This window comes from Chelonia mydas, chromosome 1 (assembly GCF_015237465.2).
Source record: "Chelonia mydas isolate rCheMyd1 chromosome 1, rCheMyd1.pri.v2, whole genome shotgun sequence".
Taxonomy (NCBI): domain Eukaryota; kingdom Metazoa; phylum Chordata; order Testudines; family Cheloniidae; genus Chelonia; species Chelonia mydas.
In genome coordinates, this window is record NC_057849.1 from 157,413,269 (window position 1) to 157,535,780 (window position 122,512).

At 40.2% G+C, this 122,512-nt stretch overlaps 1 protein-coding gene across 2 annotated transcripts; it reads left to right on the forward strand.

Annotated features, from left to right (window-relative positions):
* The first annotated feature begins 860 nt into the window (after positions 1-860).
* BRWD1 (bromodomain and WD repeat domain containing 1) lies at positions 861-113,874 on the forward strand. 2 transcript variants are annotated; one of them, XM_043538220.1, is made up of 42 exons: positions 861-1,187; positions 1,340-1,398; positions 1,569-1,598; positions 1,769-1,828; positions 5,376-5,526; positions 8,318-8,416; positions 9,109-9,269; positions 11,066-11,287; positions 16,155-16,255; positions 19,566-19,636; positions 21,505-21,605; positions 24,366-24,406; positions 32,663-32,761; positions 34,015-34,165; positions 34,833-34,967; positions 37,068-37,196; positions 38,132-38,357; positions 39,245-39,430; positions 40,251-40,434; positions 41,758-41,851; positions 43,014-43,154; positions 45,090-45,175; positions 53,370-53,562; positions 55,475-55,600; positions 55,736-55,843; positions 56,278-56,402; positions 56,541-56,623; positions 57,404-57,515; positions 61,438-61,499; positions 66,787-66,942; positions 67,243-67,363; positions 74,256-74,381; positions 75,433-75,511; positions 77,156-77,200; positions 80,113-80,259; positions 87,722-87,874; positions 88,194-88,363; positions 91,370-91,602; positions 92,834-93,031; positions 93,644-94,621; positions 98,534-99,514; positions 104,942-110,302. In XM_043538220.1, exons 1-42 carry the CDS (start codon positions 1,130-1,132, stop codon positions 105,142-105,144), a joined length of 6,984 nt encoding a protein of 2,327 aa, XP_043394155.1. In that variant the 5' UTR covers positions 861-1,129; the 3' UTR covers positions 105,145-110,302. The 2 variants fall into 2 exon arrangements, with proteins under 2 accessions (XP_043394155.1, XP_037759791.1); XM_037903863.2 differs by having other exon boundaries at positions 871-1,187; positions 108,264-113,874.
* The last annotated feature ends 8,638 nt before the right edge of the window (positions 113,875-122,512 follow it).

The following is a 122,512-nucleotide window of genomic DNA, read 5'->3' on the forward strand; positions in this document are numbered from 1 at the left end:
TCATATCCCTTGCATAGGCCTTAAAGCGTCACAGACTCTCCCGATCCAAACCTTACTTGTAAATGGTCATAGTGAAGCTAAAGGCAGAGTGTTGAGAGTGAAAAGTAGCGCAGTAAGGGACAGTGACCTGAACACGTTTGCAAGGCAAAAGGACATGGGTAGTTAGAAGCCCTGTGGGCTCTTCGCTGGGAACCCAGCCCAGGGAGGTGCTCGGCCCATCTTGAGTTCTGGGACCCTTCAAGCGAGAACCAACTTGGAAGCAACACAGGGATGGACGGGTCAGAGAACGACCCAACGGCGCTAGCTGGGCACCAGCGCCTCCTGCCTAGGGGACCCACTAAGAGGTGCCTGATTTAACATGGGGCGAGGGGAGGCGCCGTTGTCGCTCGCTCCCGTCACAGGGGGGCAGGGGGCAGCAGCGCCCTCGGGGACGAGACGCGCGTTGCCCCGGCCCGGGCCGCCACCGCTCGCCCTTCCCTCACCCCCGGGGGAACCCTTCCCAGCGCAGCCTCCTGCCCCTCCGCAGCCGCCGGCCCAGGCCCCGCGGGTGGAGGCTGCCCGGTCCCTGCCCCCCATCACCAGCCCGCTTCGGCCTCCGCCGCGGCGCAGCAGCTGCCGGTGCAGCTCCCCCAGGACGTCGCCGGGCGGCCGCACGCGCATCTCCCACTGCGCCTGCGCCGCCAACGTGCAGACGCTCCTTCAGTGTCTCGTCACGGCCTTTCTTCTTACGTCCCCCTCCGCGGCCGGATCTCGCTTCCCCCTGCACCCATAGCAGCAGCGACCTCCCCATTAGCTCAAGCACTGACAGGCCGCGGGCTGCTTTTTACCCCAGAAGGGTTCACAGAAGAATATAAACATTCCCCTCTAGCGCTGCCCCCTGTGTCCCCGGCGAGGGACTATTTTTTCAGCCACCCCTCCCCGGCGGAGACGACAGCCTCGTCACTGCGACGGGTCGCTCCGCGGCAATGGCGGCCGGGCCGTGGCTGAGTTAGAGCGAGGAGGGGGAGGCTCGCTCGCGGTGGGGGAGGCGCTGATAGGACTATGCCGAGCGGGGCCCTGCCCGCGCCAAACGCTGCCTGAGCCTGTGTCCTGCCTGGGCAGCGGTAGGAGCCGCTGGGCCGCCCCCGACATGGCCGAGCCCTCGGTCCCCTCCTGCGGCGGCGGCTCCCTGCCGCTCATGGAATCAGGTAACAGCCGAGCGCGCGAGGGAGCCGGCCGGGCGCCGCCGGTTGCTGCTGCTCCCCGCCGCCATCTTCCCGGTCATGATTATGAATTACAGTCGCTGAGGGGCTCCCCCCTCCCCCCCGCGTTCATCGCTCTCTCCCCGTCTCTCTTGCAGAGCTCTACTTCCTCGTCGCCCGCTTCCTGAGCACCGGGCCCTGCCGGAGAGCGGCGGAGGTGAGTCGAGCCCGGCAGCGCCGCGCGCCCCCGCCGCAGCCCCCCGCCGCCGCCAAGGGCTCCGGTGCCTGGCCCCGAGCCCTGTGCAGCTGCGGCGGCCGCTGAAGCGACGGCGAGGTTTGGTTCCCCCTCCCTAACTCGTGTGCATCTGTTTCTTCCTTCCCCTGCAGGTGCTGGTGCAGGAGCTGGAGCAGCACCAGGTCTGTGTGTGTGACTCTCTCTGTTGCCTTTCCCCCTCTCCTCGTGCCTTTTTCCTTTAAGTCATTCATCTCCTTTAAAAAAAAAAAAACCAACCCACGTTGTTTTGAATTTGATCTCCCCTCACCCTTTCCCCTTTTAATCACTCATTTTTGTTTCTTTCTCAATTTAGTTGCTTCCTAAAAGGTTGGATTGGGAAGGAAATGAGCATTGTAGAAGTTATGAAGATTTGGTGAGATTTAAAAACAATGTTGAATTAGAATAACAATGTTAATGTTAGACCTGCCACTTAATAAAAAGAGCCTTTACTTTTATTTTTGAATTTCACTCTGGGTCTGGGAGGAGACAGAAGGGTGACTTTTAGAAGGGGTGTTTGACATCTGTACCTTAAACTAACAAACAAAAACATAAGGGGCTAGGGGTGTTTTTAATTGGAGGATATTGTTATGTAGCACAGGCGGGGCTGGAGGTTGTGCCACTTGCCCTTGTTCCTGCCTACCTATGGGGAAGAGCCAATCTGTTAAGAGGTTTCATTTCTGTGTTTCACTAGGAGACTTGTTAAGCAGGTTTTGATTGGATGGTATTTATCTTCTATTTGGTTTCCTACATCTGCTGCTTTCAACAGATTAGAAAACAAAATCACTGGTGCAGAAATTGTGGATGGGGATTTGTAGTGGTGTCTTTCTGATTTACTGACCATAGTGTGTTCTTAATAATCAAAATGTTCCAAAAGATGCCCTTTGGCTCAGGGCTGCATAACTTGTGCCAAATTAATTGCACTAAATGTATTTACATCTCTACTCTGAAATTGTTGTAACTGTTCCTGGTGTTCTGTGTTACTGTTTCTAAAATACTGCATGATAATGTGTGGCTATGTGGATACAAACTAAAGGGAGGACAGCATCAGTATGGGAAGTCTGTAGTTCAGTTTATATTACTTTTTTAAAAAAGCTTGGAGTAGTTAGTTACAAGTGATAAACCAGCCTCTGAGTTCCTCTGCTAATCTTCGGAGTTTTACTATCAAATTCTGTTTTTTTCCTCATGTTTTTCCCTACTTTGACAAAGTAAAGTGGTATGTGACTGAAGGTACAGAGGAAAGAGTGATATTGACTACACACAATTAAAAAATGTGAAAAATACAGTTATAGGTTAAAAACAAAAAGGTAGCCACAAATGTAATTTTGGATTTGACAGCTCTCTTATTTGAGCAAATGTATATAGTACTGCTTTAAATCAGTACACTGAAGGACCAGTCCTGCTCACTTTACTTGCATGAAGTCAACAGGATTACTTTCCAAGATCTGGCCTAAATTTAGGTAAGCACAGAAAGCTTTCTTGTAAAGGACGTATGTAGGCCCGATTCTTCTGCAAATGTGGTGCTGGCATATATATTCCTATGCTGAGTCTCATTGACTTTGGGGCTTCATGCATCTGTCTGTGCATGTGACTTTGTAGGATTGGAGCCTTTGTGTGTGTGTGTCCCTTCTCCCCTACAACAACAAAAAAAATTCCTGTGTATGCTGTTAATAGTTTAGGTTATCAAAATTTCTGTTTTTATCATATCTTTTTTACTTTGCCATTTATGCTGTTTAGATACTTCTAATTGTCTAAGTGTAAAAATAGGCTTATCAGTTTCACACTTTTGGTTTTGGGTTTCAGGGACAGCTGGCAAACATTTAAGGCCCAAAACCTGCAGTGTTGACCATTTGGGTGTATCCCATCTCACACCAAGTGCTCATTACAGAATCTGAGCCTGAGCTTAAATAACTGCTGTCACAAAAATTCAAAACCAACCATTAAAAAAATATATATTTTATTAGGCTTTTTAAAATTTCCTTTAACGAGACTTGCATTGGGTATAAATTACACAAAGGTAGTATCTCTTTTTATAAACTGTATTTTGTAAATGTGCTTGAAGGGGAAAATTAAGCCTTCTACTTTGAAGCATCTTGGTCAGTACTCTTGTGTCTCTTTACAGGATGTGGCAAACATTCTTCAATAAATAAGATTTAAGTATACTTCTTGATCTATCAAATATTGTTTCGCAATCAATCTTAGTAACATGATTACTGTATTATACATTCAGATATGTTTCAGTGTGCAGTAACACTGACTTTCACTGCATTCATTTGTCAGGTTTTCAAATACAAAGTAATGAATAAACTTTATTTCAGTGTCTTGAGTAATCACATTTTTTCTTCAGGCCAAAAAGCAATATAAATATTATGGTTTTAGAATTTTAAAATGACACTACTTTACAGCACTGGATTTTTTTTAAAGCTAATTTAATGTCACTAACTGTCACTAATAATAAATAGTAAAAATTCCATTTAGTTGTCGTGTTTACGTTCTGCTTACTACTTGTATTTATGTCAATTAAGTCAGCTTAACATTAAGTGAGTTCCACTTTCAGATTCTTAGTGCTGCAGTTTTTGGGCTTTAAACACTGCTGGGGATTTCTTAAAATTTCAGTGTAAACAATCATTTTTATTTCTTAAATTACAGAAAATTTTCTATTGGTCCTAAGTGTTATAATTTATTTATTTGAAAACTTAACTTTAAGGTAATTTGGGTGTAATTTAAGTTGTTTGCCCTTTTTAAATATACAGAAGTCGAGCCAGTGGTTTTGGTTCTCACAACTGTAACTCATCCTCCATGTACATATGAAACGTATATGCAGATTAAGACAAGTAATTGCCAAATGGGTGTACAGCAATAAGTGTGTGGGGGTCTGATTTTTACTTTTCTGATTATGAGACAACTGAGCCTCAAGTTAAGGTTGACTTATTGATATTTTGATATTTTCATCTTATGGGAACACTAATTCATACTTATAAACAAAAATGTGGCCAATTTGTGGAGGCTGTGGGAACCCCAACTTTGACTCTTACTCAAGTAGGTTGTCAGTCATGAAGTTGTACACATGTTTTTTGCAGCGAACTTTGAAAAAATGAAAATATGAGAAATGCGAGTGCATTTTTGGTTGCAAGATGTTGTGCTTGTGTACACTTGAATTCTAAATTAACTATATCTGAGGATCCTTTGTGAGTGGGTAAATTACATGATATTATTTCCCTAAGATGTCTGTAGAAACTTTGGAAGTTTTGCCATTGAGTCAGTGTGAGTAGGATTTTTTGCTGCATTTCATAGTTTCCTTGAAGAATCCAGTGCTCTTTCCAGAGGAGCTAGGTAGATGTCAGTGGACTACAACTTTCCAGTTTGTACAACTCTTTTATTCAGCATTGCCAGTTATATTCATTTGTCTCTTGTGTTTGACCATAACCTAATTTTTTTGGACCTACAGTAGACAAAAAATGAGTCAAGGAGCCTTAATATTTTTGTGGAGTGTTGGTTAAATCAGACCCCCAAAAAAGTGAGCATGAGACATGATTACATCATGTAGAATTGAAACACGGAAATTTGGGTCCATCTGGAGCAAAGTGATGGTGTTGCTTATCTGAAAGCTTTACTCTTAACTGTAGTAAAATATCTTTTGTGGAAAATACTGAATATGAGAGGGTGCTCCAGTATGAGCCATTTGTGTGAAGTCTGTATTTTCCATAGTAAGATGCTGATGTATAGTATGTCTCTCTACAACAGCTTTCCCATTCCTGGGTAATTCACTACTGTAAAGATCAGAGTTCATGTAGCTGATTCTGCTTTATGAATTATAGAATATAAATATTTAGGCACTTCTAAATGTTAAAGTAAATACTGACATACATAGAATCATCTATTTTAGATATACCATATTTGTTTTAAACTTAAATTCTTATCAGGTCTTATCCAACAAACATGTGGCTCCAGATCATTTGTTGCAAATTTGCAAGCGTATTGGCCCTATACTGGATAAAGAGATTCCACCCAGCATTTCACGAGTGAATTCCTTACTTGGTGCAGGGAGGCAGTCATTGCTACGTACAGCAAAAGGTATTGTTTTATTTTTAATTATTTAAATTTTTGCAATACTGTTGGGGGCGGGGGAAAAGGGAAGCCTGTCCAGGGGTCTGAGTGCTATTGCCATGTATTAAAAGCAAACAAAAGTAAACCCCGCAAATTTTCCAAGACTAGGAGGGGAAACTGAAACAACCGTGGCCAGTTAGGGCTTTACAGATCAAAAACAATGGACTGACTTCACCCAGAATCCGATAGAGAAGCAAATGCAGAGATATCTCACCTTGTCCACCTAGTACTTTCCAAATACTTTGCCCAGTGCGTGGATAGGGGCACAGATGAGGGCTAGCTTGCTTATGTTCAATCCAGATAAAGAGGAAAAGGTGTTGGTAGGATGAGGGGAAGCAACTGGAAGATAAGTCAGTGATTATATGTGTGCCTTTACTCTGGGTATGTACCTGCTGGTTGTTATGAGCATTTGGCGTTTGGGTACTGTTGGATTCCCAGCTGCTCTCAGTGACATCAATGACCAGGACAGCTTTTTTCATTTGCACTTGACCATGAGTTGCGTTTCTTTGACCTGCACTTCGCTAATTTGATCCATACTTTTGTTGTTGTATCAATTTAATCTTGAGGTATGCTATGCATGGAGATAAGTGTGAAACTTCACTTAAGCCAGCTTCTTCAGTTTCTGAGCAGATTAAGGTGTAGTTGCACCTCCAAAAATGTAAAAATAGACATTTGGTGTTTATTGCTAGATTGTGAATGTAAGTGATGTTTAATTTTTGAGCAATGTTGCACAATTGCTTCTTTCATAGAAGCTGGCAACTTACTTTTCCTACAGAAAGGCATGACAATCTCTTTCAGAGAGGAGGGACGTGTATCTGCCATCCAGTGAAGGTAGCCAGTACTAGTCAAGCTGTCTATGACTGAACAGATCCACTAATTGAAAATTTGTGGATGTTATGGAAGAGGCAAAGAAACCCTCTTCTCACAGTCATGACAAGATGTTTTAAAAAACACAACCTTTTGCTACCTGTCAGATTGGCACAAGACTGCTGTCACCAGTGCTCTACCTGTCTTTAATCCCACTTCAGTTGTTGATGGGTCATTCGTAAACATGGTGACCTGCGAGAACAAAGTGGGGGAAGAGAATGCCTAAAAGCCACTTAATAGTTGAGGACAAAATATTATAAAATCCAACCCAAACCCTTCTTAGAGTAGTTTTTATTTGGAGTAATGTTCTCCCTTGGAGCCTTTTGGAAATGCTCTGGTTTTATGTGCCTTCGTTTACCGCCAGGAGTTCTTGGCTTCAGCTGAGGTCCATTCCAATCTCAGTTTGTGGAGATACCTCTCTGAGTATCTGCATCAGATCATGATGGGGCTTTTCAGTGTATCAAGGCACTCTGTACACAAATGCCAGTCCCTTTTTGACTCTGCTTGTGGATCTCAAGGGGGATAACATGGTAGTGATCCATTTTTTGGAGTAGGAGAGCTCCTGCACTTTGTGTTTGACAGAAATGGCTCACTATAACGCCACCAATTGTGCCAAAACCAGTCCGGCAGTGTCTTCCCATTCACATTTTAGTAATACATGTGAAGTCAGGGGTCTCATTCCTGATCATGGCAGTTTGACAGTAATGCTAGGCTCGTGATTAAGTAATCAGTAAGACCTTCAGGTTTTTCCAGAATATTTGTGTGTGTGTGTATATGAAATTCTGTGGGGTCTGTATTTTTTAACTGAAAAAAACATTTTATGATGGGGAACTATTTTAGTGGATGCCAGTGCATTTCCCAGTTACCTCTCTTCTGCACTTTACAAGCTCCACAGTGAATGAGGCAGTGACTTTGCGTTTGTTGTGAATCAAACTTGCTGCCATTTCAGCACTCGACCTGTTAAAATAAAAAACTTTTAATATTGGGGAAAGTCTCCTCTCTTCCTGTAGTCAAACAGCTGACCTGTTGGAACAAATTTAAAAATAAATAAATAAAAGCCACCTTTGGGCAGAAAACAATCCTATAAAATTTCAGCCTAAAAGGTGGTAATGTTGGAAAGATATAAAACGGGTAGAATGGAAATGCTTGTGCAACCCGATCTGTAGTACTAGCTACTTACATATAATGTGTGTAAAAAAAAAAAAAAAAAAAAAAAAAAAAAAAAGTCTCTTATGGTGATATTAGATGGACAGAGTGCAGCTCTTTGAGGGGGAGCTTCTAGTTTTAAATAAATCTTTAAGTGCTTCCATTGTTTTGGAAAAAGGGACCCAAAATACTTTTCAAGAATAGCCTGGATATATGTGATCTTATTTTTATTATCTGTAAACTGCCATGAAGACAGATGGTGCTAAAAATATATTATGCAAGAAAACTTTATACATTGACTTCGAATAGCCAGTTTTGTTGCTTTATTTATCACAACATCAGTAATGCAAATAATAACTCAATTAGTAAATCATTTACTGGAGAATGCAGCATCTGTATTTTGTGCAGAAATGAGTAGGTTGGTACTTCACAAATAACTGAAGTCCTCTGAGCCTTTGGAGCAAGTGACTGTGTGTCATTATCAAACCTCCCTTGCCAGGACAGTATCATAACCTGTCTTAAAACTAGGCTTTCAAACTGTTGTTGGAAAGTTTTAGGTTGTGAGGTTCTGAGCTCCTTCAGCTCTTATTAAATTTAATATTGCGGTACGAGGCCCTTCGGCAGGCTTATTCGTTACTATTTTTGCTAAACTTTATAATGGATTTTAGAACAGTAACGTTTGTGTTGCTTTTCTGAAATGTGCTCTTATGGGTAACTTTCTATGCAAATAATATTGATGTTAAAGATTGCAGGAATACTGTTTGGAAGGGCTCTGCTTTAGCTGCTCTTCGTAGAGGAAGACCTCCTGAAATTCCTGTGAATTATGGCCCTCCACCAAACCTTGGTACGTAGATGATAAAATCACTTCTAACTTCAGTGTGATATGTATTTCTTCACACTTATACTCCCGATGCTTCTCTTCATATAAATAGTGATGGAAATTGCATTTAAGAACCAGCTCTAGAAGTTTACCTATAGAATTTTCATATTACTTCAGTGGGGCTCTGCATGATCACAGGGGTCCACCCATGTAGAATTCATTGCAGGAGTAAGATGTTAAATTCTAAATGAAAGTCTTTCTGCTTTAAAAAACCCAGTGTACTAATAAGCAAATAGAGATACTTATGGGATCTGCAAGTCAGTGGTGTTTGGTTAAAAGGACTCTGTTGTTTACCTAATTTATGAAAGTACATGGCAAAATACAAGGTAGAAGATGCTGTCTTTGTAAAAAAAAAAAAAAAAAAAAAACTACTTTATTTGGGGCGAGATTAAATTTAAAAAATGCCCCACTTCTTTGTAACATAAACCCACAAACTCAGAATAAATTTTGGAGTTCTGTGCACAAGCTAGAGAGTCACTTTACTAAATCCAGTAATCTGTTGGTTATGGAAGCAAGACAGAGTGGCTATCTACAGGAGACCTGTTTTTTTATTATTATTATTATCTAGGTCCTCTAGAAATAATTTTTAAACATGGCTTTTCATATGATTTTTTTTTTTGCTTGCATTCTTTAATTTATTTGTATTTCTGTTTTAGTGGAAGTAAATCGTGCAAAACAATTAACTGGGTATGCAACATATAGAACATCATTTCCAGGAAGTATGTATCAGCACATAAGGATGCATAGGCGGATTCTTGGCCATCTCTCTGCAGTCTACTGTGTTGCATTTGATCGGACCGGACACAGAATATTTACTGTGAGTTTATGTTGTGAATGATGGGTCTTCTAGAACTATTTCTAATCGGATATCGAGAAAGTAGCTTTTAAATGCTCAGTATTTATACCTGAAATATTCAGACCTCAAAATTTAAAGTTTAGAAATAAAAGCTAATTATCTCTTGCACTTCATTTGGGTGAACTGTTTGGCATGTGTATGGAGGGGGGCATTTTTGAACTCTGTTAGCCGTTATTCCTTATTAGGTACTGATATCTACATACATGCTTTTTTCTCTGATACATTTCTGTTTTGGGTGTTGCATGTTTGTGAATAGTGGAGAAGGCGGCTGGTTTTATGGGATAGAGCTTTTGTTTAATAGCCATTATTTTGGGGATTGGTAATGGAGGGAAAATTAACAAAAAGTCAATTATTTTTGATGTCATTTCAAATGTCTTCTGCTTGTGTTTGATATCAGAAACTGCTGTTATCTATTTGGATGAAACTAGGTACTGTGAACTTCAGAGTAAGCCAAAATAACAAGGGATCGCTTTTGTGTCATCAACCAGGCTGAAACTAACTTTTTTCCACTTAGGGGTAGATTAACAAAATAATTTAAGCAGCTAAAATGGAAGTTAGATACTTAAATCCAACATTTAGACACCACTGAGATCCTCAAAACCTCTGCTCAGCTGGTGTCTAAAATTCCTTAGTGTCTGAGTTCCCACCAGCAGTGTCCCTTAGATGCCTAGGTTTCTGCTAATGAGTATGCACACACTCATTGTGCCTCTCTCCTGTCTAAGCCCCAGCAGGGTCTTCAGACTGGGTGTTGTCCCGCTTGTGAGGCTTGATCGAGTTATTCTCAGAGCTTGCCAGAACACTCTGTCAGTGCTGAAAGGGAGTGGTGGGGCAGGGGGAGGAGAAGGAGGCAGCCTCTCTTATAATCTTATTCCAGTGACTAGGGCACTCAATTGCATGTGGGAGTTCCTAGTTCATTTCTCTCCTATACCTGATGTGGCAAAGAAATTTGAACTTGGATTTTCTACCTCTCAGGTGAGTGCTGTAGCTCTTGGATTATACTTATTTTTTTCCTTCTCTTTTTGGCTCAATGAATATTTAACTATTTATGCACAATGGAATAGTCTCAACAGGAGAGATTGAGACCCACACCAAAATACTCTATAGTCCAGTGGCTAGGGCTCTCACCTGAGAGGTGGGAAATCCAAGTTCAAGTCCCTACTCCATGTTAGGCAGAGGGGGAAATTGAATCTGAATCTTCCACACACCCCAGGTGGGTGCTCTAACCACTGGGCTAAAAGTTGGAGGCTGCTTCCTCCTCCCTCCCTCTTTCCATGGCTGTTTCTTGAAAAAACCAGTTTAGGCACCTAACTCCAGGTGAAGGTTCATGGGTGAGAATCCCAAGTAGAGAGAGATACCTAATTCGATTAAAGGGGTGGGGCTTAGTTCACATCCTTCTCAGTATTTCCTATTGGATAATTTAAGATGCTCTCCACTGTGTGCTCGTTTTTGTGGATTCCATTCTTGGGTGCTTAATTCTCCCCTTGTTTTATAGTAGCAGCCTAGGTGCCTAACTCAGAGCTGTGGATTCCAAGGGATGGCAAAGTGCCTATGTCTTTTTGTGACTCGAGCCACTATGCAATATGACTAAATTTAGGTTCCATAAACACCAATAGCATAAGCAGGGTTTAATAGAAAATCTTAATTTTCCAGACTCAGAATGGAGTTCATCATCTTTAAAGACAAAACTGAAGCAGACAGTATCTTGAGTATTTTATAAACTTGAACTTATGCCAGGTTCTGTAACCGTTTTTTCTTAGGGTTCAGATGATTGCTTAGTGAAAATTTGGTCTACTCACAATGGCCGGTTGCTCGCCACACTACGAGGTCATTCAGCCGAGATTTCAGATATGGCTGTGAATTATGAAAACACTATGATTGCAGCTGGAAGCTGTGATAAAATGATCAGGGTATGGTGCCTGAGAACTTGCGCACCAGTTGCTGTGCTTCAGGGACACACGGGATCCATTACATCTTTACAGGTATATTTCTAATTAATGGGCATGTCTATCCTTCGTGTAGTAGCTTTGTGTTATCAACATCTAATAGCACATAAGCATTAAAACATACTAATACCGTAATGATGTTTAGTCTTATGCCTTCAAATTCATTGTAGAAACCATTGACTGTTTTTTAGTGTAAAACAGAAAGCAACATGTTTTATTTGATCTTGTGGTTTTATTTCGCTGTTAGTAAGAATTGTAGTATTGAATAAAAATCTAGTATCTTCTTTTGACAAATGTGTGTAAGCGAAAAGTATTGTCCAAAAAGAAACAAACAGCAATACTGTAAAAGACAACATTCAGGAGTCAGATTTATTATGCTGTTCTCTTGCCTCAACCTGATTGATACACCCTACACTTCTTACACACTAGAATTTTGGCTGATAGTGTTTTTTAAAAAAACTCATGCAGTGCTTAAATACTGTAAAGGTCTTGACTTGAGGAAAGTACATATAAATATTTTTATAGGTGTTCCAATAAATTGAAATGCAAGACATTCAAAAAGCAAACAAAGAAGTTCAGACATTAAACAGGTTACAGAGTAGCAGCCATGTTAGTCTGTATCTGCAAAAAGAACAGGAGTACTTGTGGCACCTTAGAGACAAGCCTTGTGAAGAGAGAAGCCAGTCAGCCCCATGTGGCTCTCAAATCACAGAATTCCATTTATAAAAAAAGTAAACTTGAAGGCACTAGGCTGGCTAAACCTGTAAACAAAATCTGAGATAAATTGCACAAAAAATCTATCCTCAAAACTTAGGTCAACAAAGCTATAGCATTTAGGGGTGTGGAAAAATCTATACCTGAGTACCGTACCTGTGCCAAACTAATCCCTGGGGTAGACATAGCTAGGTCAACCGAAAAAAAGCTTTTACATTGACCCAGCTACTGCTGCTTTGGAAGTTGGAATTCTTACAGTGACAGGAAAAACCCATTCCGTAACTGTAGTCTGTGTCTATGCTACAGGGTTAGAGTGGCATAGTGTTACCAGATTTACCTGTTACTTTGGGGTATGCTCATTTATTAGGGTTTCTCTTCGGGGGGGGGGGTTCTGTAATTCTATCAATGTACTGCTTGTGTCACTTGTGTTCTCATACAGAGCTCTACTTCTCCCTTCTGAAAGTTCCCTCCCGGTGGAGCTATCCTGCAGGACCTAGGTTCCCCAGGGTGGGGTTCTTCCAGCCCTAGAGTCAGATGAACGAGAACACACACACACATTAACACAGCGCGTCTGAGAGGACCAGGTTAATCAGCACTCCCAAGCTAACTCCTTACATGTCCCTGGACTCAGTAGGCTGAGTCGAGTAGCATTTCCAAGCTGTCACCCTCATAGGCCCTTGGATTCAGCGGGCTGGGTCACCAGCACCTCCAAGGTGTCACCCTCATATGCCCTGGGCACTGCACCGGAATAGAGTACGCCTGAGCAACCTGGGTCGAGCAGCACTTTCAGTCTGCCACCCTTATATGCCCCTGGACTTAGCAGACTGGGTTGAGCAGCACTTGCAAGCTACCACCCTCATGTCCAAGGTTCAGCACGTCCCTATTCCCACTTTCACATTAGTTGTTCTGGTAGTAACCCACTTGATGAGCAAACCACACAGGATTTTTGGGCACTGCAGGGATCTTTATCTTAGGTATGAGGAGGGTTGCCGCAGAGCAAATGAGGAAGCCAAAAAAACACCCAGGGGGCGGGGGAAAGAGAGAGAGAAGCAGCCAGCTTAACCATGAAAGTTATTTATTGCCAGGTAACTATAGGGGAGCCAAAAAAACAAAACAGTTATAATATTAAATCTAACTTAAATTTGATTATAAAAGTCAGGTTTAGAAAACTATAACTGATCACACAAGTGAGGGTCAGAAGGCTATACCTAGAAAGAGAGAGAGATGGGTTCTCATCACTCCATGAAGCTTGAATCAATCAGGATTTCTAGGTGGTGGTGGTAGCTGAGGGTCCGGAATGCTGGAGACCTGCAAAGCCCCCGGCATGATCAGTCAGGAGAAGATTAAGTCCCCATGGATCTAATGTAGATTTTGGATCCAGGCATCAGAACACTTGAGCTTGTGTAGGGGTTTTTGTAGGGAAAGAACAGTGGTTCAGGGGAGAACACTAGATTTGTTTGTGTGTAAACTGATGGCTCAAGGGAGTATACCAAAGTTGTTTTGTTCAGGCTAGACAATAGGAGCTGATCATTCCTGGCAGTGGGCGGTGTTCCTTCCAGGGAGCCCACAGTGCAATTAGGCAGCTTCAATGTTTTGGATACCATTAAAGGATTTATTAGTACAATTGGTCTGATAACTACTGAGCTGGGTGTGTGCTGGTGTGGGTTCATTAACATCTGGAGCAGAGATCCCCGTCATGCAGTGCTTTCCTGCTTTTCTGGTCCCATAGTTCAGTGTGGTTCTTGCCTGGAAATCTCGGTTCTCCATTCTGTATGCTAATGGAGATGCATCCCTGCCCCATCTTTGATGCAAATGAGGCTAGGGGAGTTTCCTTAATCCTGTCACCCTTGTCCAGAGGAGTTTAGGTGTCTTCCCCCACTGCCTTTTCATTGCTTTTTGTAAATCTTTCTTCTGATCTGCTTTGGTTCAAGCAAAGGCTGGGTGGAGGGGGAAGGTCTTCTTTGGGTCAGACAGGCTGGGTACTGCACTCTGGTTCCCCAAGAACACAGAGCTGATAGGTAACAATAGCTTCAGTTTTGTAGCTGTGCTGCTCTAATGCCTCTAGTGTAGACATGACCAGGGATGTTTTTGTGTCATGAGTCAAGAAAGCTAAAGAGAAATTAATTCAGTAATAGCAGTTAGACTAGTCATAGGATGCACTAAGATTATCTAACCTATAGGAGAACAAGTACCGGACTCTCTCAATTGGTGGCCAAAGTCTAGGGAAATTCTGCTGCCCATGTGATAAGAGCCTGGATTTATTGGCTATGTTATGTTAATACCTTCTGACAGTGAAAATTAGTTACTGCTTTTGTATTTTGAGACAAATAACTCCTAATCAGTAAAAATTTTACAGCAAATTGAAGTTCTGATAGGTTGGAGGGGGAGCGGCAGCAGAGTGGTAGGTAAATGTGGCAAGTTATTTTAAACTTTGTGGCTTTGACATGACTGAATTTTCTTTCAAAGTGTATGTTTGGTATTGACATTTACTAAGGTCAGAATTTTCAAAATTATAGGTGCCTAAAGTTAATAGTTTTGATTCTTTTTTAATAAAAGGACAATATTAGGATAAAATTTACATATTTCATTTAAAAGAAAATATATTAATACTGAAGGATACAAAACAAAAATAAAATTCCTATACGCACGAAAACACACTACCTTAACTGTTTTATGTCAACATAAATTGTTAAAATCAATACTTTAAAATATTTAATCTACTCTTGTCACTTACATTGTTTCCATTTCTCTCAGATTAGAGTAAAAATAGATTAATCAGTTTCACATCCCACTTGTATGTTAGGATGTTGGGAATATTCCTTTCAAAGAACTATTTCTCAGGTTAAATATTAATTTATTTTAAACTTACTTGTATAAAGTATTCTGAAACTTTATATTTCAGAATTAAATTGATTTGATAATGTGTTAAGAAAAACACCCAAAGCTTGAGAAACAGCAATCCACAGTTTCTGACTTTACCTTAAAACATGCAACCATAGGACTCTTATTTTGGGAACAAACAATGCACAAGTGTATTCTGTATGTTCTGTTGTGCGTAGTAGGTAATCCACTCTCTAGTTTCAATATATAATGTACTTTAATGTGAGTGCTGTGTGTTAATCATGGTCTTCCAAACTTTGCATCGTTTAGGACCTTGTAATTCCACTTTTAACAAATCATACAGCAGGTTATTTATTAGAAAATGTATACAATTTGTCACCAGTGCAAGCTAGTTTGGGAGAGAGGAGTGGAAGGCTGGCATCGTTACCACCCCCTTGTCTTACAGAAATCAGTAGAAGATGAGCTCTCTTTCACCCAATTCTGTTTCCCTACAGCACTCTGGAGTTGAGGTTCCTTTTCATTCCTGCACAGTTTGTGGTGCTTGTAAGCATGGCTTTGTCTCAGCACCCATTATCCCTGACTTTTAAAATGCAGAATGCGAGTAGGCTGGTGGACTTGTTGAGTATTTGTACCTGAGACAGTTGTGTTGGCTGTAGCTAAGCTTTGTAATTTTAATGCTACTTTTACAAAATTACAAAAGGTTTTTGGTGTTGGGAAGAGTTGAAAAAAGTTAACCACTATGTATGTTGCTTTTCACATCTCCTGTGTAGCTATTTTTAAATAGGTAGCCACCTGTGTAGCTTTGAATCAGTATCCTTAAAGAAAAACATCAGTATGTGAACTTACATGTACAGAGCAAGTACCTGTAAATGGTTAAACAATGCTAGTTTGTGTGACCTGGTTAAAACAGAATTTATAACAAGTACCTGCTTAGTGCAGATTTCCTCCACTGTCTTTAGAATTCTGTGTTTGCTACCTAGAATGATTCACTGACAAATTTTCAATGAACTGCGACAGTCAATTGAGTTTTTTTTAAAAGGAGTAAAACATCTCCTGCACTTGCCTCTTTTTTTTCTTTTTAAATATAGTCATGGCTGGAATACACAAGATAAACCCAACTTAAAAAGGGAATTTAAGACGCAAACTTTCGATTTCAGGACCTATTGAATTTCAACTGTTCCCATAATTCATTAGAATCTAGAATAATTTTAAAAAATTATATGAATTTGTAAAAAGTTAACTTATTTCCTTACTTATAAAATAATTTCAAACAGGGAACATTGTCATTAAAAAGAAAAAGTTGGCAAGTTTTTATCTTAACATTTCTTGTGTATGGCTTTAACTTTAGTTTAGTCCAATGGTCAAAGGCTCCATGCGCTACATGGTATCTACTGGTGCAGATGGAACAGTTTGCTTTTGGCAATGGGATGCAGATTCCATGAAATTCAGGTATGTAAGTGGGTTGCTGTTGAGCTCTTCAGATGTTTCTCCTTTCTTGATTACAAGATGGCAGTTATTTTGGGGGGTGTAAATTGACTTGTTACGTATAAATAATCTTTTGATGTTTACACACGGAAAGCTTAATATCCCACACAACAGCCTACAGAATATTTTAAGTGCCATTACACACTGCATTTATTACAAAATTGTGATTGATTCATTGTCCAGAGGAACAAACAAACCAATTCACTAGCTTCTTATGACATCAGAAATGCTGTGGGAAAAGTAAAATTGAAAATCTTAGTATATTAGACCCATATCGTAAAGGTATTTTTGCTGTCTTTGAGTTTGACAGTCCTGTTGTTCTGGGACCCCTTACTTTTGTTCATTTCATGAAACTTGTGTGTAAAAATGTATTTAAAAGATGCTGCTGTCATTCAGTTCATAACTGCCACAATTTACTGTTTTGATATGGGTTTTTTTTACTAAATTAGTAATTAGGCTATTCCTAGTACTAAGCAGGAATCCATGATCAGAATATATTTAATATTATTCCATGGAAGTGTTCATAATATCTAATACAGAATACTCAAATTTGTTGAACTGTTCCAGTATGTCTAATGTGGAAACTTCCAATACTTGAGCAAAAAAGTCTAATTCAGATTGTGAAAAGAAATCACTTATGCCTGTGCCAGTGAAGGCAGTGTAGTTGCAAAGGTGTTACTAAGGCACAATTTGGCCCAAAGAGCTTTTTAATGATACATGACACAGAAAAGTCCCAGGTTCACTCTCTGTTCCCAGTTTTAGTTTATAGGGCTAGTAGTTAAAAAATAAGTTTAAAAAATATATACAAGTAATATTTACTTCTATAGTGCATTTCAACTGTAGATCTCAAAGCACCTTACATTTAATATTATTGTGTCCAAAATCCCCAATCAGGATTTGGCCCCCATTGTGCTGGGTGATGTACAAACATAAGACACAATTCTTGCCTTATAATATGAGGGGGGTTTGTAAACAAAATACATGTGTTCTGGAAGTCATTAAGGTATTTAACATGGAAACATATAATGCCATTTTTACAGTTAATTTTTGGAGTAGAACAGCCTTTCAGCTGCAGGATTTTTTTCTTAGTTGACAAAGTTGGGCATATAATGGACTTTTTAAAATCTTACCTTTTCATCTCTCCCAGATCCATATTTATCAGTATCTGTTTCATGAGTGATTGCAACTCATGCTTAGCTGGTGACATTGCATCATCCCAGAGCATGAAACCAAGCTTTTTACTCAACAGTTGCATATCTTTACAAAACTTTGATTTTTAAATCTGTTTTATACCTCATAAAATTACATGAAGCTGCAGAATCCTGTGACATACCTTACCCCTGTAGGCCAAGCTCCACACGTGGTACAATGTCACCAGCATAGCACTTACTGGACGTGTCATGGAGTGTGTAAATCAGATGTGCAAAGGAGAGAGAACCCAAACTGTGGGGAACTCATATTACCTCTGCTATTTTAGGGTGTGTATTCATAAATTTACGAATATATTTAAAAAAAAAAGGACTGTCAAACGATTAATCTGATTAATCGTGCAATTAAACAACAATAGAATACCATTTATTTAAATATTTTTGGATATTTTCTACATTTTCAAATATATTGATTTAAATTACAACACAGAATACAAAGAGTACAGTGCTCACTATATTTTTTTATTACAAGTATTTGCATTATATAAAAACAAAAGAGAGAGTAGTTTTCAATTCACCTAGTACAAGTACTGTAGAGCAATCTCTTTATCATGAAAGTTGAACTACAAATGTAGAATTATGTACAAAAAAACCTGCATTCAAAAATAAAACAATGTAAAACTTTAGAGCCTGCAAGTCCTCTGTCCTATTTCTCTTTCAGCCAATCGCTCAGACAGACAAGTTTGTTTACATTGGCAGAAGATAATGCTGCCCGCTTTTTGTTTACAATGTCACCTGAAAGTGAGAACAGGTGTTCTCATGGCACTGTTGTAGCAGGCGTCGCAAGATATTTATGTGCCAGATGCGCTAAAGATTCATATGTCCCTTCATGCTTCAGCCATCATTCATGGGGACATGCGTCCATGCTGATGACGGGTTCTGCTCGATAAAAATCCAAAGCGGTGCAGACTGAGGCATGTTCATTTTCATAATCTGAGTCAGATGCCTCTAGCAGAAGGTTGATTTTCTTTTTTGGTAGTTCGGATTCTGTAGTTTCTGCAGTGGAATGTTGCTCTTCAGAGACTTTTGAAAGCGTGCTCCACACCTCGTCCTTCTCAGATTTTGGACGGCACTTCAGATTCTTAAATCTTGGGTCAAGTGCTGTAGCTGTCCTTAGAAATCTCACATTGGTACCTTCTTTGCGTTTTCTCAGATGTGCCATGAAAATGTTCTTAAAATGAACAACGTGCTGGGTCATCATCCAAGACTGCTATAACATGAAATATATGGCAGAATGCAGGTAAAATAGAACAGGGGACGTACAATTCTCCTGCAAGGAATTCAGTCACAAATTTAATTAGCGCATTATTTTTTTACCGAGCGTAATCAGCATGGAAGCATGTCCTCTGGAATGGTGGCTGAAGCATGAAGGGGCCTACAAATTTTTAGCATATCTGACACGTAAATACCTTGCAATGCCGGCTACAAAAGTGCTATGCAAATGCCTGTTCTCACTTTCTGGTGACGTAAATAAGAAGTGGGCAGCATTATCTTCCCATAAATGTAAACAAACTTGTTTCTCTTAGCGATTGGCTGAATAAGAAGTAGGACTGAGTGGACTTGTAGGCTCTGAAGTTTTACATTGTTCTGTTTGAGTGCAGTTATGTAACAAAAAAAATCTACATTTATAAGTTGCACTTTCACAACAAAGAGATTAATTGAAAAATACTGTTATTTTTACAGTGCAAATATTTGTAATAAACAGTATACACTTTGATTTCAGTTACAACACAGAATACTATATGAAAATGTAGAAAAACATCCAAAATACTTCATAAATTTCAGTTGGTGTTCTATTGTTTAATAGTGCGATTAAAACAGATTAATTGTGATTAATTTTTTTGTTAATCGCATGAGTTAACTGATCAACAGCCCTAAAAAAAAAAATCAAACAGCTTACTGTAATTCCGACTTCTCACAAAGAAAACAAATACACTTTAGATCCTCAGCATTGGTGATTTGTGCATGTGTTTGTGGCAATGTGAACTGAGATTTTGGAAGGTTGTGTTAACCTTTAATCTTTACGTTGCATGTCCTGATTTTTCAGCAACTTTTTTCTTTTAAAGTAATCGGCCAGTGAAGTTTACAGAGAAATCCAGGCCTGGAGTTCAGATGCTTTGTTCTTCTTTTAGCATTGGTAAGTTGTATGCATGTTGATATCGGTCATTTTTTTCCACTAACGTACAGAAACATTCTGTCAATTTCAACTGTCCTACATTTGTAATAAGTCTTATAATTCCTCTCCTTACACTCCAGAATTGGATGTAAGGATCCATATAACTTTATCCTGTTCTTCCTACAAAACCTTGTTTTATAGAATCATAGAAATGTAGGGGCTAGAATGGACCTAGAGGTTATCTAGTCCAGCCCCCTGCCCCGAGGCATGCCTAGACCATCCCTGACAGGTGTTTGTCCAACCTGTTTTTAAAAACCTCCAATGTGCAATCCCTGTCAATCTCCTGCAGAAGCCTCTTCCAGTGCTTAACAAATCTTATAGTTAGGTTTTCCATAATATCTGAATCTACACCCCTGACTCCTTCAGACTTGCTCCCAGATCCCTGCAGTCATTGCTGATCTGATTAGGGTCATACCTGGCAGTATCATAAGCGTCTATGTGGATGAGCAGCATGGGGTAGTTGTCAGAGACAGATGAACCTCGCAACCTTTTCATAACACCTTGGATGCAGGCTCTGGGCAGGTAGGGCATCTTCCGGGACAGCCGATCAGGCCAGCAGATGGATAACGTTCAGCATCGGGGAAAGAATGGACAAAGACTTTCTTAACAAAGAACTTGTTGCAAGGTCCAGTTGTAAGTTACTTTGCCCTGTCCTGTGCTGAGCACATCAGCTACTTCTGGAGCGCTCTTCCTAGTTGGGCAACAAGAGTGTAGCTGTAAATACAATGTTGGGCTCTTACATGACATTATAGAACATGTCTGATATGCCCTGTTGATACCTCCAATCTAGAGAACTACATGATCTCTTGCATTTTCAGTGGGGGTGTGTGTGTGTGTGTATGTGTGTGTGTGTGTGTATGTATATATATATGCTCTGTGCGTTCAGAAATGCTCTGAAGATCCATCACAAAAACAGTAGGTTGGCTGAAGGTATTGTGACAGATCTGCTGCTTCCTTTCTGGCTTGTGATTGGAGGGTGATAGCTCATCTGGGCTGGGGAAGGCTCTGTAGCCATTAAGAGGACAGGTGGAGACCTGGCGGGACAGCGCTGAAGGTAGCTGTTCCAGATGGTGGCTGAGCTGGGGTTTCTGGAGTTGGATTCATCTGTGTTAAGAGAAACAGGATACATGTACATAATGTAAATAAAATACACAGTGTGAGGTCCTATCAGTTTTTCCTCCAGTAACCAAAACTGACCAGCTGTAAAGCCCTGAAATTGACCAGCATTCTTATAAGGGGCAACAGTATATTTAAAATGTGTAATGTGAATTTATTGGCTTTGCATGCATTCTGCACATGGCTTAATGTCTTGTATGTTTTGACTGTGCTTCCTTCAGTTCCCAGTGATTGGATGAATCCTTTATAAATAAAAGCAGGAGAATGAAAAATGTGTTGTCTAGATTTTTTTCACCCTTTTACTGTTTCCCTGCTATAAAATCTCTCTGCTTGACCCTTAATTTCATTTACAATATGTGGGTATTTCCAGTGAAAAATTGCCAATGTAACACACTCTTTTGAAGTATGGAGAAGTCTTTCTACTCTAAAAACAGTATATAATTTTAACTGCAACCTTGTTTTAGAAAGTTCTCATTATTATAGTTTCCTTTAATCTTTCATACTAAAATTTAGTGATTTTACTTTTTTATTATTTATGGCTAAAAAGGATTTTTTTAAAAAAATGAATTTTCACTCCACCTTTGTATAGTGGTGGGAAAACAGCAAGAAATTTGACATTTGTCAGAATTTTAATCTATCATGTTCTACCTGATATTGTAACAAATTAAAATTCTTATCTGTGTCAGCTTTTTAATTACTGTTTGAATTTTCAGGTGGTACATTTCTAGCAACAGGCAGTACAGATCATGTTATCAGGATGTATTTTTTTGGCTCTGAAACCCCTGAAAAAATAGCTGAACTGGAAAGCCATGCTGTAAGTAAGATTGTTAAATCTACAAGTCACCTATTTAAAATAGTTAAAGAACTGTGTTGGGGCTTCTAGCAGCATTCTAGATATGGCTTTAAAAGTTTTCTGGATTAAAATTTTGCATACTGGTGTGAAAATCTAAGTGACAGTAACTTGAAACGCTTTATATGGGTTAAATGAATTGAGGGAACATATCACAATGATGTTCTTTTAAGTATGTTTTATTTTAGGTATGTTTCATATGCTAAGGCCTCCTTATACAGTTCTGCAGGTGTGAAGTAAGGTAAATGTTGTTTGTTCTTGTTTTAAGGCTCCTTTACACTTCTACAGCAGTATAAATGCAATTTATTACTGCACCACAAATGAAAGTACACACTTCTGTCTTGGATGTTTAACATAGGTTCTAATGTTAAACATGCAAGTACACACTTCTGTCTTGCATGTTTAACAGTAGAACCTGTTAAACATGCAAGACAGAAGTGTGTACTTTCATTTGTGATGCGTTAATAAATATAGGTTATACATGCTAAAATGATTATTAATCACCTATGGATTTAATCTTGCAATACTGTATGCTATAATTTGAAATTCAGTGACTATTTTAGATCAGAAATACAGTTTATGGGTATTTTCAATAAATATTTCTTCTTACAACATAAGTACTAGGGTCACTAAAGGTCCTTGAGTTGCATTAGTTTGACTCTTTGTATTTGACAGGACTGCTCCCAACATTGCTTTCCCTAATGGCTTATGTAACCGACTGAGTATCTTCAGTGATGGTGCCCAATTTTCTCTTCAATTGCTCTTACTGTTAATAACTTAATGGCTAGCCTAAGTATTTTCTAACTTGTTCCATGCATTTAAAAAAAAAAAAAATCCTTCCTTTATAGATGTTCTCTGGGGCCTGATTCACATTTATACTGCTCTGGAAGTGTAAAGGAGCCTTAAAGCAAGAATAAATTACATTTACCCTTACTTCACACTTGCAGAACTGTAAAAGGAGGCCTTAGTGTGAGAGAATTTGGCCCCTAGTGTTTATAGACATTGTGATCTTGGGTCCTCTCCAATACCATAAAAACTTCTCTCCTTTGGTTCTTGTAAGTGTTATTACTGCCTTATTTGGTAACTTGATTTAGTGTTCCTCCCCTGTTTATTGCTCATCTCCTGTAGGAACCAGATATCTACCTTCTATTATGGGTGCAGAAGCATTAGAGGAATGTAGACCAGCAAGCATGCTTACTTAAAAAAAATATGTAGAGAGAATGAGTGGGAGTGGAGGGGCAGGTAACTCCTAATTCCATAGGACCACGGTTTTGATCAGTATGTCTTGGGGATGGTTACATTACTTGTGTGCCAATAAACCTTAATACATGAAGGTGTGGTATATAATGTGTACCACATGCTTAATAAAATAGCGTTTGAGTTTTTAAATTTTTTTATGTATCATTTGCCTGTGAAGTAAGGCACCTTTAGCACTATGAGTCCAGCTGTACAGGACTCTGATAGTTTTGTATCTCTTAAATATGTTTAAAACACCTCTACATGTCAGTTTTAGAGGCAGTTACCTTGGTAATTTTCAGGGTTAGAAACAAGAATTGTCTTGTTAGGAAGTGGTGTATTCACTTAAAGTGTAAAAATCCTATTTCCAGAGCTCATAAGTTTAAGTATGCTAAAAAGAAACCCATCAGTTGTGCAGGATGGGGTAGTGCATGTCGTGGGCCATGGGCGGGTGTGGTTTGTGGAGAGGATTCTATATTTAGGCCAAGGAGAATATTATATTTTATATTTTTTCTGGCAGGTTATTTTTTTTTAAATGACTGAAGCTGTTTAGAAGTTTTAAATGTTAGAATGGGTGTCAGTTGTGATGCACTAGTGGTCAGAGTGTAAGTAAGGCTGTCAAAGATGTATGAGAATTACATTTTATCTGTAACTATGTGGTCTAAATGTGGTGATTAAATTTTTTTCCCAAGTGTTATTGATGGCTTTTTAAATACTTACTATCTTTCTTATATCCCTGTTTTCAGTTGCTTTCTTTCCAAATAATACTTTAACTTCCTCATTTTAATTATATGTTTTGGGGGGTGATAAGAGTTGGAGTGTTGATCATTACCTTTAGAGAAGACTTCCAAAACTCGCACATTTTCTGGTGTGGGTACATCATCTCCTTGCCCATTCATTTTATCTTGATGAATATGAATAGCTAACTATTTTGTGTGTTTGGAGTGGAGGGAAACTTGCTTACTCTGCGCAAATATAATTTTGCTGTAGAAACCAGTTCCTCTAGATCCTAACTTGCTTAGGACAGTGCAAGTCAAATTCAAATTTGAGTTAAGTGTCTAGTTACTAATGGAAAGCTACTCGTTGATGGGTCTGCAAAGTTTCACAAATTCATTCCAGTTATGTTAGCAAGATGAGTTTAAAAAGTGGACCATTCTTTTAAAAGTTGCAATTTAAATTTAGTGTCAGAATCTTAGCAAATTCTACTAAGATCATTGTATAGGGATCTGCTGACCTTTCAATTATAGGTACCAGTTAGGATCAAAAATATTCTGTACTGTGAAACTTTAATCAAAATTGTTCTGAAATGGGAGAGTTTTCTGCAGTGTTGCAAGAGAGATCACATTCTCTGGGACTTGGCTAATACTTTTTTCTGATCCTGTATGTTAACGTCTTTTGTAAAGAAGGCTACGTACATTTTTCTAAAAGAAATTAAGTTCCTCATGAAAAATTAACTTCTAACCTCTCTTAAAAACTTTTCTTTTGCAGGACAAAGTGGACAGCCTTCAGTTTTCGAACAGCGGTGATAGGTATGTTGCAAGACTCAAAATGTAAATATGTCCTTTAAATGTTTTGGCATTAAATACCTACTGTTGCACTCATATGGAGTGCTCAACTAAGAAAATCTGATACAGCTATAATTTGAAGGATGGTCTACATTTCTCTAGAGTGCAGTGTTCACTTTAATTTCAGCTCTGTGCTTTTGTTCCCTGTGAATATTTTAACATATCTTCTATTTGGATAAGCTGATTTTTTTTTTTTTAACTATATAGGAAAGTGTCATATTTCTAATAAGAATTAAGGGTGGGCTTTTCAAAGCACTAAACGTTGGCCTAACTCTGCTTCTTCCATTTAAGGCAATGGTAAAATTCATGTGGTCTTAAATGGGAACAGAGTTAACTAATGCTGAGCAGTTTTAAAAACCACACCCATACATCTTACAAGGCAACAGTGCATATATTTAAGCAAAGGACCCTGTCTGGATTGTCCAGGTTGATCTATCCTTCTAGTCACATTTAAGATTTCTCTAAAGTTGCTTTTTTTCCCCGTTTTTTGTGCGGTTTTTATGGTGTTTTGTTTTAACTGGCTTTCTGGTAGCTTGTTGGAGAGAGATCTTTAATATTGGGTTTGATGTAACAGGAGAAGGGAAGACACCTTTGATTTGCTAGCTTCTGCTACTGGGGATCCTCACAGTAGATGGCTCATCCTTTGACACTGCCAAGATCCCCTCTCTCTCTCCCCCCACCCTTGCTACACACACTTTCCGGTACCCTCTTCTCTTCCCACAGCTAGAAATGTGCTGTGCATCCTGCTAGTGTCAGTTACATCACAGGGCACCTTCTCTTCCCCTCATCTGAGCCATCAGTTTCCCAATGCATAATCCAGTCTTTTAGGGCATACTCTCCATTTAGCCTGCTTATCAGCTCCAGTGTTACCCTTTTTGTCACCCTTTTTCCATGTCAGATGTGAGGAATGCTACACCTCTGCATCATATCCACTAAGAGCCCCCTACTTGGATCTAAGGCTTCAGGGCAAGGAAGTAGTAGGAAGAAACTATTTAATGTTATCATAATGCCCACAGGGCCGTCTAAGTGTTTGGACCCTATTGTACTTTGTGCTGTACAAAGATAGATTCAGTTCCTCTTTGAGTGCTTGTTCATGTCCACTCCACTCCACTCAGGTGTGTGTGTGCACACGTGCATGATGGCCAGAAGATTTTTCCCCTAGCAGCATCCATTGGGTCGGCCTGAGTGCACCCTGGAGTCACGCCTTCATGGCGCTTAATATAGAGTCCTGCCACCCCTTCAGTTCCTTCTTACCGCCAGTTACAGTTGGCTGGAACTTAACTCTTGCTTAGCAATCACGTTCTCTACTCATTGTATATAGTTACCTTAGTCTTATAGTTCTTAGCATAGAGTTGTTGGGGGTTTCCCCCCCATCCCGCCTCCCCAGAGCCGTGGCATGCTGCGGTCCCTGGGGTTTAAAAACTGTGTGGCTTGCGCAAAGCACATGCCAAAGAGCAATCCACACTCCTCATGTTTACGGTGCCTAGGGGAGGGACACCAAAAGGATAGCTGTAAGATCTGCTCCGTGTTCCACCCTAGAACTCTTAAAGAAAGGAAACAGCAGCTGAAGGTGATCCTTGTGGAGGCAGCCTACGCCCTCACTCCAACCTGGGCTCAGGGGACCTGGCCCCTAATGCTTAGTCTTTGATGTGGAGCTCCACCGCACCGTTGTCAAGCTCGGTGCCGAGAAAGGACTCCTCCCGAGATGCTTGGCACCGACATGGCACCTCGCGAGGCCCAGCTGACAGCAGGTACCGATCCCACTCGCCGGTGCCTCAGAAGAAAAAGAAGCTGGACAGCCGCTCTCCTACGGCCAAACCCAGAGGTGTGAGACCCCAGGCGGGCCACAGTTCTGGATCCCCTGCTGGGGCCGTGTCGACTCCTGTCCCCCCTCAGTCGCTGCTCCCTACACAGCAGCTACAGCTCCCTTCAATGCCGGAGGCTTACCAAGCTGCTCAGGACCTCCTGCACCTTACAGTACCGTTCTCGGCCCCCAGGAGGAAAGAACCTTTAGTGCTGGTGGACCTGCCCCACCCCCCTGGTGCAGTCAGGAGGGAAGCCGGCTATGATGTCGAGGTGCTCCCCCTCGCTATGACCCTCAGTGCCGGCTCACTTGGACAGAGAGCCTACCCACTCAAACAAGCTCTTGACGCTCAAGGCACCGAGGCTCGGCTCCTCCGTGGTCTTCAGTCTCAGAGACCTTGGAGTCAGAGTCTGACTCCTATCACTCCAGGAGAAGCAGGAGCTGCAGATCGAGGTCTGGGAGAGACAGGAGTGAGCCCCAGGTGTGGCCTCTGCGATGGCAGAACCCGCCTCAGTGGCCCTTCTGGACCCCCTGGGCTTTTCACCAAGGACAGGGAGGAATCCAAGGTCACTGCTCCGTGATGTCTTCTGTGGCTTCAGCCACCTTTGTCACGCCATCAGCTACACATCTGCCCTCGGCACCTGCCCACACACCAACGCCTCTGACAGCGGCACCATTGTTGATTCCGGCACTGTGATTGGTTCTGAATTTGGCAGTGTCCTCGCACTGTCTCCCACGCTGGCACCATTGTTGACTACGACGCAGGCACCGGCAGCGTTGACGTCGGGCCCTCCGCCTTCCTTGTGAGCGGATTGGCACTGGCTCCTTCGGTTCCTCCCATCATACTGATGGCTGCGCCAACTCTTGGTCCGTCATCTGCAGCTCTGGCACCGTCGGCTGCACCCCTAGCACCAATGCTGCCCCGAGAGTCTCTGGGGATCCCTGGGGGCAGATGGCAGGGAGCATCCGCTCATTATGAATGCTTCTTCCTCTTCATTACTGGATGAAGCATTGATGGGTACAGTCATAGCTCCTGCGCTTGAGGACAACAGGGTGCTGCAGCAGTTGCTGTGCAGAGCCACTCAGGGTCTGGGCATTAAGGCCGAGGAAGTAGTCAAGGAGGCTGATCCTGTGGTGGACATCCTTGCACCCTCAGGGCCTTCCCGTATTAATTGTGGACACCACCAAGACCCTGTGGCAGACCCAAGTGCAATGAGAGGCATTATTTCATTCCCTCCACAAGGGCTCGGACATTTCTACTTCCACCCACCCCCTGACTCTCTTGTTGTGGATACTGCTAACCAGTGTGAGAGACAGGGCTTTCAAGGGCCCTCCCCAAAAAACAGGGAAGCTAAGCATCTAGACCTTGTTGGGAGAAAGGTCTATTCTACAGGGGGTCTGCAACTCCATATCTCGAACCAACAGGCCATTGTCAGCAGGTACAGGTACATGAACACCACCTTTGCGGTTATGGCTAAATTTACTGAGCTCCTCCCTTCGGACTCCTGAACCAGGTTCTCGGCTTTAGAGCAGGATGGGAATCAAGTCTCCCTCACTTCCCTCCAGGTTGCATTGGATGCTGCAGATGCTGCCACTAGGGTCATGGCGCCTGGGGTGGCCATGAGAAAGGGCTCCTGGCTACAAGTCTCTGGGCTCCCTTAGGAGTAGACCATTCAGGACCTCCCATTTAAGGGTGAGACTCTTCTCTTGTCCGTCTTTCAAAAGAGGCTGCACAGCCTGAAAGACTCACGAGCCACCCTCAAGTCTTTGGGTCTGCACACTCCAGCCACACGGCGGAGACGCTTCCGACTGCGACCTCCTCCGAGATGCCATCAGCAGAACCGAAAGGATGGTTCTTGGAGGAGGAGGCAACACCCAACCTTAGGTCAGGGCTCTGGCCAGCCCAAGGCGCCCTCTGGCCCTAAACCGGCCTTTTGAAGGCGCAGTCAAGAACAGCGCACCAGATCAGAGACTGGATCTACTCCGCCTTACCTTTTCCTCCCGACTATCCCCTTTCTACCGTGCATGGTCCCGTATCACCTGGGACTGCTGGGTGCTCTGCACGGTAGAGAGGGGATACTCCATCCAATTCTGTGCCTTTCCACCCCCCTTCCCTGTCCCTCTTCAGGGACCCTTCTGACGAGCATCTACTCATCCAGGAGGTGCAGTTATTCCTATCACTAGGGGCAGTGGAGGAGGTTCCTCTGGAGCACAGGGGCAAGGGCTTCTATTCCCGGTATTTCCTAATACCGAAAGCCAAAGGTGGCCTCAGGCATATCTTTGACCTGCGAGAGCTCAACAAGTTCGTGAAGAAACTCCGGTTCTGCATGGTCTCCTTGGCCTCCATCATCCCCTCACTAGATCCAGCAGATTGGTATGCCACACTCAACTTGAAGGACGCGTACTTTCACATTGCAATCACTCAGACCCACAGGAAGTACCTCAGGTTTGTGGTCAATGGTACCCACAACCAATTTACTGTCCCTATGTTCAGCCTGTTAGAGGCACCTCGAGTATTCACCAAGTGCATGGCAGTCATCACTGCGTTCTTGTGGAGGCACCAGGTACAGGTGTTTCCATACCGTGACAACTGGCTGATCAAAGTCTGCTCCAGGACTCAAGTGAAAATTCAGGTCACATTTATCAGAGCCACCTTCGAGAGCCTGGATCTACTCCTAAACGAAGCAAAATAGACTCTGTCTCCTGTCCAGAGGATAGAGTTCATAGGGGCAGTACTGGACTCGACCCAAGCCAGGGCATACATGCCACAGGCGAGGTTTCAGGCCTTCAGCAGCGTAATCCGGGGCGTCATGCATTTCCACACCACTCCGGCACGAAACTGTCTGAAACTTCTCAGGCACATGGCGGCCTGTACCTATGTGGTGTGGCACAGCAGACTCAGCTTCGACTGCTCCACTCGTGGCTAGCGTCAGTCTATTGTCCAGCCCGGGACAGCTTGGACAGGATCATGATCCTGCCTCGCCTGGTCCTCGACTCGCTTCGGTGGTGGATCGATGCTCAGCAGGTGTGCTCAGGGGTCCCCTTTGTTGCCCCACAGCCATGTCCGTTGTTGGTGACGGATGCGTCAGACTTGGGCTGGGGAGCTCATCTGGGAGACCGCATAACTCAAGGCCTCTGGTCTCAAGCAGATCTATCTCTCCACATCAGTGTCAGAGCTGAGAGCGGTGCGCCTAGCATGTCAAACATTCTGTCCTTACTAATTGGACAATGTGTATTAGTCATGATGGACAATACAATAGCAATGTTCTATATCAACAAATGGGGGTGCATGCTCCTCTCCCCTGTGCCAAGAAGCCTTCATGCTATGGGACTTCGGTGTAGAACATTCACTTGCAGGCTTCGTACCTCCTCGGGATTCAGAACGAGCTGGCGGACCACCTCAGCAGGTCGTTCCACAGCCATGAGTGGTCCCTTCACCCGGACATCGCAATTTCAATCTTCCAGTGGTGGGGGTTTTCCCTAGTAGACCTCTTTGCCATGTGACGCAACAGGAAGAGCCAGCAGTTCTGCTCCTTCCAAATTCACAGCCCGGGCTCCGCCACGGATGCGTTCTTCCTCCACTGGGGAGGTTCTCTCCTATACGCCTTTCCACCCATACTGCTCATTCACAAGGTGCTGCTCAAGATCCGCAGAGATCAAGCTCTGGTCATACTGATAGCACTGGCCTGGCCCCATCAGCACTGGTTCAGTTCCCTCCTAGACATGTCTGTGGGAGCCCTGATTACCTTGCTGCTCTCCCCAGAGCTTCTCACACAAGAACGCGGACGTCTCCAACACCCCAACTTCCAGTTGCTCCATCTTACGGCGTGGAAGCTCAATGGTTAAATCCATTGGTGCTTTCCTGTTCAGACCAGGTCCTCCTTGGTAGTAGGAAACCCTCTACAAGAGCCACGTACCTTGCCAAGTGGAAGAAATTTTCAGTCTGGTTGGCGCAGTGCCATTCGCCCCCGATGCTGGTTTCATTGCCGCACGTTCTAGACTACCTCCTTCATCTGAAGCAGGAGGGTCTCTCATTGCCTTCTATACAGGTGCACCTAGCCGCTATCTCGGCCTTCGTCCCGGGCGTGCAGGGCCGCTTGGTGTTTGCTAACCCCATGGTCAGCCAATTCCTAAAGGGGCTCGACAGGTTATACTCTCACGTCCGTCAACCGCTCCCTGCCTGGGACCTCAACTTGTTCCTTTCTAGGCTCATTGGGTCCCCCTTTGAGCCTTTAGCAACATGCTCCCTGCTTTACCTCTCCTACAAGGTCGCGTTCCTGGTAGCAATAACCTCAGGTGTGTGAGCTCAGGGCCTTGACATCAGATCCTCCCTACACCATGTTCTTTAAGGACAAGGTTCAGCTCAGGTCTCACCCTGCTTTCCTCCCGAAGGTTGTCTCGCAGTTTCACATCAACCAGGACATCTTCCTCCTGGTTTTCTACTGTAAACCTCGTTCCAGTGCCTGGGAGCAGAGACTCCACTCTCTGGACGTCTGCAGGGCGCTGACCTTTTACATCGAGAGAACGAAACCGTTCAGAAAGTCAGTCCAGTTGTTCGTGGCAGTGGCGGACAGGATGAAAGTCAGCTGGTTTCATCCCAACACATCTCGTCATGGATTGTGTCCTGTATCCATGAGTGCTACGACCTGGCATGTGTTCCTGTACCTCCGATCACTGTACACTCTGCCAGGGCGCAGGCTTCATCTACAGCATTCCTGGTTCAAGTTCCCACCCAGGAAATCTGTAGAGCGGGGACGTGGTTCTCCATACACACTTTTGCCACGCATTATGCGATTACCCAGCAGGCCAGAGATGATGCGGCCTTCGGAAGAGCAGTACTCCAATCAGTGGACAGCTCCAACCCCACCTCCTGAACTTGGCTTGGGAGTCACCTGATTGGAATGGATGTGAACAAGCACTGAAAGAAGAAAAAACTGTTTCTCACGTCTTGTAACTGTTCTTCAAGATGTTGTTCATGTCCATTCCAATACCCACCCTCTTACCCCTCTGTCGGAGTAGCCGGCAAGCAGGAACTGAAGGGGTGCTGGGTCAGTAGGGCTTTGTATTGAGTGCCATGAAGGCGCGACTCCAGGGGGCACCCAGGCCGACCTGACGACTGCTGCTAGGAGAAAAATCTTCTGGCCATCGTTGCGCGCACACACCTGATTTGAGTGGACATGAACAACACATCTCGAACAACAGTTACGAGAAGTGAGTAACCATTTTTTCTTGCACCAAGGAATTTACAATCTAAGAAATGGACTTATTTGATGAAGTGTGCCAAGTATTTCTGCGACACGGCACTGCTGTCTGCTCAGCTGTTTTCTTTTGCTAGTGGATTCAGCAAACCACCCTAATTTTACAATGTGTTTTGATCAGGAAATGAAAGCAGGGTCTGGAAACAGGGATTTCTGTAATAAAATTGTATGAAATCATTTTAAACTTTTTTCAAGTATGGATTTGTAGAAAAAGGATTTTACAAAAAAGTGTGGCTGCTTGAAAAACACCCTAAGTGCTGCTGTTATATTAAAATGAATGGGTATGATCTTATTAAATGCAGAAAAGATCCAAGACCATAACTGAGTGGCATATTGATAAATCAAAAAAATATTTGTGTCCTTTAGTTCTCCTGGTATATTTGCAACTGGAACCATAAATTGCATACTTCTGGTTTTTACTGGAGACCTAGATAAGTGACTAAGAATGCTTTTGTAATCTACACCTGGCCTGGAGGTTGCAGTTTTTCCTTCTAAATATGGCTCTTTCTACAATAATCCTTGTCTTTGGCACTTTCATATTGCAGTAATCCAGTGCTATCTATGTGGGGCTACTATTTTATACAATCCAGAAATTATAATCTGTAAAAAGTATGACTGCTTTCTTGCTTAGCCATGCTTCTTGTGCAGGATATGGATGGAGCTCAGGCATAAATCTACCTTTTGTTGCAATTTCTTTCCCAGTGCAATTTTAAAATATGATTTTTGATCTGTAAAGTCCTATATGGATTGCATCCTGGATATCTCAGGCTTCCCTTCTCTGTCTGATGCCATAGCATTTGAGCTAAGGGTTTTGATTTAATAAGGAAGGACCTGGAGACAGGTTTTTCATGAAGAGTCCTTAACTCAGAACTTGCTTTCCTGTTGTTCTGCTGGTTCTCAAATTTGTTGACCTTGCGCTTACATAGAAAGCTCATCTTTTTCTTTGGCTTTCTCTGGGAAAGAAGTCTGAGTTTGGGTCTTTGGAGAGTCTAAGCCTGGGTTGGAAAGATAACTTGTTTTGGTCGTTATTCCATTTTGTAGGTTTTATTTAACCTTGTGTTTATGCCCCCAGAACTCTGGATGGGTGTATTTTTAATTCGAAATACTGTGAATATCTACTTTTGTGTACTAGATAACATCTTTTACAATTATTTCAAGGTTCATAAGTGGCAGCAGAGATGGAACAGCCCATATCTGGCGCTTCCAGCAAACCGAATGGAGGAGCATCTTGTTGGATATGGCTGACAGGTTACCAGGGTAGGCTGAGTGTCTTCTATTTATGTGTGTTTATGGGGAGTCAGGTACTTTGAAAGATTCACTCTATCTGCTTGGAATCTAATCTAAATTCTGCACCTTTTAATTTTAAGTAAGCATGTGTGGTGTTTTTTTATTAGTCTATTAAAGAAGTTCCTCTTCCGTATAATATCCATTTTTTTCTTCAGAAGAAAAATGCCCATTCTTTAGTGAAGCCTGCTGCGTCCGATTCCTTTCTAGCAATCCAGAAGCCCTGTTCCTACCATAAATTGTAACTTTATCATAACTTGATTTGCTTTAATTAGCATAGCAATTTGATTTTTTTTCCAAAGTGTTCTCTAGTTTTCACCCACATATTGTGGCATCTCAAACTGCTCCCAGAGTTTCAAAATTAAAATTCCAAAAATCTAAATGTGCTCCTAATTTTGAGGAAGTCAGTTTCATATGGGCTCCATCTAAAAAGATGGAGGTAATTTTGTGCACTCTGTCCAATAAATACACTAACATTTTTAGCAGTGCTTTCTCATCCCTTCTTCAGAGGGCTACATTCAATGAATTGAATTTGTTTTATTTTATAGCTCCCTTGTTTTCCACAAATCTTTTTGACGTACACATGTAGAGACTGTGAATTAAGACACAGTGGGTTCAACAGTCTTTTTTTCTTTAAAAGAGAAACAAGAGTAACTTAGACTCAGACTTCAGGACAGATTGAGACTCCCAGGTCCTTGGTTTCTAGTATCTTTATAGTTCATTCTGGTTCTTAACTTCAATATTCAAATAAATTTCCTATTGAACTGTACTGTGACAACTCACAGAAACATCCCATTCTCATGAAATTTATCTAATTAAAAAAAAAAAGTGAAATAGGATAGCTGAGCATTATTGGACTGTTGGGTAAGGGTTTTTTTAAGTATCAGTTCTTCAGTAGGTTCACTAACATTTTGAGCCTAAAACATATCAGTGGTATATTTCCATTAAATTAAAAACACACTTGTTTTGCATGCAATTTTGTGATTTAAAGTAAAACCTACAAAAGCAAGAAAACTCAGATTTAAAGTTTAAGATGTCAACACATTCTATGGTCAAGTTACTGCAGAAATATCAAAATAGTGGACAAGTTACGCCTAGAGTTTAATCCTTAGCTCAGTATGTCAGATTCTTAACATCACAAGAGAGTTCAATTTTTGTTTAGATATTGAAATGAACATTTATTTTAAAAGTTATACTTATACTGGCGCTGGTCTCTTTTTAAATAGTGACTCTCATTCTGAAGAAGACCGATTTATGAAGCCTAAAGTAACAATGATAGCTTGGAATCAAAATGATAATTTTGTTGTTACTGCTGTGAATAATCATCTGCTAAAAGTTTGGAATTCTTATACTGGGCAATTACTTCATGATATGGTGGTATGTAATGATCTTACCTGCTTTTTAAAATATGCAGCCTTTCTCTTTTGATAGTATTAAAGTGGCATTTGCATGTTGAATTGGTCATTAAATTTGATTGTCTTGGAAGCTTGTATCTGAATATAATGCAGGTATCGTACTTATTTTAAAAAAAATAAACACCCAAAAACTCAACAGCTTCCCTTCCATCAAAAAACATCCCTGTGTGTTTCAGAGTAGCAGCCGTGTTAGTCTGTATCCGCAAAAAGAAAAGGAGGACTTGTGGCACCTTAGAGACTAACAGATTTGTGCAAAACAATAAAATTGAGCCCACCTTCCATGTGAAGTAGGGAAAAGCTTGACTTTTCTCGAATAAATATCAAATCCCATTTTTTAAATTAAGTAGGTATGTTGCCATATTTGTTTGAATCCAGACAATGGTATAGTTCAAAAACAGTCTTGTCTTTGTCACAAGGTGCCCTGACTCTTGCACCCATGTACAGTGTTTGTCACTTTCACAATTGCATGCATGTTGAGCCACCAAAAGTTCAGATTTCTGGAGGTAGTCTTGAGGGTCTTAGAAGTGTTAGATGAGGGAGGAGTCATGATGGATGCATGAATTCAGAACTCTAACGTATTAATTGTAAACTTGTGATTTTTATATGCCTATTTTTCTGTATTAAAATAGGGACATACGGATGAAGTATTTGTGTTGGAGACCCACCCTTTTGATTCAAGGATTATGTTATCTGCAGGCCATGATGGCAATATCTTTATATGGGATATTACAAAAGGCATCAAAACTAAGCATTATTTTAACATGGTAAGATCAAATTATTGTACAGTCCTCTGCCTTTTTCAGGATTTGCAACATATTTGAGCAATTGTGATTATAGTGTCTTCTCTCCCCATTTTTTTGGCTTCTAAAATGGTGGTTTGATATTAATTTGGCCCTGTTGGTCTTTAAAGCCCTTACCTTGTGTAGTCCCTTGTTCTATTTAGACCAGCACCTCAAAGCTCATTCTGACAAATAATTACATTGTCAGCTGTAAGAATGCTACTATCATTTAAGTCAGCAAGTGATGGTGCCTTTTTTTGTGGTTCACTGTAGCAATACGATGACTCACTGGTGTGGCCCCTCCTGCTGGTCGTCCAGGAAATTAGCTCTCCAGCATATGGAGCGCCTTCTGCAGGCTGGTGTCTCGCCAGCCATTGGTCCTGTGTCCCTCCTGGACCCCGGTGCCCTTTATCTCGGTATTCTGCCCCAGCAGTACCTCCTTGCTCTGGGTTTCCCCTCCCAGGGAACCCCCAACCCTCTAAACCCACCTTGCCTCAGTGGCTACTGCCAGTCATTAGCTAGGCCCCGCTAACTGGGGCAGACTGCAGTGTAATGGCCACTCATAACTGCCAAGGGGTTAGGGCCAGCTGCCTCTGCCTATTCCCAAGCTGCGCCTCTGCAGCCCCAGTACCTTTCTGGGCATTTAAAAACGCCTGCAGCCTGGGGGTTTACCAGGCTGGAGCTCCCCAGCTCCCTTTGCCCTTCCCCAGCACTGCTCGGCTTCAGGTACCTTCTTCTCAGGCAGCTAGTCCTTCTGGCTCCAGGGCTAGAGTGAGACTCCTTTGCTTCTGGCTCACAGCCCTCTTATAAGGGCCAGCTGGGCCCTGATTGAGCTGGCTGCAGCTGTGGTCAGCTACACAGTCAGCTTCCCCCAGCTGTTCTTAATCCCTTTCCCTGCTGCAGCCCTCTCCAGGGCTGCTTTTAACCTCTTCCGGGCCAGAGCAGGGTGACCACCCCACTACATTCACCCAACTATATGGAGCTCACTTTATTTTTGACAGCTGTCTTAGCCCATCCTTCTCCACTTTTAAATAACTTATTTTTTCCCCAATTTGTGCTATTATAACCACTGTTCACACTTTTTTTGTTTCTTTCTAGATGTAGACAATAAGGGATTGGCTTTGTCTTGTATTTGGTCTTGAGGATATCTTTGTACAGTGCTATAACAGTGAGGTGCTTTAAAAAGTAGCATTTGATATTAAAGTGGGTTTGTTTAAAAATATAAAGCTTTGTAAAAAGCATGTTTTTAGCTGTTCAAATTACAGTCGATCCACAACCTTAAATAAGGCCTGGGCTATGCTGCGGGGGGGTCGAACTAAGATACGATATTCGCGTAGCTGAAGTCGAAGTATCTTAGTTTGACTTACCTGGCCATCCTCATGGCGGTGAGTCAACCGCGGTGGCTCCCCCTTCGACTCTGCTTACTCCTCCTGCCGAGGTAGAGTACAGACTTCGATTTGGGGATCAATTTATCGCATCTAGACGAGACACAATAAATTGATCCCCCCTAGATCGATCACTACCCTCCAATCCGGCGGGTAGTGAAGACGAACCCTTAGTCTCTTAAAATTTGGACCTCTCTAGGAAACTAAATAGCTGACTATAGACTCTTGACTTTGCAATCTAAATATAATTTTATGTTCCTCTTTATTTATATTGAGAATAGGTTACATATGGTAGAGACCTAGGATAAATCTCTAAATTTCTCATATTCCCCTCTCAGCAGGGAAAAATGGACTGTATTTGGGGGTACGTTGCTGGATGGGGCCCAAGCTTGTAATCAGATCTGCATGGGTGAATGCTTCTGCCTTTGCAAAGTCCAACTGACTTCAGAGAGACTCTACAGGTGTTAAGGGGGTTTCAATGCAGATCCAATTCCAAGATGGGAGTCCTAATTATCATGTAATTGGGAACGTTAAATAAACGTAACAACAAAATTTCACTGTAACATGGATAGGAGAAACATGACCTTGTTTTTAAATAACAGGGAGTCTCTGGTAATTGAAGTTTGGAGAAGGCTGTACAGTATTGCTTGTTCCAAAAAATATGACCCCACTTACCTTGAGTTTCATGTCCTCAATCTAGATTGAAGGACAAGGACATGGTGCTGTTTTTGACTGCAAGTTTTCATCAGATGGACAACATTTTGCCTGTACAGATTCTCATGGGCATCTGTTGATATTTGGTTTTGGGTGTAACAAGCCTTATGAAAAGGTAAGTTCAGATTTCTGTTGACATTAGCTTTTCATGATGATGACTAGAGGAATAAATAAATTCATGTGAAAAATATAATGCACACTTGGATATATGTATTTACTATCTTGACTTTTGTTTTTGGTTTTTCTTAATAAGCAGTAATTTTTCTTACAAGAATGTATGAAGTGCCAGTCTATTGTAAAACAACAAACAAAAATTCTGTAAAAAATGACCACTCTAGTTCAACATTTATCATTTGAGGGTTTTTTCCTAACTATCCTACCTATTCAACTCGGGATCAAAAAGTGAAAAGTCGTTCATTTCTTCTTGCTTATTTTTATATTTTATTACCATCAGTAATAAAAGTTCTGACTGTTACCTCTTTGACACTTTTGCACCCCCACTTTCCTTCAGTGCAGTTGCTTGGATGTAACTGAAGGCTTAATTTTGATTGCAGAATCTTTATTTCTGGTGTTAACTCTTGATGAAGAAAGAACCCAACCTGACTTTGAGATCCTATGGCAAATTTGTAGGTTAGCGGTTGGAAAACCATATGTTTAAATGGAAACAAAGCAAATGTTTGCTAAATGTTAAATTAAAAATGTAAATTTGAAATGCTGTTTTATAGTTACTTTTCAGGGTTAAACAGCAATTTTATTTAATATAGGATTGCAGAACTTTCAATGTATTATCTTCTCAAAGACCTCCATACTGAATACTTTTAACTGCTTGCCTATCAAAATTCCTTTCTTTTGTGAGGGATATATCGTCAGAGCAACACAAATCTAGGATGGCATAGGATCTTTGTGTGGCTTTTTTCCTTTTGAGAACTTGGTCTCTCAATACCGGTTGTTGCAATAGGAGGTAAACGTAGTATAATTTTCTTCTACATGCAAGTTCTTTAACATATCCTTTTTTCAAGTTGACAGTATGCAAGCTTCATTTCTTTCCAGATTCCTGATCAGATGTTCTTCCACACTGACTACCGACCATTGATTCGAGATGCTAACAATTATGTCCTAGATGAGCAGACACAACAGGCCCCTCATCTCATGCCACCTCCGTTCTTAGTAGATGTGGATGGAAACCCTCATCCAACAAAATACCAGAGATTAGTACCAGGAAGAGAGAACTGTGCAGACGAACATTTGATTCCTCAACTGGGATATATAGCAACAAGTAAGAATAGTAGTTTTAACTTCAGGATCTGTCTGTGTCTGACTAGACTTTAGAACCATTACAGTTCTTTTGAATAGGAAAAGATTAATGTTCTACATTTACCTCAAAGCTATTTTTATATTTTACTTGAGATTTATGTAGTTGTCTTGTACCGCAAATATCTATTGGATGTAATATTGTCTGATCAAGCGTATTTGCTATAGTTTCACCTTCTAGTTGCTGGTTTACAAAGAGGATATAATCACTAACGCAGTGGGAGGTAACGAAGGTGGTGGTTTAGCTCACATTGAAAAAGTGAGAGTTCTTTGGAACAAAAGATTTCGTCCTTCTAGTGTCTTTTAGTTTATAACTGACTTCCTGGCTGTATGCAACCGTAGCATGGGTATGCAAGAATCAGTAAAGAATTTGAGGCACACGTCATATTAAATATTACCCAAAAAAAAAAAAAATCCTTGCCTGTGGTATGGATAACATCTTAAAATTATTGAAACAGAGCATCTTAATCTAATTTGCTTTTATGGTGTTTCTCCAAACCAAGAAATGCAAAGAGTAAACAGTGAAAATAGTCTGTTTCACATTTTTATGGAGGTTTTTTGGTTAATTTCATTTTCTGATGCCATATTTGGGTTGCAGCGGTTGCAAATATATTTTTTAAAACTCATGAATTATTTCTGTTCATTTTAGGTTTGGGAAATGTCCTTTTTAAAATATGAAGTAATATAAATAACTTGTGGGTGATTATCCACATTATGTTTCAGAATTATCCTCAAATACTCAATTTTAGACCATCTTAATTGTTAAGGTGTGCTGTGAAGGTGATCAGCACAGCCAACTTTAGTTCAATGACAGTTAACCATTTTGCTTGTTGTTTGCATTAAATTTACCAGGTGATGGAGAGGTTGTTGAGCAAGTGATAGGCCAGCAAACTGTTGACCAGGATGAACAAAGTCTGGAACCCAACATTCTTGATGGCATGATAAGACAGTTACAGCAACAGCAAGACCAAAGAACTGGATCAGATCAAGAAGTTGTTCCAAATGGACTACAAAATGGAGAAGGAACACCTAGAAGAGGTCAATAACTACTGATAAATATTTGTTTAGGTGTGGGGACGGGGAAATCACTTCATCTGAAGAATTTTTTGTGCTACTTTTGAGTATGAAATAGTCCACATGGGTTCTAGTCTATCTGTTACCATCTGGGATCAAGATGCCCTATAAAACTGGGACTTTTGGCTGTGCCTTTTGGGCTAAAACACCTCCAGGTACTTCTGTAAATGTATCTAAAAATGTTGAATCTCCAGGTTTTGGTACATACAACCTTAAACATATAAAAAGCATTGGTTTTGATTGCAGGCAGCTAAATATTTAAGGATATATGTAGAGTACTGTAATATTTCAAGAGTTCTAGAAACTCACTTTTTACTTGTATTTTTCTAAAGTTTGCAAAAATGTCTTTTCATTGAGTAATGGTTTCTTCTCCCTTTCTTTACCCTGTGGACTTCAAGTGGATTTAAAATGAACATGATTCTGTTCAATATGTATATACCTATGACTATATAAGTGTCATGCTGGGAATAGTATTTAGGTAGCTAGCTGTTGGTGCAAAATCAGCAGGAAAAACTCAAAACATCTTTCATACTGTGTTGCCTTTCACTGGGGTTTGAAAGTAGCAGTGGAAGTAATAAAGATTTTTAAAACAGCTTGAAATCCCGAATTTATCACCAGAGAAGGCGATCCATTCACACAATTTGATTCTTTAATATGTTTCCTGTGAGCTTTCTTTCGTTGGAGAATGTTAATCTCTAATTTACAGCCAAACAATTGGGGCAAACTAGACACCAAAGCTGTCCGGTGGCAGACGATTTTCTACTCTTTCATCATGTTTTTTTAGGTTTTAGAAGGCCAAGTTTAGACATCCAGTCCCCTCCAAATATTGGTCTGCGTCGCAGTGGACAAGTGGAAGGTGTACGTCAAATGCATCAGAATGCTCCACGAAGTCAAATTGCCACAGAGCGAGACCTTCAAGCTTGGAAACGAAGAGTGGTTGTACCAGAAATACCACTGTATTTATTCAGGTGCGTGAAAATTTAGCTGGCTCATATGAAGGACATCTTTTTTTAAAAAAAAAATGATGTTGCTATCAATATTACTCCAGATGTTTAATACCTTAATATTCTCCTTTATTCAGTGCTATTGGGCCTACGCTAAAAATATACTCCTGTGCAAATTGAAATTATTAAATGTTAATTTCAGTTGCGTTCAAAACTAAGTTGGTAAAAGTATGCGAAATAAGGGTGAAGGGAGAACTAACTAGTTGGAAAATAACTTGAGCATGTAAGAGGATTTACTGCAAACAATGAAGCATGTTCCAAAAGAATTGAAGGGCTAGTTAGGTTCACTGAATGCTCCCCATTTTCCAGAAAAGTGAGGGTTATAAGGTTACATTCACTAACTTGGAAAGATTAAAAAAAAATATTTGGGGGGCTCCTGAGCGACTCTTCTCCTGGTATGAGTTGCTGTCCAGCAGCAACACAGGAGGAGCATTGCCTGAACAGGAGGCAGAAGAAGGTTCTTGAAGACAGCTGGCTGTTGCTTTCATACAGGAGCATTACATGCCTGGGAGGAAGACGAGTAGCATTTGTTGCTGAGGATAAGGAACAGCAGCACTTGTAGCCAAGGGGGCTGTTAAAAGCTTTTTCCTTCAGCCCATCCTCAGAGCCAGGTGTCTGCAAAAGGGAAAGAGGAGGAACTCCTGTTGTCATCATCACCTGCTTGCAAAGCCTGGTGGTTGTGGGGAGGAAGAGAAGCAAACCCTCTAGTGTTAAATGTATCAGCTAAGATTGGTTGAATCTACTTTACTTGGCCAGCATGTTTAAAAGAAAATTCTAGAAACCTGTTCCTTTGCAAACAGCAAATATGTTCTTGATGCCTATCACTGTACATGGTGCCTGTTAGCATGATTCTAGTAGTGTAGACGGGACCAAAAAGGTGTGTAAGGGAGGTGATCTATCCATATATTTGGACCTACTTCTACTGACGGGACCATAGATTGAAAATGGAGTGGGGAGTTATTTCATCCTACAAGGTGGTGAATTTGGGAGCAAAATCCTCTTGTAAATTCTTCTTATCAACCATGTCTGCCAATGTGTGAGGAGAGTGTTTTCTTTATGAATTGATAGCTATATAAAAACCCTAAATATTTAGAAACCATAGAATTTCTTCATCATGTTATAACCATTCCAAGAGAGGTTAAAATTTGGACATTTAAACTGTCAATTTTGCTAGGTCCAGTGTCGGAATATAAAGTATTGTAAAGAAGACAAACCTGTAACTACTCAATTTACTTTCAGAATTGTGATTTTACTTTTATTTTGACAAGTTTCAAAAATCTCTTGTAGAAAACAGGAGGATTACCGTATTGCAAAAGGAGAGGAAGAGAGAGCGCTCTATGCAACAGAGAGGAAAAGGAAGACATTTCAGTTCTCAGAAAAGGTATGAAACAGATATAGTGAATGATGAGCTCTTAACTTCTGAATGAGAGAGCCACAAGTTGAAAAAGTACCTACAAATGTCTCTGAAGATATCATCTTGCAGGATTCTCCCAGATCCCAATGCCTCATTTTTCTGGTAATTTTTTTATTTAATGGTGACTCCCTTGAATTGGCTTTTTTTTTTTTTTTTTTTTTTCCTGGGAGCTTCACCTTCCTCCATCCACGGAACTGACTGGAACTTGGTTGGCAGCTTGTCTGACAGTCGAGAGGGCCTGGATTGGACTTCATGCTGCTATTATTGTATTAAAGGATTCAAGATTTTATAGACAGGGCAGTTTTCCCAGTCACCTACAGTACTAATGAGTGTAAACATAGTGAGAATCCTCCAAGATATCTTCAGAGTTTATAGAAATTAGTTCGGAATAATAAGCTAGTTAACTTTTTTTTAATTGAGTAGATTTCAAGTTGGTGTGCTACTAACAGTAAGTGAAATGATGGATTTGCAACAAGTTCTGTTAGGCTGTAAAATAACCACAATTAATTTATAACAGCTTCTTAAAAAATTGAACCGTGAAAGTGGCCTGCCTTTCTCACAAATTCAGAAGGACTATATTTCTTGTTTTAATCTGTTGTCAAAATAACAGCTTATTTTTATATTTAAAACAACTCTTGTTTTTGCCTTACCTTTCTTTATAGTTATGTTGATTGTATCTTCTCATATGACATAATTTTTTCTTTAATTTCATAAACTGCTCAATTCCACAGAAGATAATCGAACTACAGAATAAACTAGGAGTCCTGTTCATGTAAATAATTATAGTTTCACTACACAACTATAATTCACTATATTTACAGTTTTAATCTTTTTTAAAAACTTACTGCATTAGGAGTTATGATTTTGACACTACTGTAAGGTGTACCCCATTTAAGCAAAAAGTGGGAACTCTGAATAGCTTGTAGACCTCAGTTCTTCAAGAATAGATACTCTTTGCATTCTTGTATGTTCACAATATTTGTTACAAGTCTATACAATGAAGTTTACTTTCATACTGTAAAGCTATATTTAACTTTTTATCTATTTATTTATGCAAAAATTGGATTGCATTAATTCAGCCTTGTATCTTTATCTGTTATGCCTTACTTTTTACTTCTGTATATATTAGAGTGACTCTGAAGCTTCACTGATACAATCCAAGCGTAGACTGCATAGGCGTAAATATCCAAGTTATCGAACACGGAATAACACAGAACAACTTGATTCATCTGATGAGGAAAGGGATGACTGTTTTGGCTTTATAAACCAGGTAAGTGCTTTTCCAGATTCTTTAATTTAGTACCTGGAATTAGTGGAAAGTATTGTGAACGTTTCATAAAATGTCAGATTTCTGTTGCAGAAAATGCATGCATCCCTGTTTTTACAAAAACAAATATTTCTTTAATATGCTAACTGTCAACAGATATTACCAGTGCTCTAGGTTGCCCAACACTTCCGTTATAAAACCTTGCTTTCGGTTGTTTAAAAGTACTGTTGCAAACTCTGTTTGTTTGGGCTGCTATTTTCCATGCCAGTCATCTGCCTCAGATTGAACACTTCTGAAAATTTCAGCAAAAATAGCTTGCCCATTTCGAAGAAAGAGATTTGTAAAAAAACCAACATTTTTTTCTATTGTTTTTTTGTTTTTGTTTTTTCAAAAAACCCACCCTTACAATTGTTTCATTGAGAAGCTCTAGTGCCTTTATGCTTTCATAGTAGGGATTTGAAATTTGGCATTGGCTACACCCTAGTTTCAGATGTCTTTTGTTGTTCTGTGGAAAAACTGCCCAAATTTATCCAAATTTATATTTCTTTGGAAAAAAGTATGTTTGCATATGCTCAGTAGTGAGTTTTGGCAGCTAAATTCTCCAAAGATTCTGTCTGTGTTGGGCAGAGGTTGAGCAGGAGTTTCCCTATAAGCGCCGCTCTTGGCTGCGGTGGTGGTGGGCACAGGAACAGAAAGCAGTGAGACTCTCTTGTGCCTCTCAGTGTTTCCCTTCAAATGCAGAGGGAACAAGAGCCGGACTTGGGGATTGAAGAACTGGGGCTGGGAAATATGGTAGTTGAAGCCAGGGGGAGAGACTGGTAGCTATGCTATAGGGTTGAATCAGGGTCGTGTAGTGAAGAGACTGTTGTCTGTAGGAACCCTGCTTCATCTATTGCAAGTCAAAAAGTGTATAGTGAATAAGATGGGGTTGCAGGAGTAGAGGACAGTATCATGGTTAAGGCAGTTGAATGCACAAGCAACCTTAATTCTGGCATTTCTTAACCTTGAGTTCTTGACTATGCAACCTTAACAATTTTCTTTTAACATGTTTTGTGCAGTATGCTGTAGGATACAACCTGAGTCATGACCAGCTCTGATAGCCCTCATGCTGATACTCAGTTACTAGGTCTATTTAAAAAAAAAAGCAGTCCTTAAATTCACGATGACCTATTGCTCCTAGGAATCTGAAATTCACGTGGGCAAAAACTGCAGGAAATGTTAAAACTTCTGCAGTATATTGGGGGATATTTTACGTTCTATGTAATCCATTTTGTATTTAAATATACACCGTTTTACTTCAGAAAATTATTGAATATAAGGCCAATCAATATGCTGAAAATCTACAAAATCACCATGCCCATTTTGTATGAAATATTTAAGGAAAACAAATTTAGAGAAGTTAGAATTCTTCTGTTTTTATGGGGAGGAGGGACATGGTATTTTTTCATTTGTGAATCCCCTTCCTCTACCATGTTAAATCCTTCTTTTGCATGGTAAGTGAGCCAAATTCTGTCATACATTGACTTTGTGAGGACATCTAGAGTCTAAGATATTGCAAATTATATTTCAGAATGAGTATTAAAATCTTGCAAAGTGTGTGCAGTCAAAGAATTCTACAGTATTCCTAGGCAAAACAGTGAGCCCACCACTGGGAGGTGGGCTGTTGTAGCCTTGGAAACAGCTGTAACAGTTCTTATGGCCCCTGTGTTTCTGTACAGTCTAACCATGTTGAATAATTTAATGTGTAGTGCTAGTTTGTATTATTGTTGAGGAAGTCAGCTCAAATAGAAATTAAAGAACTTTACGTCACTATTTTTAATCTGTTATTTTTACATACTAAGGAGATCTTAGTGTTTAAAACAATATAAAACTTACAATATGCACTGCAAAAAAAAAAAATTAAGATTGATAGTCAACTAAACTTTTTTTTAAATCCAGGAAGCAGAAGAAAGTGACTGTTTGGATTCTTCTGATGAGGAGGAAGAATGGAAAAGTGACAAGAAAAGCAACAGTAACAGTTCTAGGTAAAAAAATATTTCTACTTACTCACTTAAGTCTCTTCTGAATGTTGTCAAATTTTGTTTTTGAATGTCTAACACAAATCTAGATTAAAATCTCCCATATAAAGTTCTAGCATGATTAGGCTACTTGAAGAAATCCATTCTTTGAAAACGCCCTGGCTTTTTACCAGCAATCAAGGAAGATGGTCAGTCAAGGGACCTGTGTGTGTGTGTGTGTGTGTGTTAAACAAAAAACCTCGCCAATATTCACTTCTTTACTCTTACTGAGATTTTTTTTTAAAAAAAGTGAAGCCACATTTTGTGCATGCCAAATACAAATATCTTGTTAAGGCAACATTAAAGTTAAAAAGTTGACGTTTGGATTACCACAGTGACTTTTATTATCAGTCATAGAAATTTAGGACTGGAAGGGACCTCGAGAAGTCAAGTCCAGCCCCCTGCACTGAGGCAGAACCAAGTAAACCTCTACCATCCCTGACAGGTGTTTGTCCAATCTGTTCTTTAAAACCTCTGGTTTTAGGGGATTCCACAGCCTCCCTTGGAAATCTATTCCAGAGCTTAATGACCCTTATAGTTAGAAAATTGTTCCTAATATCTAACCTAATCTCCCTTGCTGTAGATTAAAGCCCATTACTACTTGTCCTAACTTCATTGGTCATAGAGAACAATTGATCACTCCTCTGTATAACAGCCATTAAATATTTAAAGACTGTTATCAGGTCGTGTCATGTCGTCCCGTCCCCCCCCCACCCCCCCCGTCATCTTCTCAAAACTAAACATGGCCAGTTTTTTTAACCTTTCCCCATAGCTCAGGTTTTCTAAACTACTTATAATTTTTGTTGCTTTCCTCTGGACTCTCTCCAGTTTGTCCACATCTTTCCAAAAGTATGGATGCTGTACTCCGGCTGAGACCTCAGCAGTGCCAAATAGAGTGGGACAGTTACCTCCCCTGACTTATATACAACATGCTTTTAATACACCCCAGTAAATTAACCTTTTTCACAACTGCATCACATTGACTCATATTCAAATTGTGATTCACTGTAGGCCCCAGATCCTCTTCAACAGTACTACCACCAAACCAGTTATTACACAACTACAAAATGGGGATTTGATTTTATCCTTCCTAAGTGAAGTACTTTGCATTTGTCTTGTTTGAATTTCATCTTGTTGAATTCAGGCCAGTTCTCCAATTTATCATAAGAAGTGCATAAGATAAATTAAGTATTTAGAAATCAGCAAATACAAAAGTTAAGTAGTCTGATACCACACTTTCTCAAATACGGTTTGGGAATGTAAGAATGTGCAGTGACATATATTGTTTTAATATGAGAAATGCAGAATTTTTGTTTCCTGATGTGAGTCTTCAGTGCACATTAAGGATCTATGAATAGTGAGTCCTTTACATTTAATTTCATAGGCTTGTAAAGGAAAAAGTTGGAAGATTTCCCCAGTAGTAGGGCTAATAAACAAGGGAAAGCACAGGCAAGTTTCACCTTTTAATGTCCTATAACTGTGTCCTTTAAGAATTTATAGGCGTGATTTGGCTAATGGCTATTTTAAGCTATGTACATGTTTCTGTGCCAGTGCAGAAGACTTAGTGATCCCAGAGTTTACCAACATTAAGTTCTTTGAGTAGATGCAGCCGTATATTCCTAGTAAAATGGCAGCGCTCAGGCTTTTAGACCGTCCCTTGGCTTTATGAGGTAGCGCTGCCCTGGCCACTCTGTTTCCTACTCACCGCTTGTCAGCTGAAGTCGGAGCTCTGTGTGGTTCTTGCTTCACAACCTTGCAATTAGTTTTTTACTGTAGATAATTAATAGTAGTATTAGTTAAAAGTTACAGTATATAGCACAGTGTTAGTGGCAGTGCTCCCCAGTGATGCCCTCACCTGGGTTCAAGCATTGCCCTTTGTGGGGAGTGGTGATTCCTAATAGTGACCCCTACACGTGGTGCTTGCTCTGCCTTAGCGAAGCCCATCTTAAGGAGAACTGTTTGATCTGCAGATCATTCAAAAAGAGGACTTACGTGGCACGGGACCTTTGCCTTAAATAGCACCTGCTTGAGCAGTCCATGAGCCTGACCCAGTACTGAAGCTTCTGACGCACCATCTGTGGAGGGGAGGGGAGGGCAGACACCTCGTACCATCAGGTTTGGCTCAGACATCTGTTGAGGCTGGTACCGATGACAACAGTGCTGGTGCTGACAGTCTTAGTGGTGTTGACATACCAGGCTGCCGCAGAATTACTTTGCCTTTTGGTACCATCCTCACTGCAGGTTCAAGACTTCAGGGCTGACACCCATGATGGCCCTTCACTTGGAGTGTGCCGCTGAAGTCTTGGCACTGAACCACAAAGCGCTCGTTCTGGGGCTTGGTATGGACATGGTACCAGAGACAGTACAAGGGTCTTCGGTACTGAGTCCATCCTCTGCACTGACACAATCAACACCACCCTGAACACGCCCGATCTTGTCTGATCTTGGAAGCTAAGCAGGGTCGGGCCTGGTTAGTACTTGGATGAGGGGGCCATTTAGGGATCTGGGGCAAAAATTGGGGATTGGTCCTGCTTTGAGCAGGGAGTTGGACTAGATGACCTCCTGAGGTCCCTTCCAACCTTGATATTCTATGATATTCTACCACAGATGGTTCCATGGAGGCTGTCGCCGCCCTTGATGTCAATGCACCCGGGTGCTCCAGTACTGTTGTTTGCACCAAGACTGACCTTGCCTGCTCCATCAGTCTTTTCAGCACTAGTGTTGCAGACTACGTTGGGGGTGCCTATCTTGACCTTGTTCTGGGCCACAGATGAGTCGGATTGCCCACCGGAATCTCCCTTCCCACATCTCCTAGGTCTTGGGACTCCTATGCTTCAGAGTCAGGTTTCTCGCCCTCCCACTCCATATCACCTGAAGAAGTCCGGAAGCCACTGGTGGACCAGTACGGCTGCCAAAGTTGGTATGCACCTCGAGGCCTGGCGCCTACTGGCCACCAATTCCTTACCCATACCAGTGGCCACCTTGGGCTTGGTGACAAGCCCCTTGCTCCTGGAGGTCTTGCTTGTTGTGAAAGTCAAAGTGAGATCCCCTGCTGATGCGGCATTAGGGGCTGTGGACCAGCCACCAGTCCAGATGCCTGCGGTTTCCCATCCCGTGGAGCAGCCAGAATTTCCTCATCCAGAGACACTGCACCAGGAGCAGGATCTGCTGGTAGTCCAGCCAGCAGCCTCATCCTTGTCCCTGGATGGTACAGTTTTGCCTGGTTCATCCTCCCCTTCCACCCAGAGGACTTCAGGGCATACCAGGACCTATTATGTCAGGTAGCCTTGTCGCTGGGTATTCGGGTGGAGTTTCTCCAGGAGAATACCCATAAACTTGTGGATGTTTTCCAGTCGTCTGTCCCTGGGAGAGTGGCCCTCCCTATTAATGAGGCACTCCTTGGTATCGCTGGTGGCCAAGCGGCTGGAGAAGAGCTATTTTGTGCCGATACAGGGATACAAGAGGTTTTATTCCCATCTGGCTCTGAACTCCCTGGTGGTCACAGCAGTGAATAACAGGACTCAGCAGAGCAGATTCAAGTCGTTGTCCTCCAAGGACAGAAACTCAAAAGTGCCTAGATCTTCTGGGCAGGAAGATATACCTCTCATCATCACTGCAGATGAGGATCGCAAGCCAGCGAGTCCTGCTGGCCAAATATGACTTCCTCAATTGGTCAGCTATGGCCAAATTTAAGGAGCAGTTGCCCAAGGCTTCCTGGATGAATTTTGGGTGTTTTGTTGCCGAGGGCTGCTTAGTCACAAAAGTCAATGCAATCTGCCCTTCATGTGATGGATACTTTATCAGGGCGATGGCCTCAGAAAATTACTATGAGGAGGGCTTCCTGGCTCCAGAACTCAGGAATTACACTGTATGTCCAGCAAGCTATTGAGGACTTGCTGTTCAATGATAAGACCTTGTTTTTGGACAAGACTGATGAAATCCTGCATTCCTTTAAGGATTCATGGGCTACCTTAAGGTTGTTGGGGGTATATACGCTACCTGTACAGAGACACTGTTAGAGGGCGCAGCAACAGCAGCCGTACAGGCCACAGCACCCCTTCCCCCCCCAAGACAGTAAGCCTGCCCCAGGAGGAGGCATAAGTCTCACAAGGGGAAGCACTCGAGCCCGGGGCCTGGTTGCTCTTCACACCCTCCTTCGACATCTGCTAAGCACCCATTTTGACTTGTTGGTCTAGAGCCCTGTGCCAGTTGTTGTTCTTTCTCCCTTGTCCACCCATTCCTTTGGAGACAGGCTGTCCTGCTTTTACAATGCCTGGGTCTCGATAATGTCTGACCACTGTGTCCTACACACTGTCAGATCAGATTACACCATCCAGTCTCCACACCCACACCCCCTCTCCATCCCTCTTTAGGTTCACCTCTCACGAGATGCTGCTCTTCAAGCATGTCAGCTCTCTGACAGCATTGGCAGTGGTGGAGGAGGCTCTGTGAGAATGGGATGAAGCCTGTCCTTGACCTCCGTGAACTCAACAAATTAATCAAGCACGTGAAGTTCTGTGTGATCACTCTATCAGTTATCCTCCCTGCTTTGTCTAAGAATGACTGGTTCACTGCTGTAGACTTTGCAGACTTTGCCTACTTCCATGTGGCCATTCTGCCGAGTTACAGGAAGTATCTTCGCTTAATGGTAGGAGACTGCCACTTTCAGTACATAGTTCTCCTGTCTGGGCTTCCTTCTGCCCTCTGGGTTTTCATCAAATGCATGGCAGCGGTCATGGCGTATCTCAGGAGGAAGAGAATCCATATCTTCCCCCTATCTTGATGATTGGTTGCTGAAGGCAGCTCCAGAGAGGACGTTTTTGCTCACACTGACACAACACTATGCTTACTCAACCATTTGGGTCTCAATCTAAACACCATGAAGTTGACCTCCACTTCCACGCAGCAAATAGTTCATTGGGGCCCTGTTAGATTCCATGAGGCCAAGGGCATTTCTGCCAACCAACTGCTTTCAGATGATTCACCAGCTGTACCTCAGTTTGCAATAACAAACAAACGTCCATGTGTGCCTGAGCCTGTTGAGCCACATGTCCACACATAGTCCACCGTACCAGGTTATCTCTTCATTCTCTTCAGATGTGGCTCAGGATGGTTTACTGCCCTGCCCTGCATTCTTTAGGCAGGTTGGTTCACCTTCCTCCATCAGTCCTGCAGTCCTTGCTCTGGTAGGAATCTCCGTGTAATGTGTGCAAGAAGTCCCCTTCTCTCAGCCCTCTCTGACCCAAGTCATTGGTTACTGTCGCATCCCTTCTGGGCTGGGGAGCACGTCTGGATTCGCTGCGGTTGCAGGATCTGTGGTCAGAACAGGAGGCCTTACTCCATATTAGTGTGTTGGAGCTTTGGGCCATCCACAATGTGTGTTATGCCTTCCAGGACCAGATCAGGCAGTCAGTGGTCACATGCTTAAGGACAATACCACCACAATGTCTTATATGAGCAGATAAGGGGGAGCTCACTCCAGATCATTCTGCCTGGAGGAGATCAACATGTGGCAGTTCTGTATCGAAAAGACATCACTTACCAGGGGGTCAAGAACTGTCTTGCCGATCATCTCAGCAGGGTTTTCTTCCCAACCATGAGTGGTCCCTAAAGACGGAAGTCCTTCAGATGATGATCACAACATGGGGCATTCCCACAATTGACCTCTTTTTGTGATGAGGGAAAACAGAAAGTGTTGCCTATTCTTCTCTTCAGAGGGACTCATCCTGGCCTCCCTCTCTGATGCTTTCCACTGCAGCTGGAAGCTATCCTGGTCCTTCCCCAGGTCATTACTAAGCTGAAGGTGAATTGAGCCAGACTCATCCTCGTTGCCCTGGCATGACTGAGGCAGCATTGGTTCTCAGATCTTTGATCTGTCGGTTCAACCTCCCATGCTGCTTCCTCTTCTTCCCAACCTCCTCACAAAGGACTACATCTACCCTGCATTCAGTGATCAGCTCCTTGCACCTTATGGCATGGCTGCTGCATGGCTGAATGAAGAAGGGTGTTGCTGGGAGGCCATCCAACAGGTCCTACTTAACAGTAGGACACTTTCTACTAGAACACCCTACCTGGCAAAATGGAAGAGGTTTTCTATGTGGTACTTGTCCCATGGGGACCCATCCAGCAGAGGCTTCCATCCAGGACATCTTGGAGTACCTGTTATTCTATCAGGAATTGGGCTTAGCACTCAGCTCTCTGAGAATGCACTTAGCAGCAATATCAGTGTTTCATCCACCTATCCAAGGGAAATTGGTTTTCTCCTGTGCCAAGGTGGCACGATCTCTGAAAGGGCTTTTCCACCTGCATCCTCTAGTCTGAGAACCAGATCCCTTCAGGGACCTGAACACTGTTTTAGCCACTCTAATGGGGCCTCCATTCGAGCCCCTTACTTCCTGTCTGCTGCCTGTTCTGTGTCAGAAAACTGCATTCTCAATTGCCATTACCTCTGTCAGGAGGGCGTTAGTTGCAGGCCCTGATGGCTGGGCCTCTTTACGTGCAGTTCTTCAGGGACATGGTTATGCTTCAGCCACTCCCAAAGTTTGTATCCAAGGTGATCTCTGTTTCATTTGAACCAAGCGATGTATTTTTCCTTAAGCTGCATTCTTCCACGTAGGAACAACGCCTCCATATCCTTGACGTTAGATGCTGTCTATCCTTCCATTTGAACAGGACTGAACAGTTTCGGGCTTCGCCTTGCATGTTAGTAACATGTACCGACCGCATGAAAGGACAAGCAATCTCTGAGCAGACCATCTCTAGATGGCTAACGTCTTGCATTAAGACTGCATATTAGATAGCATTGGCCACGCCTCCAAAGCTGGTATGGGGACATTCGATCAGAGACCGGCAACATCAGTGACATTCCCAAATGACATGTCTATATTGGACATTTGTAGGGCAGCCACATGGTCGTCCATGCATACATTTGTGGACCTTTACGCGATGAGCATTTCTTCCAGAGCAGACGATAATGTTGGAAGAGTGGTCCTGCGATCCTTGTTCTGGTAGACTGAGCTCCGCCTCTGGATGGAGGTACTACTTCCTAGTCACCTACTTGGAATTCGTGTCTGCATCTACTCGAAGAAGAAGAAACAGTTACTTGCTGTAACTACGGTTCTTTGAGATGTGAGGCAGACTTGTATTCCACGATGCACCCTCCGTCCCCTCTGCATTGGAGTCTTTTCCTGGGCTTTCAGTGTAAAGGAACTGAGCAGGGGTCAGAGCGGTGCTGCGTCAGATAGCCAAGGAAGGGGCTACAGGCATGAGGCACAAGCGCCACCCCTCCTACGGGTATTGCCAGGCAAAAGTCTCTGGCTCCAGTGTGCACACGGATCTTCTTGGAATACACGGCTGCGTCATATTTTTCTTTTTTCTATTAAAACTACTAATCCAAACTTCTAAATTGGCCTGATTTCTAAGCCGTGGTGAAATCCATAGTTTAACAATTATAAATGTTTTTATATCAGCAGACTTGTCTTCAAAAGCATGCACTTAATTAGCTGCACACAATGTGCACTGCATATCTTAAAGTCTGTGCCTATAAGCTTAATAAAAATTTGCATATATTTAGTGTGGCATATTCTGATTCTCAAAGTTTGTTAAATCAAACACAATTTTTTCAAAACTGTTCTCATCCTCAGGGATGACTGTCCATGCCAAGTTACAGCTGTTTTTGTTGGAATCCTGTCTAACAATAATAAGCTATGGTTAGAATGGCTTTTAGAAAAGGGAAGTTTTTGTTTTTTTTAAACCCTCAGTGAAATAGAGATGTCTGAAAGTATGTATCTTCTGTTGCCTGTGAGTAGGCAGGATGTTCCTATTTGTTGGAATCCTGCTTCTGAAATACAGTAAAGGAACACATTAAATGTTGTACAGAATTTCTATAAGGACAAAACTGTCATAGTTGCATTCTAGTGACTGAAGAATTAGTGCCATAAGTTAAAACTGCTAGCCAAAGTGAAGGAATTAGAAATGTATCACAGCAATTAAACCTTCCTGTACTACTCCTGACAACCTCCAAAACCACTGAAGATCAGGACAGTGGAAAAGGAACTTTACACCTACAAATATTGTTATAATTCATTTAACATTCTTAACTAGTTGTCAGCTGTTTGAATATCTAAATTCCATTTGTTTCCATTATTTTCCCCGTGAATAGTGACTCTTCAAGTAGATATTCTGACTGGATAGCTGATGCAGGAATAAATCTCAAGCCTCCTGTACGAACATCTCGACGCAAAGCTATCAGATATTGTAGTACTTCAGAAGATGAAGTATCAGCAGAGAAATCTTCTCCTCCAAAGAGGAGAAGAAAAAGAAGGAAAAAACCCAAACCGAAAAAGCAGGAAGAGGTATTATACAGTTAATTCCTTCTGTTCACTTAATTCTTGATCGATATCTCTTTTTATGTTCTAAATCTCTTACACCTGGAAATTTATGGAGTTTGTATACGTTACCTCCGTATTAGGCAGAGGTATTTATGATATTACTAACTATGGTTGCTCCTTCCACTTTTCAACACCCCCCTGCCCCCACAACATTACATCGTCTAATTAAATTTTATGGACTTTGCTTTACAACAAGTAACTAAAGCCTCCTCACTCTTATGGGGTCCAAACACATGGTTTTTCTTACCCTTTACCACTTTTATAGCATCTTTGAATACAAAAGCAAGGAATGCAGATACTTAAGGGTTTTATTTGTTTAGATTTTAGAACACTCTTGGTGCTTTTCTGAATTTTAAAACAGTCTTTGATGCAAAAACGTCTAAAAACAAATTAATTGAACTGCCATTTAGTATCCTCAACACAAACCTTTCCGTATCTAGCTGATCCACTCTTATAAGCCTGCCCCTGTTTCTCAGTGCCCATTCGAAAACTCAGATGCCTAGAAGGCCAGAAATCTGGATTTGGGAGAGCTGTGACTATGGAATTTGGTTCTTCTACAAAATGTCTTTATTTTAAATTGAGAGGACTCCAACTCTGGCATCTCCACTGATTACAGTTGTCATAGTATTACATTTGAGGGCAGATGTGTCTTCCCTGGTAACCAGTTCCCAAACCATTTAAAGCTTTATTGTTTAAAACCAACACTTTAAACTTTCTGGAAACTTATTCACAGCCAGTAAAGGCAGATAAGAACTGATGTAATGTGCTGTCTGCATGATGTACTGCTTAATAGACAAGTGATTGCATTCTGCACCAGCTTCACTTTCTGAATCTTGTCACGGTATGTCTTACATAAAATGCAGTATGGTAATTCAATAGGCCTAGAATAACCAGGGCAAATTCTGCATCCAAGGTGAAGTCACATTCTCCTAGTCAAACATTAGATGGTTCACCATACTGATGATTAGGATGAGAAAACTTTTTAAATAAATTAAAGAAAATAACTGGTTAGAACTTCAGCCCTATCACCAAAGGGGTGTAAATAATCATTCATTTAAATAAATTAAGTCTTCAAAACAGCACAAGTATTAAATGGTTTATAGGCCTTGTTCTGGCCTCTGCACAGGGGGGAATTTTACCCTGAATTCCTTGGTAAATTCTAAAGTGATGGAAAATAGCATTCTGTAATAATATGGAGAACGAGAATCTTTAAGCGCTTCAGCTAATTCTGCAACTCTTGTAGCCAGGGGACTGGTGGTAAAACAGAGTGCCTTTCAAATGTAGTCATCATACAGTATAAAATGTATGTAAGTAAGTGTGTTTTTCTCAAAGAATTACTTTGATTATATAATCACCTTTGATTCTGAATATTAGTTTTGAAGTGGCAGATATATAATAACTTGGAATTTCTTTGCTTTAAGCTACACTTGGTACACATTTAAATAGTCTGAAGGTTTTCTGTTTAATAAAATGAGATCTATCTCGATCTATCTCAGTAGTAGTTGCCAGATAGTGTACATTAGAATAGTAGTTTCAAAAATTAGACAAGTCTTTTGACAGTCTTGTTAAGAACTACCATGCAGCTCTGAGAGAACCGTGCCCTACAAGTTTATTGGGAGTAGAATACTTTATGGTTGACATACTTAATGATGACAATGGAAGAACTGCAAATATAGGAAGAACCAGAATACCAAACTTGAGTACCAAAATGTGGGCTTTAGGAGATTTTTGGTCTTAAGGTCCTGGATAGAGCTTAATTGATTATTGTTTCATGGTATTAACTTTGTGTAGACTTTAGAAGAAATTCTTGGATGACAGGTTTTCATGACACTGCACCAAGAACATAATTCTAATGTATAACTATCCTGTTTATCAGAATGTGCAGAATAGTACTCCCACACAGCCAGTAAACGAAGATGTGTTATATGACTACCATCCTCCTGTTTGGATAACTGACACAGCACTTCGAAAATCTCCTTTTGTTCCCCAAATGGGTGATGAGGTGAGAGCTTTTATCAAAAAGTGCTATAAAATTTTAGGTTATCTAAAAGTTAACATAGCAACTGGCACTAAAAATAGAAAAATATGTACTTTACTGTTTCAAGTAAATAATTTCCGTGGATTTTTATTTTTACAGGTAATATATTTTCGACAAGGTCATGAAGCTTATATTGAAGCAGTCAGAAAAAATAATATTTATGAACTAAACCCCCACAAGGAGCCATGGAGAAAAATGGTCCTTAGGGTAAGAATATATTGAAGTTGTTACATGTTCAATACTGGTAATATGTGTTTAACAGTTTACATTAGCATTTAAAATTCTTTGTATAAATATAACTAGTGAGGACTTAGCTATGCAACTTCCCATTAATGTCCTCCTACCAACGTAAAGGAGGAAGAAAGCTTTCTTCAGTCATCAAAGAAACCTTCAAAATTGCCCATGGGAGGCCTGGACTTCACTGCAATAAAAACATAAATCTTGATTTTAAAAAGGGTACAGATTCTGTGTAAGGATTTGGTTGTCTCCCAATAAAATCTCATATACAGTATTTAACAATATTGGCTTTTGAGTGCTAAAACTATTCAGATGTTTTGTATAATAAAACTAAACTAGAGATTGTCTCTAGTGTAGGGCTGAAACTTAATGGAATTTGTTGCTTTCATTTTTGTTTGTTATAGGATCAAGAATTGGTAAAAATTGTTGGGATACGATATGAAGTTGGTCCTCCTACACTGTGTTGCCTGAAGCTTGCCTTTATAGACCATGCCACTGGAAAACTTTCAGACAAATCATTTTCTCTCAAGTATGTGTTTCTCTGCTGAAAGCATATGCTAGATAACATATTTTTTTAAAAGAGGCATTCCTTAGCTTTTTTCCTCTACACAACATAGCATAATATAATATGACACACAAATGAAAGCTAATTTTATTTTTTATCTAGATACCATGATATGCCAGATGTCATTGACTTCCTTGTATTGCGTCAGTTTTATGACGAAGCACGACAGAGGAATTGGCAAGCTTGTAAGTCTTCACCTTCCAAGTGTCTGGCAATACAGTTTTAGAATACAAAAATTTTCCATTGTGGCTAGCTTCTGAGAATGTTATGTACAATTCATTGTGTTGACGTTGATTTAAAAGGCGCTTTGTGGCTTGTGTCCTGACTATCGGAGACTTCCAACAGCTCTCTACCATCAGATGCTCCACTGTTGCACTTGAGGTCAGCTGAGACCCTTTTGCAAACAGTTTCTAGAGACTTGAACATGCTGGAATTAGGTATTGATGAAGAGACCTGGACTATGAAATGGAGTTCATTGCCTCCTAAATCCTTTGGTATGCTAGAGCCAGCGTCTGGCCTTCAATTTATAGTGTTAAGGCTCATCTGTTTTTTCAGGACTTTGCCTCATTGTGGTTGAAGTCATACAAGTTTTTATATATTATAGAATACTCAGCACCTTTAGTGATGCATGCCTTCCACACTGAAACATATAGTAACATCTTGTTGTTTACATGCTAGTATATGTTTGGATTTTAGAGCTTACTGTGAAAATGTACATTACTTTGTGTAATAGGTTATTTTTCTTTTATCTGGTGTCTGTTTTTTGATGTAGATACTTATAATTTTAAACCAAAATATACTATTGGAGGTCAGACTAGATGTTCATGATGGTCCCTTCTGACCTTAAAGTCTGAGTCTATTCAATAGTTTCCTCCCCAGTAATTCCATCCTCACAAAAAAGCATAATTAAAAACTTTTGGTTACCGGAATATGAATGAGTGGGGAAATCGTTCTTTCTCTTACAGCTGATAGATTCAGATCCATTATTGATGATGCTTGGTGGTTTGGAACAGTGTTGGGTCAAGAGCCATATCAGCCACAGTATCCAGATAGTCACTTTCAGTGTTACAGTGTTAAGTAAGTACAGAGGCTTTTAAAATGTTTGTTTAGACAGTATAAATCATGGCTTATATTGATGGGCTGGAGGTGTAAGAATGCACAAAAGATTGTTGGTTGAAAACCTAAAGCTCCATTAGCAAACTGTCTCGAGTGTATTACCAAAATGTAGTAATTTTTTCATGAATAGTAACTTAATGAACATAACTTGCTAAACACAAATTGTATTCTATATTTGTGAAAGAGAGGAACCTCTTATATATTACTATATATAATATAATAACTTATATATTATGGGTTACCGAATTTTCTCCATGGAACAGCCAAGGAAGATGCCTTTAAAAAAACAAAAAAAACAAAAAAAAACCACACAGCGTCAGTAGTGCAAACTAACACAATGGAAATGATTTATTTTGGATTTTAATATTTGTGGGTTTGTACTGGGGCATGGAAATGTTTAGTTTCTGTATTTGTTCTGTCCAGATCTTGCCAGCTTTATATGTATTAATATTCAAATATTGGATCCAGAACAAAATTGACTAAGATATGCTCATATATTCTTAAATTTAATTTTAATATGTAAAATGGTATGCTGTGTGCAAACCCACTGTGTGGCAGATATGGAAATAAAAATATTTTTGGAAGCAAAGTACATCTCAAAGTATTTAATTTTAATATCTATTCCCTTGTAGTTTAAAATCCAAAATATGTTTGTCATGTTCTAGTCAACCTCCTTTATCATTGCAATAGTTCTTGTTCTTGGGAAGGACAAGTGTGTGGAGCTGCTTTTTGGTCTCTCATTTAGTGACATTTGCAACATATGTGAGAAGAATCTATAGCTGTTGGCCTTCATTTCTGTCATCCCTCTCCATTCTACTACCATGTTAAATCTGTAATATATGTGCTAGCTTACCACAGTGTAAGGTTTGGGAAGCTCTGCTTTACCTAGCTGCATGCATGTTAATCAGCTATGCGCGGGGGGGGGGGTGTTGGTGTGTGTGCGCCCGCGTGCGCTACATACAAAAATCCTATGTCACCTCTTCTACTCAAAAGCAATCTGTGCTTCTATCCATAATGGAAATTTCCTGCTCTGTCAGCAGTGCTGTCCTTTTATTTAATCATCTTTGCATGCTATTTCAGCTCCTCTAAACTTCCTGTTCTTTCTGCTATCAGCTAAATTATTGATACAGTGGGTCAAAATGTTCAGAGAAATGGTGGTTCTGTCCCCAGCTCTGCCCACAAACTACTTTTTTGCTTTGACTAAACACCAGATTCGTAGCCAGTAGTATCAACCGATGTATAATGCACAAATAATTAGTGGGGCCTCACAACAGCACCATAATTTGACATATGGTTAGTGTACCCTTCAATCCATTAAAGACGCCAGAGCACAGAATGCAGGGTCCATGATATCCATCGGCACCATAGATCTGCAATTACCTATATTTCTTTATGGGCCTTTGAAACCCTGCTTTCCCCTGACCCCCAGTTCATTTGAAATACCACTTACTTGCAAAAGGCTAATAGCAGAGGAGAAATGCAGCAATATCAGTGGCTGAAATTGCTGTGTGACTATACGTGTCCTCTATAGACCACCGTAGGATGAGTTGGACCAGCTCATGGTAGCTTGGCAAGTCAGTAGCAGGCTTTTTTGGACATGGGATCTTGTGTTCGGAATCTGGGAAGCTAAGAAACTTGCTTCAGTTTAAATAGTTTTAAATTTGTGCAAACTCCTACATGTGGACGCTTTTTAAAATCTGTTTACATCTGGTTTATACCAACTTAACTTTGTAGCGATTTAACTAAATCAGTTAAACCATTACAGTTATAGGGTAAGCTGCACTTCTGTCCATTTGTGATCTCTGAGTATGCCCCACTCAGGTGTTTAGCCTTGTGTCTTTACCTGTGTTTGGGGTGGAATTTTGCAATTTTCCCATTCTTAGACCAGGAGCTAGTTACAGTACCCTTTGTATCAAAGATTGTTAACTACAGGTGTTGCTGGGTTTGAGAATCTGTGATTCTTCCCTTCAGGAGCTTGTGACCAAACAACTGTCTTAAAACAAAAGTGTTGTTTCTTTAGCAGTCAGAGCAAAACTTTAGAGAAAAAAGGATATTAAAACAGTCTATGTGCATGTCTATCTTACCTGAAGTCCTACTATTCCATGATGCAGACCTAGACAGACATGGCTTCTCCAGACAGCCCTGACTAGCTCCTGCATCTGTCTGATATCTCCCCCCCCCCCGAGATCCTTTTAACACTTGTTGAATTTTGTTCCCTTGTGTTTGCAGGGCCTCAGTCATACTTGGTTAAATCCAATTTTGTAGACTGGACAGTCAGTCACCAAAGCTAGTAGCTTTGGCATTGTCCCTTAAATTATAAGTGTTCGTTGATAGGTGGTTGTGTTGAGCCTTTCTTCCCCTTCATGCTTGAATCCAGACAGTGCTGAGTTTAAAATAAAAATTCATAAAGTAAATACCATCCAAATAACCAAACCAGCATACAGTATTCATAAATATCACAGGTTAGTTCCATATTATTCACATAGATGTAAAACAGGTGAAAGTTCTATAAGTAGACCATGCTTTTCCCAAAGGCTGGTCTAAACAGTTTTCGTACCAATTTAACTGTATTGTTTTACTGGCATTGGTTTTTAAACCAATATAATCCTGATATATAAAGAGCTTATACTGAAATACGTTATTCTGATAAATGTACTTGTGCACTGGTGTAATTGCATCCATACTAGGGGTTTCTAAACCAATATAATTAAATTGGTACAAAAACTGAGTAAGCAAGCCATAAGAAGTCTATAGCTTCTGTGGTTGCAAAGTAAACCTTCAAACAGCAAACGGAGTGCAAACTGAACAGTGATGTCTGCTTGAGTTTGCAGACAGCTTAAAATAATTCTGAGAAGTGTAGATTGCCCTGATCAGCTAAATAGGTGTTGGTTACAACACCTAACTATGGTAATTGAAATATCAACATCGTTAGCTATTTCATTGCTACTCAAAGCATAAAAAAATCTATACAATCTGCAGGAATTTAAATCAGTCTCTCATATTCAATTATCAAGTGAATATACTATTAGATGTGAACCAGACTAACTATTGCTTCCTCTTTTCTCCCTTTTTGCCTCCAATCCTATCACTTTATTTCTTCTTTTCCCTTTACTTTGTGCCTATTAGCATGCTGCTCCCCATGACCACAACAGTCTTTGTGCTCCACCAAACACCCCATTTCTTGGTCTACCTTCCTCCAAATCCCTCTGTATTTCCATTTCGTAAAACAATCCTTCTCCATTGACAGGAATATTTGCACTGTCCTTCTCGTGTATTAGTACGTTGATCTTATTTGTTGTCTTATTTAGACTGTAAACTCTTTACAAACAGATCATATATGTGCTGCTACAAAGTGCTGTGTGAATTTATGGTGCTATGTAAATGTTTTAGAAGTAGCTAAACTGATTGATTGCTGTTGGCTTTGCTGAGTCAGAATTTTGACTATCCAGCAGAGCTGTTGCAAATTTTCCTTCAAACCTTCCAATATTTCCTGATTGCTTGCTTCTATTTACTTTAAATACCTTGTGAAATTTTCTGACATAAGTTTCAGACTGGTGAGTGCTTTTGACTTACTTCGTTTGAAATGTTCTTGGTCTGTAAGTTAGACACATTTTCTTTGTGTTCCCATTGATATAGTAGGAGATCAGTTAAGCGTTGCCTGGAGTAGGAGCGCTATTGTAATTTTAAGCTTTTAAACCAAACTATGTTTGCAGTAGCTTTGCCTCTAAGAGGGCTTGGTTTGCTCTGGCCTTCCTATGTATTTGTACTGCAAATTTCATTATGCTTAAAATCAAAGGAAAGATTTCTTAAATTTGTTTGGAGGGAAACACTTATACATGAACATAATTTAACTTTTTTGTTAATTTCCTTGTTGTTTAAACAGATGGGACAACGGTGAAATTGAAAAGCTTAGCCCATGGGACATGGAGCCAATTCCTGATAATGGTATGTGAAAAAGCATTAAAAGCCTTTCATCCTCTTGTCTATCTCCAAAATTGTTTGTTTCATGCAAGTGGTAATACTAGTCTTGATATTTTCTTATATGGCCCCTGTTACCATAGTACCTGAGCATAGTCTTATTTTATTATTGTAGGACACTATCATTTTTCATATACTTAAGGGTGGAATTGATATAATGGCGCAGGTATTCTATTACGGTTAAGGGTCTGATCATTTCCATTAAAACTGGTTTTGAGAGGAGGAAAGTGGAAGGAGGAAATTTGTTTTCACTTTAAAATCTCCAAATCTGGATATTAGGCTAGTTTTAGACTATTCCATATCTTTTTCCATAAGTTTTTTTATTTATTTTTCCCCCCCCATTAAATGGCTGAAGTATGTAGATCACAAACTTAAGTACTCCTATAGATCAAAATGTGTATTCTGTTTTAAAAACAAATAGGGGGACAAGTGGAACCAGTCATGAGGCATAGAATCCTGTGGCTGTGTCAATTTTCTGCAAAGGAGCCTTTGTAACTTTTGTTGTAATTTAGAGATTCCATGGCCAGAAAGGACCACTGTGATGATCTAGTCTGACCTCCTCCATAACATAGGACATAGAATTTCCCCAGAATAGTTCCTAGAACGTATCCTTTAGAAAAACATCCAATTATGATTTTAAAATGATGAGTGATGGTAAATCCACCACAACTCGTAGTAAATTGTTCAAGTGGTTAATTGCTCTGCATCAGAGCCCTGTTTTCTTCCTGCTTTCTTGTTGGTGTGTTGAACTAATTAAGGTGGACATTTTAAAAATTCTCAACTTCTTGGCTTGTGCCAAGATTCCTGCATTAATCGTAACCACACAACTCAGGCTGATTATCAAATATAATGAAATATGCACTCTATGTACAGTCAGCAAAACTTTATAATAAATGACTAAGGTATATCTAAGGTTACTACTAGAATCAAAATCCGCTTTAATGGTAATCATTCCAGTGGTCCATCTAATCCAGCATCCTGTCACTGTCATTTGTAAGTATTAGATGCTTCAGAGGGAAAGTTAATGAAACCTTGAAGAGGGCAGTCATGCAATAGCCACCCCAAAGGGAATTTTCTTCCCAGTTCCCTGAGTTAGGAATTGCCTTCCTTTCCAAGCTAATTGAAATTTTTTTATTCCTATCTAGTGTAGTTGTGGATGTTCTCAGCTGACTAATCCTTTTTCGAAGTTAGCTAAACTCTTGGCCTCAGTGATATCTTGTGATAAGTTCCACATGTTTGCTCTGTAATAAGAGCACTTGATTTACCTTCACTATACTGTTCATTATTTTGTATACTCCTCTGTAAACTAAGTAGTCTGTATGTTTTCAAAAGCTCTTCTGTGGTTAATTTTTACATGCTTCTAATTGGTCACCTGTCCATGACCCACCTTTTTTGCAGAACAGCTTCTGTCCTTATTTGTCCATCGCTAATGGGTTTATGTCCTCCACCTGTGGTATTCAGAGGTAGTCCATTTTTTCTGGAGGCTCTGGAACTAAATACCTTACTCCGGATCAGGACAAGATTTTTGTCTCTGGCAACAGAAAAAGTTGGTGGTTCAGTTTCTCCCAGTTTTATTTTATAACTTCAATTTCTATACGTTTTCATGCAGTAGCAACACATAATCTCTCTTCCTTATCCTCCCCTGGATTGGATATTTGACAGCATTGTGGCTTCAGCTGCCTGGATCTGCTGCTCGGGTACATTCCCCTCAGGCAGTAGCAGAGCTGTCCTACAATCATGGGGCTAAATCTAAGTGGTGATTCTCATGTGAGACAACTATACACAGACTCTGTATATGCCCTGCCTGTTCACAACACTAAGTCTTAAGAGATGGCTGGTAGTGGTCACAGAATGACTTAGATTGCAAGTTGCCCATGTTATCCATGAGTGTACAGACACTAATCAATGCCTTATCCAGGGCAACAGATCCATTCATGACTAGCCAGCTGTGGCAAAGGGTTTACAGTCACCAGTTCTAAATCAAGAACATTTTGGACCCAGTGTTGAGAATATGTTCACCCAGGAGTCAAGACAGGTTTGATAGTGGTCATGAGTAACCATTTATCTCTAATGGCTTTGGATTGCTGGTGTCATGTATCAGTGTAGTGCCCTGAGTGGAATTTATTAAAATGAATCTTCAGAAATTCCTTGAGAGATCATGAAAGCATGCACCTGGTACAGTGGAAAAGTTAGATGCCATTCTGATCACATCCAAATGTCCCTTTCTCAGCAGCTAAATACAGACCTTCTGAAAGCCAACCCAAATTCCACTCTATACCCTTGCATACTCAATATGGAAGCAAGCCTCATAGGTTGGGGAACAAAGTTCCAGCTCTGAGTACCTAACATTTTAGTTCACATAACCAGCTCTGTCTAACACAAACATAAACATTGGCCATATGGGATTGGACCAGTGGTCCATTGAATGCAGTATCCTGTCTGACAGCAGCTAGTACCAGGTGTGTCAAAAGAAGGTTCAAGAAATCCCACAGTGGGCAGTTATGGTGGTCACAGGGGAAGCTTCCTCCTACTTCCTTTTAGAGGTTGTCTTGTGATTGAAGTATGATTGTTGGACTTGTTGGAAAGTCAAGGAATCTTGATTGCACTGGGTGAAAAGACCAGTCCTCTGCAAACAGGGACTCCTTCATCTGAACCTGGATCAACTACAGTTGAGTCTGGGCATTGGAAGAGAATCAGTGGGGATTCTTCATTAGCCTTGTTGATGCATTTTGATATCAGACAGAACTCAATCAAGAAACTTTACTCACTGGTCTAGTAAAATTGTTTCTGTGAGAGGGGAAATAGTAAGTTATTTTCTGGGCTGGAACAGACTTTTTTCTATATTTGTACAGTGCCCAGCATGATGGGGCCCTGGCCTCTGGATGCTGCTGTAATACAAAGTAGCAGTGTCTCCACTACATTAGAATTTCTCCACAGTGGTTGATTGGAGTCCTATGACCAAGCACCATAGCAAATCAGGTATCAGCCTAGTGGTGGTTTTAGGCAATCACAGTAGGCTGTCCATCTGAGTCTCATCAGGGGTCAGGTTTAATTGGAGTGACAAATTAAACGGGCTTGTGGCTGACCTTTCTAGTTGCCATTACCTCAGAAAGTTGCTGTGGACAAGATGTTAAAATCCTGCATGGTATGCTAGACACCTGGAAACTTTATGGAGAAGGAATCAAGGTTGCCTTTACAAGGTCCCTAAAGGCATTGGGGGGAGGAAGGGGAAATTGTATGAAACACATATAAAGAAGATTTGCAAAGTAGATTTCCATTCTTCTGTAGAGGCATCCTTTGGTAGGAAGGTGCTGCTGGGTTGGTTCCCAAATAATTATTTAAATTACAAAGCTGTGGCTTTGTGGGCATGTTTCCATTTCTACCTATTATTCTACTTCAAACTCTGCTGCTTTCTTTCCCCCTCTTACGTTGTTCAATGCATGCTATTTCGCATTAGTGATGAATGAGGAAAGAAGCTATGCTGCAGAATATGAAATTTAATAACTTTCTGCTAGTAGCTTCTCTCCTCATTCATGCTACCCTGGTAGTCTGATGAAAAGCAGAATATAATTTGTAACATTTAATTTTTTTCTCTAAAGGGAGAATGAGACACAATTACACTAAGTTTAATATATTAGGTTTGTCTTCATGCTAATAATCGGTTGCCTGGAGTATTTCTGCAGTTTTGGAAGAACTCTTCCAATGGCCTGAGCTGGAGGGCTAGGCTCAGTCCTGGAGCCTCCAGCAGCAACATTGAGCCACCTCCCATTTCCACTGATGGGGGCATTAACCAATTAGTGATCAGTGAATGAGAGAAGCTACTAGCAAAAACAAAACAAAAAACCCAAAACCCTAGAATTCCTTTAGAGCAGGGGTGGGCAAACTTTTTGGGTCAAGGGCCACATCTGGGTATGGAAATTGTATGGCGGGCCATGAATGTTCACAAAATTGGGTGTTTGGATGCAGGAGGGGGGTGAGGGCTCCGGCTGGGGTGTGTGGGTTCTGGTGTGTGGCCAGAAATGAGGAGCTCAGGGCAGGGGGCTAGGCAGGGTGGGGGTGAGGGCTCTGGTTGGGAGTGTGGGCTGTGGGATGGGGATGAGGGGTTTGGGGTGCAGGAGGGAGCTCCAGGCTAGGACTGAGGAGTTTGGAGGGCGGGAAGGTGATAACGGCTGGGGCAGGGGGTTGGGGCGCAGGAGGGGATCAGGGGTGCAGGCTCTGGGTGACACTTACCTCAAGCAGCTCCCAGAAACTGCGGCATTCCCCCCCCCCCCCCCACTCCTATGTAGAGGCGCGGCCACTGCACACTGCCCCGGAGGCAGCGTGTGGAGCTCCCTGGCTGCCCCTACACACAGGAGCCGGAGGAGGGACATGCCGCTGCTTCAAGGAGCCGCGTGGAGCCACAGCATCCACGGAGCGGGGCAAGCCCCTGACCCCACTCCCCGGCTGGAGTGGAGCAAGCCCCAGACCATGCTCCCCAGTGGGAGATAGAGGGCCAGATTAAAACATCTGAAAGGCCGGATGTGGCCCCTGGTCCATAGTTTGCCCACCCCTTCTTTAGAGATAGGAACTAGGTACGGTATTTCAGGTGATATACCATTGAGATATATAGCATAATACTTAGTATTTTTCATGCTATTCTTTAGGCATACTAACATCTGTTAGCTTTTTGATCTCTGCTGCACTACAAGCAGAGTTGGTACTTGTCCTTTGAGTGGTCACTTAAAACAGGTTTCATTGTAGAACACAACATAATTGAAAGGAACTGCTATTTTTTCTGTTATTCCATGGAACATATGGTATTACCCTGCATATTGTGAGTTCTTTATATGCTCAGTTACCCTTACTGTGCTAAGAAAAATGGTGTAGCTGCACTAGGACTACCAACGGTGTAAGGTGTAGTGTAATCAAAACTACTAACATCTTTTGCTAGTGGACATGTGCTTATCAGGCCTAAATTTAAACAGACAGTCTGTAAATGCAAACAGTGTTAACAGCTACTTATATACAGTTTCCTTCATTAAAAACAAAATTGGCCATTCGTACATTAGATGGCAGAGTATTCTAAAAACTCATCTGCCACAAAGAAAGGTTAAAGACATTTTGTGTTCCTAAACATCAAACTCCCCATTTTATGAGATTAGGCAAGATTTTACATAGTGTCAAACTTGGCAAGCATATAGCTTATTAAATTCTCATTTATTCTTTTGTTTGTGTTCTTTCTTCTCTCACCTCCCCATTTACTATAAAACTATAGTTGATCAACCTGAGGAATTAGGAGCTAGTCTTTCTGTAACTTCCGAAGAAATGGAGAAGCTACTATACAAACCCCAAGAGGGAGAATGGGGGAAAAGATCTCGAGATGAAGTATGTGAGCAGATTATCAGTGGCATTGATCAGCTTCTGAATCTTGGTGAGAACACAGAAAATTAGGCAGTTCTTTGCTCTCATAGCAGTAAACTTTTATAAATTGGTATCTGAGACATAGTGCTGATCCTTTTTTAAAGATTTATGATAAAGTACTGTAGTTCTGTGTGCAACCTGGTATACAACCTTTATCACAAATCTGTATTCAGGTTCATAGGTTTATACATAACCTGTTTTGTTAACCGTGGTTATAGTATAACAGTGTGAATGCTTGTATGAAAATCCATATGTATACAGGCTTTGAATTTGTTAGCTCAACTAACTGAAATATTACTATTTTTGACAGACATTTCAGCAGCTTTTGCTGGTCCAGTTGATCTGAGTACATATCCAAAGTACTGTACAGTGATAGCTTATCCAACGGATCTTTGCACTATTCGGATGAGACTAATCAACCGGTTTTACAGGTTAGTCTACTTTAGCAGTAGAAAAGAGGAAAATTATATTATCTTCACTAAGTTTCCATCAAGTTAAGTGACCTACAAAGATCTAAACATTTTTTTGGACAATGCACCAAAAAGACAAAATGTTCTGTTTGTAAACACTGAAAATGAATAGCACTATATGAATGCAAAGCTACTAATATTTTATAGTTATCTGAAAAGTGATTAGTTCTGTAATATTAAAAAAAAACTAAGATACTAGTTCCTTTTTTCTCTTCTAGTGATATCACAATTATAAACATTGGTTTAAATTATTTATAAACAAAATTCGTTGAGCTATTTTGGAATAAACGAGCATGAAAACTGCTCGTCTGTTTTTTAAGACTAGCAGTCAGGCAATGTAAACTGAATTTCTGAAGTGCCACGCTTGCCATAGATTTGAGGTAAATTTTCTGAAAATGGGACTTGGGCATTTTAGTGACTTAGGAGCCTGAATCTCGTCTTCTGAAACCCTTCTGAAAATGGGACTTGGGTACCTAAGTCTCATAGGTGTATTTGACAATGTTAAGAGTGTTTTAGTTATGATACATGGGGCTTGGTTTTCAGAGATGCTGAACGCCTGCAGTGCCCATTGACTTTAATGGGAGTTGTACGTGCCCAACACTCCTGAAAATCTGGCCCCTATTATCTCTGCATTTTAGTTTCCTCATCTGTAAAATGGTGATAAAACTCACCTTTTGTGAAGTGCTTTAGATTTGTGGATAAAGTGGTAAATATATGTTTGCCAATTGTTATAATTTGGTTAATAAATAGCTATAAGGATTTGGAATAGGAAGTGGTAAAATTAAGCCCTGTACGTGGCCATGCAGCACATCACCTCCATTTGCTTATAACTTGAGTCCTCAGTTTCTTCAAACTTGCAGAGGACCTTTACTCAGTAATGCTTCTTCTCAGGTCGTGATGATAAGGATAGATGGCAGGTGGGGAAGAACCCAGTTGGAGATGGTTATGTTTTAGGACATTGTGGTAGAGAGGTCATATTTTAACAATATTTATTTGTTTTCTTTTCGTTTCCTTTTCTGCTGGTGTGTGGGTTTTTTTGTTTTTTTGGTGGGGGTTCTCTTTTGGAATAGCACTCCTTCTTCCTTTAGAGGTGACTAAGATAATAAAATACATGAGTTTTCTGTATGCTGCATTCTTAGTACTCTGATATCAAAAGAGGCATCAGGTCTGTGTGGCTCAAAATAGAATTTGATAAAATATACAGTACCAATTAAGTAACAGGGTTTTTATCCTTTTCAGATGGGTCACATTGTTTTAAAATAATATATGGGCTTGAAAGCTTATGAACCTCCAAAGGAACTCAGGCCAAATGCAGTAGTGTCTATGCAAGTGAGATTTCAGAACCTGGGGGTGCCAGAATGCTTATTCTGATCCATCAATATTTTGGATAGTTGGAAAAGAAAACCCTGCCATTGTGGATATTACCTTGGAAGTAGTTGGTTTTGACGACTAACTCATGGGAGCCTGGCGGACACAAACTTCATATACAAATTAACTAATTTTAATGTAGTTTTATCTTGATTTGTATTTTTTTTTTCAACTTAACTGACTCATGAAAGCATTCCACTCAATGTATGATTGTGTAGTCTGATAGTTGTGGAGAAATATGAAAGTATTTGCACTTTGGCCAGGAATATGCTAAATTCCCAATGCTTGACTAGCATTAACATGAATCTCAAAATTGAAGGGGTGGGAGAAAAAAAAGATTACTGTGTGATGTAGAAAGGGGTACTTATAAATTGTTGGACGCTAAGTAATTTTGTTTTCAAAATTACTAAAAACATTTAGTTTAGAGAAACAAGAAATGGGAGGCCAGCTCCTGCTGTTTCTCTTACTGCCAACTCAGGAGTGTGGGTTCCACTATTGACTCTCAGGGATTCTTCTGCATTGCTTAGGGGATAGCAAGCAAACATTTAAGCCCAAGCAAAGTAATCAGTTATTAACCAGGGCTATTAAAGAAAGGAAAAGGAAATAGCACAAATGACTGAACACAAATGATAAACTGGTTATTTCTATTACAATCTCTTCTGTATGGCTCTCTATGGAGAGTTTTTGACAGAGATTATGCCCCTGATAGTGAACACCTGTGAAGTGCGCTTTTCTCTTGGTAAGTTAAGACCAAAGTATATTATTTCCCAAAATTACTGTGAATCCATTTTTTAGTATATCCTTAGATAATGAAGAATGTTTATAGATGGACAAAAGTATTTTGTTTCAGGGAATGTGGACCTGTTAATAAATAACCAGCCAATTCATATTTGATAAAGTAAGCAATCTTAAAAACATCTTATGAAGCCCAAGAAAATATTTAAATCAGTTACTTAGAAGAAGCCATTTAAAGAGCTGTCTTGTGACAGGCCAGTTAAGCAATATTAAAAATCTAAAATCCAATTGAATCCCCCTTTTTTCTGTTTACCAGTGTTTAGCCTGTCTCTTCTCATGAATACATAGTCTAATCACTTGATTAACAGGAGAAACTGTTAGTATTTTAAGTTACAATAGCATTTCAGTGTTCCAGGAAATGATTACAGGAGTTTTACATCTAATCCCTTGGTGGTGACTTTAACTTCCTCTCACCAATCCATGTCTTGGGGTGGTTTCCTCTTGCGTCTTCTCTTTTTTTTCCCTTCTTTCTTGTAGAGGTGGACAGGATGAGTTATGGAGTGTTTGCTGTTTAAGCAGCATATCGGGGACTGTGAGTGCTCACTTTAGAATCTGAAACCCTTTTTCTTACTTTTGTGAAATTATAAGAAAACACCTCATTCATGCTTGCTTAGATTCAGTTTGGTTGCTTTCTCCCTTTCATTGGCTTCAGGCCTTTGGTTTTGGTTTAGGTGGTACTTTGAGCTCCTGAATATGCAACATTTCTTTATTGCCTTTGTTCTTCTTGTGGCAGGAAAGATCCAGAAAATTCTTAGTTAGTTTTAATATTCTTTTTATTCAATCCATTTTCTGAGATTTTTTTTCCTTTTCATTAGTTTGACAGGAAATGAAATTCTGTTTTCAAATAATAATCTAAACAATCTTGTTCTTAATATAAGAGTTTTTAATTCTCAGAACAGCTTTTTAAAGTTGTCTAACTCTTAGAAAGTCTTTAGCCTAAGTTGTTGACTCTACATGGCAATTTTTCAAACAGTGATTTTTTTTCTCTTATGTTGGGTGAGGGTTTGCTTGTCCGCTGTCAGTAATCAATTAATTCCCCATTGATCTAAATATTCTATGCTTAAATGGCTTCTTGCATTAGTAATTAGTCTAAATATCTCATGTCCTTGCTATATTTGTATATAAAACATCTTACTATTCATACTGCAATGTAGTTGCTGAGCCGACTAGTGGGGATGCCATTTTAGATTTGGTTTTGGTGAGTAGTGAGGACTTCATAGAAGAAATGGTTGTAGGGGATAATCTTGGTTCAAGTGATCATGAGCTAATTCAGTTTTAACTGAATGGAAGGATTAACAAAAATAAATCTGCAACTAAGGTTTTTTATTTCAAAAGGGCTGACTTTCAAAAGTTAAGGAAATTAGTTAGGGAAGTGGATTGGACTGAAGAACTTATGAATCTAAAGGCAGAGGAGGCCTGGGATTATTTTAAATCAAAGCTGCAGAAGCTATCGGAAGCCTGCATCCCAAGAAAGGGGAAAAAATTCATAGGCAGGAGTTGTAGACCAAGCTGGATGAGCAAGCATCTCAGAGAGGTGATTATGAAAAAGCAGAAAGCATACAGGGAGTGGAAGATGGGAGAGATCAGCAAGGAAAGCTACCTTATTGAGGTCAGAACATGAGACCGGCTAAAAGTCAAGTAGAGTTGGACCTTGCAAAGGGAATTAAAACCAATAGTAAAAAGGTCTATAGCCAAATAAATAAGAAGAAAACAAAGAAAGAAGTGGGACCGCTAAACACTGAGGATGGAGTGGAGGTCAAGGATAATCTAGGCATGGCCCAATAGCTAAACAAATACTTTGCCTCAGTCTTTAATAAGGCTAAAGAGGATCTTAAGGATAATGGTAGCATGACAAATGGGATTGAGGATATGGAGGTAGATATTACCATATCTGAGGTAGAAGCAAAACTCAAACAGCTTAATGGGACTAAATCGGGGGGCCCAGATAATCTTCATCCAAGAATATTAAAGGAATTGGCACCCAAAATTGCAAGCCCATTAGCAAGAATTTTTAATAAATCTGTAAACTCAGGGGTTGTACCGTATGATTGGAGAATTGCTAACATAGTTCCTATTTTTAAGAAAGGGGGAAAAAAGTGATCCGGCTAACTATAGGCCTGTTAGTTTGACATCTGTAATATGCAAGGTCTTGGAAAAAATTTTGAAGGCGAAAGTAGTTAAGGACATTGAAGTCAATGGTAAATGGGACAAAATACAACATGGTTTTACAAAAGGTAGATCGTGCCAAACCAACCTGATCTCCTTCTTTGAGAAAGTAACAGATTTTTTAGACAAAGGAAATGCAGTGGATCTAATTTACCTAGATTTCAGTTGGGCGTTTGATACCATGCCACATGGGGAATTATTAGTTAAATTGGAAAAGATGGGGATCAATATGAAAATTGAAAGGTGGATAAGGAATTGGTTAAAGGGGAGACTACAACGGGTCCTACTGAAAGGTGAACTGTCAGGCTGGAGGGAGGTTACCAGTGGAGTTCCTCAGGGATCGGTTTTGGGACCAATCTTATTTAATCTTTTTATTACTGACCTCGGCACAAAAAGTGGGAATGTGCTAATAAAGTTCACGGATGATACAAAGCTGGGAGGTATTGCCAATTTAGAGGAGGACAGGGATATCCTACAGGAGGATCTGGATGACCTTGTAAACTGGAGTAATAGTAATAGGATGAAATTTAATAGTGAGAAGTGTAAGGTCATGCATTTAGGGATTAATACAAGAATTTTAGTTATAAGCTGGGGACGCATCAATTAGAAGTAACGGAGGAGGAGAAGGACCTTGGAGTATTGGTTGATCATAGGATGACTGAGCCGCCAATGTGATATGGCTGTGAAAAAAGCTAATGCGGTCTTGGGATGCATCAGGCGAGGTATTTCCAGTAGGGATAAGGAGGTTTTAGTACTGTTATACAAGGCACTGGTGAGACCTCACCTGGAATACTGTGTGCAGTTCTGGTCTCCCATGTTTAAGAAGGATGAATTCAAATTGGAACAGGTACAGAGAAGGGCAACTAGGATGATCCGAGGAATGGAAAACTTGTCTTATGAAAGGATACTCAAGGAGCTTGGCTTGTTTAGCCTAACTAAAAGAAGGTTGAGGGGAGATATGATTGCTCTCTATAAATAATATTAGAGGGATAAATACTGGAGAGGGAGAGGAATTATTTAAGCTCAGTACCAATGTGGACACAAGAACAAATGGATATAAACTGGTCACCAGGAAGTTTAGACTTGAAATTAGACGAAGGTTTCTAACCATCAGAGGAGTGAAGTTTTGGAATAGCCTTCCAAGGGAAACAGTGGTGGCAAAAGATCTATCTGGCTTTAAGATTAAACTCGGTAAGTTTATGGATGAGATGGTACGATGGGATAACATGGTTTTGATAATTAAATATTCATGGTAAATAGGCCTAATGGCCTGTGATGGGATGTTAGATGGGGTGGGATCTGAGTTACCCACAAAAGAATTTTCTGTAATATCTGGCTGGTGAATCTTGCCCATATGCTCAGGGTTTAGCTGATCGCCATATTTGGGGTCAGGAAGGAATTTTCCTCCAGGGCAGATTGGAAGAGGCCCTGGAGGTTTTTTGCCTTCCTCTGCAGCATGGGGCACGGGTCACTTGCTGGAGGATTCTCTGCTCCTTGAAGTCTTTAAACCATGATTTGAGGACTTCAGTAGCTCAGACATAGGTGAGAGGTTTTTTGCAGGAGTGGGTGGGTGAGATTCTGTGGCCTGCGTTTTGCAGGAGGTCGGACTAGATGATCATAATGGTCCCTTCTGACCTTTGTATCTATGATATCAGGCAGTTATTATATGAAGGTGTGCATTTTGATACAAAATAGTTGGAAAAATACATTAAAAGAAGCTTATACCATCTTAAGCATTTGAGAAACAACAAAGGTTTTCAACTTTAAGTGGAAACATGAGTTGGAAGTAAGCAGTGTCTTGTGTAAAACGTTTCCCCCCGTAAATGTTATCCAAGTGTGAAGAACGAAGACAAAATAAATCCATTTCAATAAGGATATTTCTAGAAATCTTTTGTGGGTTTAAAATCAGATTTTTCTTTGAAAAGTGTGGGGTTAGGTTTTTTTCGGGGGGAGGGGGCGGAGAAGAGATGGAATTAGGCTCACTTTACCTCTGGATTTGTTTCTCTAATAATCCAACCATACAGTCTGTTCATAATCAGGTTTCTTCCTAAAAGTATTTACATGGTTTGTCTACTTGATGTTTGCTTATCCTTGGGAGATTGAAGCAGAAACCTTCTGGAATTTCTTTGATTAGCTTCAACATTTTGTAGCTTAATTAGCTAAACATGTATATTATGTTTTCAATAATCCTGGCAGTAACATTCTTTTAACTATACCTTAATATTCAGTAGAGGTGCAAACAAGTTGGTAACTACTTAAACTATTTTATTATCATTTTTGCATCAATTTTGAAGTCTCTCTCTCCTCCCCCCTACAGCTGCCACTTCTCTGGCTAACCCTGAATATTTTATGCTGTTTTCCATATGAATTGTTTTAAATGAGATTAAGGTGGGGTTCTATACTAAAGGATTGCCAGTTTAGTATAATAGACCTAATAGGGACAGATACTTACTGAGTTATTTTTCTTTTCTTCACTCCTTCTTTTTAGTATTAAAGAATGTTAATTTGTTTTATAATCTTAAAGGAGGATCTCTGCATTGGTGTGGGAAGTCAGGTGCATTGAAAGTAATGCCAGCACCTTCAATGAACCTAAGAGTGCTATTGCTCGGTCTGCTAAGAAAATCACTAAACAGCTGTTAAAGTTCATTGAGTAAGTCCTATTTCAGTCTGAATATAATTGTATACATATTTCATTTACCTGGGTTGGAGATAGAACTTGAATTTCTCAATTTTGGCTGACTCCGTATTTTTTTGCAAAGAATATTTGAAGCCTTCAGAAACTTTCACGTTCTAAACATTTCCGGAACTATTTATCAAACTAACTTTGAAGCATCTTGAGATGTCTAGTAAAGGGACATTTTTAGCACTCCTATTTAATCAGCATTTATTAATATTCGAGATTTGAGAAAGGTCATTCTATAGAACTTGTTCATGAGAGAACTTATAGCTGCAAGCAAAGGGTTCTGCTCATTCCCACACACCATCTGAATGTAGTTTCATTAGGCATTTAGAGGTAAGTCAGTTTTACTGTTTGTCACACACAAGTATTCTCTACTCTTTTAATCTGCCTGATCTGGTGCATTTGAGATTTTATATTGTTTTTCACACTATAGAAAACCTGTAGGGTCTCCTGTTTTATCTAGACTAGAATTAAAGACCTCATCCAAAGGCTAATCAACAAACTAGTGCTTGTAAACCATCTATCATGGAGATATTCCAATCAAAACAAGTCACCGTTTGTCCTACTGAAGACGTTAATCTTAAAATGCTTTAGCTGACCTGAGAGAAATTGTTAAACATGTACTAAATTCTTTCCTAAATAGAGAATTCAGAACGTTTTATATCCCTTCCTTTCTCAACCACTACCACCTGCTTTTTCAGTGGAAAAACTTCTAGCCGGCCACTCTAAATTCAGTTACAAATCTAAAGTTAGGAAGCTGAGATGGCTGCATATTATAATATATGAATTACCTGGCAGATTCTGCAGAAATCATTTGAAATTGGTAAAAGGCATTTTTAATTAAATTATGTTGCCAATGCCCTGTCTACTGAGCTTAAAATGCCTTCCTTAAGCAAGCCTTTTCAAACTTTAAATTCTCTTGAAAAATTATTTTCCAGCGTTCATATGTGTTTTAAAGTCTAGAAAGTGGTAACCGTTTTTCCATTATTCATGTAGTAAAGCTTTTAATTCTACTTTACAGTGATCCAGTTTGTACAAACATATTTGAGCTTAGTAATACAACAGAAGATGAGCAGGACTCTCTTGATGCTGCTGATCTGGTAATAAACTCGTTGTTTTTTTTATTTTAAACAAATATTCAAAGTAGGAGCTTATTAGCTGTGATCAAGTAGAACTGTAAGTCTAGTTACTAGCAGCAGCAAAACTAATTTTAAATATTTTTTAAAACCAATACTTTTATAATATGCCACAATTACAAACGTCTGGGTCATAGAAATATACCTGCTACATATCCATATATTTTATACATAATTTTTATTTATATAATGGCCCAGTCCATTATTTGAACTTCCCCAAAGTACCAGATGTTTGGATCTGGTATAGGTAGATATACCATATTTCATAACTATATTTCAATAATTGTTGAGTTGTGGATATTTATATGTAAATAATATTGCACATGGAGTGTACATTTTACAAATACATCACTGTTATCAAGTGTAGTATTCTTTTCCTCCCCTCCCCTCCCCCCATGTGTGTGGCTCAGTTGCTCCATACCTATTATTACATGTGTAGTATATACATATATAACTACATCTGAAGACATATTTATTGAATTATATGTAACTCTGGGTATTTTTTTTAATTGGGGTAAAAAAATCATTGTATATTTAAAAAATGGTAATGCCAAGGGTTCAGAGCACGAAATTATAGATGTGATGAGAGCCATTACTCTTGGATATAATTACATTCATACTTTTGCTCTGAATTCTTTTCTTTATTTAAAAAGAGAAAATTGATTATTGATTACTGCATTTGATTATGCAATATAAAACTAACAAATTCACTTCAATATTTGAGAATAGTAGTCTAATGCATTTATTATAATGTGGTGACCTGTTGATAGTAATGCATACAGTGTGTACATTTGGAGTGCCACCTTTTGGTATATTGGTAGTATACATAAAATTAAAAAATAGTATACTACGTTTACCAAAAAGACATTTCAAGTATTTTTTATTCCTAAGCAAAAGTTTTTAAAAATGCTGAAAGGCACATGTTCTCTATTCAGGACTAAGACCAGGGAAACTGAAATTCAGTCCATAAGTGACTCTTACTACTTAAACCATGAAAAACAGTGTTTCTCCACAGTTACTTTTGGTGGGATTTTCATGCCTGATCGTCTTTTGCTTCTGAGCCAGACAGGCAAAACTTGAAAAATTGTAAGATTTTTCATCTGCCACACATAGTCTCTCATGCCCTTTAGTGCTTAAAGTTGGTGGTATTGAGCCCTGGTTTGTCATAAGGTATCCTTTTTATATAAAAAGCATCTGATAAGAGGTACCAAGAGTGCAAGCATCCCTCTGATGCATCAGTGAAACCCCCAACTCTGTGTGCCTTTGCATCAAGGCCTCCAGTATCATCCATCCATTGAGGTTCAGAATATGATGCTGGAGCCAGGAATGTTGAGTATTGATTTGTGTTTAGGGTCCTAAATAAGTCACTCCTCATTTGAGGCCTCCTTAAAGGCTGCAGTATCCCTTTTGATGTTTCCCTCTTGGCTTGTCAGGAACTGTTGGAACTCCTAGCTTCACTGGACAGTTTTCTATAATGTCCGTCACAATAGATAGTATGTTTACTATTTTCATTGTAGTATAAATTATAATGGCAGCTTTTGTCTCAATCGTTGTTACCTATTTTATGTTGTGAATTATTTTTGAAGTGGTGTGTGGTGTGTTTTGTAGGAGGATGATAAATGTCTTCCAAGAAGTTCTTACAGAAGAGTAAAAGTAAGTTGGCCTGTCCTTACCATAAATATTGAAATACCACCTGTCTGAAAAGTTGGTCAGCAGAAACAGTAGTGAAATAGCAGAACTTACTGGAGCGTGCTACCTTTTGTAATTAACTTTCCTGGTGATAACTGCAAATAATCAGATACAATTTTTTAAAGATTTCTTCAGTTTTTTTACTTATTCCTGTAACGAAGTCATAATGCAGAACATGCAATGGATACAACTGATATTAAAACAGACTTCAATAACTGAATAACTGCAAACATAGTACCTAATTTAAGAAACGAACAAAGTGATCCAGGAAACTACAGGTCCTTTAGTTTGACCCTAATTATATGCAAGGTCTTAAAACAAATTTTGAAAGAAAAAGTAATTAAAGGCACAGTGGTAAATGATAATTGGGTTAAAATACAACATGGTATTGCAAAGGGTAGATCATGCCAGACCAACCTGATTTCTTTGTGACGATAACTAGTTTTGTAGACAAAGGGAATGCAATAGATGTAATCTATCTGGATTTCAGTAAAGTGGCTGATATAATTCCACAGGGGAAGTTATTAGTTAAATTGGAGAAGATAGGGATTTATACAAGAATCAGATGATGAGCTAAGGCACTGGTTAAAGGGGATGTTGTAATTGGTCATGCTGAAAGGTGAACTGGCATGCTAGAGGGAGGTTACTAAGGAAATTCCTCAAGGATCAGTCTTGGGACCAATTTTAGTTAACATTTTCATCGATGACCTTGGCACAAAAAGTGGAAGTGTACTAATATTTGTAGATGACACAAAGTTGGGAGGTATTGCAAATATGGAAAAGGACCAGAATATCATAAAAGAAGGTTTGGATGACCTTGAAAACTGGAATAATAGAAATGGGATTAAATTTAATAATGCAGAGTGCAAACTCATGCATTTAGGGACTAATAAGAATTTTTGCTGTAAGTTGGGGACATATCAGTTGGAAGTAATGAAAGAGGAGAAAGACCTGGGTGTACTGGTCGATCATAGGATGACTGAGCCACCAATGTGATGTGGCCCTGAAAAAAGGCTAATGCAATCCTCGGATGTATCAGGCAAGATATTTCCAGTAGGGAAAGAGAAGTGTTAGAATCATTATACAAGGCACTGATGAGACCTTATCTGGAATACTGATGCAATTTTGGGTTCCCATGTTTAAGAAGGATTAATTCAAAGTGGAATAGGTGCAGAGAAGGGCTACCAGGATAAGAGGAACGGAGAACCGGGAAACTGAAGGAGCCTGGCTTGTTGAGGCTAACAAAATGAATGCTAAGAGACGAAATGATTGCTCTCTCTAAATACATCAGAGGGATAAACACCGGAAAAGAAGAGGAGTTATTTAACATAAGGGCCAGTGTTGGCACAAGAACAAATGGCTATGAACTGGCCATCAACAAGTTTAGGCTCGAAATTAGGCAAAGATTTCTAACCATCAGAGAAGTGAAGTTCTGCAATAGCCTTCCAAGGCAGTATTTGGGTGTAACAAACCTAAATTGTTTGAAGAATGAGCTTGATAAGTTCATGGAGGAGATGGTATGATGCGGTTGCCTAAATGGCATATGGCCCATCTTCAACTGCTAGTAGCAAATAAATAACTCCAACAGCCGGAGATGGGACACAAGATGAGGAGGGCTCTCAGTTACTACAGAGAATTCTTTCCAAGGTGTCTGGCTGGTGGGTCTCTCTCACATGTTCAGGGTGTAACCGATGAACATATTTGGGGTCAGGAAGGAATTTTCCCTCGGGTCAGATTTGCAGAGACTGTGGGGGGTTTTCCACCTTCCCTTGCAGCATGGGGTACAGGTCACTTGCTGGTTTGAACTAGAGTAAATGGATTTTTAGTAACTTGAAGTCTTTAAATCAAGATTTGAGACCTTCAGTAACTCAGCCAGACATTAAGGCGCTTTTATAGGAGTGGTTGGGTGAGGCTCTGTGGCCTGCGATGTACAGAAGGTTAGATTAGATGATCATGATTAAGGCTACGATTTAGTCACGGAAGTCGCAGAAGTCACTGAATCCGTGACTTCCAGTGACCTCCGTGGCTTCAGCCTGCAGTAGTGGGGAGATGCAGAGTCCCCCCGCAGGGGCAGGGAGCTGTGGGGTACCCCTGCTGCCTGTGGCGGCCCCTGGAGCCCCAGCGATCCCAGCAGGTTGTGGGGGAGCCCCGGCTGCTCCCAGCTGCTGTGCAGCTGCCCCGCTGCAGGGACTCACTGATCCCCATTTTGTCACAGATATTTTTGGTAAAAGTCATGGACAGGTCACAGCTTCTGTTAATTTTTCTTTATTGCCCGTGACCTGTCCATGATTTTTACCAAAAATATCTGTGACAAAATCTTATCCTTAATCATGATAGTCCCTTCTGACCTTAAAGTCTGAGTATATGAACCTAATGTGTAAACCGTTGGAATTATTCAGGAAACAAAGTCTTAGGTCTTTTCTTTAAGGTTTATACCTAAGGGACACAGGACAATGTTTCTAGCAAGAAAACAGCTAGAAAAAAACCCAAGATGTGGGTTTAACCCCTTTGATCACTGGGTATAGGTGTTTTCCTAAAAGAATTTGCAGAGATCAAGAAAGAGAGCATCTATGCATCCCTATCACCCTTAAATATAATAGTATGCTTAATCCTCTAGGCCAGCCAATCAGAAAAACTGGGTTGAAGAGGAGAAAATTCTTACTCAACACTTATCAAAAATTGAAGAGCAGGAATTACAAAAAATGCAAAAAGTAGAATGCTTTTTGCATTTTTTTGCTATTAATTTTTTGTTTCTTTACTAAGATACTACTCTCGAAGTTTAGCCAGCAATTTCTGCAACGTGTTTAAAATTCTAATTGGAATTATTTTTGTAACTTAGTTTTTTCAGGAAGTAATTTTTTTTATTTTTTTTTAAGAGACGGGTTATGAAGAGACGAAACAATGTGAAAATTAACTATGATGAAAATACCTGGAAGAAACAATGTATGGAACTGGTGAATTTAATTTTCCAATGCGAAGATTCTGAGCCTTTTAGGCAACCTGTTGATTTGGACCAATATCCTGTAAGTTATCCTTCATAAATCTTAAGTGATTTAACGTTTGTCTTATCATTTCTCTCTTTTGGTACAGAACTTGGACCATAATAAGACTGTCATTCATGAAGTTGGCTTCATAGATCCAAGCTCTTGGAGCTATGTGCTATATTCTCAGTCCAGAACCGTTGACATAAATTAGCCTTGCCATGTGCCTAAGTATCTATGTCCTATCATCTGTGAAAAGATTCACGTTGTCTGTATTCTTAATTCCTAGGTCTTTTTGTTTGTTGTTGAAACTGGAACTGCTTATCTCATACTAGTATCATTTTGTGTTGCTTGAAGTTAGTTACTTGTGTTTTTAAAAAAAAAAAAAAGTTTACAATTTCCTTGAGATTCATGGGCAGGGCTGTCAAATGCTTGGCCGTGAATTCAATCTGACCTGTTTTTTTTTATTTGTGGACCATATGACATTCATATTCTATAGAATCTAAGCTTTCATTTGAAAAATCGTCAATTCCTAGCCCCTATGGTTGCAAAAGAAAACCTTGCAAATGTAGACCAATGCAGTGATGTTCGCAGACAGCGTGAAACCGTGATTGAGAAGTGTGAACTTCTTTTGTGTGCATTAACTTCATTGGACTGTTAACTTTAAATATTACTTTCTTAAACCTCTTCATGGATACCAGACTTTCACCCCACCTCTCCCCAGAGCTTGCAAAGACAGGAAGACTCACCTACAACTACTACTACTTAAGGAAGCCCTTGAGGCTAGACCCTCTGTATCTGTTCTGATTTCGGTTCAAAGGTCTAAAGAGCTAGCCTTGGCCTTGGTGGCCTCAGTCTGTTCTGCTTGACTGCTGGGTTCCAAGTTGCCGCAGCCCCTACTGGGACTGGGATCAGTTCCTATGGCTCCCCCAGTCAAATCCCCAAGGTGATAATGTCCAAATTGAGGGCTGTCTGGTCAGATCCCACACCCTGGTTCTGTAAGAAAGGTTAAGGAACAGTTCGGCTGGTCTCATTCATACCATACCTCGTGCCTCACAGCAGTCAGACTTTGATGTAATCCCTGTGGCAGCAGGACCAGGGTCAGTTCAGCTACCTCTTCCAGATGTATGTATGTGGTGTCTCTGAATGAGGGTCATCATTGCCTTCAGTTTCGGATTTTGAGATGCCGAGGAAGAAACAGCATAGAAGCAAGATGGCCAACTCTAGCAGTGCCAGTTCCTGTGCATCAGAACTATGGATCTTATCTGATTCTGGTAAGGCTGCCACAGTTCCAAAGCAGCGTCCTGTTCCACCTCTAGCTTCAGTAACAAAAGAGACAAACCCATGAGTGTCTTCAAATCCACTGTTGTTCTCTGACCCAATTCCTGTTTCAGTTCTGGCTACTTTCTCAGTTCTGGAGAGTTATGTCACTATAACAACCCAAGTCTGCCTTCAGGTTCGATACATGTCCTGGATCCAGGTGTGAAGGGCACAACTCATAAAAGGTGGTGTGTATCCTCAGTTCTAGGGTTAAGATCTTTGTCTCCAATTGGGAAGAAAACAGATCCCGTTGTTGGTCCTTTCTTGGATCATCTTCTGATCCCTCCTCTGAGGTCTCCCATCAAAGTCTACCACAAAGGACTAGATTCCCATTCCTCCCTCCAGATCTGTTACTATTCTATTGTGTGCATTCACCCACCATTAATTAATAAAATAGAACACCGCATAGTGAAGGGTTAATTTGAACAAGCAGGGCTTCTGGAGGCAAGGTCAAACAACCAGAGTCTTGCAGTTTCTGCTAATCAGAATGGGAGGAGGGGAAGAAAGAGTCAACAAATTGAAACTGAAAGAAAATAAGTGGATGAGAATCTTCAATTTGTGCACCTTAGATGTAGAACCTTATTACAACTAATATTGTTAGGAATATTTGTTAAGTAGTTTATTGAAGTAAGAAGAGGTGATGACTCAGTAGGGGTCACTATGAGCTGTGTCTTTTGTAAAAGTTAGTTTAGTTAAAAAAAACAAACAAACTAGATAATAGAGTGTACTTGGAAGGAATTATCTGAAGCTATTCTGAGAGACTTTTTCTGACACAAGACTCCCCGGTGGGGAAGCAACGGGCCATTGCTGACCTGCTGCACATTATACCATCTCAGATTCTAAGTAATTATTTGGATTGTTCTAAACCTATTGCTTATCTCTGTGTGTGCTTATATCTAATAAATTGAAGTTTTAGATAAGAGCACGCTTACTTGTATTAATCTTTCATCAGATAGAATTGCTGTGTTCTCATTGATTTATTCCTGACAGCCCCTGGAGTGAAACAGTTTGTTACCACTGCTTTGGGTTTTGAAAATCCTGGGTAACAGGGCCCAGGGACTTACTGATGACCATGCCAAGACCTCTTTAGTTACTCTTCTTGTAGATGTGGAGGCGACGTTTCATCTGCAAGGAATCTGAAAGCCCAGAGATCCTGTGGTCTGATTCCCCTGGATCTGTTGATATTACTCCCCATCCTGACTGGGTTTTTGTAGTCGGCCAAATTTGTGTGGTCCAATCCCACCTCTTGTTTACCTATCTTAAAGAAGGCGGACAAACTATACCAGCTACCCTTGAACAGGTTCTCGTATTTTCATACCCACCCTGTGAACAACTTGCTGGTAATAGTTGCTGCCAGCAACAGGGCAAGGATGGGACAACTATACTTCACCCTGAGTGACAGAGGGGAAAGAAGATTGACTCATGGAGGAGAAAGGTGTTCTCCTCATCCCTCGGTATTAGGATGGTGAATTGGTGACTTATCAGGCAGTTATGGCTTGTGACCAGTTCCTTCTCTGGGAGAATGTTGTCTTCTCCAGGATGTACCTAAAGACAGGAGAAGGTTGTCTAATGCCATCTTATTGGAGGGTCAAAATGTAGCTAGATACTTCCTCAGAGCTTCCTTCAGTGCCTCAGACTGCTGCCAGAGGATTGGGTCTGCTGTGGCTATCAGGATGCGTACATGGCTTTGATCCTCTTGTATAATTATGGACACCAGAAGTAAGCTTGGACGATCTCCCTTTTGAAGGGGAAGGTCTTTTCCGTATAAAGACTGGCAACTTACCAGAAAAACTGAAGGATGCAAGTTTGACCGCTCAGTCTCTGGGGTTAATCCCACCCATTGAAAGGAGGCCTGGCCCTCCTTTCAGTAGCAGAGGCAGCAATGCTCCCAGCCTTCAGCACCCTACTTTTCATCCAGTCAGAGACTCAAGTTACCAACAACCTGCAGCCTCACAGAACGGTTACAGAAAGAGACCTTTCAAACAAGGTTGCAAACCCAGATAGCCCACTTCCTCGTCAGCCCCCTCATTCCGGAACACCAAGTCTCAGTTTTGACGTGATGCCTGAGAGTCTAGGACCAGCCAACTACCATTTTCTACCCCCTCCTTTGGAGACAGGCTCTACCCCATTTCATCCACAAATGGAGGCAGGCAGCATCAAACAGTGGATTTTAGAGATCATGGGAAAAGGCTTTGGCATTCAATTAAAAAATGCTGCCTTCCTCAAACTCCCCCATCTGTCCCTCCTCAGGGACCCCTCTCATGAGGCAGTTCGCACAGAAGTGGAGAAGTTGCTTTGTTAGGAGCAGTCAAGGACATTCCTGCTTACCTGAAGGGTCATGATTTTTACTTTTGATATTTTGGGGTACTAAAGAAGAATGAGGGGGTTCTGATCGATATTAAATTTGATGGAATTGAATAAATACATCTGGAAGTTTCATTTCCATATGCTGACCCTGTCTTCAGTAATCCCTTGCTGTCAGTCCTGGATTGGTTCCCAGCTCTCAATCCAAAGGACACTAATTTTCATATTTCAGTTTCAGAAATATCAAAAGTACCTTTGATTTGTGGTAGCTGGGTGCCATTTCCAGTACAAGGTGCTTCCATTTGGCCTTTCTGCAATACCCAGGGTATTTACAAAGTGTCTCTCTGTGGTAGCGTTGTATCTGAGGAAGCAGTGTATATTTGTTTGCCCTTATATGAATGATTGGCTATCAAAAGCTGCTGTGGTGAGGACTTGTCATATAGTTACTATGACCAGTCTTTTCTTCTTAGCATCCGAAAGTCAATCCTCTGTTCTACACAAAGGATCCTTTTCATAGGTGCCATATTGGACTCAGTGGTAACGAGAGTTTTTCTACCTGATGACAGGTTTCTCAAAATGAGGTAGTGTCAAGAATTTGAAGTTGCCCCACATAGAGGGTGAGGTTCTTCCTGAGTCTCATGGGTTTTATGGCAGCCACTACCTATGTGACTATTTGCCAGTTTAAAAATGAGACCTGTGAGGCAGGTCCCAGGCTTACAGTCGAAATTAAGCTAGCCTTTAGCTGTTGATCACTATACTTCAGAACATCAGTGTCTCTCTGGACTGGGGGGCAAGCAGGACAAACATGCTCTGAAGTGTGCAGTTCAGTTCTTCAGGTTCATCTTGGAAAGGGATTTCAGATGCCACACCCAATGGTTGGGGGCGTATGCTTGAATCATTTAAACAGTTCAAGGACATTGGTCTTCTCAGGAAAGAACGTTGCACATCAACATACTGGAACTAAGAACAGTTCATCTCACTCTAAGAGCATTCCTCCATCAGCTGCCAGGAAAGGTTGTGCAACTAGTAACAGACAACATGTCTGAAAAGTATTATATTAAGAAGCAGTGGATGATCATTCCGCCTCCTTGTTTGCAGAGGTGATAAATCTGTGGGATTCATGTATCTACTATGAAATGTATCTTGTGGCACTACATGTGGCTGGGGAAAGCAATGTAGTTGTGGATAGTCTCAACAGAGACTGCTCTCAGATGCACATGAGGTCCCTAAAGATTAGGTGGTTGACCATATTTTCCAGATGGAGTCAACCCAAATGTGGACCTATTTGCAACTAGGTTCCGAAGAACATGTCATTGTTCCTGTTCTAGAGTGGGTAGGAACAGTCTGTGTCAGATGCTTTCCTGCTGCGCTGAGGAGAGGGGTCTGATGTTTCTTTTTCCCTTGATACAGAAGGTGATAGAGAGTTGTTAGGATAAGGCAAGATAATACTCATTGCCCAATCTTGGCCACATTAGCAGTGGTTTACTGATCTCCTTCAACTGTCCAATGGAGTCTTCATATACCTCCCTCTGTCTCCAGACCTCATGTCCCGGGATGGGGACAGGATTTTTCATGTAAGTCCCTTCACTTGAGCGTGTATGGTCATACTTTGTCTGCTCTTGAGCAGTCGTGTTCATCTGTTCATACTAATTAACTCTAGATAATGGTCCATTAGAAACTGTTACTTCCTAAAATGGTCTAGTTTTTAGGCATGGATGCAGAGGAGGTCTGATTCTCAATATTGGTTGGACTACTTAACGTACTTTAAAAAATCAAGAGTTGTCTAGTCTGACTCATCATTAAAGGTCCATTTGGCAGCCATCTCTACGTATCATGCTTTCGTTGATGGTAGATCACTGTTTGTTCTTGCTTCAGTTAAAAAGTTTATAAAGGTGTATCTAATGTGCCTCCTTTTAGGGACCCTGTTCTTTCCTTAGACCTTAGTTTGGTTTTGACCATGTTGGTGAAATCTCATTTCACCCCATTGGCTAAATGTTCATTTTATCATTTGGTGTTTGACTTTCACATTAATCAGTCTGTTAATTTACCATTTTTTGCTCTAAGCTACATTCTAGTGAAAAAAGATCTGTCCTCCATACATTGGCTGCCATAAGGGCACTTGCCTATTTTTGGACAGAACTAAGAGCTTTTGTAAAATGACTGAATTGTTTCATATGCCAGGAACAATATGGGGTATATGGTTTCTTCTCAGACTATTTCCTGGTGGATTAAGCAATGTATTGCTGAGCGTTAAACACTAGCAAAAATTCCGGTAGCTGCTTCGATTCAACGACATTCCACTAGAGCTGTGTGGCTGTTTTCTTTTCTTGTCTGAGGCAGATGCCTCAGACTGAGATTTGCAAAGCTGTAACCTGAACTTCAGTGTTCCCTTTCACCAAGCAACATGCTCTGGGGTTGGCAAAGTGGTGCTTCTGTTTTTATTCCCTGTTCCCACCTCCAGGTTAGTCTCAGCACTGCTTGTCAATCTTTCCCATAAGTAGGAATATGCAGAGCCACTCTCAGAAGAAATGAAGATTACTTACCAGTAACTGGAGTTCTTCAAGATGTCTCTGCATATGCACGCTTCCCACCCTCCTCCTCCTTTCTGTCAGAGGCCTTGTGATTATGTCTCTGGCTTTGCAGTGGAAGGACCTGAAGTTGGGAGGGTGACTTGCGCCCTTTATAGTCTCATCCTCAGTGGTGGGATACGAGAGTCCTATGTCTGTTTCTGCTAGAAGAGGGTTCAACCAAAAGGTGGTGGAGTACCCATAAGTAGGAAATGTGGAGTCATCTCAAAGAACTCAGGTTACAGGTAAGTAACCTTCATTTCTTCCTAATACTTCCTCTGACCCTATTAAAAACACATCACATAACATGTAAGAACCAAAGTGTGCCACTAGTCATCTTGTTCATTTACTTGTATATTATGTCTTCCTTACAGTTTTTGTTCTAATGTTTTTTAGATTATAAGATATCTGTAGCAGGGACTGTCTGTGTTTGTTCAGTACTCTGTACAATTGGGCCCCAATCCTGGTTGGGGTCTTTGCATGCTAAAGTAACATAAATGTTCAGTAATACTCAAAGGTTCAGAAGAAAGTAGTGTTACTCTTCCGAGCTCTGCCCAGTTAAGATGACAAAATAAGATAATGCTCCAGTAGATTGTGTTGTCTGGGTTCTAGTCCTTGAGTTTGGCTCTCCCTTTATTGAGGTTCAAATACACCCATGGGCTCTGTTGGACTCCATGGTGGGGCTCAGATGCCTTGCTGGGCACTGCGCAGCCCCTTCTTAATTGAGGGGGGGAGAAGTAAGTGGTGGTATCTCTTAAGCCTGCCCTGTAAACTCAATCTACCAATTTACATAGTCACTTGGAGTAGATAGTATGAAAGATCTATGCAATGATCTTCCCTCTGCTTTGATAATTGGTGAAATAGTCAATGTTGACATTTAATGTTAACTCAGGGGCCCAATAATGATAACTTGCATTGAGAAGAATGGGGACAGTTTACCCACTCAAAGCTATAAAGCTCTGTGGACTCAGACATCACTGCATTAGCTGCTCTTTATTTATATTTTCACGGTTTTCTCTGCTACCATAAAAGATGGAAACTTTTAAAAATGAAAGCTGCTGTAGTATGTTCCCCCAGGTGGGACAGCAGCAACAGAGGCTGAACCTAAGCCATCTGAACCTAAAAGCTTGAGTCTTTTTTGCTGGGGTTGGGGAGTTTAAATTGCTGAGGTCATAGCTCAAGACTTGAGACTATTCAGCTGTCCTTATTGTGCTAATAGAAATAATAAAATAACACACCAAAATTCTTCTGCTTTAGTTTCTATATGCCCTTTTGAGCTACTGAAATTTTTTTGCTCCATATCTTTTATCTAGGACTACAGACATATTATAGACACTCCAATGGACTTTGGTACAGTGAGGGAGACGCTGGAAGCTGGAAATTATGACAACCCGATGGAATTATGCAAAGATATAAGACTAATATTTAGCAATGCAAAATCTTACACTCCAAGTAAAAGATCAAAGGTAACTTTTTGTACACTATGCTTTCATAGTAGTAGTCAGGTTGGGCTCGGCTTCATTTAGTGTTGGATCCTTTATTAATACCTATTTAGTAATGCAACAGAGCAAGCTACCAGTCTGGTGGGTTTGGACAAAGAATAGAGTGCAACAAAAGTATTGAGAAAAAGTAGGTGTCAGTCATATGTCTCTTGTAGCTCTAATTTATGCTGAGTCATTTTGTCATTTTCTCCAGATGTTCTCTTCAGTAAATTCTTGTTTTTGTAAAACATTCAATTCACTCGTAAGATACTTTGTAATTTAAAGTTAACATCTCTTTATTTAGATTTATAGTATGACCTTGAGATTATCAGCGCTCTTTGAGGAAAAAATGAGAAGAATCGTTTCAGACTTTAAAACTGGCCAAAAACACAATGAAAGACTACGAAGAAGCCAGAGATGTAATAGGAGGTTGCAAAGTCATAGCATGGTACAGCACCCTAACAAAACACTCAGGTAAATAGATTAAAAAGATGAATGCATTTGGGGCATTTTCACTATTGTAAAAATTATGCATGTTGCATTCAGTTTTGTAAGATGGCAGCATGATCTCCTAGGATTAACTTATTAGTTAAATGGTTAATTATAGTGAAATATTTAGTACAATTTTTTTTGCAGCAGTGAAGACTTGCAAAGAAAGTCCTTTGTGTAGTGCAAAATTGATTACAAAACAGTTATGAGCTTATGAAGCAGAACCATTTTTAATCTCCGCTTTAGCCAGACAACCAAATTTTAACTGACTGAAATTATATGAAAGCTGGAAGGCTTAAATGATAACCAATTACAAGTTAGTAAAAGTTGCTAGCCATAATAGGGATAAGTTGTTATAACCAAGCATATATAGTAGGAAGTTATATTCCACATGTATTATAATGTGGTGTTGGTAGCTCATGGTGAAGTTTACCCAAAATTTCCAAGAAAATAAGCCTCAATATCCCTAATGCAACATGGTTAACTCCATGTTTTATTCCACACTTTGTGTGTGTGCATGGTGGTGTGGCAAGAAGGCTCTGAGGGTCAAACCTGGTGGTGGTAGTGATTGATGCAAATGTAATTAGTCTAGATTTATCACCTACAAATCATTTTCAGCTGCTTATCCACCAGTCCTTTTAAATGTGGTTTTCCCTTCTGTGCTTGTTATCCAGAGGCAATGGCTCTCATTGCCTAGCAACGTGTTTATTTGGATATATCCCTTTCTGTTGCCACCCAGCCATTCTGCTGCTGGCAGCAGAAGAAAGGTCCACCTACTTTGGCCAAATACAGCTCTTTATTTCCTTACTGTTTCTGGCAAGTAGTGAGCCAACTTAGGTTTTCAGCTCTTAACTGTAGAGCATATGGGGGCAGTGGCAGGTGCGCTGAGCTTATTAGGATCTGTTACAGGAGTATTCCTCACATTCTCAATCTGCTCCCTTCCCTCCACCAAACAGCAGGCAAGTATGGCTGAAATAAAGAAACACATTAAAGAGCAGGCAATGCTCTATCTGAAACATCAGTCTCATTCATATCTGAAAAGGAATTGTGTGTGACATGTTCCCAGCACACAGACCTTCACTGAGCCGAGGATTAGGGTTTCAGAGGATTATTGAGACCTCATTTCCTCTTCAGCAGAATTCAAGGAGTGCTTCAGATAGGTCTCTGCAAATTACAAGACACATCTTGACCACAGCATGCACTTCTTGTCCCTCAAAAAGAATCTCTGGCTGTATGAATTTGTGGCTGCTTAATTAGAAAAATCTTTTTTAGTGAGTCTATAACCCAAAGGAACCAAGTTACCACTTAGTATCCTAAAGTGGTAGGTATTTTCTAATGTGAGCAAACAAAATGGCCTCCTTCAAGGCTCCCCAGAAATCTCTGGATGACTTTCCTATATGTGGTGGATTCTCAATCTAATTCTTGCCCCAGATCTTTGCCCGTGAAAGAGGACAGGGGGAGGAGGTCACAGAGGGGAACACTTGGTATGCTCCCAGCTAAAAGTCTGCTAGGAGGTAGCTACAGAAGAAGTGTACAAACGTTCCCATAAACCAAGAGATGTAGTTTTATGTGTAAGTCTCTTAAGACAAGCAGAACAGATGCAAGAGGTGCAAAATCCTCTCTGGCTAAGGCCAACTCCACACTAAAGATTTCTGCCAGCCCAGTTGTGTTGGCCAGAGAGTTGAAGAGGTGTGGTTCTTGACCAACATAGTTGTGCTATCAGAAGCCCCTATTAGTACACGCAACTATACTGGCAAAATTGCACTTTTACCCATGTACTTTGTTTTTTGCTTAGGTGTGGTGGAATAATAATCTAATAAAGGCACAGTTTTGGTGTTATAAGCTGCATCCAGGGTAGGAGCTCTTTGCTAGTATACTATACCGGTATAGCCATACCAGCAAAGAGCCCTTAGTGCGTATGTGGCCTAAGCGTACAAGGATGCCTTATTCTAAACACTGAAGAACTCAAGATTTAAAGGACTAGTACATATGTTAATTCAGGGCTTTATCAGGTAACAAATTTTCCCTTTAGGCTTTTTTAATGTTTTAATTTCATTTATTAGAAGAAATATTTCTGGTGTCGAACAAGTGCCCTTTCTCTCTTCCATTCCTCTACCAGAAGAGCATTGTTCTCCAGTAATCAAATTGAACCGCAGGCTTGTGTGCAGCACTCACACAGGCTAGATCTGAGTTACGGTGGAAAACTATAGACTTCGTGTATTCATATTTCTGGGTACTCACATTTTATTTCAGAGAGCTTTCTCCCAGATTGTACCTGTTAGCTGGGTGTCTTTGGGACTCTGTTTATCATAGGATATAATTGGTACACGTGGCCCTTTTAAATGGCTATTGCAACTGATAAGTGAGGATTCTAGGGTACATCAGAAATCCAAAGGCAGCTGCTGCAACTTGGAAAATAGGGGGAAAAACATGATCAGCCTCAGATTTATGTATATATGCATAGTTGATATCTCATCCATTTCCCCTGATTTAATCAGATATTTTCACTGTAGGTGTAAATTGCACTTTTACCATGAGCACTTAGCATCAGCTACTGAGTTGTGAATGGTTTCAGAGGAGCAGCCATGTTAGTTTGTATCCGCAAAAAGAAAAGGAGGACTTGTGGCACCTTAGAGACTAACAAATTTATCTGAGCATAAGCTTTCGTGAGGTACAGCTCACTTCATCGGATGCATTCAGTGGAAAATACAGTGGGGAGATTTATATACATAGAGAACATGAAACAATGGGTGTTACCATACACACTGTAACAAGAGTTACAACTGCAGACATAATAAAATTTAATGTTTTAGTTCACAAATTTAATCGCATTTCACCAAGTCGGAAATGGTACTGAATACAGTCTGTTTTCTAGCAATAGGAATTATTGCCTTTTATCCAAGTTTCCAAATATTTCATTATTTCTTATTGAAATATTCTGCTCGCTTACATTGTATATTACAGTTATTTCTATTTCCTTTATATGGCTAGAAATGTGAAGCAGAAACCCTTAAAATCTCAGGCAAAAATTGAATCTGAGCAGGAAGATTCTTCTACCCAACCTACCTCTAGCAGAGCAGCATGTGTTACAAGCCATAAAATAAATGCTAGCACCTATCCCCACAGTTCTGGTGAATCTTCTGATTCTGCTTGCATGTCCTCACGTGAAAGAAATGGAAAAGCTAGAACTACACCCGTAACAAATCATTCTGCGTTGTCATCAGGTGAGAAACAAAATCTGTTTTAAAAGCTGTGTTTGCTTATATACTAAACTTTAGCTATAAAATGTATGCTAATATTTTTTTGCCTTTGTAGGCAAAGTTACCATAATTCCCATAAATTCTAGCTAAATAACTCTTAAAAATACAAAGTTTTTAAAATGCCTTCTGTAGGAAAACCTTGTCTCTGAGAACTATGAATGTTTTGTAATAACATCTTGTGTTTTCATGCCGTTTGCATGTTAAGTATAGAAGTCTTCTGTTTTAAAGTTGTATAGAACCCAATAAGTTTCTTTAGTTTCAGCTTTTACTAGTGAAGAGCCTGCAGTAAGAGAAACTTATAAGTAAAAATACATTTATAATCAAAGAAGCAGACTTGTACACCATCTTTCAATCCTGTTGGTGATAGTCTTTGTGTGCCTGTACTCAATTTCACGTGGGGAGTCATCACGGAGCTAAATGGCTTGTTGAGGGGTGCGAGGGAGAAAAATAGTCCTATCAGCTATACTTATTTGCTGCTTTAAAAATCTTCTGCTAAATGTGAAAATGGAACCTGGAAGTCTCAGACAACAGTCTTAGCAAACAGTGCTTGTGATGAACACTTTGAACTTGTCATGTCAGTACATTTAACACATAAATATGATTTGTAGTTGTGTGTGTGTGTGTGTGTATTGCACACAACACGCTATGCCAAAAGGCTATTAAGATTTCAAAGTTATGCACTCAGATGAAAGGAAGTGCTGGAATTAATGTTGCCTATGCAACACACGAAGGCCACCCCATCACATATCACATTTTTATTCCAAAGCATGAAGGTGCTAAACTCTTAAAGAAGCCACCACAATTTTATTAACATTGCAAAGCCTTCCTTGAAAATGGCTGAACGTTTTTAGCTGAACCTTAAAAAAAGAAAAAATGCCACCAGACAATGTAGCATGAAAAAATTCAGCCCACATACTTAGTTTGGCAAAGTCATGAGCAACTGAAAACTGTCTTACAATGGAAAATGTCAGCCAGCTATCACTCACTATAGGTGACACTACCAGTGCCACCTATAATATATGCCCTACTGTCATTGTCATCTATAAACAATACACTGTGAAACTAATTATATGGAAGTGATATGTGTAAGAAACATTCTGTAACGTATAAACCAGCAAATTACAGCTACTAATTAATTTTCAAGGTAACTAACTTACTGAGTTCCGACTTAGAATTCTAATATTTTTTTTACCAGAAAGTGAAATAGAAGGCTCTTCGGCTTCTTCCTCTGCCTCCTCATCAGGATCTTCCTCCTCTTCTTCAAGTAGCTCAGAGGAAAGTAAAGAAAGCTCTATGGCTCTTGCATCCCCAGTATTACACAATGGCATATCCAGAGCAAAGAACAGCAGCTTTAGGGTAACCAGAAATAGAGCAGCTCAAAGAAAGCAAATGGGTAAGATTCAATTAGTGTTTTCTGTGAATGGCCAATAACATAAGAAAATGCACATTCAGTAGTTAATATGTGGTGCAATTAAGTTCATGTTAATAACACTTCGAAAAGTTAAAACTGTATGTTAACATTTTGAGTACGTGACTGAGGCTAGCTTAGTGGCATGGCACTTGTACCAATACTGTTGCTGTAAGAGTTAGACTTTTCTCATCTTACTGTCTGCTCTGGTGAAATAATTAACATTAGCACTGAAGGAAGTTACTAGTAAGGCAAAGAGATAGTCAAACAGTGAGGATGAAGGTTTTGCAACTCCCTTAGTTTTTAATTATAAAAAAGAAATTGAATACAACTGATACTGATGGTATAATGATGATTTAAATACAAATAAAGCAAGCTTCAATTCACGGTGAATGCTCATCTTTTAGATTTGTGAAGAATGAAAATTGTTACCTTTATTTTCTAGTTAAATAAAATGTTCCATGTAAGTTGCAGCTACTACTACATTTGTACTTCAGTTTGTGCCTGAGTTGAACTTGTTTGACTTTACAGGAAATTAAATTTAACATAAATGGGTGTCCTTATATTTAAAATTGACAGCAATTCTTTATTTTACAGGATCGGTTTCTCAGGGGAATAGAAATATCAGAAAAACTGCCAGGAAAAGGCTATATAGAAGTGACTCTGAAAATACTTCAGCAGTGGCTTGTGAATCATTGAGTAACAAAACTGGTAGACATAGAAAAATTCCACGCAGAAGTGCTACTGTGGCTGCTAATAAATTAAAGCTGATGAGTGATGTGGAGGAAGAGATCTCCAGTTCAGAAAGTATTGGCATTGGAAGCAAAAACAGAAAACTGCCCCACCGCAATGCTTCTGCTGCAGCCAGGAAACTGTTATTGGAAGGCTCTGATGATGAGACAGGTTTAAAGTCTGAAAGTGAAAAAGAATTAAAAGAACCGTATGCAGGGAAGAAAAAACTTTCTCAGCCTGGTTCATCTGCTGCTAGAAGAAAATATATTAGTGAATCTGAAGATGGAAGTTCAGATTCTGAAACTGATACAAGAAAGGCACAAAAAAATAGGCAAAGCAATAGCAAAAAACCACCACACAGGAGAGTCTGTGCTGCATCTCCTAAAATTAAAAATCCCACAGTAGAATTTTCAGAGGACGACTCCAAAAGCCATAAGTCAGAGGATGGGATCAGTCAGGAAGTGTCCAAACAATCAACTTCTACACACAAACAGCATGCAGTGAGCAACTCATCTGAGGATGAGGAAGATTCTGAGTCACACAGGTGGAATGGTAGAAAAATCAAGAAGGTGACGAGTCAAAAACCTGTAACTCCATTCAAAAAAGCAAAAGTCTTGAGTGACTTGGAGGACACAGCAGAGTCTGAAACAGAAGTGAAGGAGAATGGAAAAAGTTCTGTGTCAGAGAGCATGGAAACTTCTGGGACTGCAGGGAGCTCAAAATCTGGACCGGATGCTAGTTTCAATTGCTCTTCTAATTTAGCATCTGAAACTGATACCAATAATAGTAACTATAGCGATGCCATAAACACAAAAAGGAGGAAAAGGGAAGTCACTAAAAAAGGTATGTTTAAAAACTTAATGTATCTAAATCTGATACGGACTAAATTAAAATGTAGGATTGGTGGTTATTAGGAAGATTTGGACTACACAAAATGAGTTCCTTGCCATTCTGAAGGAAGCTTGTGTAGGAATATTGTAAAGTGCAACAATGATAGAAGTATAAAGGTGTATGCTGTTAAAATTGGGTAGTGATCAGTGTAATTTTTCAGAGGAAAATTATTTCCCTTCCTCATGGCACTAGATCTCTTGATGAATGCTGAGTGTCTTACTATTCTGGAAGTATATTAATATGAAACTATTAATGCAAATATACTATTATATCATTTTTAACTTGTACTTTCTGTCCACATTGTAATATTTAGCACAGATGACAAAATATTCTTCAGTTGAGGAACATATTTAAGTATGAATTGTTTCATTTCATCCAGTAAGTTTACAAATGGTTTCACTGGGGACAGTTCATTAGTAGAATATGGAGTGTTATGGGTGACTCAGATATTGCCTTTGATAAGCTGTGCATTCAGGAATCAATAAATATGTATGTTCTAGATTCTGTTCTTGAATGTCATCATGATAACTATAGCTAGAGTATATAGCACACAGCCACTATTAAGGTTACCTGAGTGTTTTCTTTCTGAAAGCCCATTTTCGTTTATTACAACCTGGTGAATTTTTCACCTTTCAGGCTGGTTTCCACCTGAGGGTGGTCATGTTTTTATAAATGTGAGCAAAGGCATTTCTGCAGTTTTTGAGAATGAGTAGTCTGGAGGTGGGAAAATGCTTCCCCTATTCTTTAAAAACAGGACCGTGTAATTTTTAAAATATATATATATAGATATAGATATAGATATATTATTTTTTAAAACAGCTCCAGTTCTGGGAAGAAAGTAGAAATTTTGCATGGCTATAGGGCAGTGTTTCTCACCCTTCTTGATACCAGGGACCAGCTTGCTGCCTTCCTAAACTCTGCCAGGGAAATCTCAAGGATCAGCACCAGTCCGCAGACTGGTCATTGAGAAACACTGATATAGGGTAATATTTTCAAAAGCACCTCACTGACTTAAAAACTTTCTCAGTTAGATGCTTTTCACAATGTTACTCATAGGCCTTATATTGGAGGTGCACTTTAAAGTAAGTGTTCCGATTAGCTCAGATTATCACTATTTTTTTTAAAACGTGCAGGCATTGTACATTTTTAATAACAATACTTTTTAAAAATAACTCCTGGAAATATAAAGTAAAAGGGCTGTTAATGCAGTCGCATAAAATTTTGAATAGAAATAAGTAATATGGTGCCCTCTGTTGTCATGGGTATTTAATAAGGTTTCTATGATTTCCAGAGAAGCCCTGCTTCATTCAGTGAGATGTTCAAAAGTTCTTGCAAACCCCATATCATGGCTTGTCTACACACAATTTCTGCCTCAGTTTAACTAAATTTATAGTTGTAAGCAAAACACATTTACATCAGTATGAAAGTGTTCACACTGGGGAGTTGCACCAGTTTAAGTAAGTTTGTTTTTAAACTGATTTATGTAAATTGGTGCAAAAACTCTGTAGACCAGCTCTCACGTTAGGCATTTTTGTGCAGTCTGGCCTAGTTTTGTATCTAGGCATATAATGAAAGTCATATTTGAATTATTTCCTTTTTCTAGCATATTTCCTATGGAAAACATAAGATCGCAAAGTGAAGCGCTCAAGTCAAGAAATGTCATGTTTTAAGGTTGCATCTGAATACTTTGTATATTTGCCTCAGAAAAGTAATTTAAATTTTATGATCAACAGGGATTCTAGAAATCCTTTTGCCACAGGAAAAACTCGAAATTTGCATTTTTACAGAGAATCTTTAGTTTTTACATTTTGTGAAAAAATAACATATATACAGTAGAACCCCATTTATGTGAGCCTCCATTATCCGGCTCTCCATATTAACCAAATTGGTGCTGTCGGTTGTCAGCCCCAGGCAGTGGGGCTTACAGCTGAAGCTCTTTGCCCATTCTCTGGGTTATCCAAATTTTAGATGATCTGATCTGGCCTTGGCCCCAATTAGATCAGATAAATGGGGTTCCACTCTATATTGTGGCTAGGGAAAAAGTTCAGCCTTTCATTTTACTCACTGAAAAAAACAGATTTTTGGGTTTTTTTATCGGACAGTTTTGTTTTTTATCACGGGAAAGCTAGGATCCCTGATGATCACTTACTATTTTTTCCATAGATTTCCTGCAGGTTCCTGTATTCTAGCCCAAATTGTTTGCATTTACAATGGTGTAAATTAGGAGTAAATCAGCTGAAATCAATTAACTCTACTCTGAATTTACATGAATAAATGAAAAAATGAATTTGAATAAAATATTTGGACCTCAATATGCAGGTTGGATTTGTGTACAGCAGCAAGTGGGCCAGAGATGTATACTCATTTAACTGTGAGAAAAACTTATTAAATATTTGTATTTTTAAATTAACTGTATTTGCATAGAGAAAATCTTTTTTTGTTGACAGCTAGCATTTTATATTGTGTACACTATTCCTTTTTGCTTCTAAGAAGCAAGTTATAAATAAATGTTGAATCCCTGCCTGGTCCACTGCAGACTCTACCTGCTCACTAAATGAAGATGGGGCCCTGTGAAAAAAGTTAACCTTTAGTTTGGCGTGTCCTGACTGAGTGCTTCGTAGGCAGCCTTAATGTTGCTTTAACTTACAATATAAAATGCAGTCAGACCCTGATGTCAGCTAGCACTTCCTAACTAATCATACAGTATCTTTCGTAAATGTCAAATAATTATTGCTACAAAAATGACTTAATCGTTTGGGGTTTTTTAAAACACGGAAATATTTCCTTTGCTTATAGGTTTGGTAAAAGCATATATTTGCAAAACAAAGTTTGGGCTGAAGTTGACCAGATATAATGTCCTTTTATCATTACATCTTCCTCCTCAAATCTGAATTAGGCATTTTGTGGATTTTTTGGATTAAATAAAACAAGTTTTTGGAGTTCTAGAATACTAGTAGTATTTTTTTTCTACTTTTTAGATTCATTTCTTAATTCCTTTGTTTTAATTTTGTGGCTTTTATTTAACAGACTTAATACGGTGGTCGCCCACAGCTTTCTGTTGCCACAGATGATATGGTAATTTTTTAGGGCTCTGATTCATTCGGATGGTTTTGCATCACTCTGGGTCAAAGCAAGTATAAAACCAGCTGACCAAAGTTAGTAAAAGGATTACCCTTGTCTCAGCACATCTCCAGGTCACCTAAAACTGTTGTAGCACCACCTACGCTGCCACCGCACAGAACATGTCAGAGGGAAAGGCACATATCCAGGATGGGCTCCAGTGATTCCTGGCTATTGGATAGGCATTTGGAGCCATGGAGAGCCAGGAATAAGAAGAGCAACTTGGAGTTGTGCTCATGCACTGGAGACTCACCTAGTCCCTTGATGGCTCAAGGATTAGGGGAATGCAAAGGTGTTTGAAAGCCATCTTTGAATGGCCCTTGTCCCACATCTGGTCTTTTGCCAAGAACAGATCAACCAAACTGCAACAAAACAAATAATATTTTTTCTTGCAGGTGCATTCTTAAAATGGGGGTGAGGAGATGGACTTTTCAGGGCATGTAATTCAGAGAACATAAAAATCATAGGTGGAATGATGATATAGTTGGCCAAAACCTTAATTGCTCTCCACCGAATATAACATGTAATATGTTTGAATTACCCTTGCTATTATAAAATAAAAATACAGGTGTTTTTATCACCTTACTAAACACACAGTGTGAGCTGTTCTCCAGTGCTATTTGGGTTTGTACATTGTTAGTACTAAAATATAAATTTTTTTTGTTCTGTTTTAAAATATTTGTCATAAATTTGTCATTTTTAATTTAACAAATATTTCAATCATTTTTATTTTTTATATTATAGGATCTTTCTCTCAAGAGAATGGTCATAGCAGAAGAGCTACCAGGAAAAGGTTCTATGGGAGTGACTCAGAATATTCAAAGGGGGCTTACAAAATAGTGAATGACAAAGATGATGGTCGTAGAAGAATTCCACGTAGAAGTGCGACTGTGGCTGCCAGTAAATTAAGACTAATGAGTGATGTGGAGGAAGAGATCTCCAGCTCAGAAAGTGTTGGCATTGGAAGCAAGAACAGAAAACTGCCCCACCGCAGTGCCTCTGCTGCAGCCAGGAAATTGTTATTGGATGGCTTTGAAGATGACACAGGTTTAAAGTCTGAAAGTGAAAAAGAACTAAAAGAACAGTATATTAAACAGAAAACGCTTTCACAGGCTAGTTCATGTGCTAGAAGAAAATATATTAGTGAATCTGAAGATAAAAGTTCAGATTCTGAAATAGGTGCACAAATGGCACCAAAGAATAGGCAAAGCAATGGCCATAAACAACCACACAGGACAGTCTGTGCTGCATCTCCTAAAATTAAAAATCCCACAGTAGAATTCTCAGAGCAGGACTCCAAAAGCCATAAGTCAGGGGATGGGTGTAGTCAAAAGGTGTCCGACCAGTCAACTTCTGCACACACACAACATGCTGTGAGCAACTCTGAGGATGAGGCAGATTCTTTGTCAGGCAGGTGGAATGATAGAAGAATTAAGAAGATGACCAGTCAAAAGTCTGCAACTCTTTTCAAAAAAGCAAAAGCCGTGAGTGATTTGAAGAACACAGCAGAGTCTGAAACAGAAGTGAGGGAGAATGGAAGACGATCTGTGTCAGAGAGAATGGGACCTTCTGGAATTGCAGGGAGCTCAAAATCTGGACCTGATGCCAGTTTCAATTGCTCATCTAATTTAGAATTTGATACTGATTCCAATAGCAGTAACTATAGCAATGCCACAAACACAAAAAAAAGGAAAAGGAAAGGAAAAACAAAAGTCATTAGAAAAGGTAAAAATTTTAAAGCTAATGCATCTAAATCTATGATATTGTCTAGACAGAGGAAACGACGTAGGATTAATATGGATAATAATGACTGGGAGGATTTGGACTATACAAAATATGAAAGAGCTCCTCAACGCTCTAAAATCAGAACTAGAAATCAGGGTAGAAAGACTGCAAGATATGATGATAGAGATTTAGACAGTGTGTTCCAACTGGGAGATTACAGAACATAATGGAGGGAAATCTATTCCGCTTTTGTGGTAATATTAGAATTCATGATGAATGGTAGCTGTTCTTTGTCATGAGATTCAGGGAAAACATTTATATTTTTCTGTGAAAAACTTAATCCTGTGACTGTCCTTGTCGTATTTCAGATTGCATTTGCTGGTCCATGTAGCAGTATGTAGCAACTGATACCAAAAATGTTTCATTTTGGGGCAGTATTTCAGTGGAGACTGGAATGTTACTGCTCAGAGTAACAGTTTTCAAAACCAGTTGAACACTGGCCTGTATGTTGCTAGCACAATGTTGAGGATCGGTGCTGTATGAGAAAATTGATGGCATACGGTTTTAGAAATTTCAGAATCTCAAAGTGGACTGTTCTAACACCTGTTCCTTATTCTAAAGACTTCAGCTAACAGTAACCTAGTTTTATAATAAGTCTTATAATTAGTCCTGTTGATCTTGACGACATGAGTAAAGTAACAGTTACTTTACAAAGTAGAGAACTATTTTTATTTTTCCAAATTATTTGCTTTGTTAATGCAGTTGAATACATAAGAGCCATTAATTTAAATTTAAATAATTTTTATTATTTGACTGAAAGGTGTTGTTTTTTAATACAGTGTTGCTTCCATGAGGTAAATTGGAATCTGCAAAATTTATTTTAATTTTTGTTTTGATGGCAGTTTTGCTACCTTTTTTTTTTTTTTAAGGTGAAAACATAGTGTGTCCAGGATAGCAATATTCTGGTATTTATTTGGTGTCTGCATGCACTCCTGTTCTTACTATTGGTGTAAATTTTTCAAGATGATAAAGCTTTTTGTCCAACAGATACAGAGATGTCCCCTATATCTGTTTCTCCAGATTTCATGGGATATTCTGATTTTTCGTGTGTTCAGCCAAAGTGTTAAGTCACTCTTATGGTCCTTAAGAAATTTTCTTATGTGCAGCATCTCACTGGCAGACAGTTGATAATGAATAGCCCAAAGTTATGGTCTCATAGAAATGTTCATTAGCCTAATTTTGCTTTTGCAGTTTCAACCTATTCTCGAGTTTATTCTTCTCCATTTCTCATCTTTCTTTCATATGCACTTCCATGTGCTAAATGAGATGTAGTTCCAGTTTGGGAATTTTTTTGACAACTTGGCTCATCAGAATGACATTGCGATTCACTGGGCCATATCTAGTGTGTCGCTACAACTTCCTCTTTTAGGAGATTGGTGGTTCTTTCATAGTTGAGCCAACTTTAAAGACTCTTTACAGTCTGCATATTCTCTTTTCCTAACTATTCCAAAGATGTTAGGGAGATAGAGACACTAGTCCCCAAAACTGCTCTAACTACCTTATCTCCATCTTCTCCCTCCCCCCCCCCCACCCCCCCTGCAACCTCCCAAAAAAAGATTGCAAAAAGTAAAGAAAGAACATCCCAAGTGCCCTAGCAGACCTTACTTTAGAGAATTCCCACAAATATTGCAACAGAAGCAATTGGGCGAGTATTTTTTTTTTTTACTTGCTCTTTTTGTTCTATTGTAAGTGGGAGGCATCTATACCATCCTCATAGGGACTACAACTAGTTTTAGGGCTTGGAGAATTCTCATGACTTGTAATCCCCAGTAAAGGGGATTGAATCTAGCGTATGGAGTTGTGGTACATGGAACTTGTATACATACTCTTTAGAAAAATATAATCTCTCTCTCTCTTCCATCTCCTTTTTGCAGAGTGCTTTTTTTAACTATACTGCAGAAGGACCAGTCTTTTCACTGGAGAGGTCTGCGCTTTGTGAAGCCAGAACATATATTGCTTTACTCGTGGTTAGCACCCTCCATATATTTTCAACTTCATGTAGCAAATCAGTAGGTTGAATAGGAGTGTGGGGGAAATAGAGGCATGTTTTTACAGTAACTCTAAGATCCTGGATGAAATAATACTGTAGCTAGCAATGGTAAATAATTCACCAGATAGTAAACTGAATAAAGGAAAAGTAAGAATTTAATATTTTATATTCATATTTTGTTAGCCTATATTGTACCTTTGCATAATTATATCTGTCTTATAGCTGCAGTACTCTTCCCCCTTTTTCTAGTCTCAGAATTGTTGTTGAATTTAAAGTAACATGCCCATGTACTACTTTACTCAGCTTCTAAAAACTACTTTTTTTTGTTTGCTTGACACCAAACATGATTAAGAATGAAAACACAAAAGATAACATTAAACTACTCTGCCCATCTTGCCTGGGCGTGGGCTTGAAGAGAGGGTTACTATCTTGCATACCCCACTGTAAAAAAATGGGGCCCAGAGTTATTTTCCACCTCTAACTTGACAGCTGAGGAAAGATGACCTGCCTTAACTGCATTATAATAAGTTAAAATCTTCATGTTAAAGTTACCCTTTTCCAGCTATTAATTCAACCAAAATAATTTCTTCAAACTACCAAATATGAGGGGGGAGGATATGGAGTTGGGTCATCGCTGTGTTTCTAACACAAACTTGTCAAAATGTTGCCATTTCGTTCTTGCAAACTGACCTACGTTTTTCTTGATTGCCACATAACTTATTGTCACACTTTAAAATGAGTATTGTATGCCTTCTTCGGCAGATAGTTTTGATATATTTTTGAGACATATGGGTATATGTTTACATGGGGTGAGAATCTCAGGAAGAAAGTCATCTAAGGTGTTTTGTGACTAATTCTGCTATCTTGGCAATTTCCCACAAGAAATAATTTTTTGACCTATTAAGATCTAAACACTTATTAATTTCTGCCAAATACACCAAGTGATTTCTAACATCAATTAAATGTATAAGAATGGCAGGTAGAGTAGATGATCAGCAACAAAACAGTCACTGAGCCCTTGATTGCCCATTAAACTTTATATGTAGCTGCATTGCCATAGATACTTATTTCCATTCAGTTAATATTTTTTAAAGTATTGGCTTTATTTTCAGCACCCTTCAGTAATTTTTTGGTATTAAATGGCTCTTATCTGAAACTTGTTTTGTAAGTAGAAAATATTTGAATCCACTATATAACTTACTATTTTTGGAGACATGAAAAATTATTTTTCAAATTCTTTGAAGAGTTTTTTTTAATATTGTAAAAGGGAATCTTTAATTTTTATATAAAATATTACATCCAATTTGAATTTATATATTTTGTGGTAGAAAGGAAAGAGAAGTGATATAAACACCAAGGAAAATTTTCCTGACTTAAGACTTTATGTATTTCCTTTTAAAAGAAAAAAAAAGCTGCAAAATGCTATCTGTTCAAAGGTGATCAGTTAAAGATTTTTTTCTTAAACTTCTGTGGGAAAGTTGTTAACCATGATAAATGTGAAAAGTGCCAAAATAGATCAGCCAGCATTGAGCTTTGATTTTTTTTTTTTTTCTGGGGCGGGAGGGGGATGCTCTGAGGGGGAGGTTTTGCCATTAGTATGAAAGGTGGATGTTTTAACCTATCTGTCATCTTCTGCAGCTTGAAGAAAATCTGGTTTATATCCCTTTTTTTCCCATTACTCTCTGGTTAAATTGTAGCTCTCAATGTATTGTACTTTTATGTTCTTGGATTCAAAATGTTAATATGTCTTCCAGTTTCTGATATCTTAAATAGAGCAAAAATTCAAATATGAATCATTGTCTCCTCTCTTAATGAAAGAGTGCTAATCCTTCCAAAAAAAAAAATTATACAATTCCCGAGTTAAAACGTGTCGGTTTATTTTTAATGTTTTTTCTTTACAAAGCAATAATCGGTTTTTAACAGCTAGATCAAACTGGCAACGATAAATACAGGTTTTCTAATACTGGATCAATGGTGCAAAACCTTTCCAGCCATGAGGGCAACATCTGTTAATGCCAAACCTGAGGGATGCATCTAATTAATATAGTAAATTATGAAGGATTTTAATCTGAGAGATAGCTTATCCATAGAGCTTCTTGATGTCTTGCTTTTTTTTTGAAGGTGGCCATACTTGTCATGAAATAATTATACTTTATATAGTACTCCTCACTCCCCAGATACAGCAGCCAATGCATTGAAGTGCTGATAAAATAGAGCAGTGTGATTGCTGACATTGTGTTATGGTTTGTTTGTTTAAATTGGTGTCCCTTTAAGCAATAAAATACTGCCCTCTTAAAATATAAGCAATGAAATGAGGGCATCTAATTTTAAAGGAAAGACTGAAAGACAAGATAGTATGTGTCAGGCAACATGAATGTTCTGAAACTTCTAGAAAAGCAAAGGTGTTCTTAATAAAATGAGAAGGGATGGAAAGAGTTCTGTGCTGCATGGGGCTCACCACAGCTGAAGCATAATCAACTGCTGATCTTGGATGTGATAAGATCTGTGTTGAGAGTAGTATGTAAAAACACGTGCATCATGGTACAAAGCTAAAGATGTGGAATCAAAATGTATTCAGAGCCAGCATCCTTAAGGGCTTCAAAAACCAATAGAGCTGATTTAAAGAGACACTGACTAGCACATTTCAAATGTGAGTTGCAAATATCCTTAGGCACCACATCTGCCCAGGAGGACAACTGCCATTTCTGTGCTTTTATAATTTTCCTGTCTTTAAAATGTTTTTATCTCCTCTATTGCTGTGTAGAAAATTCCACACATACAGGAGAAACTATTCTTTTATGTAGAGGAAAAAGTGAAACTAAATGTTGGCAATATTTTAGTGTAAATATGCAAAGGAAAACTAAAAATGGGAAATTTATTTTCTCATTTTTTCATTTATAGTAATTTGGGGGATTACTCAGACAGTAATGTAATTATTTTAAGTTGATAGGTGTCCGCTTTAAACCATTCTGCTCCTCAATAGGCAGCCAATATGACAAATGTAAGGCTGTCATAATATAATTGTGATAGTTTAAATTAGTATGCAGCTCCACTCTGAACAGGCTGCATTGGTTTCTGCTGAAACTTAGGCTGATTTGACCCAAATTCACAGTTTTAGTGCCCTGAAAAAACATTTTCCATTGAATTTACAATTTACCAAAAAAATTTCACTCAGCTCTAACTGGACACAATAGAATGAGGTTTATATGATTCATTTCAAAGCACTGCAGCTATTTTGTTTAGTTACTTTGCTCCAGATTTTCCAAAACCAAAGAATTAAGGATGTTCTCAAGTTTATCACTGTTAAAGTGCACAGATCAGTGATGGGGTGGAGGGGAGGTGTCAACATTTTATAGTCCCTACCTGTCCTGTTCTAGACTGGAAGAGGATGAACTCTTTCTTTGGAACATCAAGCATCAGGATGAAATTGGTGATTCAGGCAAACACTGTTCTCTGGATCTTCAGGGTACTTGTCTGCACAGCCAAAATCATGGCATCACAAATCACTTTGCAGTATTGGGTCAGTGCTTCCAAAGTCCAGCATTTCTGGTTGTCCTGGCAGCACCACCATTTATGGTAATTCTAGCAACTGCAGTAGGAGATTTATTGTATATACTCCTTTGATTGGCTTGTGTGAGGGGAGACATTTTTGGGGGGCATTTACATTTAATTGGGACATCTCCCAGGGAACTAATTAAGCTTAGTAATACTAAATAACAATACTTAATAAGGACAATTCTGCCTACACCACATTTTTTTAGGTGTCTCTTGAACTAGCTTTCAGTCCTGTTATGGCTGTGATACATGCCGTGTGAGAACTTCAGTAGTTTCTGTTCTGATATGTTATATTGGCTCTTTCCATGCCACTACATATTGCCACCAGTGCAGCTCCTGGCACTAGGCAGGCAGCAGATGTAGTCCTTGTCTCATTGTAGACAATGCCTTCCATTCAACTCCTAGATGGGCTTGTCCAGAGACAACAGGTTTTGCAGTTCCTCTGACAGCAGCGGCTTTACTAATAAAAATTAGTGTATGCTCTTACTCAAGAGTTCTTAATGGACACAACAGGTCGTCCAGCAGATGTTCTGATTAAATGGATTAAGATTAATAAAGTGTCACCACCTAGCACTTCTGTAGTGCTTTCCATGAATTTGTTTTTCAAATTTCACTTTTTCAGAAAATTGAGAATTTGCCAATACATTATTGTGAAAAAACATGAAACCAAAATGTATAGTGTCAACCTTGCTATTATATATAATTTTCACCACAATATTTTATAAAGTTGTTTTGTTTTGAACACCCAATATTTACTGAGAATGTATGTTCACTAGACTATGAAGCACTAGAGCCCTACGCAGATTCAAAATTTGTATCCACATCCATCTACAAAAATGGTCCGTGAATATAAAGTGGATATCCGCAGATTTGCAGATAGAAAAGTTGTATCCGCATCCAATCCATGATCCGCAAAAATGGTCTGCAGATATGGATCGCCGCATATATAAAGCAGATATCTGTGGATTTGCAGGGCTCTGGTAATAACATGCTTTCTGATCAAAGGCTAAATTAGAAATCTTTTTTTAAAAAAGATTCATCCACAGATCAACATCAAATGTATTAAAGATACATTTCTGACCATCTGAGAAGGGTAAAAAGGGGTTTGTCCTTATTTGCTGCTTTGTGATATACAGATAACCTAAAAAGCTTTTTTTCCAAAAGTTTTTTCTGTTTTTAATCTCTGTGGATTGTAGGTGGTATTGTAATTACAGTAATAAAATATACAGTCTTAATACAGTTTTATGGAATTTCATTAAACCAAATCTATAAACAGTGATCCCATCCTACCATGGAATCCATCAGTGCAGCACAGTCCCCCCCCCTGTTTCCTTTATATATTATTCTTTTAATATCTAAAGAAATTAAACAAACTAGGTTTTAAAGACACATCATGACATGTCAGAGAACATTAGATACTATCAAGTACTTTTATATTTAATTACATTAATTATAACATAATTAAGTTATCTTTTTGGAAAATTAACATTTCTTTACTAGTTTTGTACTTTCTGTTGTCAGTTTTTTCACATTCCACCCCTATCCCTGCCTGTTTTGTGTCTCAAAAGGAAGATTTTTTGGTTTTTGGCCTTTCTGTTCCCTGTCACTGTGTAGTATCTGAGCACCGGTCATCATGAAAATAGAGAGATATTTTGTCTGTCTTGCTTCACGGTCTGTAGAATAAATAGCATTGTAAGTAGGGCCCTACCAAATTCATGGTTCATTTTGGTTAATTTCAAAATTTTTAAAACTGTAAATTTCATGATTTCAGCTATTTAAATCTGAAATTTCACATTATTGTCATTGACCCAAAAAGGAGTTGTGTGGAGGGGAGGGGGGTTAGCAAGGTTATTGTAGGGGAGGTTGCAGTACTGCTACCCTGAATTCTGCGCTGCTGCTGGCAGCAGCAATGCCTTCAGAACTGGGCAGCTGGAGAGAGGCAGCTGCTGGCTGGGAGCCCAGCTCTGAAGACAGAGCTGCCACCAGCAGCAGCACAGAAATAAGGATGGCATGGTATGGTATGGTATCGCCACCCTTACTTCTACACTGCTGCCTGCAGAGCTGGGCCCTTGGCCAGCAACCGCCACTCTCCGGCCACCCAGCTCTGAAGGCAGCAGTGCAAAAGTAAGGGTGGCCTTGGTATGGTAGTGCCACCCTTCCTTCTACGCTGCTGCTGGCAGGGCGCTGCCTTCAGAGCTGGGTGCCCGGCCAACAGCTGCCACTTTCCAGCCACCCAGCTCTGAAGGCAGCACAGAAGTAAGGGTGGCAATACCGTGACCCTCCCTAAAATAATTTTGCAACTCCCCTGCAACTCCCTTTTAGGTCAGGACTCCCAATTTGAGAAACGCTGGTCTCCTCTGTGAAATCTGTATAGTATAAGGTAAAAGCACACAAAAGACCAGATTTCATGGGGGGAGACCAGATTTCACAGTCCACAACATGTTTTTCATGGCTGTGAATTTGGTAGGGCCCTAATTATGAGTTTATAAGACCTCGTGTCTCTGTGTGAAGAATTTAAGGGAGAGCTATTCTGAAGAAATGAGGTATGTGTTCAGTTCTGAAAGTGTTACTGCCTGTGATCATTACTTTTGTGGGAGTAAGTTCCACAGTCCAGATCTGGGTTGAAAAAATTCTTTTACTTTCCTGATCATTTATCAACTGCATAAAATATTAAAGTTCTTCTGGTAATAGAATTTGTACTTTCTTTGCTTTCTGAATGGCTGCCTCTGCCTTAGCAGAACAAAATTTATTACAGGTTCATAAATATGTGTAATTTCTTTTAGAGACTTCTTTGCAATAGAATGATAGTTTTAACACTACTCATAGATATTTAGAATCTGGAAATCATTCCCCTTCTTGAAGGTAAGTAGTGATTTTTTGATTGACTGTCATTGTGAGCAAAGAATGTCGCTTCCTGTCCTTTTATCTCAAACAAAAGCACAACGTTGAAAGTTAAAAGGATGTCCATTGCTGATCTTATTTTAAATAATTACCCAACGTAAACTGCACATCGCTGAGAAGTGCATAATCTGTACTTTAATTTGTGTATTTCAGCATTAGTAGTAAAGCTTGTACCGAGTAAACTATATGATTTTAATAGAAATGTAAGTTATTTAAAGGAACTTTTAAATCTTTATTTTGTAGAATCAACCTCTGAGGAGATTGGACAAAATACAAAAGTGCTCAGGAGCAGGACATATATGAATGACTACAAAAAATATACAAAGTTTTCTAGTGAGACATTAAATGCCAAAACTGTTACTAGAAAAAAAACTCCATGCAGAAGTGCTACTTTGGCTGCTAATAAAATTAAGATAATGAGTGATATAAAGGAAGAGCTCTCCAGCTCAGAAAGTGCATGCACTGAAAAAAAGAATAGAAAACTGCCTCACCGGACTGTGTCTGCTGCATCCAAGAAAAGGCTAAGGGACAGCTCTAAGGTAGATGCCACTTTCAAGTCTGAAAGTGAAAAAGTAAAAGAGCAACATACCAACAGTAAAACACTTTCTCAGCCTAATTCAGCTACTGTTAGAAGAAAATATATTAGAGAGTCTGAAAGGGGAAAATCTGAATCTGAAAAAGAGACAAAGATGACACAAAAGAACAGGCATAGTAATGACCATAAGCAGCCACACAGAACTGTCCGTGCTGCGTCTCTTAAAGTGAAAAATTCTGCAGTGGAATTTTCAGAGGATGACTCCAAAAGCCGTAAATCAGAGGATGGGAGCAGTAAGAAAGCTTCTGACCAGTCGACTTTTGCATGCAAACACCATGCAGTGAGCAACTCTGAGGATGAGGCAGGTTCTGAATCAGGCAAGTGCAAAGGTAAAAAAACCAAGGAGGTGACCGGTCAAAAGGCCGGGATGTCTTTCAGAAAAGCAAAATGCTTGAGTGCCATAAAGGACACAGAGTCTGAAACAGGAGAGCAGGAAGGTGGAAGAAGTTCTGTGTGCCAGCGGACTGATCCTTCTGGGACTGCAAAGATTGGAAAATCTGGACCTGGTGCCAGTTCAAATTGCTCTTCCAATTTAGAATCTGAAACTGATTCTAGTAACAGTAGCTATAGGAATGCCACAAAAACAAAAAAGAGGAAAAGAAAAAGAAAAACTAAAGTAATTAGAAAAGGTAAAAATTCAAATGTATCTAAGCCTTCCAGAAGGCCCCAGCGAACAAAACGCTCTAAACTTAATCAAGAAAATGACTCTGACGATGTGGACTACACCAAATATAAAAGAGCAAATCGACGTTCTAAAATAAGAACTAGAAATGGGGGTAGAAGGACTGTGAGATATGATGATGATGGTGGTGGTGATGATGATAGAGGTCTAGATGACATAGATTGTGGAACATAACCTTAAGAGGAAAAGCCAGTCCGCTTTTTTTATGGTAATAGTGCTAGGATTCATGATGAATGCTGGCTCTTCTTTGTCCTATATTTCAGGGAATATATTTATATTTTTCTATGAAAAAGTTATTAACGTCAAATCATGACTCTCCTTTTCATATTTTGACTTGCACTTGCCTGCCCATGCAGCAGCATTTAGCACAGATGCCAAAATGTGCCTCATTATAGGGGCAAAATTTTGTCTTTACTGGTATTTTACTACATATAACAAGAGTTTAAAAAAAGTTAAACACCTGGCAACAGGTTAATAGCAGTATGTTGAGTATTATTTTGGGTGCTGCAATGTGCTACTACCTGGGCCTTACAATATAAGTGCATTCAAGAACAGCTGATTTTAACACCTCTTAATGTATGAAATCTCATTCAACAGTAACAGACTTGCAAATATTACTGTACATTATAAAAATAGTGGTGAATGATGACATTACAAACATCAGAAATAATAAATGAATATTACATTAATAACGAATTAGTACAGCTTTTCAAATGTACAGTGCTACCACTATTGAAAATACACAACCTGAACCAACTAGTAATGGAAAATATATATTTACCAATTTTTAAAAAATGGTATTGGTAAAAATAGGGTTTTGCAGACAGGTGGTACTGTCATTTTTAATATGTGACTTCCATGCTGTAAATTTGAGACCACGAAATGCAGGTGAACTCTTGGGCCTAAGGGTTTGTGTGTGTTTATGTTTATAAAATATGAAAAGAAACATGTGCTGTGTATTTTTTAAAACTTGTGTATTTAAAACTTGTTTATCTTTTAAATGGGTGAAAAGTTTGAGGCTCAGAATATTATTTCAGATGTGTTTGCTACAGTTGCCCACCTGCTTCTTTAAATTTAAACTTTTTACCTTAAAAGTGCCTCATTGTTAGATTGTTGATAAACCACACCAAATTCTGATTGTCGTCATACAACATCTACATGCTGATGTTTAAGTTGCCATTGTTGAGAACAAAAATAATTTCAACTTATTATAACATACAAGGGAAAGGGAGTTGGACAATTATTAATGTATATTTTTCAAACTAAAAATATGTAGTTCTGCATCAGTTTCTGATGCAGTTTGCAAAGTGTTCAAGGAGTGGTATTTAAATCCTTCTCAGTGGCTTGATATGGTGCAGTGCAGTAAGAATCTCAGGAAGAAAGATGTTCATGAATCTGATAGCATAAAGACTTTTCTTAATGACAGTTTTATTTTCAGTGGTGCCCCTTCATACCCAAAATTCATTCCGTTAGTTCAAATCTAATTGTTTTGCTATCAACATTTAACCCTTCACTTTGCTGTCATAGATCCGTGCTGTCTAACCTTTAGGGCTTAAGAATCAAAAATACTATTTCAGTAAGGTCAAGGGACTACAATAATTTCTCTACCATGTTTCTGCTCTTTGCACTGTTCTGGTGGTATAAAGGTAGTGGAAGCCATCCATAAGTCCACTCCTGGAGATTCCCCCACTGTGGGGGTTGTCCCCCGTGGGCATATGGCACAGGTGTATCCTACATCTCTCTCCAAGTTCTGTAGCTAACCACCTGCATTGAGGGTGGAGAAGGGCATGTTTGAGGGGTGGGAAATTGGCTGGAATATTAGACTCCGGCTATTTTAGCTGGCAGATCATTCCTTGAGAACCACAGCAAGTTGGCAAAAGTTGGAGCAGTCCCCAGACTGCTTCAGTCTGCACCATTACTGAAGCCAGAGCTGTAACTGGTGGTTGGTTTCAACTTTTCTCCCCCTTTCCTCCCACATTTCCTGATCTTCCTTGGCTAGTTGTGAGGGAGAGGAGCCGTCCTTTGCTCGGTGCTCCCGTAGGATCAGGAACAGGCACAGCTAGTCTGTATTAAGCCTAATGGAAATCTAGTTTATACCATTTGTGCCCTAATATTTTGTTCCTTTTCTGATTTGAATATAGCTCTTAATTCAGTATATTTTTGTAGACATTTGTGGGTTTAAATTGTTCATCTTTCTTTGTCTCTGATTATTTAAGCAGAGCAAAGATGCCAAAGTATGAACCAGATTGTCTATTGAGATTGTTCGCTGTTTTAAGTGTTTTGTATTTAGTACTTTAGAAATGCCCTTGTCAGAAGGGATAAATGTTTGCTTTATCTGAAAATTAATTGGCTGCATTGTTCAGTGGTTGCTTGGTTGGGCTGGTAATTAGTGGTTTTTGAAGTGTAATAATTTGGAGTCCTGGATTAAACCCTTGAGGATATAAGGGAGCCTCAGAATTCTTGCCATCTAATATAAGTATAAATTAAGTAGGTCTGTTAGGATTTTTATTTTCAACCTTGGTGTGTAATTTTTGTTTAGGCCTAGATTTAAAGAGAGATCTTTTAAAGTTCAAATACAGTACTTTCAAAGGAAGTATACAAATATAATTATAGGTTCATAAAACAAGCCTAAATGGTTGGGGACAAACTCTGCCCATTGATGCATTCAAAGGGCTCTCATTCTGTGCATGAGAGGGGAAAATTTGGCTTTTCTAAAGTACAATCTTTCATAAGTCAACTTGCATTGTTCATGCTACACATTTACAATATTTGACAATCATTCTCTTACACACACCCTAATCACTGGGAGAAAATAATATTTTATTCTATGTTATCATATGCTCCTGGATGCTATTTCAGTTTACTATGTATAGGCAGGTAGTAGAGGGTTCTGGTTACAACAGGAGGATAAACATTTAAAAGGTAAATGGAATTATGTCTGCTGATTCTTATTTAGCAATCTTCCACCCCTTTCTCCCAAAGTCAAACAATTATTCTTTCACAAGCATCATTTGTAGGTGAACTACAAGGCTATTTTTCACTATTTTAAGTTGTAACTCCATTCTCAGAAAACAACTCCCTGCACTGCTGAAGGCTTTATTGATGTTACTCAGCAATTGCAAGAGAGTTGCAGCATTTACAACTCTGGGCTTGGAAAGTGTGGGGGAGAAGTGGAGGGGGAGGGAGAGTGAGGAACAGCAGTCCATCCTGTTCTGTGTCAAGTTGTGGGCAGAAGAAAATGTTGAAAGTGCTGCTTGGGCAAGCAATAGAACTTGTCCACAATGTGTAGGAATGTGTTTGGAGGTGGACCCAGCTAATACGAGCCCATGTGCTATACCCCCCTTTGGGCCATAGTATGTGTTATAGGGGAAGTGCTCAGCTTCCACCCTACCTCTACCTCCAAATCTAATTAGAGCATACCCTGTTGTCAATAGCAAGCATTAACTGATACATTTATGGATGCCCCTGCCCAGAGCAGCAACACACTGTACTCCACAATAGGCTACTTCCACCTACCCTGTGGAATAGTTCTGGCTGGCAGGTTCCTTGTGAAAGGAGAGGCACTAGGCTGCATCTCTGTTCTTCATTATTCATTGGATAAAACAAGATAGACTATAAGATGGAACATCTATTATGAATCCAGACGTTGAGGGGGGAACTTCAATCTAGTTCTGTTGCTACTTGTATACTTTAATATTAAAATAGTGATGAAAGAAACATGTATATCAACAGAGAAAATAAATACTGCTTTTTCTGGATCCCCAATCTGAGACATTGGGGTGGTGCCTCTTTCTTCAAGCATAGGAGACAATTAAGTCTTGTCCATAGGGCTCGGCCCTGCCTCTGGAGACCAAGTGGCTGTTCAACAATCCTATTTTATTTTTAAAATACTAGTTTCTAAAGCATGTTTTGGGGCAGGGTTGTGTTCCTTCAAAGGGAAGAGCCTCCCCATTTTTCCTATGTGGTCCCTCCTCATTATGGAAGAGTAAGCCAAAAACCCAAGAAGTGCTAAGAGGAGAAGCAGCAGAAGAGGAGTTCTGACATAGCTGCTCACTACCACGGATCTTAAATTGTCAGTCTGGAGGGCAAGCTAGGACATCTTACTCCCTGCCTGCTGAGACGTCTTCCGTAACCTCTCTGAAAAGACAGGGCTCAACAAGTTGGCCCTCCTCACCTAATAGGGTTTGGGGTTAATTAGACATAAATCCCCACATTTCCCCCTCCTCCTGGTTTTAATCCATTCCAGAGTGGAAAAGTTGCAGAATTCTGGCCTGCTGTCTGACTCTTCTTTTTTTAAAAAAAAAAAAAAACAAAAACCTCAGAGCTTTTACAAGGATCCACGCCTGCATTTGTTACTAAGGGGGATGTTAAACAGGGATAAACTAGGGATAAACATTTCAAAGTCAGCATGCCCAAATAATTTGCATTCAAAAGTGCTAAAAAAGTTGACCGAGGAGATCTCTTACTTAAGGATGTTAATTCTTATTAAAACTTGGAGTACTGGGCAAACTCCAGAAGACTAGCAGAGTGCTAATGTGCCAGTATTAAAAAAAAAAAAAAAAAAAAAAAAAAAAAGGGCAAGCAGGATAGCCCAAGTAATTACAGACCGGTGATTCTGACGTCAATCCCAGCCAAAATAGAAAAGCTGACAGGGATTCAATAAATAAAGAATGAAAGGATAAGAATACAGTTAATGTCAGTCAACACAGTTTTATGTACACTGGTAGTATTAAAAAAAAATTCACTTTTTGATGAGATTACAAATTTGGATGGTAAAGATAAATGCACAGAAGTATATTTTGAGTTAGTACACAACATTCTGATTAAAAATAGCACTGTGCAATATAAATAATGGACATGTTAAATGGATTGAAAACTCTCTAATTGACAGATCTTAAAAAGTAATTATTGAATGAGTGTGTTACCAGGGTGGTTCCTTGGGGATCTGATCAATATTTTGATTAATGATAAAGTAGTAAATATAAAATCATTGCTGCTTAAAACTTGTGGATGACACAGATTGGAGGTCAGAGTAGCAGCCATGTTAGTCTGTATTCGCAAAAAGAAAAGGAGTACCTGTGGCACCTTAAAGACTAACAAATTTATTTGAGCATCTGTAGCTCACGAAAGCTTATGCTCAAATAAATTTGTTAGTCTCTAAGGTGCCACAAGTACTCCTTTTTACAGATTAGAATTGTAAATGATTATGATGGGGCAGTCATAAGATGATCTGGATTGCTTGGTAAACTGGGCCCATTAAAACAAAATGCATTTTAATACAATCAAATGCAAGGTCATACAGATAGGAACAAAAATGTAGGTCATGGAACGGGGACTGTATCCTGGACAGCAATAACTAAAAAGGATCTACAGTAGGGGGTCATGGTGGATAGACAACTCAATATGAGCTCTGAATATGATGCTGTGACAAAAGGGGCTAATGTAGGGGTGGGCAAACTACAACCCGACAGCCATTTTAATCTGGCCCTCGAGCTCCCGTTGGGGAGCGGGGTCTGGGGCTTGCCCTACTCCGGCACTCCATCTGGGGAGCAGGGTCGTGAGCCACTCCGTGCAGTTCCCCAAAGCAGTGGCATGGCCTCCTCCGGCTCCTAGATGTAGGGGCAGCCAAGGGGCTCCACTCTGCATGCTTCCCCTGCCCCAAGTGCCACCCCCACAATTCGCATTGGCCGGGAACTGTGGCCAATGGGAGCTGCAGGGACGGTACCTCCACACAGGAGCTGGAGAGGGGACATGCTACTGCTTCTGGGGGCCACTTCAGGCGTAAGCACTGCCCAGAGCCTGCGTCCTTGAGCCTCCCCCCATGCCGCACCCCCCTGCCCCAGCCCTGATCTCCCTTCTGCCCTCCAAACCCCTTGATCCCAGCCCAGAGCACCCTCCTGCACCAAACTCAGCCTCACCCCAGAGCCTGTTCCCCCAGCCAGAGCCCTCACTCCCCCTGCACCCCATGCCCCCACCTGCACCCTGAACTCCTCATTTCTGGCCCCACTCTGGAGCCCACATCCCCAGCCAGAGCCCTCATCCCCTCCCGCACCCAACCCCAATTTTGTGAGCATTTATGGCCCACCATACAATTTCTATACCCCATTGTGGCCCTCGGGCCAAAAAGTTTGCCCACCCCTGGGCTAATGCAATCTTTGGGTGTATAAATAGAGTAGTGAGTAGTAGGAGGGAGGTGACTTTACTTCTGTCTATGGCACCGGTAAGACCAATATTGAAATACTGCCTAGTTCTGATGGCCACATTTTAAAAAGAATGTTGAAAAATTGGAGACAGTGCAGAAAAGAACAACAACAACAAAAGCTTTAGAGTGAGACTTAAGTTTAATTGGTTTAGCTTGTCAAAAAAATCAAGAGGCAACTATAGGGTATGATTATTTTCATGGGAAGAAAATAACGGTTACTAAAGGGCTCTTTAGCAGGGAAAGACATGAGAACCAGTGGCTGGAAGTTTCAGATCCATTCAAATTAGAAATCACAACCTTTAAAAGTGAGGGTGATTAACTATTGGAACAAACTATGAAGGAAAGTGGTAGATACTCACCTCAAAGTCTTCAGATCAAGACTTGGATGGCTTATGGAAGATATGCTTTAAGCACCCTGGTTATTAAGTTCATTACAGGGGCTACTGGTTGAAATTCTACAGCCTGTGTTAAATAGCAGGTCAGATTAGATGCCCTAATGGCCTCAAAATCCTCTTTTGCTTTTCTGGTTTAGTTATGTTCTGCAGCCTTAAGTTTTTGAGAAAAGCTGGAGCTTGTGGAGGACAATGACGATCTGGGGGTGCTTTTCTGTATCTTTTAGAAGGGGAATTATCATTATTATCAGGGAACCTGTCCATATTCTTGGCAGGGCCTCCTATTTTCTATTCAGCCTGTTTGGGTGAGGGAGAATGGGTTTGGTGCCCCTGTGCTCATATTTCAATATAATCGGAATGGTAATTCATAGTTCTTCTTTGAGTGTTGGTCCTTATGTGTATTGTACTGTGGGTATGCATGCGCTCCACACACGAGACCAGAGAATTCTTGCAAGTAGCATCTATTGGTCCATGCCTGGGCCCCCTCTCTCCTTATGTTCCATGCCGAAGGTATAAGGAACAGTGCAGACCAACACCTCTCCAGTTCCTCCTTACAGCCGTATGGCCTGAGTGGGAATCTCCAGTGTCTGGAACTGATCCTTTTCAATGTTTTCCTCTAAATATTTCAAAGTTTTATATGTAGTTTAGTTTTAAAAGTTCTGCTAGGAGGAGGGTGGAGACCCATGCTCGACTTGCAGCAACGTGTTTTTTTTTTTAATCACAAGCTAAAATTCTGCATGGTTACGCTGACATTGATGATAATGTCCTTAGAAAAAGATGTGGTTTACAGCTCTCGATACGAAAGATGCATATTTTCATGTGGATTTTCACCCTTCTCACAGAAGATTCTTCAGTTTTGTGTTAGATCCTGACCACTGTCAATACAGTCTAGCAACTACATCCAGAGTTTTTATTAAAGTGTTTTCTGTAGTAGCATCACAACTCAGACAGGGCTGTTCCACATTCATGGGGATCTCTGTAAACATGCAAAAATCTACCCTTGCTCAGACCCAGACTATAGCTTTCATAAGAGCTTAGTCTGACCTCTGACTCAGAGCAAGGGCTTGTGTCCCTATCAGCAGTTTCCAAGCCATGGGCAACCTGATAAACCAGGTTATGCACAACCCATAGACAGCAGTCTAGATTTTCCTTACTCTCCTGGACTTACGTAACACTGTTCACCAAACTCTACCTCTGCTGCCTGAAGGCTGGACTTTGATCTATATATACACTGAACACGAACTGCAGAAATGCTCTAGTGACGTTCCCCACTGAGAAAAGGGCCTCTCTAATGTGGTGGAAAGATCCCACACCAGTGTGCGTAGGCATTTCTTCCCTATTCCCCCACACCTGATTGACAATCACAGACATCTCCATGTTAAGTTCAGGGGCTCACATCGATGGTCACACAACACAGGATACTTGGACACCTCAGGAAACTAGAATGCACGTAAATCTCCCAGAACTCAGAGCTATCCGAGAAGCATACAGGGCGTTATTACCAGTAATCCAGGTCTCGTCACATTCTTGCACCGTTAGACAATATGACAACTATAGTCTGCATAAACAAACAGGGAGGAGCAAGATCCATTCCTCTGTGTATAGAAGTGGACAGTTTATGGAACTGGTGTGTGTATTCCACCAAGAACCCAACATTTGCTGGCAGACAGGCTCAGCAGGTACTTTGCCAGCAGCCACAGGTGGGGTTACACAGCTCAATGGTGAACATCTTTGCTCAGCAGGGAACCCCTACCTGGGATCTGTTCACCTCTGATAAACAAAGTGCAGCACATACTTTTCCAGGGGAGCTCAGGGCCAATTCTCCAGAGGTGATGCTCTCCTATGCACTTGGACAAATCGTTTGAACTATGCCTTTCTTCCTAACCTGCCGCTCCCTTGAGTGTTGCAAAAGATTCGACAGGGCGGAAAGAGTTAATCTCCTTGTCCTCAAATGGCCCAGGCAGTTCTGGTTCCCAGGTCTCCTGCATACGTTAGCCCAGCCACTCATCAGCATTCATCCCTTCCTGGAACTCTTGACTCAAGAATGGCAGGGTCAGTCATCCCAACCTGGAAGCTGTTCACCTCATGGTTTAGTATTTGGATGGGCATCAGACCAAGAACATTCCGGTTCCAAAACTGTGCAAGCCATTATCATAGAATCATAGAATATCAGGGTTGGAAGGGACCTCAGGAGGTCATCTAGTCCAACCCCCTGCTCAAAGCAGGACCGATCCCCGACTAAATCATCCCAGCCAGGGCTTTGTCAAGCCTGACCTTAAAAACTTCTAGGGAAGGAGATTCCACCACCTCCCTAGGTAACACATTCCAGTGCTTCACCACCCTCACAGTGAAAAAGTTTTTCCTAATATCCAACCTAAATCTCCCCCACTGCAACTTGAGACCATTACTCCTTGTTCTGTCATCTGCTACCATTGAGAACAGTCTAGAGCCATCCTCTTTGGAACCCCCTTTCAGGTAGTTGAAAGCAGCTATCAAATCCCCCCTCATTCTTCTCTTCTGAAGACTAAACATCCCCAGTTCCCTCAGCCTCTCCTCATAAGTCATGTGTTCCAGTCCCCTAATCATTTTTGTTGCCCTCCGCTGGACTCTTTCCAATTTTTCCACATCCTTCTTGTAATGTGGGGCCTAAAACTGGACACAGTACTCCAGATGAGGCCTCACCAATGTCGAATAGAAGGGAACGATCACGTCCCTCGATCTGCTGGCAATGCCCCTACTTATACATCCCAAAATGCCATTGGCCTTCTTGGCAACAAGGGCACACTGTTGACTCATATCCAACTTGTCGTCCACTGTAACCCCTAGGTCCTTTTCTGATTTTTATACTCATCCCTGGTCATTTGTCCAATCTTCCACTTCTTGTAAGCTTCTTTTTTGTATTTAAGAGCAGCAAGGATTTCACTGTTAAGCCAAGCTGGTCGCCTGCCATATTTACTATTCTTTCTACACATCGGGATGGTTTGTCCCTGTAACCTCAATAAGGATTCTTTAAAATACAGCCAGCTCTCCTGGACTCCTTTTCCCCTCATGTTGTTCTCCCAGGGGATCTTGCCCATCAGTTCCCTGAGGGAGTCAAAGTCTCTGCTTTTCTGAAATCCAGGGTCTGTATTCTGCTGCTCTCCTTTCTTCCTTGTGTTAGGATCCTGAACTCGACCATTTCATGGTCATTGCCTCCCAGGTTCCCATCCACTTTTGCTTCCCCTACTAATTCTTCCCGGTTTGTGAGCAGCAGGTCAAGAAGAGCTCTGCCCCTAGTTGGTTCCTCCAGCACTTGCACCAGGAAATTGTCCCCTACATTTTCCAAAAACTTCCTGGATTGCCTGTGCACCGCTGTATTGCTCTCCCAGCAGATATCAGGGTGATTGAAGTCTCCCATGAGAACCAGGGCCTATGATCTAGTAACTTCCGCGAGTTGCTGGAAGAAAGCCTCATCCACCTCATCCCCCTGGTCTGGTGATCTATAGTAGACTCCCACCACGACATCACCCTTGTTGCTCACACTTCTAAACTTAATCCAGAGACTCTCAGGTTTTTCTGCAGTTTCATACTTGAGCTCTGAGCAGTCATACTGCTCTCTTACATACAGTGCAACTCCCCCACCTTTTCTGCCCTTCCTGAACAGCTTATATCCATCCATGACAGTACTCCAGTCATGTGAGTTATCCCACCAAGTCTCTGTTATTCCAATCACATCATAATTCCTTGACTGTGCCAGGACTTCCAGTTCTCCCTGCTTGTTTCCCAGGCTTCGTGCATTTGTATATAGGCACTTGAGGTAACCTGCTGATCGCCCCTCTTTCTCAGTATGAGGCAGGAGCCCTCCCCGCCCCTCTCATTGTTATTAATTGCAGAAGGGTTTCAACCAGAAAATGTTACCTTGTCGAATGGAAGCATTTCTCTGTCTAGGCCCAGCACCCCATGTGTCTCCTGATATTTTGGATTACCTCATTATTCTCAAGATGGGTTTCTTCCTTAGCTTGATATGGGTTCACCTGGAAGCAACCAATGAGTGTCCCCCTCCAGCAGATGGTTACTCTATATTTACTCACCTCCAGGTTCTTAAAGGTCTTAATTAGAACTTTCCAATTGGTAATAATTGCCAACCCCTTAATGGCACTACAATTTAGTACTTTAACACTTACCAAGTCACCTTTCGAATCCCTGGCTACCTCTTTGATACTTCACCTGTCTATGAGGGTTGTATTCCTCATTTCCATTACCTCATCCGGATGGGTAGGTAAGCTGGAGAACCCAATGGCAGCCCCTCCTCATGGTATAAAGACAAGGTCTTTCTATGACTATATGCAAATTCATCCCAGTGTAGTTTTGAAATTTCACATAAACCAGATTGTCTATTTACCTGTGTTCTTCTTGAAGCCTTGCGCCTCCAGTGAAGCGACTTCATTCCTCGACATGAGACTAGCTCTGGCATTTTATCTACAGAGAACAAAACCAATCAGAAAGTCACTTAAGTTTGTTTGCCATAGAAGAACAAGCCCGAAGACCAGCTGTTTCCTCCCAGAGGATCTCCATATAGATATGTGGCTGTATCCTACTTTATCAGCTGGCACACTTTCCTACCTCACATGGTGTACGGGCTCTCTCTATAAGAGTGAAGGCAGCTCTGGTAGTATCACTTCAAGAAGTAACTAGCAGCAAAGTGGAGTTCCATCTACAAATTTACAAGACATTTTGACATAGTCCAAGCCTACGCTGATGCATCCTTTGGACAGTGGTTGGGTGAACAGCTTTACCACCTGCATCCTTACACCCTCCTTATTCTCCTCTGAATACTGCTTTCAGTCACCCACAGCGGAATACAGAGAGGCCAGCACTCAAAGGACACGTGTGGTCCTCATCTGTATTCCATTACCCACTCTCCTTCCCCGCTCTGTTGGATCATCTGATACACAGTAAGAGGTGAGGAACTGGAGAGGCCTCAGTTCCCACCGCCCCTTGTACTTTTTGGTGCGAAGTAGTAGGGGAGAGAGGATGCAGGTGTGCACAAACAGACACTACTTGCAAGAATTCGCTGGTCTCAGGCACAAGGAGTGCATGCATACCTGCAACTGAACACAGATAGGGACCACACATCTCTAAGAACTCCATTTATGAAGGCTAAGTAAGTTCCCTTCTTTCTCCAGGCAGCTTTGAAAACATGGGGAAGAAGGTGGTAACTATCATAAAGATTGGGGGAGCAGTCAGAGAAATCTGAACAAGCTAAATCTAAAAGTAAATACCCCCTATTCAAAACAGACACACGTTATCATTCTTCTACAATCTTGCGTCAAGGAGGTCATTTGGGAGGAGCAAGAAACTCTCAACAATGGGAAGAACTTCAGTTGGCAAACCGAGTAATTCTACCGGTTCCTAGAATGCAAAGATACTCTTTACACTTTCTACGGTTGATGGTGCAGGTGGATCCCTGGCACAAGAAATGGTAATTCCTGCTGAGTGATTTCTTCCCGAAAAACACCCTGCAGACAAAAAGATAAAAGCCACACATAAAAGGATCTTTGAAGCTTTTTCAGCTGTACTCACTCAGAGACACTCTCACAACCATCTGCTTCACCAGGGACACAGTGTCCTGGTGCAATGACCTAAAAAGTGTAGCTACCCAGAACTAAGGAGAATTCAAGTTTATATTAAAGAAATATCTCAGGCTACTTAATTTGGAGCAGACCGATCCCTGGATTCCATGAAACTGGCAGTCAACACTGGAGTCAGATGCGAAATCCTGTCTAAAGTTATGGACAGCAGATAATTTATTCAAAGCAAATATTTGTACCTCACAATTCTTAGGACAAATCTAGTTTGTGGAGAAGATTGATGAAGTGATGCTGACAACACAGATAACTCCAAGAGTTCATTCCCCACTCTGGAGAGAGCCAGAAATGTACTACAAGCCTTCATTCAGGAGCAGAAGCACCTTTTGTTCTAGCCTACAACAAAGATACTAAACATGAGACTCATTGCATAGCTGGTAAATCTGGGTCTTGAACTCCTAGGAGAAACCTACACCTCAAAATAAGACCAATCCCTCTTTCCAGCTCAAACTATCAAAATAAGTACGGTTGTGCTTCCATCTGTACAAAAATAGATCTAGAGCAGAGGATATTCTCCCTTCTCCCATTCCCATTGAAGAATAACTTCTCAAGCAGCTGGATCCATTGAACTTCAAAAAGGTGAGCACTGGAAATAATGCACTCTTGATATTCTGGAGCTCCAGGCTCATCTGCATCCTTTCTTCATAGCCTCAACCTCAAGAGACACCCAGGAATATCCAGAATGATTCTACAGCTACTAGAGATAGGAACAGTCTGTGTCCTTCAGTGTGAAAGATGTTCAAGACTCTCCATCTTCATATACGAAAAGGTCAGACGGAACCTAGGTCATCTTAGAGTTCAAGATGCTGTCCAAGTTGACTTTTAAAGAAAATGAAATTTAAGATGGATACTAGCTGCCACTATTGCTGCACACTCTCCAAGAGATGTACTAAGATGTGGGACGTGGCAGAAGAAGCTCACCTGCATATTCCAATCAGATTCTTTCATCAGCAACTTCTTTAGTTTACCTATAAAAAACATCTATACCACTACA

What these genes read in the sequence shown, in the direction of transcription:
- BRWD1 (XM_037903863.2), top strand. Translation starts at nt 1,130, where the DNA reads ATGGCCGAGCCCTCGGTCCCCTCCTGCGGCGGCGGCTCCCTGCCGCTC. An exon ending in GTTCTTACAGAAGAGTAAAA is followed by an intron (nt 77,201 to 80,112) that starts GTAAGTTGGCCT and finishes TTTTTTTTTAAG; the next exon opens with AGACGGGTTATGAAGAGACG. An exon ending in CTCCAAGTAAAAGATCAAAG is followed by an intron (nt 87,875 to 88,193) that starts GTAACTTTTTGT and finishes CTCTTTATTTAG; the next exon opens with ATTTATAGTATGACCTTGAG.